This window comes from Ixodes scapularis, unplaced genomic scaffold (assembly GCF_016920785.2).
Source record: "Ixodes scapularis isolate PalLabHiFi unplaced genomic scaffold, ASM1692078v2 PGA_scaffold1__304_contigs__length_218370807, whole genome shotgun sequence".
Taxonomy (NCBI): Eukaryota; Metazoa; Arthropoda; class Arachnida; order Ixodida; family Ixodidae; genus Ixodes; species Ixodes scapularis.
In genome coordinates, this window is record NW_024609846.1 from 157,759,578 (window position 1) to 157,881,473 (window position 121,896).

At 45.2% G+C, this 121,896-nt stretch overlaps 2 protein-coding genes across 2 annotated transcripts; one reads left to right on the forward strand and one right to left on the reverse strand.

The window, feature by feature from the left end:
* Positions 1 to 59,525: 59,525 nt before the first annotated feature.
* LOC115332893 (BCAS3 microtubule associated cell migration factor) lies at positions 59,526 to 114,067 on the reverse strand. The gene is made up of 22 exons (XM_040220591.3): positions 113,865 to 114,067; positions 113,042 to 113,096; positions 107,723 to 107,798; positions 105,137 to 105,219; positions 104,770 to 104,848; positions 104,563 to 104,626; positions 104,371 to 104,478; positions 103,638 to 103,714; positions 101,340 to 101,416; positions 100,667 to 100,750; positions 98,962 to 99,396; positions 91,365 to 91,458; positions 87,595 to 87,741; positions 85,278 to 85,568; positions 81,030 to 81,186; positions 80,046 to 80,149; positions 79,877 to 79,956; positions 78,576 to 78,766; positions 77,995 to 78,092; positions 74,058 to 74,228; positions 64,395 to 64,523; positions 59,526 to 60,131 (listed from the first exon to the last, which is right to left on the reverse strand). The coding sequence occupies exons 1-21, from the start codon at positions 113,933 to 113,935 to the stop codon at positions 64,402 to 64,404; spliced, it is 2,664 nt and encodes an 887-aa protein (XP_040076525.2). The 5' UTR covers positions 113,936 to 114,067; the 3' UTR covers positions 59,526 to 60,131; positions 64,395 to 64,401.
* Positions 114,068 to 114,318: 251 nt separating this feature from the next.
* LOC8027372 (inhibitor of Bruton tyrosine kinase) lies at positions 114,319 to 121,605 on the forward strand. The gene has a single exon (XM_002407953.5). It carries the CDS (start codon positions 114,723 to 114,725, stop codon positions 118,296 to 118,298), a length of 3,576 nt encoding a protein of 1,191 aa, XP_002407997.4. The 5' UTR covers positions 114,319 to 114,722; the 3' UTR covers positions 118,299 to 121,605.
* The last annotated feature ends 291 nt before the right edge of the window (positions 121,606 to 121,896 follow it).

Consider the following 121,896-nt stretch of genomic DNA (forward strand, 5'->3'; position numbering starts at 1 on the left):
CCCTCCAGTCAAAGAGAAACACAGAGAATGCGCGAAGAACGACGAGGCAGCCAAGCAAGCACCGTCATTAATTGAGTAACGACGCGACGAAGGGAGAACTTTGCTGTCCTATATGCTTCAAACCAATCGTTGTTTCCAAACATTCCTCGCGTTATGCGAAATCCCACTTTAGCAGTATCCCGTTGCTACGCGCAACGTTGGATGGTTTTAGAAACTTCCACCGCTCTTGCCCCCTTTACGGATCACAGAGAACTCGCGGCGGTCGTCAGTGGCATCCACGACGCCGACCACGACGGTCATGAGAATTTACCACGTCGCACCTCCGTCCTCGAGTACGTGAAAGTACTATTCCACCCACATTGCGCGACCATGCTACGGCTATCGTTTTCGTTTCTTCGCACAGTGTTGACGAAAAATACGAATTTTCTTAATACAATTCATGGTTTGAGTACATTGCAAGATAGCATATGCAGAAATCGCATACCCACTCAGTCAAAACAAAGACAAAAAACAAGCGTAAGAAATTAATATTATTGACTGTTAAATCGCAGAGTTTATTGCACTTGTTTAAAAAATGGAAGACTTAATCACATTCATTCTTTTTTTTCTTTAAGTACTCTGAAATTTTGGCTCACAAACTTTTATTGATTTATTTGCATGATGTAGAAATCGATAAGGTTTTGGGAAACTAACAAGGCTGATACAATAGGCAGAGTGTGATAGATCACAAAAAAATGCATTACATTTATGATTCACGTAAGTCAACTTCCGATCAAAGAAAGTATTCCATTCAATAACAACCTAGCGCTCACTTAAAAACTCTAGCCGTCCTTGGCTTCGATGCGCGTATCCGCATTATAAACACCACACAAAGTCCGAGGCGATGTTTTCAGTTCCACTGAGGCTACCTAGCTGTCTTTCATGAAATGTGTACATACACTACCTTTAAAGCCCGTTCACTCTTGCGATCGAGCGCGACCGAGAGAGACCAGACCGGTTTTTAAGCCTCTTGCGATCTCTTAGGACCGGATGCGCTGCAGCGGAGCTGGTCCTAAGACGTCGCAAGAGGCTTAAAACCCGGTCTGGTCTCTCCCGGTCCTACTCGGCCGCAAGAGTGTGAAGGGCGCTTAACGGTACCGATGGCCGCGCGCGTACAACGCCTTGAATCTCCGCTCATATGAGCATTAGCACAGAACTCGCTGAGCGGCCGAAGTAAAGTCGAAAACGTAAATTACAAAAAAAAAAACTCTTCTTTCCCTAGAGCTACTTTGGAAACAACGACAAAAGGCCCGGTCTTCGTCCCTGTCGATCGCCTTCTCAGGGCAAAAAAAGGAGAAGTCGTGGGCGAATCAAAACACACCAACCCACCCTCCGCAGGTATGCAAATTCTCGCACCCCTTTGTGAGTGTTGAAGCAACAATGGATTCTTCCTCCCCTCATTGGCCTACGGCGTCAATCAAACTGAAATTTTACGGCTATTATTTTTTGTGCTCTTAAATTTGTCCTTTATTCGCTTAATAGGCGTTGCATTATCAGCGCGACGAACAGCTTGTAACGCTGACGATGTGCGGAAATCTTAATGTCACGGCTACATCCGCTGTTGTAACCCCTAAGTGGTCTTAGGAAACTTAAAAAGGCCACACTTTTACGGCTATTTTCAGGGGCATCAGGAAGTTTTTATATATGGTTTTCGCCGTCCCGCAATGCTCTCCGTAACCCGCCACGATTCCCGAAAAGTCTACGGTTAAGGCCATGGGCGCAGTAGCGGCTTCTCCGTTACGGAGGGCTTAGCGCAGGGGGGAACGCGGTCTACGAAAACTCCCTATTCTCTCGTCACGTCAAAATATAGCGTATGTCACACCTAAATCCTTGCTGCAGGCGTGTCGTTAACCCTTACCGCACTGAGAGCGTAGTGATCAAATGTCGAGGATATATATAAAAAAAAAATCGTAACTGAAAGTTTAAAATTAAATTAATAACGGTTTCTGTTTGTTTTAAATTAAAAGTTGTAGTAGCGTCATATACAAACAACTCATACCCTAACCTTCGCTATGGGGAACACCACTATTACACAGAAACTATTTTTAATGGTCTAATCCCACCTTAATGTAGCGGGATGATGTGACACCATATCGAGTCCCATAAAGCTTATCACTGCCGTTCGGGTTGCCTTTGCTCAGAGTCGTATTTTTTAGCCTGTAAACCACGGTAGAAAAAACTTCGCACTGTAGGTTATCCTAAATAAGATATAATGATCAAGTAGCAAGTATCATGATATAAGGAGTAAAGCATAATGAAACACGCCAAGTGACACTCATTCTTTATTTATTTATTTATCCACATCAGTAGCGTGACCTGGGCGTGCTGAGCTTCCTGCAAATTTTGCAAATGTTAGCGTTACAGTTCGAAATAAAGCCAAGCGTTCACTCTTTAAACGAGCTATTCCACAAATGTGCTGCTTGCACAAGACAGAGGGCGCTCTTCATCTTCTCGGTCAGGTGATACTTCTCGCAGTTTCCGACATCTTATAGCACAGATATAACCCATTCCACGTCAAAAAAACAACAACGTTAAAACGCCGCTGAAGAGAAACGAGGCTGCCATATATGGAGGCACTCGCCGACAGCGTCGTTTCAAGATATTCCGAAACGACGCTGACGGCGAGAAACCCTGCGTGCAGCTTCGTTTCTTTCTTTCCTTCTTTCTTTCTTTCTTTTCTTTTTTCTTTCTTTCTTTTTTTTTTTAACGGCGGCGTCGGCGTAATATAAAACGCACTTTTTTTTTAAATGCGTTTGTAGTTTTTTTTTTTTTTTAGAGCAAGCTACACTTAAAGTACTAGCCCTTCATTTGCCGCTTTTATTGTAAGCACCGACATGTTTGGGCTAGTGCAGGTCGGGCGCAATTAGTGATCGTGAAGTCGCAGTCACGTATACCGCTCAAACATCGTATACAAAAGACACGGAGTTCTCTACAGACACGTTGACAGAATTGTCTGCGTACATTCCTCGGGCAGTTTCGAAGGATGTTTGATTCGTACATACCGTATCTTGAAAACATCTCTGCAGGCCGTTTTTCTCTACCCAATCTGACCGCCATACAAGGAACGCCTCAGACACTGTCTAGACTGTAGTTTAATGCCTGATGGAGTAGCAGTGCCAGCGCGGCTTCACGATTCGAAAATGCGAACTTGTTCAGCTCGAGACACGCAGTATGAGGAAGCTTGGGTGACAATCGTTTGGCTCCATCGTGTTGGCCGTTTTAATATTCCCGTATAGAGGACGGAAAACTGTTTTCTGCGTTTTCAGGTAAAACCTCGGATAACTGGCAACAATCATTCTAATGGCTGAAGTGTTGTTACGCTGAACTCGAAATGCGACGATGTCCCCTTGCCACATCCATCGGGTTCAAGATAGACGTAGTAGGCCCCGGGATGGTTGCCTCTTCTTCGTGACAGAGTGAGTCGGTATACGAAGGAGCGAGAGGCCCAACCTGGCCGTTGTCAGCTGTAGGGGGGGAGGGAGAGATTGTTTTGCGCGGCAGGGAGCCCGTGCGGCCATTCGTCACGGACCGAGTGTTGGCAGCAGGTGCCAGACTTGTCACTCGAGGCCGGCTCATTGGGGGCCGCCCAGGGCGAACGCTGACGGCTGCTTCCTGCGCGACTCCCTCGCAGAGATTCGACTTGATGCATCGGGACACCACTGCCCCGCTGAGAGGAGCCTGCACGCTGCCGGCGTCTCCGTGTGCCGTGGAACGCACGTCAGTTCATGCGCGTGACGCTGGCGGATGCGTCTTTTTCCGTTGCTGCATCGACGAGACTTTGAAGCAGGTTGTTGTCTGGAGGCCAAGATGGTTAGCTGGGGCTTCTTCTTGAGTTGTCATGGTTAAAATCTGGAAGCAAAAGACGACAAGTAGAAAACAAATTATAAAGAAGCAACGACTATCAGTCGACACTTCCTAAAAGTTGACTTGCAAGAGGTGTGTCGATCGTATAATAAATGACAGTTGACTATTTTCAACGGATGTCCACGTGTCAGTTCTCAAGTTAGTCCCGTCTTTTGGCGCGGCTCGAGTTCCAATCAGTTGTTTTGGAAATAACGTTCCTTTAAACTCGCGCTCTCCCCTGGTGTACGCGGGTATATTTAATAAAGAGCCCTGGTTTCCTGCCGAGGGTGAGCTTCAATGGCAAACGTACTCAAAGGGTACATGCTAACCGCAACTGACATTGATCTTGAGAATTTTATTATCTTTATCAGTGCGGTGTGTTATATAGATAACTCAGACGCCCGCACCAGTATTCTCACAGGAGCGCAGTGCGGCACTAACCACCGATGGTCCGAATGGGTTCTTGATATTCGAAGATCGAGCGTGTAGACTCCGGACCACGATTCGGCTGTTCCTAGACTCTTCAGCCGCTGCCGGCGGCTACTGACATGTCGGGGCTCGTGGTATTGTCAGAACTACAAATTGCAATTTCAAATCAGCGATCGCTACTGTTTACTGGCCGTGCTATGCTATTTAAAAAAAAAATAAAAAAACAGAAATAGCTGACTTGTACGGCTAGAGAGTGAGGGAGAAAAGGAGACTAGAGCTCTCGGGGACCTTGGAACACCGAGGTCTGGTTGGAATGATTAGCGGGTAGGCGCAAACTCACCCTTCGAACTCCGAACGCCGGCGTTGGCGCTCGAACGCGTTCCTACAGTCACTGTCAGTCAGTAGAGGCAAAGGCAGCTATAGCTTTGCGTCTACCGACTAAGCATTCAAACCAGAGCTCGGTGTTCCGAGATCCCCGCGCGCTCTCGTTCTCTTCTCTCCCTCAATTTTTACCCATATTGGCGACGATGTGTTTCTGTGGAGCACTCTTACGGTTATTTTCACCCGTGACGTCACAATCAAAATGATCCGTTTCGAGAGGCAACTGTTCTGAAAGCACGGTGGGAGCAAGTTGAAGTAAACGCCAAAATTTAAGTTTTACATTTTACTTTTTCTTTTTCGTCAATAGATGCAGAAATAATCACTGAAAGATCAATCGTGAAAGGCCGCCCACCACAGCGACGCCTTTGGTTGCGCACGTAGCCAATAACAGAGGGAATTTCAAACGAAGCTTTTCGCGCACGTCCCAATTCTATACACTGCAACCTGTATACTTTTCAATCGCCAGTGTGTCATTAGAAGTTAAAACTTATATCTCGGAGGAGAGTTCATTCAACGTGAGTGAAATGCCTCGGAGGATGCCAGATTGCGCCATCGAAAATGTTGCTCTGCACGGCGAACATAATCTTTTTGTAGACAGTAAATTTTCTGTGAGAGTTTTATGACAGGAGCATACCACGTTTTGTACACTTTGCAACCACAGGATCTGGTCAGTATCTGAGAGTATCAAAGGTTTCAATTCAATTTTTAGAAATTTGCTCTTCGAGTTCTGTCTTCTGGTGTATTGCTGCCCCCGAATTTTCTGTCTCCAAAACACCATAAAAAAATTAACACTTTTGAATTGCGCGCACACAAAACAAAAAAAAGACCATTTTATAGACTTTTTTAATGTTTACAAAATCAGAGTTCAGCGTGCCATCTTCACAGCCCATCACGTGCGTGTTCGTCGCTTCGGAAACCGAGCAAAGCACGCGCCTTACGCACGAAAACTCAAGATGGCACCGGCCACACGCTCCCTTTTTTTTTTTTTTTTTTTGAAAGGTCTATACCAACTACACTAGTGTAATTTTTCCAGTGACTTTAGTGTCACTTAACCAGAACAAACTGGAATAGTTATGAGCTCCGATTTTAAGCGCGTAGCAGCGAGCTTCAACAACTGCGCCGTAACCAACGTTCTTAGATTTATCAGTTGACAAGCTCCACGGAAGAGCGTCCTTCGAGGACGATTTTGCTTTGTTGCCTGCACGCGAGAAGGTACGGGCGGATAGAGGGAATCACTTTCCACCGTAGGCAATGTGTATCTGACGTATAGACATTTTCCACAGGAGCGCCGCCATCTTGAATTGTCGTCACTTCCAGTATGGGCGACGACAAAATAGTAAAAAGTTTCAACCTGTAACTAGTAAAAAAATAGAGGGGAGGAAAAACGAGAATGTGTGACGGTTAGGCTTATATCCTAAATGTCTTCTATTGGTGTGGTGACGGCAAAGTAATGTTTTCGCCCATACTGGAAGTGACGACAATTCAAGATGGCGGTGCCCTTGTAGAAAAGGTCTATACCAAAGGTCCTTCCGCTTCTGTTCATCGGGTGGGATGATAGCGCAAAGAGCGCCACCGAGCGGACGCGCTACGGAAAAGCGCCAGGCGTTCTAGGAAACTTGTCAAGTGACTCTGATCTAGTCACGTTGGTGACAACTATATTGTGTATCTATAACATGGCAAACCAAAGCTGGTGGTAACGGTTGTAGAACAAGCAACGCTCATCGACTGCTTGGCTATTTACGTCGTAGCTTCTCTGTGGCGCCTTCATATTTAAAACTTGTACTCTACAAAACTCTTGTTCGTTCTAAACTTGAAGGCATCATCATATGAGATCCAGTCCTTGAATTTCTTACTAGTAACCTAGAAGCATACGATATCGCAGTGCACGTTACATTGTTTTATTCTAACTACTCTCGTTTATCAAGTGTATCATCAATGAGAAGTAACTTAAATCTCCCTCACCTTCTCCCACGTAGAAAAGTGTCACGACTAGTTCTTTTTCAATAAATTTACCATTATGACCAGTCACTAAAAAGCGAGCTTCTTTCTGAGCCGTCATATTTCTTTCGTACAGATCACCACCATAAAGAAGATGTCCCTCATTCTCGTACTAATATTGTTTTATTATTATTTAATCGCACGAAAGACCAGCGCTGAATGAGACCACCTGACCACCTCAATCGCCGCAATCACCGACCCATCAGTTTTCGAACTCGCCACTGAAGATTCTTTTTTCCTTGTAACCTACATTTGTGGTCCCTGTGTTGTATTTCGTCAATTTCATGTATTTTCGGTCTACTTTCCACTCTCTTCTGTAACGCCCTTAGGCCTTGAATGCAATAAATTAAATAAACAAATAAATAAATATCCATAGCTCGTGCTTGCTTATAGAACAGGGAGTTTGTCAGAGTTGAAAAATTTACTCCACAAATGACACAATTTACATTTTTACAGTTACTCGTGCAAAGAGTACGTATCTGGGTGAAGACATGCTTCCTTGGTACTTTTTTACACTTGGCAAATCTCTTTGAGAATATTGTAAAAAAGAGAAGTAATTTAATGACAATAAGGCTATTGTGTTGCTAATGTCGTTTCAAGAGATTAACTAAAAACAGGGATGGGCAAAATAATTTAAAAATGTACTTATATACAAATACAAAAGACTTAGACAAAGATGTATATAATTAAAAGTTTAATTACACTTTTAAGGGAAGTATTTAAATGCAAGATCCAGATACAACCACCGCATTTCATCATTAAATACATGTTCAAATACATTTTGTTCTCAAAGATCTTAGACTCAACCCTATACAATGCATTGTGTATCTGATATGGTACACTCCTGTAAAAAGCGCCTTCCAAGAAATCGGAGCAGAAAGGCGACGCGAATGCATGCATCCCATATATTGGTTGTACCATGGTGTTGTGCCACCTCTCTCAAAAATACCACTCCAGGTGGAGCCATTTGACTTCCCGGCGCTCAGATGCACGGCTTGCTGACATCGGCAGCATTTTCGGGGAAAGCCCAACTTCCAAACAACGATCTAACTTTTTTTTTTTTTTTTTTTACCAGGTTTGTATAAAACAATACAGAACAAATGCGAAGAACTGTATGTTGGGGACGGTAATAGACACGCGTTACACAACACACATCTAAAAAGTTGAGTGAAATCTAGCCTGTCTTGCTAGAGTAAGTGAAGTTAAAAGGGTTTTAAAGTTGCCGGCTCATCCAGAACAGGCAGCCACTCAAGGTCACTATTAATCTTTTTGTAGCATTCCCGGAGGCGTTTAACGCTGTCAATGAAATACTCGCGGACAGTACGGGCGTTTACGTCTGCATGACGTACCGCCATTCGACTTTTCCATATACTGTGGAGCCCTAGGAGCAGGATTTTGTCATATGGTACCGGTTCACTGTCTGCCGTTAAAAAACGAATCCCATAAGGTGTTAACGGTAGTTCTTTTTTGATTGTGCGCTGGAACACGTCCCAGTATAGCAAAGCATCCCAACAATCTAAAAAGGCATGCTCGATATTTTCTGGCTGCTTGCATAATTGGCAATTTACTGTCCAGTACAAATTTATTCGTTTAGCTTCTAAAAAGTTTTGACGGGTAGTGTTTCACTGTGTAATTTAAAAAAGAACGTTTTAACCGCAGGGGGAACCAACGCTTTTTTAACACGCTTTAGCACGTCCTGTTCGGGGGCTCCACCGTATATGGACCTATACCGTGGCAAGGGCATTAACCCATCCACCAAGTCTCGCGTCAACCTTTTGCCCGATACAGCAGACAAATAATCCCGAGAAAACCGTACAAAAAGGAAACTACACGATGATACAACTTCTCTCAAAAAACGCGATAATGTTCCGTAACGAAGACGGCATGACGAAACCACATAACTCGGCAACACATCAAAGAGCTTTGTTTGTATTACCGTGCGCAGAAATGGGTCAGATTGATCGCGCACAAACATAAATCGTGTAACGAGTTGACGGATGAAGAAGTGACACAGACCAACAGCACCATCTCGGGGTCGAAGGAAAAGATTGGCTCTACTAGTCCGTTCCCATTGAGACGCCCAAATAAATACTGCAAACACCCGGTGAATTCGCTGAATATTGACTCTAGAACAATGTAGTATTTGAAGAACGTACCATAGTTTCGACATAAAGAAAGAGTTACAAACTGTCGCACTTGCGAAGATCGACAATTCTTTCGTTACCCACTTTTCCGCGGTTGCCTTCAGTTGATTAGTTTCCTCCCGCCAGTAGTCGTTATTTTCGCGATAATGTTTTAACGGGACACCCAGATACTTTTGGGGTTCCCGAGCCCATTGGATATTTTCAAAAAAGTATGGCGCAGAAGCCCACTCTCCGTGCCATAGACCGTAACACTTCGACCAGTTGTCCACACACGCTGTGACGTCACAAAACCGCTAGTCGCTTCCACAGCCCTTGTGACGCTTCTAGAGTCTGAACAAAAAACAGCTATATCATCTGCATATGCTAAAATTTTTACTTCGCACTCGCGTAAAGTGAAACCCCTAATGTCCTTACATTGAATGATGTAGCGGCAGAAGGGTTCCAAAAAAAGCGCGAAAAGTAACGGGGATAAAGGACACCCCTGCCGTATTGAAGAAAGAACGTTTATCCGCTTAGTGACTTCTCTGTTAATTATTAACTTGGTTGAACAGTTTAAATAAGCCATTTTTACTCCTTCGAGAATGAAAGACCCGATTCCTACGTGCTCTAAAATTTGAAAAAGTACGTCATGACACGATCAAAGGCTTTTTCCAAATCGATTTGGAGCAGTGCGATTGTCCGATACTCAGCATCACAACACTCCAGCAACACTCCTAGCTGTGTGCATATTTGTACAAATACTCCGGCCTTTAATTCCGCAGGTTTGATGAGGTCCTACAATTTTCCAAATTACACTCTGCAGCTTCCTCGCTAACACCTTCATGAGAACTTTATAATCAACATTAGCAAGAGTGATCGGTCTATAGTTGCTAGTGAAGCGTAGCTTGGAGGCGTCGTTACCTTTCGGTATCAAGACTGTATGCGTACACAAAAAGAAGCCCAGTAACCTATGATTCCGATAAGACTCATTAAAAACCCGATGCAACAACGGCGCGATTTCTGGTTTGAATTTCTTGTAAAAGGCAGCGCTCAATCCATCCGGGCCCGGCGATTTGCCTGCGCTTAGTTCATCTATCGCTTTCTCGATCTCTGTTACGCTGACTGGTTCTTCCAAAACTTGCTCGTTATCATGGTATAACCTTGGAAGACTTGGCAGGAATTCTGTATCAAGACCCGTCTTTTTTTGTATTTTTTTGTCGAACAATGTTTCGTAGTATTCAACGAATGCACGCTGGATAAGGGCCGGATTGCTAGTCATTGTGCCTTCGTACTCTATTTCCGCTACCTGGTTTCCGCTAGCATACTTCTTTTCAAGAACAAGTGCCCGTTTGGTGGGCGCTTCCCCCAAAAGCAACCTCTCTGCTCGGGCACGAACAATCGCCCCCTTATACCGCTTTTCGTCAATTTGTTCAAGTTGCGCTTTTATGCTGCTTATATCATCTTTGAAGATTCCGGGTGTCCTTCCTTCTTCCACGTGCAGCCTCTGTAAATCCGCGCGAAGACAGTTTTCTACTTTTCGCTCTTCACGCTTAATTTGACATGCCCTCTCTATCGCATCAAGCTTCACTTGTTGTTTAAATAATTCCCACTCCCTGCAGACTTCATTATCAGTTACACTGCTTGTTTGCTCCAGCCTACTTTGAACCTTTTCAGTAAATTGCTTATCGTCCAAGAGCTTAGCGTTTAGCTTCCATAACTCCCAGGAGAAGCTAGAGCGGTTCTTGCAATGACCCACTGTGAAAGTCACTAGGCTGTGGTCACTGAAAGACACGTAACTGACTGCATAACTACCACATTCGCGCACAATGTCGACCGAAACATACGCTCTGTCCAGCCTCGCATGACTGCTACCTTGATGGTGCGTGTAGACCACACGATTACCGGTTGACGTACATTGCGCTACGTCTTCAAATTCGAAATTTTTAACCAAATTATTTAGCTGCTCCCCGGATTTATCTCTGTTGTGTGGTCGGTTTGATCGGTCTTCAGTTGAACAGATGCAATTAAAATCTTCTAATAGTACCGTGATTCTATCACTCTGGAGGTAAATAGAAATATTTTCAAAGAAAGCGCATCGCTCGCTTTCCACATTGGGGGCGTAAATGCATATAACCCTCCACTTTAAATTGGAGAAAGAAAAGTCACAAATAACAAAACGACCCGACGTGCATGCAATAACATTTTCCTCCATGATTCCTGATGCTTTCTTTAAAAACAGGCAACAGCCGCCTGACCTACCGACAGAGTGGCTCACACATACATTGTACCTCGACATAAACGGTCGCACCATGAGGTCGGTCTGACTCGTACACTCAACTTTTGTTTCTTGGACAGCAAGTACGTCCAGGTCGTTCTCCGTGAGTAGGCGACTAAGTTGACACTGGCGGCGACGTGCCGCTAAGCCCCTAACGTTCAGAGTTCCAATACGGAGCCCGGACGTGAGCCCTACCATTTTTTTTTGTTTTGTTTTTGTTTTTAGTGTTGACAGACCAACCTCCTGGTGCTTACCTGTCGCTTGGCTCCGGCAGAACTCGGCTCATGGCGCAGAGGGTCTCTGCGACAGTTCCCCATCGCGGGTCAGCGACGAGGACCGCAGCTTGGTGGCGTAACGACCTTTTTTCCCGATTTGTTTCCACTGGCCTTGTGGGCGATGTAGCTCCTGTGCCTCGTTGTCCTTGGTCTCATCATCCAGTCGCCGCTTCACATTCGCAAGGTCCAGTTCCATTAGTGGCTCGTTCACGTCACCTTTGTCCACGGCGTCGGTGCCTCCCGCCGTCGTCGCCTGCGTCTCCTTTCCAGGTTCCTCAGCGTCGGGCGTCGAGGCCTAGGCCGTCACCTCTGCTGCGTTGGTACCGTTAGTTGCATCACCTGTCGTAGCTTGCTCCTTTGTCTCCGGTAGGCTCGAAGGCAGCGTCGCCACCTCCTCCGTTTCTGTTTCGTCCATGATGATTTCGATATCATCATTGGTAGCTCGATTAACTAGTGCGCTAGCATACGAGCGCACGCACTCCTGGGACACGTGGCCGAAGCCTCGGCACTGGCCGCACCGGGGCACACGGCAGTCACGTCGTATGTGTCCTGCCCTGCTGCACCGCAGACAGACCGGCGCTCGTCCGGAGACGACAACAAGGATCGTGCCCCCGTTAAGCTTCAGCTGGTGAGGCAACTTGTCCGGTGTCATTCCCTCCTTCAGCGTGACTTTGGCAATCCTTGTGCTGGACTCGATATCCTCGAAGCCATCCACACGCCAGTTTTCCTTGCTCACCTCGTTGACAGTCCCGTACTCTTCCAAGGCTCTTCGGAGAACGTCGTTGGGGACGTCGAAAGGTACCCAATGCAGCTTGACCCGCACTTCCTGCCTGTTGGGGTCCACGGGAATGCACAATTTACCTTTGACGGTAAGCCAGCCCAGCTTGAGAAGCCGCTCTTTCGCCGCCGCACTCTTCAGGCTGCACAGCCACACGTGTCCCATCTGGCATACGCCGAGCCCTGCAACTTCCTTGAGCATGTCGACCTTTTCCAACGGTTCCTTGAAGTCTCCAATGGACCTTTTCCGAGAAGCGTTCTGCGCACGCGCGAGCACCCGATGCCAAGCGGCGGAAGTCGGAACGAAAAATCGAGGAAATTCCGAAGGAGGCTGTATATCGGCGAGTAGAACACGTAACTGCAGCATATATATAATTGTGTTACACAAAAAAAGAACGTCGACGGAAAGGAAAACACGACGTTTGGGTGGACGCCACGGATGCCCCGCTTTCAAGTCGCATTGGGCAGGCGCCGCTGCTCAGAGAGCGAAGAAACTGGTAGCGTAGCTCCCATTATCTATTGGTAGCGCAGGTAGGTCACTTCCTCGATTTTAGTTCGTGCAGCCACCGCCTGGTGCCGTCGGTATGTGGAAAAGGTCCATTCGAAGCGGCCTGGCATTTACGTCGCAGTGAAGATAAACTTGGTTCTTCGTTTTATCGCCCGCCGGCAACGTCGGCAACAGAATCCGGTAATCAGCGGGATACAAAAAGCCCTGTCACCACGGCCGGCAACGACCGTTATCGTCGCTCGATCGGAGCTCGCCATCCGTGCGTCCGCACTGCTCGGCAGCCGAAACACGAATGCTACAGCGATCTAACTTCCAGGGGCCCTGAGTTCGTCAAACACAAAGTTGGGGCCGAAGTTGACGGAGCGCACCGATTGGTTTATCATGACGATGACTTCGCGTTCTTTTCGCCGACGTCCAATCGGTGCGCTGCGCGAACTTTCGACTCCAACTTAGCGTTTGACGAGTTTATGGCCCCTGGCTGCGCATCTCTGATATTTGAAAACTGCAAGAAATTTGCTGTTTTCGCTGAGCTCGAACAATGGCAAAAACTGCTTTCGTTGCGTCCGCAACCCATGAGGTACCAATTCATCGTGTATCACAATAATTCATAAAATATTTCTTCGTTTTTGAGTTAAAAATGTAATACACTTTTTTAAATCATTTTAAGAAACATGTTTTATAAAAGCAATCGCTCCTAAATAAGTTGACGCAAAAAAAAATAAACTCATGCATTGTAGGGTTAAATTTAATCTAGGTAAAAAAGATCATGCCATAATAAAAAAGTGGAGTATGTATACGCTAAGAATCAAGTGCTAAGAAGGAATGTTGCAGCACTGAAGCTAAAATTGCTATCATACCTTCATAGGCGGTACAACATAAGGAAAAACAATGCATTGAGTGTGAGATTAATTTGAAAGGCTAAGTTGGTGCATCAAAACCTTTTCAAACAACACGTCACTAATTCGATATGTTAAAAAAAATCAACCAACCAAAAAGGCGATATTGCCACGTGCAAATAGCTGAGCCAGCTGCGTGCTCGACTACCAGGCCGCTGGCTAGAATTTGATCCCCGCCAGCGCTTCTCCTTTTCATCTCTCTTTTGTTTGCATGACTGGAATGTTGCAGATGACTGGATAATCTTGTTGTTTGTTCAGGCTTTGAGACTTTTACGTACCCACGCACTTACAAAAGGAGCTTCGCATGGCTGCTTGAGTCCTTCCGTCGCCTTCAAAGACCGTGCGGTCTTTGTTACTTTATGTTTCTCGGCACAAGTTCGCCACATTAAACGTCCATTTTAAGTTTTATGAATCAAATTTATGTTTTTTATTCGTGACATTTTGGTGGAGGTGCGGGGTAACACAATTCATGCTTACGATGAGCAGCATCTGTGAACACGATAATTCCGAAGACGACGACTGTGAAAGCGACGTCCCCGAAGACATCCGAGGATGACTCCAATCCTGACACCAACAACGATCTCAACTATGGCTTCAAACACTACCCAGAATATGAGCTCGGCAAAGTCCCTGGCTACGACCTCTACGATAGCACGATGACGACTTCGACGCCGACAATGAGACGGGCAACGACTCCAAAGACAAACCGCGGCTACGACGTAAACAACCAACCCCACTACGGCCTCGACGAAAAACAGTGTCTTCGACCTTGACGACGAGGCTGACGACGACACTGACGATGACACAGCCGACAACTCAAACGACGACATTGACGACGATCCCGACAACGACCTCGACGGCAACCCTGACGACGACTTCGACGGCGACCCAAGGAGGACCCGTACGATGACTTCAACGTCAACCCCGACTATAACCATGACGACGACCTCGAGGAAGACCTTGATGACGAACCCAATGACGTTACCGAAGACGAGTGTGGTGTCGACCATGAAGACGAACAGGACTGCGATTCTCGGCTCATCGCTCAAAAGAGCGGAGGAAGTCCGCCAGCTCGGCAGCATTTTGATTCAAGTCGCCCAACTTGCTGACGATGGCCGGTACAATCTTTGTCACCACGCCACCGAGTCAAGGCTGTTCGCCATCTGAGGGACCTAAACTGCTAGGACTGTAAGTGCGCAGGCGAGCTGCTATTCATGTCGTCTAACATCTGAGGCTGTGGTGCAGAAAAGGAAAAAAAGGCTCGAAGTACTATACTTAAGCACTTCTTATGAGTTGTGAATCCGAAAACGTGAATGTCGTTCTTCCGCGCGTCCTCGTGAAGTTGCCGCTGACATCGGCCGTGCCGCCGCTCTGTCGGCGGCACGGAATCGGCTGCAGAAATCGGCTGGCCCATTCGGGTGGCCGTGCCGCCGCTCGAGCGCTCCTGAAGATTCTTTTTGCCGGCGCGCTGGAGGCGCGGGCACACTCTAAAAAAAGCCCGTTCGTCTGCTTTCCCGCACAACACTCGGAGAGCCAATCAGTGCAACTTACAGAGGCAGCTCAGCGAATGGCGATGCCGAAACATCTGTTTAGACCAAAAAACGCAGTCTGAGTTGTGACATTAAGCAATGCAAGCGTGACGTTTTGCATTGCTTAATGTCAGAACTCAGACTGCGTTTTTTGGACTAAACAGATGTTTCAGCATCGTCATTCGCTGAGCTGCCTCTGTAAGTTGCACTGATTGGCTCTCCGAGTGTTGTGCGGGAAAGCAGACGCGTGAGGATTTTTTAGAGTGCACGCAACGCCATGGGATGGCGCTAATTGAAACTTACGCGCGACGGCCTCCCTCGGCTTCATTTACTTGCCGTTTTGCGTGGCGTTTTGCGTGGCTTTTTGCGCGGCTTCAAAGCTGGGTTGCCTCAGATCGCGGCTTCACGAATTTATCTGCCGTTTGGCGCGGCTGATGACGTCGGCTCGCTCCATGAAACAATGAATGCGTTCGCATTTAAAAAAAAAAAAAAAAAGATTTTAGTGGAAGGAACAAACACAGAAAGGAACGTCTCAATGGAGACGTTCCCTTGTGTGTCTCTTCCTTCAACTAAAAGATTTTTCTTTTCTTTGCTGCACCACAGTCTCAGGTGTTAAACGACATGCTAAGCTGCAAGCCGTTACCCGACGGAACATGACCATCGTCACGCCGCCCTCCTCGACCCAAAGGTGATTCAAGTCGTTCGAATCGAACTGAAATATGCTCGATAGGACTGTGAAATTTTGTGTTTATAGGTGACTCTGTATTTTACCCTCCTCTTGTTTTGAGTTGTCAATTTCATTTTGTGTTGCATCGGGGCGATGCGTTTTTTTTTTTTTTCAAGTGGAGAATAATGCCACGTGCGAATAGCTGAGTCAGCAGCGTGCTCGACTCCCAGACCATAGGCTGGGGTTTGGTTCTCGCATGGGATTGTCCTTTTTATCTCTTTTGTTTGCATGACTGGAATGTTCCAGATGACTCGAGAATCTTGTTGTTTGTTCAGGCTCAGAAACTTTTAGGTACCCACGCACTTACAAAAGGAGCTTCGCATGGCTGCTTGAGACAATCGTCCTTCCGTCGCCGTCAAATACCGTACGGTCTTTGTTATTTTGTTTTTCGGCACAAGTTCGCCGCATTAAACGTTCATCTTAAGTTTTATCAATCAAGTTTATGTTTTTATTTATGGCAATATACTCGTCGCATTAACTCCTTGTTCTACTCTTCCTTCTTTTCTTCTATGAGTATTCTGGACAAGGCGCAGCTGCGAGTTTCATGCGCTTTGCATATGACTCCCTTCGCGAAGAGTGCCCACTACCTTATTTGATTACGAAAAGCAGTGCCCAAAACTCTATTTGGGGCTGGGGTTGAAATACTGAATTTTAAGGATTTAAAACTGTTGAAAAACACATTCCCCAATGTACAATTACATACGAAATACAAAATACTCAATGTATTTTAATATTTAAATACATATTTACAATACATGTATTTGAAATACTGCCCATTCCTGACTGGGAACAGTACAAGGACCGCTAAAATACTCTCCTGGTATACTACCTGAGAAATATGCTGCACTTAATTCATAATTCCACGGTTAAAAACGCGTATGTGTGCGGCGTTCAGAATCTTCGCTGAGAAAAACTGTCCTGTTCCATTCCGAGGCCTTTTTCTCTCTGTCACGCTTGGGTCACCAATGTGGGGTCCAAAAGGCCTAGTGTGGAGTAGAAACGGAAGAGAAAACGCCTCGGTCTAGAGCCGGATACCGGACTGAATTTTACTGTCAACACGTGCCTGTCGTCGGCTTCGTCTATACGCCGGGACGCCAGCGTAACGCTCTGCTATCTTTTCAGTGATCTGCGGCCGCCGTCTTTATTGACGAGCGGCTGTAGCCGACACACTTGAATCGTTGGACTTAATGTCCGTAGGAAAGCAAATAAGACTTATACTAGATGTTTAAACATCGTAAGACCAAAGTATGGCGACACCGATTCACGCTGTCGATGAGAACTTTGGCCACTGCAGAACGACCGCTGTCCCGTGATCTTTATCGTGCATCACGTTGTATAGTGATATACGACCGCACGCCAGTAAGACGATCCTACAGATCGAAAAGGGCAGGATTGTGGGAATCCAAGGTTCCTGGGATCTGCAGCGTGAGCTTTCGTTTCACGTATACTCTGGAACATTCGGCCGCAGTTCGAGATAGCACCAAAACCGGCTTGCTGTAAATAGTCTTATGTGGAATTCCCTTGGTGATTTGGAGCGGTTTAGAAGTACTTCTTTTGTTAATATTTTCTTCCGCGTGCAAGCACGCGCAATCAATTAAAGCCTAGTTCAAACAGTTGCGTTGCGTGCGTTCAGAGAAAGAGAGAAAAGACAGCAACAACGTGTTTGCCGCACACAACGTGCCAAGTACTGCAAAAGAGTATATTTGATATAATGAGTTTTAGGGGAGGTCTCTAAGAACCCAGATTGCTTCTTTTGTAGTCAGTCACACGTACGTTGGCGATTTTAATAAGTTGTATACAACTCTGCTATCAAGCCGCTCGTAAAAGTTGGTACCTTCGGTTCGACGTGAGTGCGCTGTACGCCGCACTGAAGTTTTGGGGTGTATCATACGGGACAAGGGTGGTAAGTACTACGCTCACTATTTCTGAGAGTGTGTGAAAAGATTTGGTGAGATTCTCTGTACAGGGGGTAACGCCCCGAGCTAATGACTATAAAAATCTTGGCCACCAGCAGAGTGTCAAACCGAAATTTTTATCGGTTCGCTTCGGGTTCGGGATCACGGCTTTCGGCTCGATTCCGGTTCAGTTCCGGGGAGCAAAAAATAACGGTTCAAACCGGTTCGAACTGGTTTAAACCGGTTTAAACCGGTTTAAACCGCTAAATTTAGAATATATTTTCCGCGTTGTTCTGGCAATAGGCACTATTTACGCCATGAAACGATTAACTCTAGTTTTTTTCCATCGTCCGTGCAATTCATTTTTGTTTTCAGGTACCAAACACTTTCGACGCAACAGTAAAAGAAAATCTACATTAACGTACATAACGTCGTGTTCATATGACTCAACATCCGTTTGTTTACAAGTCATATATATTTTGCCCCAATCAAAATGTTTAAGTACAACCAGAAAAAGTTGAGCTTGTTGATACATACCCACAAAATAGATCAGGTTGAAATTTAGAGCTATATATACTGTCCTTTCCTGTCCTTTCTTTCCTCCTGTTTGAGTAAATTTCTAAAGTTCAAGCTGATCTGTTTACATCGTATAAAATCTTGACTGGCAGCAGGAAAAATAAAACAGACTCGGGAGAAGGAACGACGTCCCTCGTCCCGAGATTGTTTTATTCTTTCTGTTGCCAGTCAACGACCAACACGCTCTTCAGTTAATATAAAATGTTGTCGGCGAAGTGTACGTGGTAGGTCGCATAAAATACCCGTGGTTGGTACAACTTTGCGTCGCACTATTAAAAGTTAAATCGTGATTTTGTCCTTGAACTACGTAAGGAATTAATTACAGCACATGATAATCATGAAATGGGCGTCTCGTGGCCATATATATTGTGAAATATGGTTTACGAAATGCGTTTCACAATGTATAAATAAGGACGACGCAACTGATCTAAAAGCAATGAAAGTTTCAAAATGTCACGAAATTTTTAGGACAATCCCTTTCAAACCATTTTTTTATAGAAACACGAGCGGCAATCGCAATGCTTGTTTTTCTAACCAAATATTGTTTACACTCAGCAACGCGACGTATGCGACTAATCATGCAGAAAAGAATAATCGAAATTGTTCACTCTAATCTGTACGCACCTTCGCACTCAGATCGAATCTGCCCCAAAATAGCGCTTGCCCAAGCGAACATTTTCTCATACAGAATAAGCTGGCATAGCCTGGCTGTTGAAGTTTGTTCTTGACAAGATGCCGTTCAATTTAATTTGCAAATGAGCATCACCCTTGCTAGTTCATGATTCTAAAGCGACAGCGTTAAGGAGCTCATATCGCAGAAAAGCCGATGTCGGTGGCGTGACTGGAAAATCCTGATTGGTCGATAAGGTCATGACGTCAGAGCTACATGCCCCGCGCAGGAATTTCAAACAACCCACAATGCTCACGTGAAACGTGACATGAGACTATTTCTTTTAGTCTCGCCTTCGCAAAAACTGATGACGTAATTGTGGGATCAAAACCGCACCCGTCTGACGAGAGTTGGGCGCGGCTCATGGATTGGACACAAGAACTGCGTGAGCACTCGACTTCGGCTCGTAACAATCAATGCCTCGGAGGAGACTCAGGTAGTGGCTCGTGTCCAACCACTGCGGTGATGAGAATATCCGGACTCTAACAATGCCTGGAGCTCGGCACTTGTTTTATACTTTGCCAACCTCAGCGCGGGGGTATGATTAACGTTAACGGCATAGGATAGGCACCAGGCCACGTGGCCGCTTCTGGCTCCGAGCTGAGGGGATGAAAGATGCTCATATCTCTCTAATTTGTTTAACGACTGCCATCGCCTAGATGGAAAAGCTAAGGCACGTTTATTCAGTCATTAACATTAGGAAATTATTCTGAGTAGTATTTAGTCAATTAATAAAAATCGTTTCCTGTTCCTTTAAACAAATTACAGGGGTGGTCGAAACTTGGGGAATAGCTTGAGAACGACGCTCGTGCGAGATTTAGAGCGACTGCCAACGTTCGGCTGTCCCTTTGAGGCCACTAGGAGTTTTTTCTTCTTCGAGTATGTCTCCCGTACACACATGTAGTTCTATGTACACTCTAAAAAAAAAGGGTATCACTTTACACCCTTTTGTCCCATATAATACACCCCAAAACTTCATTTCGACGTAGAGCGCCCTATAGTCGAACAGACGGCACCAAATTTTACCAGGAGCTTGATAACGGTGCGATATAACTTAGTAAATTGCTAAATTACGTATCAAAGGCCGAAGAAGGAAAATACGGAACTTTTGCAGTACGGCCAAGAAAACTCCGATAATCTTTTTTGTAGTCGATAATACGTACATCAGCTATCTTAATAAGTTGTACCACACGGCTATCAAGCTCCTCGTAAACTTTGGGGCCGCCTGTTCGATTATGGGGCGCTGTACGTCGAATTGAAGTTTTGGGGTGTATTATATGGGACAATGGGTGTAATAATACACCTTTTTTTCTGAGAGTGTAACGTCATATTAATAAGTCGCATTTAGTCATTTCAATACTTCTCTTCTCGGGTACATCTTTCCGAGGCAGTTCAGCAACAACGAAAAAACGTTTGGGTGCCTCAGTGACGTAAAATTGGTCGTGCAACATTTTTTTGTACTTTCAGTAAATACTGTTAGGAAGTAAACCCTGACGTTGATAGCTTTCGAAAAAATCTATTTTCCTCTCCGAGCAATAGTAGTTGCAGAAAAAATAAAGGAAAGAGACAGCTGTCGATCCCCTCCCCAGCTCTCAACTTGAACAAGCGGCTGAGTGATCTGACGCTAATTATGTTCATCATAGTAATGCGCTAGGGTTTGGACAGCAAAAACTTGGGCTGAGCTTCAGATATTGTTAGATTTGGGCTATTAACATATTTGATTGAACATGATCCCGTTACTTGAATGTTTGGCGATGCTGATTGTCATGAACCGGAGGACTCGACTCGGGATTAAGTAAATCGCTTACGTAACGGTGTCACGTGACTCTCGGTACGAAATTATGATGTCACGTTACGTCACGCTGTCAACAAGGTTAATATATCTAGTGACTTCCTCAAATTAAATCGACTTGACTCAGTGAGTCATGTGACATTACCTGACAGCATGTTTTGACACCATGACATCACTTCAGAACGCGACACATGGTTAATCCTAGTGCCAACACAAAAGCACCACGAAAACCTACCGTTTATCATACCTTGCAATTCTGTATGTGACGATTTGATCGATAAATAGAAATACGGCTGCCAATTTTTTATTTCCATATATTCATTTTGTGATACTAACAGAAAAGAAAAAAAAATTACCTTGAACCGTTTCGAACCGGTTACCGTTATATTTTTTTCGGTTCGGTTCCGGTTCAGTTCCAAGATGGCGGCGACGATTTCGGTTCGGTTCGGTTCCGGTTCGACACCCCGGCCACCAAATGGGTATCGGTGGCCGAGCGGGCTATCGCACACCAACTCGGAGCACCTGGAGCGAAGGCTAGCGCTGCAGAGCCCAGGGATCCTGGGTCCAATCCCCACCGATGCCCGTGTCGAGCTGGATGAGCATCGTACCGGCGTGCGGTCGCGTATCACTACTGCGTGATGCACGTTAAAGACCCCAGGCTAGCGGTTTGTACTGCAATGGCTAAATTTCTCATCTACGACTGAGAGACAAGTATAGTCCGTTGAGGCAGACTAAATTCAGTCTGTACAAACATACGCACCCCAATTTTTTTTATTTTTTTTATTACTAGTTTGAGTTTTGTTTTTTTGTTTTTTGAGGAAGCAGAATACAATTTTTGAAATTGAGCTCGTATTTCCTTCAAAAAAACGTGAAGGGCTTGTGGCCGCCTCAACTTTTCCCGGTCTAAAGTTCATCCTATTTTTGTTTTTGTTATTTTGGGGGGGAAGGGGGGTTGGGTGGGGGGGGGGGGGGGGGGGGGGGAGAGGGGTGTTTTACATGAAACGTCAACTCTATAGGTTGAAACAAAAAGCTAAACGCGCGTCATGAATGTATGATTTGCAACAATGCTGGCGCCGCAGTTTTGGACGCCGAAACACATATATCGTTTGCAATATATTTACATCAAACAACGTTCGATATCCATCAACGACAGTTGCCGCTGCCTCAATTACGAAAGCAAGTGGTGCCTTCAAAGCGGCCAAATGCGAAAACGATGAGCCGTGGCGGTTCCAGCCAGACGCCCACCTAAGCCTTCCAGAACGCTGTGGCCCCTCTAATCCGTCATTCGTCCTGCACGGCATCAGTGTCAACGCGGCGCCGCGAGCTATGAAGATCGCTCTCTTTGACCAGAATTGGTGCTGCTGCTGCTGCTGTGGTGGTGGTGGTTGTGATGGTGTTTTTATTCCTGGCGTGTTTTGATTCGCTGATATGTCTGCCGTTTATAAACGAGAGTAAGACCCATCAAAATTGACGTGCACTGAATGATAGAACTCCAATGAGTTGACGATTCCCAAGGTCCCTGAGCCTATAAAAAGAACTTGTATTTAATGCATATATAATTTGATAGTAAAGTCAACATGTTGTGCAGTATGCGCTTTTGCGCTGTATAACTTTTGTACACGATCTTTTATTTTTATACCTGCGAGTCAATCAATAAATGCAATTTTTTCATTAGGTTTGGAGACATTTATTTTGGATTCGCACTTGTTACGAGGATTGGAGGTAAAGACATAAAATTCTGGGTCAGAATTTATCACTCCAAATAAAGCTTTTAGTGTCACTATAATTATAAAATGCAGCGATGAATACACCGAACCGGTCTAAACAATTTGTTCTCGCGTCAGTGGCTGTTTCTTCTCGGGGTTGACGTCACAGAATAGGGAGCGCAGCAATGGCGGCGATGACGATGGCTCATAACTTGTTAAGCGTATACATGTGTCTTCCGTCTGCCAGAATGAAAGCAGACGACAAAGCCTTTACCGCGCTATTTTTGGCACCCAGATGAGAGCCGCCATAGTTGGGTTCCGTAGTCTGTGCGTCGTTTCGAGATCCTGGTTCCTTCAGCAATCGAAACCGGCATTAATCACACGGTAATAAATTATTTATAGCAAATTAACGTGTAACACTTTGTGTCCTATCATTAGAGATGTCACACACAATATGTAGAGCTAAAAGGGCACAAATATTTAAAAAATGATAGTAATAATATTATTTTATTGCATCTTTCATATTGTACATATACCGGCCCGCTAAAGCACGGATGAGTATGCTTGTCTGCGGGACTTGCAGACAAGCATACTCCTCCATGCTTAGCACAATAAGGCCAGATAGGATATATGTGTGTGTGTGTGTGTGTGTGTGTGTGTCTTTTATGCGCTAACATAAGAAGTTAAAGACGTTTACAAATCTCTGTAACGAGAAATTAGAGCGCAGCTCTTGTGGAGGAGGAGGGAAGGGTACAGAGGAAAGGGCATGCCTCCCCCTCCTCTGTGCGCTCTCCTCCCCCTCCTTCTTTCCTCCTCCTCCTCTCCTCTTCTTAATTTCCTCCTCCTCCTCCGCATTTGATGTCAATTATCCCGCTAAATCTAGCGAAGAAACTGAATTTGTGCATAGGTGACGTGACACGAAGTCATGTGACGTCATTTTTCCCGCTAAATTTAGCGGGGAATTGAATTGGTGTTGACGTCCCGTGACGTAAATTTTCACGCTAAATTTAGTGGGGGATGAATTACTGTTGAGGTGACGTGACATCAATTTTTCCGCTAAATCTAGCGGAGAAACTGAATTTGTTCATAGTTGACGTGACACCAAGTCATGTGACGTCATTTTCCCCGCTAAATTTAGGAGGGAATTGAATTGGTGCTGACGTCACGTGACGTCAGTTTTTCCGCTATATTTAGCGCGGTTACGCTGACGGCAGCGACGACGCCGGGAAACCTGGGAACGGGCGCCATTGCCACAACTGTCTTCTTCTCACCTTTCAATTCCAAATACTGGAATAATCTCAACGGTTACTAATCGAAATTCCAAGATTGACAATATAAACTTAGTTGTACTCGTCTGCTGATCTTTTAAATAATATTCTCAAGGCAAATTTTTTTTTATTCGTTACCAACATTTCGCCCTGGGGGCATTATTGTAGGGGGGGGGGGGAAGGGGGTAACTTACATGTTAACACAACAAATACACAAATGGAGATGCAAAAAATATCAATGCATGGTGACATCTGCTACAAGTAATAGAATGCGCGATCACACACACAAAAAGAACATTTGAACACAACATACACGTATCTACTGTAAGCTGCTAACATCAGCGCAACGCAAAAGAACGCATCAGTCATGGATCATTCTCGTGTAAGTAACGACTTAAAAGACAATCAAATGTTTCATTCGAAGCCGAAACCACAGCTTCGGGGAGCCTATTCCAGTGATTTATTGTTCGTGGGAAAAATGACGATGGAAACACAGATGTGCGGCATGATATTTCCCTTATTTTCTTCGAGTGGTCTAATCTTTGGGAAGTAAAAGTAGGTGGTTTTAGGTAGATGTTCTTATCAATGCCGGTACGTTCGCGAACCACTTTATTCATAAAAGAGTACTTTGATGACCTCCGGCGAAGTTCGAGCGAGTTCCATGACAATGATTTTTTAATGCAGTGACACTGGTATGAAAATGATGAGTTAGTAACAAAACGGATAGAGCAATTTGGGATGGCCTCAAGTTTATTAATTAAGGTTTTAGTGTCGGAATCCCATATTGCAGCCGCATATTCTAAGAGGGAACGTACGTTACCAATGTATAGTGTTTCCTTGACGTCACGACGTGCGTGTTTAAAGCTTCTCTTCATGAAGTTAAGTACCCGTCCTGCTTTCATCGTTATAACTTCAACATGACTACTCCACGTTATGTTAGATGAAAAAATAACACCCAAACACTTCAGATCCTTCGCCAAGGTAATCTGATTTGCATCTAGATAGTAATTAGTCTCTATGTTTAGACGCTCTCTGCTAAAGCGGATACAATTACACTTTGCGAAATTCAGTTTCATTTCCCATTTGTTGCACCATGTGAGTATTTGATCAAGATCAGTTTCTAAAGCGGCAGCATCGTCCTGGTTATTTATATCTCTGCATAACACATCTGCATATAATCTTATCCTGGAGGTAGTTCCAAAGCCTATATCATTTATATAGGTTAAAAACAGAAGCGGACCAAGCACGGATCCTTGGGGAACACCCGACGTTACATAAACAAAGTAAGATTCTGAGCCATTAATGACTACTTTTTTGGAGCGACCGGTAAGATAGTCTGCTATCCAACCAAGGACAGAAACAGGTAAACCTAGAGATGAGAGTTTGAAAAACAATAACGAGTGTGGCACGGTGTCAAAAGCCTTACAAAAGTTTAACAGTATTTACTAAAGTTTAACAGTATACAATCAACCTGCTTCCCAGAATCAAAAGAAGAAAACACATCGTACGAATATTCGACTAACTGAGTGACGCAAGAGAAGCATGCCCTAAAGCCATGTTAAAACTGGACAAAAACATTATTGTGATGAAATATGTCAGAGTAAATTATATGTTCGAGAGTCTTGCAACACACACTGGTTAGTGAAATGTGTCTATAGTTGGAAACCAAAGAACGGGGAACCACTCTTATGCACAGGAACGACATTCGCGAATTTCTATTCCTGAGGCAGTTTCTTTGACGACAGGGATAAATTAAACAAGACCACCAGAAACTTGGCAATAATGGGTGTACAAGATTTCAAAACCGAACAAGGTATATGATCTGGCCGAGTAGAAGAGTTAATTAGCTTTTAGTTAAGAAAGAAGTTTGACAACTCCATCATACGATACAGTGAAATATGGCATAGCCTCAAAATTACAAGGAGCTGGTTCCGAAAGTATGTTTCTTGTAGTAATTGCAAAAACTGACTGAAAGCAATCATTAAAACAGTTTGCTTTTTCGATATCATTAATAACATAACCTTGTTCAGCTAAAATAGCAGGGGTAGTACTATCTTCTTTGCCATTAGATTTTACAAACTTCCAGATCTCTTTTGGACTACGCCTAAGCTTTTCACCTAGGGAGGAATAAAAGTGATCTTTGGCACTTTTTATTTTCAGCTTAATTTCATTCCCCAGAATATCAAGCCTGTTAAATATTTCATCTGTCCTCTGGCTTAGGTACCTCCGAAAGAGGCGACATCTTCGATTCAGTAAGCGTTTGATCTCGCTGGAAAACCACGGCTTCCTGTGTCCTTTTTTACCCGAAACGATTTTGACGGTATGTGGCAATCAGTAGGTGATAGTAAGTTGTTTTTTAAAAAGATTCCAAACACCTTCAACACTGGACGTGGCACCGAATGCCACAAACGCCTCAAATGTATGTTCCAGGCTATGTGTGATCAAGCCGTAATTACCTTTATCGAAAATGTACACCCTTCGAGGAGGGGAAAGCACAACCATTGGTCGTCCAAAAGAAACTTTAGCTAGGATACCGTCATGGTCACTTATACCTGGAATCGATAAGACTGATTGGACTAAACTGGTAGAATTGGAAAAAAGCAAGCCAAGCGTTGATGCACAGTAACCTGCGCGACGTGTAGGGAAATCTACAAACTGATAAAGACCGTTAGTGGCGATCATAGAACTAAATTCAAGGGAAAGTGCAGAGCGGCAAGTAAGCACGGGGGAATTGTTTGTCCACTGTGTATCAAAGTTTCGCGCGCCTTCCCTGCAGGGAACGCGAGGAACCAATCACAGGGCCCAAAACACGTTACTATTTAAACTGTGATCTCCTCTGTGGATTTGATAACGATGTTTCACACGCCCAGTGGCCCTGAGTGCATCGCGTGGACTCGTCATTGGCTCCTTATTACCCTTGTAACAGGTTGTTGGTTTACCAGCAATACACTCCACCTGCCCTGCGGGGAAACAGACGCAAAGACAGGGTTTGGCGTTACGCGCTTGAGGCGAAGGAGTGGTTGAGGGAGGAAACAATCAATAACTTCACTACTTTTTTTCTTCTTCAGATTTTACCGAATAGGCACTTTTTTTGTGTGTCGGGAATGCTTTTGGAAGTCGCCGCACCACAGTTTGAATATGCATGTACCGGCGTGGCAGTCGTTTTTCACCACAGCGTGACGTACAGCAAATATCGCGGGCTATAGCAGAGGTACCGCACTGCCTAAATTTCTCATATACAGCGGAGATGATTGGACGCCCCCTGGGGCTGACTAACTACCCCGCTCTATAAACAAAACGCACAACAGAATTACGAATTGCCTTGGTTACAAACGTGTTAAAAGGACGAAGACACTCGTTCCTCGTTTTTGAATTAACGACTTCAGAACACGAGAACTTATCTAGCGTACACTTATTTCGCTGGCGGGTCACTTGCCTCTCTCACAAATCATGTCGTGACGGTACGAATACAGATTCAAAGTCGGTAGTACGGTAATAAACCTAATGACATGAGGCAATGCGGAGCTTCACAAACGTCAATTCGGAACGCTATAGCGCCGTTCGCTACAAATTACGCTTCCTTTTCAGTTCTTTGTTGCTGTATTCCTACCTTCGAATGGCCTATCGATGGCCGGTTTGCTACGGTCCCTTTTGTCTGCACACTGCGAAGCCAAATCGATGGGTGTGGCCAGCGTCACAATTTGACGACTGCGGCGATAAGTTCGCGTACGCACGTAAGCAACGTAGAGGCTACCTTGGGCTAAGCGCCAACGTCGGCCGAGCCAGGCGAGGCATCTTCATATCCGCTTAATGTGCCGTCGTAACTCAGGGTATCTGAAATCCAGATCTTTCGCATAGACATTCTAGCTCCACAAATCACAACCAATGTAAATCGGAGCAAGCTAAGATAAAAATAAAGAAATAACACATCTATACAAAATGTAAAAAAAAAAAGTTAGTTTGTTTTTTATACATATGCTGCCATCTCTCGACGGATGAGACCAAGATCCGGCTTATAGCGGATCGGTCCCGCCAGCATCATCGAGGCCCTCCCCCACTCTCTTCCGACCGAAAACAGCATCGCAAGAAAGCGATCACAACACTGGCAGCGCAGCAGCAAAGCAATACAAGGGAAAGGGAGGGGGGCACAGAGCCAAGCCTGTGCCAGTCATCCAGCGAGCGCCCCACACACGCAGAACCACGAGATCGCCAAGAGCGTTCACGATTCATGAAGAACAACAGAGCGTACGCACACAACACGCACGCTGCTGGTGCGGTGGTAGTGTTGGTGGCGCGACCGGCTATAATCGATTTGAGGATGCCCCCCTCTTGCAGCAGACTCCAGATGAGCGGGGAGGAAGTGGTGGGGGGCTAAACGCAGGGGCCAAGGCAAACAAGGAGGGACCATTGAGAAAACGGACATCCAGGCTCCAGCCAGCAGGGGTGGAGCTAGCTGGCGTCGAGGCGAGGCAGCAGCGGCAGCCAGCAGCAGCCAGCGCGCGTGTACTGGGAACTGGTTTGGGGGGGATAAGTAATGGCCAAGCGTAGGGAGGGCAGCAACGAGAGACGGTGTAATGCCGGCAGGAGCAGACAGGGGTCAACGGGGCCAGCCGTGATCCATTCTTGGCGCCGTAGACAGGTCCATTCATCGTGGGCCCTCGGGCGCCCTTCTTGCAGCGGAGTCCGGTCGGTGGCTCGGCCGGTGCGTGCCCGGGCTTCGCGGGAGCCTCGCCCCGCCGATGCAGGGCCTCACCCGCTCTCCCCGGCCGGCGATTAGCATCGACGAGTGCCGTCGTCCTTCGACGACGTGGCCCATTCACCAGAACGCGATACCGTGTTCGCTCGCGCATAATGGACGTGTTGGTACACCTTGCGTGCTTTCTGTACAGAATCGCGGGACCTCGTGGTGGGTTACCGCGATCACGTGGGACCCCATGGCGTGCACGTGACGCCATCACGTGCAAGACATGGCTTGCACGTGACGCCATTGCATCATGCTGGTGTTCGGTTCTACTTGTTCTTGCCAACAGGAAAAAAAATCGGTGGTTCGAAGCAGGGGCGTCGATCACTAGGGTCAGTGGCACTTGGGGCGGTCGCCCCCCGCGACACCCTCCCTCCCCTCGGTCTCGCGGCCCGCCGCGACACCCCCCTGAGCGCTGCACCCAGAACGGTCTCTCCTCCCCCCCCCCCCCCCCCCCCCTTTGTGACGCCACTGGTGCGAAGTGCGTTCTGCAGGAGGTACGTGCTCAGCAGAAAGGCCGCCACAATGACCGCTGATGCGACCTCAGTGCAAGTCGTGTATTGGGTTCAGTCTGATGCATAATCATCCGAGTAATCAAGGCACCCCCTTTTTTCTTAATGAATACTAGTCAGGGTATGGTTTTGTTGGTATTGGAGTAAATAACTCGCGATTTTCAAAAATCACCGGTAAAAGGTTTCAGGTGGGATTGACGCACTAATTTTCGCAAGAGTGCATATTCGGTTTCATTCAGGCGCCAGTGGTGAATTCGCTGTGGTTTCACAACCACAGCCATCAGATGAGGAACTGTTCGAATCTTTTCTCAAAAGGGTGACATCACCAGTCAAAAAGCTCGGCTAATCAAAATATATCAGTTTCGCATTCAAGAAACAGCAAAAGAACATTCTAAAGGCCAGTTCCCAAATGGAGCGAAGCGCTGATGTAGCGCTGCTCATTCTTGTTCGTTCTCAGTCACGTGGGTTCCGTATCTGGTATGCGGAACGAAAAAATAACCAAACGTTTCCACCTGAAATACGCGAAGATATATAGGTGAGCCGAAACAAGAGTCCGGGACAATCACGCGTTTTTCGTGAACACCTTTCATCGGCGTGGAGAGACCAAAACGATGTTTTAACGCAGTGGTTCTCAAGTAGGGGTCCGCGAAGGCATTCTAGGGGTCCGCGAAGCCCTGCCTCATCACTCCAGCCCGGCAATAAAAGTTATTTTTTCAGTTCGAGAAGAAATGTTCGAGTTTTCGGGCGAGTTTTCTCGTGTGTAGGTCCATAAGAGAGGTCTACTTCACAATAGCCCTTAGTTATATCCATTTATTAATTCCCCCCCCCCCCCCCCCCGTCAGCACGAACGGGGTCCTCCATCATCTTCGACGATCCAGGAGAATTCAGCGAAACATCGGTGGTTGAGAACCACTGTTTTAACGCACACCAGAAGTGACGACATTCGTCACTTCTGGTATGCGATTATTTTTTTGTGTGTTTTTTTATTATACAACTACGAGTGTACGCTTGTCTTGCGTGTTGTGTACTTCTACCTTTAGTTCCTTTGTACCCCTTCACACCTTTTTTTGTCGCATCAAACACCGTGAACAGACGCCACAGCAAACATATAAAACAGCCTTAGATGAAACAGATAATTTTTTTAATTTTTTTTCTTCAATCTCTGGTCAATCGTTCAAAGTGGACCTGTACTATTGTCATGTTCAATGTTATCTATCAGTTGCAGTGTGCTTTATCTTCAGTACTAAGGCGCATTTCTATGGAGATATCGATCTTGAGAGAAAACTTTTAACTTGGCGATTTTAAATGTTATTTTGATGGATTCTTTATTTTCTTTCCAGGTTCATTGTCGCTGGGCCCTCAACCTGGGGTCTGTTGGCATTGAGTAAAGAAACGTGATTTTCAAAGCATAAAATTATTTTTAAGAAAACTCCCCCATCCCAAAATTTTGCTTGTCCGTCCGTCTGTGCATTTTCCGCTAAATTTAGCGGGGAAATTGATGTAACGTGACATACACATCGAGTAAAGAAAGTAGGCGCGTTAAGTTCGTGCTCTGCAGCGCGAGAATTCGGCGCTCCATCCACCGAACGGACAATAGTCTCGCCGGAGACAAACTCGAGCGCGCTCTTCGTGCACCGAGCTTTTCCTCGGAGCGCGAGTGATTTCTTCGCGCTCCGTGACGTCACGTCCACGAGCAAGATGGCTGTGCCGACAGAAACGTTGTCGAGGCGAAGAACGAAGTCGGACCGCTTCCCCTTTTTAGTTAAATAGTACTTAATTCAGCAGGTAGAAACGATTTGATTTGAAAGCCAGGACATGGCGTTCCGGACGAGGTTTGGTCCGTGCTTCTCACCCGAAAACGAATTAACGCTCAATCGAACGGTAGTGTGCCGCTAGCGGATCAGCAGAAAAGTTGTCGAGATGAGAAGACAGTCGGACCGCTGCCCGTTTAGAATGCTTAGCCCAGCTATGATGCTTCGATTGGAAAGTTGAAACATCCGTGAGCGTTCCGGGAAAAGCTTGTTCGTGCATCTCGCATGAAAACAAATAGGCGTACTATCTATCGAACGGTGGTGTACCGGTAGAACATCGACGGGTTCCGTCTCACGCTGCAAGACGGAACCACGAAACATCTCTCACAAGTTTGAGTTTCCTGCGTCGACAAGCCAGTTAAAAAATGTTGTGTTTTATTTAAATCTGAACAGGATGAATTGTCAATTAATAGATCGGTCAAGGTAACTTTCCGCATATGTGCTCAAAGCGAATCTTGAAACCTTTCAGGGGTATTAAAACATTTGGAAGAAATTTCATAACGGAACTCTACAGTCAAAAGGGAGTTTTCGTAGATCGTTTTCGCCGTCCCACAACGCTCTCCGCAACCCGCTACGATACCGGAGCTCTACAGTCATAAGGGAGCTTTCGTAGATCGTTTTCGCCGTCCCACAACGCTCTCCGCAGCCCGCTACGATACCGGAACTCTACAGTCAAAAGGGAGTTTTCGTAGATCGTTTTCGCCGTCCAACAACGCTCTCCGAAACCCGCTACGATACCGGAACTCTACAGTCAAAAAGGAGTTTTCGTAGATCGTTTTCGCCGTCCCACAACGCTCTCCGCAACCCGCTACGATACCGGAACTCTACAGTCAAAAGGGAGTTTTCGTAGATCGTTTTCGCCGTCCCACAACGCTCTCCGAAACCCGCTACGATACCGGAACTCTACAGTCAAAAAGGAGTTTTCGTAGATCGTTTTCGTCGTCCCACAACGCTCTCCGCAACCCGCTACGATACCGGAGCTCTACAGTCAAAAGGGAGTTTTCGTAGATCGTTTTCGCCGTCCCACAACGCTCTCCGCAACCCGCTACGATACCGGAGCTCTACAGTCAAAAGGGAGCTTTCGTAGATCGTTTTCGCCGTCCCACAACGCTCTCCGCAGCCCGCTACGATACCGGAACTCTACAGTCAAAAGGGAGTTTTCGTAGATCGTTTTCGCCGTCCCACAACGCTCTCCGAAACCCGCTACGATACCGGAACTCTACAGTCAAAAAGGAGTTTTCGTAGATCGTTTTCGCCGTCCCACAACGCTCTCCGCAACCCGCTACGATACCGGAACTCTACAGTCAAAAGGGAGTTTTCGTAGATCGTTTTCGCCGTCCCACAACGCTCTCCGAAACCCGCTACGATACCGGAACTCTACAGTCAAAAAGGAGTTTTCGTAGATCGTTTTCGCCGTCCCACAACGCTCTCCGCAACCCGCTACGATACCGGAACTCTACAGTCAAAAGGGAGTTTTCGTAGATCGTTTTCGCCGTCCCACAACGCTCTCCGAAACCCGCTACGATACCGGAACTCTACAGTCAAAAAGGAGTTTTCGTAGATCGTTTTCGCCGTCCCACAACGCTCTCCGCAACCCGCTACGATACCGGAACTCTACAGTCAAAAGGGAGTTTTCGTAGATCGTTTTCGCCGTCCCACAACGCTCTCCGCAACCCGCTACGATACCGGAGCTCTACAGTCAAAAGGGAGTTTTCGTAGATCGTTTTCGCCGTCCCACAACGCTCTCCGCAACCCGCTACGATACCGGAGCTCTACAGTCAAAAGGGAGCTTTCGTAGATCGTTTTCGCCGTCCCACAACGCTCTCCGCAGCCCGCTACGATACCGGAACTCTACAGTCAAAAGGGAGTTTTCGTAGATCGTTTTCGCCGTCCCACAACGCTCTCCGAAACCCGCTACGATACCGGAACTCTACAGTCAAAAAGGAGTTTTCGTAGATCGTTTTCGCCGTCCCACAACGCTCTCCGCAACCCGCTACGATACCGGAACTCTACAGTCAAAAGGGAGTTTTCGTAGATCGTTTTCGCCGTCCCACAACGCTCTCCGAAACCCGCTACGATACCGGAACTCTACAGTCAAAAAGGAGTTTTCGTAGATCGTTTTCGCCGTCCCACAACGCTCTCCGCAACCCGCTACGATACCGGAACTCTACAGTCAAAAGGGAGTTTTCGTAGATCGTTTTCGCCGTCCCACAACGCTCTCCGAAACCCGCTACGATACCGGAACTCTACAGTCAAAAAGGAGTTTTCGTAGATCGTTTTCGCCGTCCCACAACGCTCTCCGCAACCCGCTACGATACCGGAACTCTACAGTCAAAAGGGAGTTTTCGTAGATCGTTTTCGCCGTCCCACAACGCTCTCCGAAACCCGCTACGATACCGGAACTCTACAGTCAAAAGGGAGTTTTCGTAGATCGTTTTCGCCGTCCCACAACGCTCTCCGAAACCCGCTACGATACCGGAACTCTACAGTCAAAAAGGAGTTTTCGTAGATCGTTTTCGCCGTCCCACAACGCTCTCCGCAACCCGCTACGATACCGGAGCTCTACAGTCAAAAGGGAGTTTTCGTAGATCGTTTTCGCCGTCCCACAACGCTCTCCGCAACCCGCTACGATACCGGAACTCTACAGTCAAAAGGGAGTTTTCGTAGATCGTTTTCGCCATCCCACAACGCTCTCCGCAACGCGCTACGATACCGGAACTCTACAGTCAAAAGGGAGTTTTCGTAGATCATTTTCGCCGTCCCACAACGCTCTCCGCAACCCGCTACGATACCGGAACTCTACAGTCAAAAGGGAATTTTCGTAGATCGTTTTCGCCGTCCCACAACGCTCTCCGCAACCCGCTACGATACCGGAACTCTACAGTCAAAAGGGAGTTTTCGTAGATCGTTTTCGCCGTCCCACAACGCTCTCCGCAACCCGCTACGATACCGGAACTCTACAGTCAAAAGGGAGTTTTCGTAGATCGTTTTCACCGTCCCGCAACGCTCTCCGCAACCCGCTCATCGGCGCGCAAGCGCATTAGCGGCTTCTTCGTTGCGGAGGGCTTAGCGGAGGAGAAAACACGGTCTACGAAAACTCCCTAGTTTCGGTGTGTCGTGCTCTTGCACGCTATGCTCCGTTTAGTTGCTACGCTGTGAGAGTGAAACGCAGAGCATAAGGGTAGAAGCAAAGGATCGCGTACTCAACGCGCCCATTGACGCCAAGTGACCTATACGTCAATTCATTATCCCCGCTAAAACTAGCGGGGAAATTCATGTCTAGTGACGTATGCACCAATTCAGTTTCCCGGTTAAATTTAGCGAAGAAGTCGACGTCACGTGTCTTAGACACCAATTTAGTTTCCACGCTATAGATAGCGTAAAAATTGACGTCACGTCACGTGAACACCAATCCTGTTTCCCCGCTAAAGTTATCAGGGAAAAATTGACGTCACGTGACCTACACAACAATTTAGTTTATCCGCTAAATTTAGCACGAAATGTAGGTAAGGAATGGGGAGAGGAAGTTGATGTGTCATACATGACGCACCAATTCCCTTTACCCATCCCTCCCAATTCCTTTCCCCACCTTTCCGTCCCCTCCCTCTTCCCTTACCTCCGACTCCCTATTCATCCATCTCTTCTTTTCCCTCTCTTTCCATCCCTTCTTCGTTGTCCTAAGGTGCTCTCCCTCGCCCTTCCGTGGTCATCTGATTCACCAATTCAGGTTCTCCGTTCCTTTCTCCTCCCTCCTCCTCTCCCAATCCCTATCCGCCCCGTCCTACAGTTTCCTCTCCCCAGTTTCCTCTCTTCCACCTCCCCTCCCTGGTCACGTGAAACCAATTCAGTTTTCCCAAGATTGATAAAAATAGAGGGTTTTTACTCACGGAACGACCGTTTTTTAATGTCTACAATAAAATTGAAACAATCGCTCCTACTAAATACTTTTCTATTTCTAACTTGCACATTGACTGTTGTGCATTGTTCTGGCTTCCATGTGTTTGCATCTACACAAACAAATATGACACTCAGCTGCGAACAGTTTTTCGTAATTTGTATGGCAGACAGTTCGGCTGGCCACCTACCCGGTTTCTGACCGACCCGGTCGGTTTTTCAGACAGCGGGCCGGCTGCCGGTCCGTGCCTAAGACCGGCAGCCATTGGCCGGTTTTGGGCCATCGTATCGCGGTCTTTTTTGCGTTTTTTTAAGCTACAATTTAATAACTACGGCAATAAATATTTGTCGACGAAAAAAAAAAGTCGAAAATTGTACAAACACTGCGAGGACACGCAGTAGAGAAATTACGCGGGCGAGCGCGCTCCCTGAGACGGAGGGCGGAGGGAGAGGAGGAAGATGGGTAGGGACAGCACAAAACGGAACGACCACCGGGATCGCCTTAGAAGTAGGAGAATGATGAAAAGTGCGAAAAAGCAAGACGCCGGCACAACTTGGTGACGGGCCCACCCGATAGCTCTGCCTTCTGGGAGGTGTTGGTTTTTTTAACGACTGTCTGTTCGTTCGTCCACTGAGACGCACGACGTATGCGCTTTCCCCTACCACTACACATGGTGTAACATTGTCATTGTTACTTCAGACCCTCGTCGTTTTTTGTTAGTTTTTTTCCCCTCCCTGTTCGTTTTACATTTAATTGTAAGTGCCACCAAGGTCAGAGAAACGCGTGGACGATGTCTAGGAAGATCTGAGCGTCTCTGGTAGCGGTCACCACTTTGTAGGCTGCCTGTGTCCCAAAGGGACAGAAAAAAAGCAGGACAGGAGCTGCACGTTGAGCGCCCGGTCAAAATTGTTCCTGCTAGCGTGCACTCCTGGAGTCGAGCCATCGTACGCGATCAAAAGAACACACCGACATTCTCGTTTCTTCGGTATTCTTTCCAACAACTTTCCAGGTTTTTTTTGTTTTTTTTAACTGGATCCTGAAGCTTGTCATAAAATAATTATGTGTCTTCCTGATAGCCGTGAGGCTATTGATGTGCCTTCTGTGAGGTGTTGGTTTTACGGCTTTTGTATGGTGACAAAGACGCACGGCGCTATCGCGTGTCCGATGACACTGCCGGTGTACGCGCTTTCTCCTAGATTTTCTTTTCCCTTCGGGCGTCCATAGTTTTAGAGCGGAGCTCTTTTAGGCGCCCGTTTCCGTTTCCGGGTTGAGCGACGTTGGCGTCGCCGTCGTCGCCTGCGTAACCATGCGCGTTGTATTATTAGGACGTCACAGTTATACCGCTAACTTTAGCGGGGAAAATGACATCACGAGTTCGTGTCGCGTCATCCATGAACAAATTCAGCGGCAGGAGGAGGAGGAGGAGGGGAGGGTACGGAGGAGGAGCGGCATAACTTCCCCTCCGTACCCTCCTCTCCTCCTCCTCAAAAGCTACGCTCTAGTTTCGCATTACAGAGATTTGTAAACGTCTTTCTTTTTTCTTTTTTTCTTCTTGCTATTTGTTCTCTTTCGAAAAGCTTTGCGCGGGCATAAGGGGATATTCGAAGTTAATTGCTTGAGTGCCAAGAGCCAGACACTCGCCGACGATGAAGGGATGTGCGGCTCTCGCAGCCGTGGTTACTTGCTTGCAGTGGTCTGCGTGCGTTTCAAAGTGACAGAGACTGTGCACAACAGGAGCTGCACGATGAGTGCTGACTCATTCTCTGGGCTACCGTACACTGTCAGTGGAGCCATCGCAGAGGATCAAAGAAAGACGCCGGCATTGTCGCTCTTTCGGCACTCTTTCAGAGCATCGATTTGCGCTGCTATGTTCTAGCTTGCTTTCTAACTTAACTATTTATAAATGCCTGCCATAAGTCAATTACGTGCCGAAGGACGTGTCTGTCTTTTTTACAAAGGGATGTTAAACGCATATCCTGGAGGGCAGTACCGTGCGCAGCGCAGCGATTGTTTTGTACAGCGGTATTCCCGACGTCAATCACCAAAACTCTTACGCTATTTGTCAACCAGTTTCTATATTGTGCCCATAAAAACAGGAAGCAAGATTCCTTCAAGTTTACACAGATCATTGGAGTAGAGCGAAAATCAGCATCAGTGGTTACGTGCTTCCTTTGCTTGCACCATGAGCGCGAATTCTCCGCCTTCGAAACAGCGAACTTGCGTCAGCGCTTGATCCGGAAAGACTGAAAAGGCCTCAACCAGAGTACGAGAGTTGGCTCCTGCCTGTGAGCGACGACGCCACAGCCGCAAGGTGTACTTTATGCGCGAGCACGTTTACGGGGAAATTTAATGGCGTCAGCGCTGTCAAGCATCATGCGCCAACGCAGAAACATAAGCAGAAGAACCTCGCCTCGAAACAGTCGGCTGCGCTCACGAATTTCTTTGCTCCAGCGACTTCTAGCGCAGAAGATAAGGTGACTGCTGCAAAACTGGGCACCATATTCCACGGGATCAAGCACAACTACAGTTACCTGTCAATGGACTATGGCAGCAAGTTGGCACCAGAAGTCTACCCGGATTCGGGCGTCGCTTCCAGAATGCAACTTTGAAGAATCAAGATGGAGCATCTCGTGAAAGATGTGCTGGCGCCTTACGCGGTGGAGTGCATAGTCTATAGAAACTTCGCCCAGCAGGCCGCAACCTTCCGTTTGCTTTCTCCACGGACGCCTCCAACAAGGGAAATAAAACTTTTCCCCATTGCCGTGCGCTTCTACGACGTGAATAGTGCCGGAATAACGGACGCTCTCATCAACTTCTGTGGGCAGGCGGACGAGACTTCCGGCGGCATCTGCGAACTCTTGGCAACAAGTATGGAAATGGTGGGTCTTTCTTTGGAGTGAGCTGCTGCAAGCCCGGATAACGCTTCTGTAAATTATGGGAAACAACTCAGCTTTCCAGAAGATGCAGAAAGATCAGCCGAACTTCTTGAAGGCGAATTGCAATTGCAATTTTCCAGAAGATGCAGAAAGACCAGTCCACGTAGCACGAGAACATTCCGGGAATGCTCAAAAGAACATAGGCGACATCCTTGAAATGTTGCAAATTTACGTAAGAACATTCTATCAACGTTGTCAGAATGTGGCGCAGGCAATGGCACTTATCGCTACATCCGGGGAATCTTTTCAAAGGAATATTTTTAGAACGTTCTGAGAACGACATAGAACATTACCAGGACATTCAAGCAGCATTCAAATATCCTAACAAGGTTCTAAGAGCGTTCTCAGAACATGCAAAGAACTCCTGCAACTTTCTTGAAATGTTGCAAATTTATGCACGGACATCCTTTCAATCTCCTCGGAACGTGGCGTGGGTACATCCCTTTATTCAAACATTTTCTGAGGCTTATTTACAAAGATTCTACAATTACGGTTCGCTCAGGAAACAGCACCATGACCCGTACTACATATACGGATGTGGTAACACTCCTCACAGGGCGATCCATATCTTTTAATCGAAAGATAATTTTAGAAGGCGCAGACACAAGATTGCCGCTTTCTCACCGTACCAGCCTGAGCAAGTACTAACGACAGTTTACTCCTACCCGTCACTTGTCAACTTCTTTCAATCAAAACGGGCTGCATACATAACAGACCACTCACTCCGATAAGCAGATACACATGGCATCCCACACTCATCTGCAGGCTATACTTTTTTTTTTTAATTATTGAGCCCCACATGCTAAAAATCGGATCTATTCAAAACTGCACCTCTACATACGCAGTGAGTGCCAAGTTCATTATCAAGTTTTGAAAATTATTGCTTTTCTCTTACACCTTATATCACATTCCTCGATAGACTCATATAAGATACAACTGATTCCTTAAGCTAAGTTTCCAGAAACTCCACTTCATGTGCATATTTTTGGCACAAAGTTGCATATAGTGGATGGTGTTTCGAACCACAGGTTGCGTGAGAGCTCCGTAAAGTTGGCTTCACCTGCGAAAATTCTAGGAATGTTCGCAAGCGAACGTTCAAAGAACGTTGCGCATTTGAGTGTTCGAAGGCCAATGTTTCGAGAACATTGTGCATATGAATGTTCGCCGACAAACGTTTCTAGAATGTTGAACAGCTTACCTTGTAGGGAATGTTCGCATACGAACGTTCCTAGAACGTTCCGAATGGTGTTTTAACGTTCCTTCAACATTCAGAACACACAGGGAATGTTCGCACCACATTGGGCGCTACGTGGGAGCCGAATCTGTTGAAACCGAACTGCAATTGCCATTTTCCAGAAGATGCAGGAAGATCAGCTGAACTTGTTGAAGGCGAATTGTAATTGCCATGTTGTGCACAACGCTGCCAAGTACGCAGTGAAGTTTTTTTTTTAAATTTTGATGTGGTAACCCTTGTACTAAAGGTCTTCAAAGAGTTTTCTTCTAGTTCGAAATGTGTAAAGAAATTGAAGACGTTTTTCGACTTCTGTGGCAGGAATATAGCAAAGTACTGGGTCATATTTCTGCCCGTTGGTTAAGCTTGTTTACGGCCTTAGATAGACTGATTAAGGACTGAACGCCCATCAAGTCCTACTTTCTAAATCAGGGCGAGGAGGAGTGCGAAAAAATAATCTGGAGATGTGTCGGCAACCAAGCCGATGAACTTTCGAAGTGTGTCACGCTTCCGCTGTGCTACCTGCACTTCATGCACTCATTCCCTGCAATGTATCATGCATGTTCAGCTCGCTCGCTTTTACCAGTCATTCATTCAGCAATCCTCACCCTCGAAAAGAGTCACCTTGAGCCAACAGAACTTTACGCTATAATGGCTAAGCTCAGGAAGCAGCTGAGCTGATGCACCGGAAGGATGATATATTCTTCGGTGTCAAGGCTAATCATGGACTGGAAATCCTCCCGGACGGACAAGTTGCAACACTGGACTTCGCGAATGTCTATCACAGGGCCCTTGCGTACCTTAAAAAGTGGTTTGACTTCGAGAACTCCCCGTTCAAGACGCTCGCCGAATGGGAAGGTGCACAGAGCATATCAGTCGTAATGAATGCTGGAGAGCTTTTTGACACAATCTTTGAAAAGGTAGGCGATGAACTGTATTCAGAGCTATGTCTTTTGAGGGATACTCTCCCTGTAGTTCCAGGACCTGACGAGAACTCGAGCTCGATCTGGCTCAAATTCTTGAAAGAGATCAAGTGCCCCCATTTGCAGAACCGAATGGAGCATGTTTTCCTCATTCCCTGCAGAAACGTGTTTGTGGAACGCGTCTTTTAGCGTGATGGGGAACTTGTGGACGGATGAAAGAAATCAGCTAAGCGTCTAGCGGTATAATTTGGTGTACAGCTGTGAAGACTTTACAAAGATGGCGAGAGAAAACAAGTGGTTCATCCGAGCGGCTAAGTCGAATTCGAGATATACATCCAAGTTACGCAAATAGAAAAAAAAAAGCGAGCATATTAAATTTTACCTTTTGGTTTTGTACGTTGTTTTGTGCATTGCATATTATCCCGCGTGTATGTATATATGAATATCCGATACATTCTGGCATTGTTCGTTTGTGCATAAAATATCAATGGATTGGTGGATTCAGTCGCAAAGAAGAGCATTTTATGTGCGGTTACTTTTCAGTGCAGCAGAAATGCTATTTCATTTACTGGTATTTTTTTATGCCAACCAGCAGACTAGTTAGTTAGCTCAGTGTTGTGTATTTGTGTACATGTACATTATGTTGATTTGTCTTTAGTAAAACATTGTTACGATAAATTGCACTGCCTGTCAAAGACATCACATGGCACCTTCTTTTGAACACAAATTCAATCTCCTAAAATAAAAAAAATATGAATACCCCCCCCTTTCTTCATCGAAGGACGTTATTTTTTTATTTTTTTAGGGGGGGGGGGGGAAGGTGGCAACTATATTGGATCTCATTACAGCCTATCTGTAATCTTTAAAATTAACAATAAACCTTTTTACGATGTCAGTTGATTTTACGGGAAAATAACGGCTAGGCTGTAAATGAGATTTACTGTCTACCGTAAAAGTTACGATGTGTTTGCGACCCAGCTGCCAGTCAACGGACCGTAAATTCAATGATCAATCTTCTCGTCTGTGCGTCATTGCCAAACTGAAAAATAAAGAATTTTAATTGCCAGCGAGACATTCTCTCCCGTGTGCCATCCTTTTAAAGCCCGGTCTACAACCTCGGTTTACTGTAGTGGAGGTACTCGTCTTATACCCTATTGCAGATTGGCAAGCTCCTCGCGCAAAGCTCTTTACCCTTACTTTTCGGAAAGAACTTCTCCGAAGTTCAACCGAAGTTATCCGAGCAAACGCCGAAGAGGAGGAGAAGCCAGGCAAAACAAGGCGACTCATCTCCCCTCCGGCGTTCGCTCTGCTAAGTGGAAAAGGTGGAGGGCCTGAAAGGCGGAGTGTACTATAAAGAGGGAAGCAAGCAAAAGTGGAAAGAGTAAAGTGTACGTACGTACGTATAGCTGCCCGCAGATTTAACTGAACTTTACAGTAGGGTGAAACGAAGTACAAAAGTATTTACAGACCTTCAACGAACACGATTTCGTGCCCCATAGGAGCGCATACATAAGTGAATCATGTCTAAATAAATTCACTTTTATATAAGAAAACGGAGGTAAAACATTCATTATGAGTACGTAGCTCAGTATATATATATATATATATATATACAGGGTGTTTCACGAAAGGTGAACAAATTCGATACTGCGAAAACTACGCGTCGCAACTAAAAAATGCTCATGGTTTAAAAAAACCCGAGACTGCGGGTAAACGACACAACACTAAAAAGTCTCTAAAAAGTCTCTTAAAAAAGGCTTGTGTCATTTTGGTCCTGGGCCAGGGGCCTATTTAGGAAAATGATTAAAGTCCGGGATAATTAAGTTGTTAATTATTTTTGCGTAATTAAACTTTTTAATATTGTGTTTAAGGGCATGGTTTCAATTAGAAAATTGCTCGGCATCATAAAAAAACACGAAATCAACAAATTGCAGAACGATAGAAGGCACGCGAAGCATTGTACGGCTTGTTGAGAAACCGTACAAATTCGACGGGTTTTTAAGTTTCGATTTGCTATCGGAGCGCATCTCGGCCCCGGCGGCACCGCGCCCCGTGGAGAGATAGTCAACCAGCCTCTGCTGCGACGCAAAAATAATTAACAACTTAAAGGGCAACTCCGCTCAATCCCGAAGATTTCGGGATAATGAGTGATTTCGAATTAAAAAGCCCTAGTAAAAGACACTACGTCGTTTGCTTCGCGAAACATGGGATATATATTTTTAAATCTAATTATAAACACGAGCGGAAATCGAAACCCAAACTTCGGCTCCGTCCGGCAACATTGGCCTCGGGCCGTCAAGTACATGGCCATCACGTGGTACGAGATGTCACGTGATCCTCGGCCCAACGTTCGGGCGGGATGGGGGCGGGAGTGCGGCAGGCGCGAGTGTCGTCTGCACCGCACTCTTCGCCACGTTTTGGTGTCGTACGGCATTCGACGACGTCTCAACAACTGCGGCATAAGTCTGCGACTCTGCGCACGTGGTGTCCATGGTGTGGACAAAACTCCGAGAGGCAATAATCACAAACGGTGAGACGACGACGGGTTGTGACGCGGAAGACGGCGGTGACGGCGGGACCACGGCGGGCGGTTGGTCTGCTCCCAAGAAACGCGCTGCGCAGGCGCGTACGCCTGCGCCGAGAGGCTACGTTGCTGACGTCATGCGCTACGCTCGATCGGAGAAGTAAAAACAAGCAAAAGGGGCCATGATTATGACGTTTAGCTCAATGTTGGCTCCGCCCATGCCGTAGCCTTGACTGCGCTGTTGGTTGCGCCTGAATTCGCCCGCTCGAGTCCGCCGATTTTGGCAACTTGGCGAGTTGCAAAGTTTGCCTAACCGTTTAAGAAACATTTAGACAGAACTGCGTCGTAATATTCGACGTGTGGTCTTCCTAGGCGATACTGAAGAGGACTGCATTGTTTTTTCAAAACCAAAAATGAAGCGGAGTTGCCCTTTAAAGGGATTGTCCGGTCGAAACCGGAAGTACTAGTTCTTGCGCTCGTTACGTCGAGGGAGCCTTCATGTAGACAAGCGTCATTTTTATTTTGATATATGATCTCCCGTTATTAATTAAACCTTTCATGAGCCTATGTAGAAACTGCACCCCGAATTTCGCCAGTGTCAATGGCTGACATCCGTAGGTGCTGTGTGACGTAACAAAACGCAAAGGCTTGTCGGATAGTCGGGCTAACGAGCGTTGATCGATGGATGTCTTGTGTCTTGTTTCGAATTATATAGTCTCCTAGGCTGTACCCTACTTAAATACGGTTCTTTTAACGCATTGACTTAAAAGGAAAGAAACACATAAGAGGACGAAACAGACGACACAGTTCCCAAGCACTGCAAAAAAAGTCATGCCTTTTAGCAGGAGATTACTCGCAGACAGCCATAAGCTTCGAGCAAACACAACTGCGACGGTCACCGATACAACTAGGGGCGCTTGTAAAGCAAAGGATGCAGATTTCGCCTCTGAAGCGGCATCTGGGTACACATGTCAGCGGATCTACTGGATCGGTGATGAGGCTGCGGGTCGTTCCCTTAGAGGCGATGTCCGCGGGCCGAAGACAAACGGCGAATCGTTCAAATGCATGTCGTCACTTGACTTGGACGAGCTTGGTGAATCGTTGTCACGCTCCGCTTTCACACGCGGGTCAAACAGAATCGGGCTGCACGCGTGCTAAATACAACTTTTGGTATCGTTTCCAGATGGCCTAGCTGTTGGTTTCGGTTTCGCTGCATAATCAAATTGATTGATGGGCGAGGAGTGGACGGACGTAGTTTAATATCGTTGGCACAGCATCACACTTCAGCTTACGAGCCTTCTGTCCGCTTAGAGCTCAGCTCGTAGCTCTCTTCTGTGAGATGATTGCTGCATAAGCGGGATTTCGATCTTGACGGGAACCGCACGGCGGCGATCCACTTTGCTCGACACTGTACGTCTTGCGGAAAAGTGTGGAACGTCATGTCTTGGCTCGCACGTGCTGCCCGGTGGTTGTGGCACCCAACCGCGCAACAAAAAGCTCACCCAACTACGAAACAAGTCGAGCACAACAACAAAAACGAAGCACGCTGAGGCAGACAAAAATCATCGCTTTGTGTTTTGTGACGTCAGAGCTTCAATGTTGCCAACGAAAGCAGCGTTTATGCTGGAATGCGATTGAGAGAGCATAAATTCAATTATTCATGTAGAGGGGCATATAAAATTCAGACATTGCACGCACGATCCTTCTCGAGGCAATAACAATGATATTCAATTGTTTTCTCGAATACAAAGTTTGACCGGACAATCCCTTTAATTATCCCGGACTTTAATAATTTTCCTAAATAGGCCCCTGGCCCAGGACCAAAATGACACAAGCCTTTTTTAGTTGCGACGCGTAGTTTTCGCAATAACGAATTTGTTCACCTTTCGTGAAACACCGTGTATATATAATTGCCACATATTTTTTTAAAATTTTAAATCTTAAAATATTTACATCAATTTCGCATAAAATTACAATTAATTTTATTCTAACCCACAATTCGTTTCATCTCGCCATCGACGAGGAATCTTTGGTAGCGTTGAACAGCCCTGATGTGTGGCCGGATGGCTCTCTTTTTCGTCCGTTCTTTGGGAGGCTGCCTATTTCCCGGCATTACGGGACTGGCTCGAAAAATGTAACTCAAACTGATCATGGCTCGAAAACTTAGTGTATATTATCAAAACGTTCGTGGTCTTAGAACCAAATCAGATGAATTTATGTCGAATCTGCTGGGTTGTGATTACAACATCGTTACCTTATCGGAAACCTGGCTAAATGATGGCATCGCCAGTGGTGATTATTTTCCAGCGTGTTTTTCTGTGTTTCGCAGCGACTGTGACTATGCGTCAGGAATAAAATACGGCGGTGGTGTACTGATAGCCTGCAATCAATCTTTGAACGCCCATAGACGTAACAATCTGGAAACTTATCGGGAATCGGTGTGGGTTGAAATTCCTTCTGCTGACGGATTCAACCTTCTGATTGGAACATATTATTTTCCTCCCGCTTCAGATGCTGCGCTTTTCATAGACCACTTCAATTTCCTTGAAAACAACATAGATACGACTAAATATCGCGTAAACATTTACGGACATTTAAACCTTCCAAAAGTTGCTTGGCTTTCTGGCATTATTAACAGTGAAAGCTCATGTACGCGTCTAAAAGCAACTTGTTTATTCAGCTATTTAAATTCTAATGATTTTACGCAAGAGAACATGTCTGTGAATTGCTCTGGAAACATTATTGATTTAGTTCTATCTAACTTTTGTGTTTCGAATGTGACTTGTGTAAATGATCCCCTGGTAACTGCTGATGCTTATCATCCTCCGATTGAGGTCTTGTTTTCAATGTCTTTAAAGGTCATATCACCTTGCTGCGTCCTGAGATATGCATATAGTCTCGGTGATTATTTTGGTTTATTTAAATATTTCAAGCAATACGACTGGAATAGCATGTTACAAGGCTCAGATGTTGGTTCTATAGTGGACGGTCTCACATTGGTAGTTAGTGATGCAATGGATATCTTCATTCCTAAGTACCTTCAACGTCCCGAGAAGTGTCCGAAATGGTTCTCTAAGGACTTGCGACATTACTTGAAGTTAAAATTACATTATCATAGATTGTATAAAAATACAAAACTAAACGTGTGGTATGAAAAATACAGCATATGTCGTAAACTAACAAAAAAACTCCTCGCTAATGACCAGTATCTGTACCGTAGGCAGGTGGAGCTTAGCTTAAACAAGCGACCCGAAGAATTCTGGCGCTTTGTGAAGAAGCATACCAGGAAGGAGTCAAACAGTATAACGCTACATAATGAGTCTGGTATTCATACGTCACCTAAGTCTGTCTGTGAGCTGTTTTCAGAACACTTTAGGTCATGTTTTTCTAACCTCAACACTACTTCTTCTGTGACATGGGATTTAGATGACTATTTACCTTTAACGAGTATTACGGTTGATGAGGTGGTTTCGGCTATCGGTAAACTAAATTCTAAGCTATCGACAGGTTCCGATGGTATTCCAAATTTTATTGTGAAGGGCTGTTGTGAAGTGTTTGCTCCTCTTCTCGAAAAGGTTTTTAACATGTCGCTCCAAAAGGGTGTCTTTCCAAACACCTGGAAATACTCAATTGTTGTGCCAATTTTCAAATCTGGCAATTGTGGCGACATCACTAATTATCGTCCTGTATCCCTTTTAAATGCATTCTCAAAAGTGTTCGAGAAGGTGATATACAGCCGTTTGTATAACTATTTTAAAAGAAAGATTGTTCCCGTTCAGCATGGTTTTCTAGCAGGAAGATCCGTGGAAACAAACTTATGCACATTTCTTAATTATTCTATGCCAATTGTCCAGAGCCGGGGACAGGTAGATGCAGTATATCTGGATATGTCGAAAGCCTTTGACAGGGTTAATCATGAATTGTTATTGCTGAAACTCAAGAACTACGGGCTTGGCCCTAAGTACATTACCTGGTTCAGGAGTTATTTAAATGAAAGACAAAACTGTGTTAAAGTTTCTGGCTACCTGTCGCGTCCTTTCATATCTATTTCGGGTGTGCCTCAGGGCTCCAATCTTGGTCCTTTGTTGTTTGACATTTTTGTAAATGATCTCATATCCTCCGTGAAGCACTCGCAGGTGCTAATTTTTGCAGACGATGTTAAACTGTTTCGGCAGGTGGACTGTATCGCCGACTGTACTTTGCTGCAAGAGGATGTCTCGTCAGTACAGAAATGGAGCATTTCAAACAATTTACTTTTGAACCCCCGTAAAACCCAAGTGATGTCTTTGTCAAGAAGGCGTAACACGTTATCATATGACTATATTATGGAAATTGAGCCTATAAGTAGGACCAAACTAATAAGAGATCTAGAGGTTTTTGTGGATGACCACCTTTCTCTTAATTCACATATTAATTCCATCGTCAGTCAGTCCATGCGGGCGTTGGGAATAATGGCTCGTTTAACTAAACCATTCAGCAGTCATCACTGTCTGTTGCGACTCTAACGCACCCATGTACGCTCTAAACTTGAATTTGCATCTGTCGTCTGGAATAATATATCTAGCTCAGCAAGCGAAAGTATTGAACATGTACAAAGGTGGTTTGTACGTATAATCTACGATAGATATTTTGGTCGCAAATTTTATTTTGAATACAATCTGATTTTAACTAGACTAGGATTGTGCACTTTATGTAACAGAAGGTCCATCCGAGATGTTAAGTTTTTGCATAAGTTGGTTCATGTATCGATAGACAGTTCTGCTTTGCTTGCTTCTTTACATTTTCGCATTCCTGTTAACACAAGTTCTAGAAATCGTAGAGTGTTTTATCCAGATCACTGATCTCAATGACAATTGCTGGATCGCGCTTGCCGCTCCCGCAAGTGAAGCCACCGGACCCAACCCCGCTGGGATACGATTTCCCATTTTGCTAGCCTTTTGCTGCGGTTTTCCAGCGTGCTGTAGACACGTTTTCTACTCGTTCGTCGTCATTCGCCGAGGAAGTTTTTGAGACTCTGTGTATTGTTGAGACTTGCCGTCGTGAACACGTGGAAAATTTTACGAAAGCGCAGTGTCGCAGGAAAAAGGCACAACTCGTCGAAAGCAAGGGTCTGGCGGAGTGTTCAAAGCTTCCTTGGCACGCCAAAGTGCCGTGTCTCTGTGCCTTCGCGCGCTTGGATACCGATCAAGAATCGACGCCGTGTGGATGTGTTTTGCGACTGCAATGTGCGTGAAGCCGTATCAAAAGGTACAACTCGTCTAAAACAAGTGTCGCCGGTGTCGCGGCGTGATCAAAGCTTCCTTCGCACGCCGAGTGACGCATCTTTGTGCCTTCGCACGCTTGGATACCGGTCAAGTATTGACGCCGCGCCAAAGTTCTGAACGTGTGTCGCGCGTAGATGCCTTTAGATCATTTATATATATCGGCCACGGAGTTCTGGATCGTCCAGCTGTTCCGGTGAGTTGCTATCAATAAAAGGGGGAGATCCGTACGTGTTCTTATGTACTATATTAACCATGGCTATGTCCCAAATCTACTCTAATAGATTCAGTGGGAGCACGAATAGGGCAACGTTGTGGAGCCAGGGGGGTTTTCGAAAGCAAAAGTACAAGACGGCGAGAATGAAAATCTTTGAAGCGCGGCCGATATGGTCGTGTGCAATCTGTTCACCAATTACAATTAGGCGAGCCGCGCTCAAACGTCAAGTGCAATTAAGTAGGTTGATAATAAGCCAGCACTGATCAGTGATGAGGAGCTGTTGTGCACGGTATTGTGTAAATCGTCTAAGGACGAAAAAAAGATGTACCTTCCCCCCAGCTTCCGTCGCTAGTGGACGCTGGATTAAGCTCGTTCCTAAACCGCGAGGGGAAAAGACGCTGATCCAAAGGCACGAACAGCTTCACGCACATTGCACTCGCTAAACACATACACACGGCGTCGGTTCTTGGTCGGTATCCAAGCGTGCGAAGGCACAGAGACACGGCACTTCGGCGTGTCAAGGAAGCTTTGAACACGCCGCCAGCCCTTCCTTTCGAGGCGTTGTGCCTTTTTCCTGCGACACTGCACTTTCGTAAAATTTTCCACGTGTTCACAACGGCAAGTCTCAACAATACACAGAGTCTTCAAAAAACTTCTTCGTCGAATGACGACGAACGAGTAGAAAACGTGTCTACAGCACGCTGGAAAACCGCAGCAAAGGCTAGCAAAAACGGCAAATCGTATCCCAAGCGAGTGAAGTCCGGTGGCTTCACTCGCGCTGCAGCGACCAAGCGGGGAAGCGCGATCCAGCAATTGTCATAGAGATCAGTGATCCAGATCACCTTAACTTGTCACCTGTATCACGAATTCAACATGTCCTTAACACGAAGTATAGCGGCATTGATATTTTTTGTACAACTTTGCCCCATATGTTTTACATATGTGCATGATTTTAAAATCGGTTTGATTGGGGATATATTTTCTGTAACGGAAATGTAAGTCTTGCATTGTGCTTTACCGCAAAGGCCAACCGGCTGTTGGTAAGCACGCAAAATAAATATTGTATTATATTGTATTGTATTGTAAACCTTATTTCATATGGTCGAGAACAACTGCGTAAAGATATTGGTCATCTTTTTGTTGTGTCATTAGGAAAGCAACCAAGCTAATAAGCCTAATTTAGTCTAAAGGCTCCGGCGGGCTGAAGGCACCGACGTGTTTCTAGTTGGCGCGGCGTAAACAGAATTCATCCTATCTTGAAGTATTCCTTCCTTATACCAAAAACATCACCGCAAAGACGAAAATGAAGCACTAAAGTGCACCAAGGCCGCTTGGAAGCTCACAAAGTAACGACCGAAACATCATATTGGGGTACATGAGATTGCCGTCGAGAAGACGATGGGAGACCGAGTATTTCCAGACGGTCTCTTATGACGGCACCTCACAATGCGAAGTCACATGACCATGTGACGCCGCAGCGTCGCGATGTCGATTCCGCCGATAAATTTAACAGGGAAATTGTCACGTCTCGTTACAATGTATTCTTTGCACCTCTTCTAAATTCTGAGTGGTAGAAGAGAATAATAGTGTGTAGTCAGTGTGAGTGTACCGCACCTCGGCTGTCACCTCAGTTCATTTGAAAAGTTTTGCTGGAAACGTCAAAGAACCGCCCAATATATATATATTTTTTTTTTTTCCTTTCAAGATGGAGGTTTTTGCGGTGGCATTTAAATCCACAAACTTCGAAAACCGAAGGGTCATGTTGTAGCAGGCTGATTCGGATTGATGTCAAGTTCTGAAAGCGGTTTTTTTTTTTTGTTTGTTTTTTTAAGCTGTTACGTCGAAGAGCTCCGAGACTCAGCCGCAATGACCGCCGGTGTTAGCGGCTGAGTACAGAGTCAGAAAGGCATTAATATCGCTTAGTCTGGTAGCGAAAATGTCCTATACTATTATGGGTGCAGAGCTCCTGAAGAGCAAAACCGTCTCACTTGCATCGTTGATGTTTCCTGAGAAAAAAAAAAAAAGTTGATAGTGACGTTAATTCAGCGGAGATTTAAGATACACGATGACGAACGGCGCACTAAAGGGCATGGCAATGCTAGAGCTATCACATCATCCCACAGCTGCCCTGTGGCGAAGCATCCCGCTTGCCGACAGTACACCGATGCTTCTCCGCATACAGTCCCGCTTTGGGGCAAAACCCACTCACCGTGCCGGAACTGAACCAAAAAAAATTGAGTTAAGCGGGAAACACATGTACGACGAAACCGTCCGATCCGACGTGCGGACTGCCGGAATGACCTTGGGGGGAGAGGGTGTTCGTAGCATCGGAGAGCGTTGAAAACCCTCGCCTCCGACCGTCGTATTGCGCGGTCGGACGTCGGATCGGAGGTTTCGTCGTACATGTGTTTCGCGCTTTAAGCGCGAGACACATGCGCGTCAGAACTGTCCGATCCGGCGTGCGAACTGTCGGGAAGATGGCTGCTCAGAATCGCCGCACAGGACGGTTCGCGACACATGGTTTCCGACGCGTCGTTGCGTCGCTCCGTTCAGCTCCGCCCAGTTTCGGGTGTCCCTCTACCAAATGGATGGATGGATACTAATGGCTATAGTTATAACGGGCGGTAGCTCGCGCCACCTAGCCTAGAAAACTAAAATACTTCCCTCGCCCTTCTTGGTTTTTCTGGCTTTAACACAAACATAATATTTTTATTACCTTCTATTAAAGTGTGCGTGTGTGAAGATTTTCCGTGAGGCTATTTTGCTGCTCAAAATCACTTAATCGCGAAGGACCGCAGCGGACCTTAGAGCCATCCCAGCGAAACGAGCACTGCGTAAAAATCACGTGACTACGTACCGCGCACATAACTGCGTCTCTCCCGAAGCTCACATGACATTAGAATGGCTCGTAGCGTCCGCTGCTGTCCATCCTAAGGTGAAACGGAGTATATTCGGGTTTCGACGGGCTCGATCGGTCCCAGAAGGCCGGCTTGCTTTGGCGCGCGAAATCAGCAGCTCGTTTTGTACGCGCGGGAAAACTCGATGGCGTCCGTTTCCTTCACAACGACGACTCGCGTCGCGTGACGCACCGTGCACCGCCACATCCGCTTCCCCGAACCACGTCGCGCCTCCTCGCCCGATCGGTCCGAAAGTCACTTGACAACATGACCTTCGCCATCCGTGCTCATTGGCTGCGGCCAATGCGGCCTTCCGAAAATCGGACCGTGCGTGCGGCGATATCTGGCAAGTTGGACGCACGCCGGCGCCGGACGGAGGCCTCGTCCGACGCTCCGGTGCGACGAAAACCCTCGCCCTCGGACGTCGTTCCGGCGGTTCGCACGTCGGATCGGATGGCTTTTTCGCGCATGTGTCTCGCGCTTTACGGTCTCAAGTTCAGGGGCGGATCCAAACCTCCATTTTAAGGGGGACGGTTCCTCAGTGTAAAACTGCGGAGAGTGTTTATATTTTTTGTGGAGTTATCGTTTTTACTAAACTCTGATAACATAATATAGATCTTGAGAGCCTTTGTATCTGTTTAGCTGTCGGGGATGAACTCTTTGAATTAAAACCTTTCGGGTGACCACGCTAGAGGTAAGTATCTAGAAAATTGTGGTGGCACTATCCTTTCTGAACACCATAACGCAAGGAATTTTGTAGCTCATAGGAAACGGGATTACTCCATTCGCGTGGCAGCGCGCTAGAAATAGAAAAAAAAGTTTATCTACTGGGGATGAATGACAATGGCAGATAGTGTAACTTGATGGCTCAGATATCCCCGGCGGGGCTACAACTTTTGGGCTCCTTTTGCTTGAATATTTATATATTCTCGTTACACCCGCAGAGCATGTACGGAGAGCCAAGCTTTGCCAACTATACGGAGGAAGCTCATGCAGCTAATGACAATGCGAGAAACGTTTTAATCTAAAACTCGGCTGTTCTTTGAGATTAAGCTTGGCATAGTAGTTAAAAACTTATATTCAGTGCCAAAATGCAGAACCTGGTTTTAAAACATACTTCTCATTGTCGCCGGTTGCTTCAATGGAGCGAGTACGTTGCAAACAAGCGACAAAAAATGGCCCGGCGGCTTCGACGCTGCTCGCGGCGTCAAAACACTGTTGACGCAGCGAGCGAAACGAACGCTGCCAGGCAAGTTCGTCGGTTGTTCGCCGTACATTTGGAATGTCCAGAGCGCAGCACATGCGGCATTGCCAACCCAAACTCGTTTTTTCACGTGTTCTAGATGCAACTCGAGAGAACGAAAGCGAATAATTGTTGAATATTTTTGAAAGCATGTTGCAGTTCGGCAACTATAACTTCTAAACTTGTACTAGACCTTAAACCAGCAATGGATCCTTCCAAATTATATTCAATTGCACTTCGTCTGGATATTTTCTGTATGAAAGGAACAGTAGGGTCGAGAGGACAGGTGCAGAGATATGATGGGGCAGAGCGGTTGTCCGGTCGGCGAATCTCAACTGGGCTAAAGGCCGATCACGAGTGCAGCATGGATGTTTGGGAGTCGGTGTTCACTCGAACGGGCACAGGCACTGTCTATTTAATTTATGTATAGTCGCATCTTTGAAAGGGCTCGTTTTCCTCAAGTCCCTAGGTAGGGAATTCGAAGCCGCAGCTGCAAACCAGCAAGCCTCGCCTCTGTTCCATTCGACACACACACATTCGCTCCTGCAAAGCCGCGCGAAAGTTCTGCCGTCAATCCACAGAAGCCACGTTTAACTCGAAAAGCAAAAACGGCGCCAATGGGAGACAAGGGGTTGCGGGCGCCTTTCCTAAAATATGTCCCGCCACCCTAAGTTGAAAGTTGAAAACGCCTACGGCGCCGGCTTGAGGACCCCATGTAAGCAGCCTCCAGCCTTTAGAGTGCTCGTACCGTTTATCTTTGTTTTATTAGCTTCCCGCCACGAGAAGTCGTACCGCAGGCAGTATGAAGCCCATTAGAGGAAACATCTCCCCCTTCTGGCGCTCGTCGGCTTCTTTCTGTATTCCGCGCTGCGGCGCTGATCCTCAGTGAGGGATAGAGTTCCTGTATAGTTCCTGTATAGGCTCCCGTAGGGAGTTTATACAGGAACTATACAGGAATGGAGTGAGGGATGGAGGCGAGGACGAAAGCGGGCTTATGTTTAAGCCAATGTCGTGGGGAAGTCCGGAGCGTCTTCAGGAGAAGCTCAGATTCAGACTACACTGTACCCAGAGCATTTGCTTCCTCTCTCAGTTGAGAAGAAAAGCAATTGGTCACCTGGTTGTACAAGCTGCATCCCCTGGAACGTCTCCTCCTGGTACGTCCCCTCCGCACTTCCCTTGGCAATGAGCACACGATGCCAATAAGATACCTTTAGTGAGCCCGTGGGCGACAGCATCTCAACGCAAGCCAAAAAAGATATGTCAAAAGACAAGCCCAGAACCACGAAGAAACTATAGGAAGGATAATCCGCTGTGTATAGGATCGTACCCTTGAGGAAGGCTGCTTGGCGTCTGCGTTTGGGAGCTTTCAGGGCACAAATTTTTCGCAGACAACCTCCAAAGAGAGAGAGAGAAAGGGGACTAGATATGTTGAAGGTATTTTTTCCCCGTGCTCGACGTGCTGGTTTTGTTTGGATGTGTGCCTGCAGTCGAGGACCCTAATATTTGGTGCGCCTCCCCACTGTCTCTCCACTTCGAAACTCCTGGCGCCGTCCCTGTCGGGAAGACGTACCGTGACCTTGACGGAGATAAACCCCACTTTGGAAGCGCCCAGCAGGCGCGTCCACCCACCGCTGTTTTAATCTTTTGTCCCTCGCGTCGATTGCTTACGTTTTTCCTTCGAGCTGACGAAGAACCCCGGGGGGGGGGGGGGTTGCCTGGCGAGGCGTTTGGGGGGGGGGGGGGGGGGCGATCGCCCCCACCGCCCCCCCCCCTTGGATCCGCCACTGCTCAAGTTGAGCTAGTTGGTACATGTTAGGTATAAGTGTTCAGTTATAACATAAACACAAACCCAAAGGGACAAACCAATGCTGTTTGCCCTTTCTACCCCTTGTGTTTGTCCTAGCCTACACTTATACCGAACCAAAAGCCGGAACGGAGCTGCGATTTATGGCGGATCCGGAATCATACCGGAAGTAAACATACCCGTTATAATCCCAAAACTCTTTTAAAAGCAAATTTACCAGCCCAGGATACCAATTCAAAACTTTGCATCCTGGCGCGGCGTTTTTACGGCGACAGCTGTTATTAGGGTGTTTTCGTAGATGGTTTCTGCCATCCCGCAACGGCTCCCCGCAACCCGCTACGATACCCGGAACTCTACGGTCAAGGCCATCGGTGTGAAGGCGCAGTCACGGCTTCTTCGTTGCGGAGTGCTTGGCGGAGGTTTTGCAGCGGATCTGACGAAAACTCCCTATTGAGGAGGTTTTGCAGCGGATCTGGCGTGTGTGCGGTGAGGTCAGCTAAATGTAGCGGGGAATCAGTGTCAAGCGAAAACGTAACGCGAGACATTTCTCCGTTATGTTTAGCGGAGAAATGGTGGAATCATATGACGTCACGTAACTTAATTGCTTTTCTGCGCAAATTTTAACCAGGGAGTAGACATTCGTAGAAAATCCAGTAAGGCCTCTCGTCAATCCCACATTGCACCGCGCAGCGCAGAGAATTGTGGGGTCGTTCCGATGTACGTTCGGGCCGTCCTCGAGGTGGCTCAATCCCCTCTATGTAAACCACTTGCGAGATCAAAATACAAAGAAAATGGAGCGAAGATATCACAAAGCCGATACGCACCCTGTTTCAAAGCATGAAATACTTTTTAATGTAAGCCCTAATACCACAATTTTGTCCGTCTATGCATTTTAGCGGGGAGTTTGCCTTCTAAATGAGTTTGCCCCGCTAAATTTAGAGGAAACGACGTCACGTGACCCAAGTTCAGTTGCTTCGCTAAATTTAGCGGGAAAATTGATGTCACGTGACCTGACGTCATAAGACATACAAACAATTTTTTCCCCGCTAAATTTAGCGGATAAATTGATGTCACCTCACCTATTTACCAATTAAGTTTCCCCGCTAAATTTGGCGAGAAAGCGGCATGATGTGACCAATACACCTTGAGGAAATTGACGGCACGTGGCCCATACGTCAACTGTTTCTTCACTAAACTTAGTGAAAAAGTTCGTCTTGCGGCCAAAACGTCAGTTGTTTCCCCCCTAAATTTAGCGGGAAATTGACTTCACGTAACCTATACACCAACTCATGTTTACAAACAAACCGGAGCGCCCCTAGCGGACGCCACCGGCGCCGCGCATGCGCGGTGGATGGTGGGCAAGAAGCCCGCCTTCGCCCATAAACAAACCATTGAATTGCGTTGTTGTCGGCGTCGGTGGGAGTCCCCGTGCTCTTTTTCGCGTTGGAATTGTTGATTCTACGTCCTCCTAACAATGTCTGACTACTTGAGCGGCTTCAGCAAAACTATCGAGGCAAAACTTTGCGTGAATAATGTGACATGCGGAGATTCATTTCACGTGGACGCCGCAGAATGGGCGCTAAAGCCTGACTCCCACGATGAGATTCTGCTCGCTATTTTCAGTCGCGACGTCGCTCGGACTGCAAAAGCGTGGACCGTAGCTGAGATGGTGGACGTCGATACTGAAAACCGCAAGTAGAATCGGGCATTACAAGTCGGTGATGGCCACTGGTAACAATGATCAACAACTTCTTGTATCTGTTTACACTTATAGCCGATTTACCCCTGCCAACCTTCAAAAGTGTTTTGAGGCCTGCACTTAGTACTTATCGCAATTGTCGGGTCAACGTTTGGTTTACGGGCCGCTGTCGTTTGAACGAACTGACAACAAAAAGCAGCCAAGTTTGAAAGAGCAGACGACAGTTCGAACGCACGCGCAATGGAGTACGGGCAAGAAGCACCGCGTCCCGCGTCAACAAACCATTCGAATGTCACGTTGTCGGCGTCTGTGTGAGTCTGCATACTCTTTTTCGCGTTGGAGTTGTCGATTCTACGTCCTCATCGCAATGTCTTACCACTTCAATCGCCTGAGCGAAATTATCAATTGGCTCGTTACGCCGCTAAACTTTCCGTAAATAATTTGACGTGCGGCGATTCATTCGCATGAACGCTGCAGAATGGACGCCAAAACCATGATGAGATTCTTGTAGCTATTTTCGGTCGCGACGTCGCTCGTGCTGCAAAAGTGTAAAAGGTAGCGGCGATGATCGACGTCGATACTGAAAATCGGAAGCGGGAACAGACCAAGCGTAACAAGTAGGCGATGGCCACCGGTACCAATAATTAACATGTTGTATCTACTGTTTACACCGAGCCTACTTAAGTCTTTTGAGGCCTGCAATTACTTCTTATTGCAATCACCGAGTCAAAGTTTGGTCTACGGGCCACTTTTGTTTGAACGAGCAGACGACAAAAAGCAGACAAGTTTGAAAGAGCAGACGAAAGTTCGAACGATCAGGCGGCCGTGTGAATTTGCAGACGCACTGAATCCGTGGGTGGTCCGGACAACTTCGGGGTTTTCTCTCGTTCATGTTGGAACAAAGCAAATACATCTGGCGACCACAAATTGTGGCCCGCACTCGCAATCGTAGTTCGATAGCGTCTGGTTTGCCCTTTTCACGGCTGCTATCCACGTTCTCGGACGAACGGAGGGTGCAAAAACACATGAAAACTGATCTTCAAACCTTTCCAGACTCTCTTGGTAAAGCCCCCATCGCAGCATTTTGACGAGAAGGCAGGTTTTTTGTCTCGTTTCTTCCAAAGGAACACAGGAATGCATGTCTGGCACGGCGACTTCTGCCCACCGCCCCAGACCGGAAGTGCGTCCGGCGCGCCACCACCGCGGCGTGACGTAGGAGAGTTGAGTTGGTGTATACACCAATTCAGTTACCCGCTAAATTTAGCGGGAAAATTCAGGTTTTGTGACCTAGATACCAATCCAGTTTTCCCGCTAAATTTAGTCGGGGAAATCGGAGCCTTGTGACCTATACAACCATTCAGTTTCCACGTTAAATTTAGCAGGAAAATATACGTCGCGTCACTCACGTGACACAAGAATTCCCCGTAATGCATTTCATGCAAAATAGCACTTTGAAGCTGAAGGTTGCTGCCAATTTCATGACGTCACGTGACACTAACTCATGACCATCTGACGCCGCAGTGTCTTGTGGCGTCAATGTCACGCGACCCCATGTTCCACGTCAATTTCGCCGCCAAGAAATCGTCACATCTCGTGACAATGTAATCAAAGCTGTATGTTGGGCTAGTTGGTATTGGTCTTGGGTTGCCAAAGGCATGGTAGCGCTTTTTTGGACGAGGACAAAAGAAAGAAAGACAAGACAGACACGAGCGCTCGTGTCTGTCTTGTCTTTCTTTCTTTTGTCCTCGTCCAAAAAAGCGCTACCATGCCTTTGGCAACCCAAGAACAATGTAATCGTTGTACATTTTACAAATTTTGAGTGACAGTGGAGAATGATTCTGTGTAGCCAGTGTGAGTGTGCGGCACTACGGCTACCACCTCAGTTCATTTGAAAAGTTTTGCCAGACATGCCAAGGAGCCGGCAGGTACTTTTTCTTTCATGATGGAGCCCCTTGGGCTGGCATTTAAATCCACAAACTTTAAAAGATGAAGGGCCAAAACTTTGAATGTCAAGACAGGCAACAAAAAAACTAGGAAAATTTGGAACTCCATAAAACCAAAACATAGAAAGTCACCCAGCCATTCAAATATTTAAAAGCAGTGCTAAAACAAAAATAGCAAAAAAAAGAGAGAGGCTATTGGGTTTCCCATAAAAAAGGCAGCAACCTAAGACCATGATAATACGGTTTCAGCGAGCTGTATAAGCACCGGCTTAATTAGAAATAAATGTTATTAACTACACAAATTCTACCAACACATAAATATATTTAAAAAAAATAATCTGCCAACAGCAGAAATTATTTACCATGATTTCTGTATATGCAAATGCAAATGTTTTGTTAGCATTGCCCACATATACCAAAACTCAAAACTGGGTCCATATCACAAGAGCGAATGACGTTTTAGCGAACGGCGACATTTGAGCGAATGGTCATTTTAGCGAATAACGGGGGCGCGCGTTAACCCATCCGTCGCGCTGCGCTTTACGCCGCTTCGCGGCGACAGTCTGCGGCAACTCATTACAAAAATATGAACTCACTTGGCCCACCCGAACACGCCGCTTCGCGGCGTCCGACTATTCGCTAAAGTGTCATTCGATGAAACGTGGGCGTTCGCTAAAACGTCATTCGATCAAGTGAGTGCCTCCCACCAAAACTCATGTCAGTTTGAATGTTCATTAAACTATTCTTGGCAGAAGAACCCATGCCAAGTGCAGCCATGGGGGAGGTAAAAAGAGTATGCGTGTGGCATCAGGAAGTACAGCTGCAACGGAAAAAGAGTAGCACAAGTGACTGACGACCGGAACGGCAAAATCACGGCGCGAGGCGCTCTTGTTCCCGAGCTTGCCGATAGCGAGATTGCCAGTCACGTTCCATGTCGGCCAACGCAGGGGTGGCCCACAGAAAGCAGCCTATCCGAAAACCCGTATTTTGAAAGCTATCTTATCCGTCAATTTTCTGCCGGCCACCCCCGCGTTGAGATATGGAACGTGACTGGCACTCTCGTTATCGGAGCGCTCGGGAACAATAGCGCCGCGTTTCGCCATTTTTCCACTCCGGTTATCGGTCACTTGTGCTATTCTTTTTCCGTTGCAGCTGTACACCAGTGACAGTTAGGAAAAGCTTGGCATCGGGATTTTTTTCATTTCAGAGTTTACTCAGAGTATTCGCCAAAGCTGGTGCCCTAGATGACAACATTTGAGCACAGGAGTAGTATCAGTAACAACATTCCAGCTGCGACATAAAAAAAAAGTGATGGCTTCTTTGTGCTAACAGTCACGCCCTGTCAGAATGCCAACTTGTCAGAGCACATCTGAACATTAGCAGTCCAAATACATTTGAACCTTCCTTTTTTGTCAAGTTGATGCTGAACATAAAATAAAAACACTCGAAACAAATAAAAATTTTGGTTAAATACCCAGGTGAGGACAGCATACACTTTAGTGTATGGCATGTTGGATTATGGCTGCAGAGGTGAAAATATTCCACTCTGCCGCAGCTGGCTAACAGGTCGCACATTCCCAATTCATCGAAATGAAAAACAGCGTGGCTGTTTTTCATTTCGCATGGTTGTTTTTCATTCAAATACAGCTTGTGTGGTAATAAGAGTAATACCTAAGCTCAGCAATTCCAGCTGCGATGTATTCAATGGCATGTGGTGCAACAACCCCCTATTCAGATTGTGAACCCAAAGAGCACCCTTGAGCATGGGTCCTCAAACTGCATTTCTGGGAACTCAAGGACTTCTCAGAGTACCTGGATATGCTCAGAACACCCAAACTTTCTTGATCATCCCTGCTTAGAAGTCTTTTTCAGTTTAAGCATTATTATAGCAGATCTTAGCCATTCACTGATGCATACCCATGTGCCAAACACTGTCTAGAATTCACATTATTGACAAGGTATGCAAGCTCCTGCACTGCTTTACTGTATCAATTCTAAAACCAGGAGAAGTTCCTGAGATATCAGTCAAGAGAAACAGATGTTCCTTGATATAGAAAACTTTGAGAACTCCTCCCCTGGGCATTCCAAAAAGTCTGTGGACCCCAGGCAAAGTTTCAGACTGACAGCAATGCCGCATAGAGCTTCACTCGGCACCATTGAAAAGGCACGAGACCTGCCGCATAATTTAGATAAAGTGTTCAGAATTTTTATTGCTTTTCATAAAATGCATGACATCATGTACAGTGCTATATAGTAGGTGTTATGTCACTAAATGACCAATTTGCCACATGTTTGTAGAGCAGGCTACATCACTGGATCCCATATGTAGCCACAGTACCCCTTGTACTCCCCCCCCCTTTCCCACAACTAAGGAAGCAAACGACATTAAACACGACCTTCGTCAATATCATCTTTCAGAAATGAATATATAATTTTTGTACAAAAACAAGCATAACAAGGTTGACACTCTTGTAACAGGCAGTTGAGCAGTAGCCGTCTTGGGGGTGTCGAAGCTCAGCTGTTATGGCCAGACGCATTACAAGCTAACCAGAGGAAGTGATTGACTGGATGGAAGGATCGAGACGCTTCGATGGGAAGCTGCTTGCACCGTCCCTGATCAAGATATGCAGGCAAGTTGGCCGGCCTCTCTCTTCAGGGAACACGCCGCTGGTCCCGACAAATCCGGACAGGTGCAGGTAATCGTTTGGGTACCGTATCCAACACTTCCTTACTCGTGGTTGCCTCTGGGCCTGACTGCACATACCCAAGTAGTCCCTTCTTGCACATCTGAAAGAAGAAGTGTGAGGGGTGACTGCAAGGTTTATGCTTTAAGCATCGAGGATTCATTTGGTGAGACTGGCAAGCTTCTACTTTTTAGTGAAGTCTCCTGTGCACAAATGGTAAGTGACAAGTTAGATATAATATGAAAAACATTTTAGCTTGTAAATTCTGAGAATTTTTTAATTATGATTAAAATATTGATGTACTTTATACAATCTTTGGATCAATAGTAATTGTTGAAAAAAAAGCTTTCGATCTGGCGAATTAGAGCACGCTGAAAACATAACAATAAACGGAAAGCAAGAAAAACAGTGATGTGAATGGTCAGACGCATTTTGGAGCAGCCAAAAGTACTTTTTGGACCAGCAAGAACTTTTGCAGCATGAGCACACACTTCACTCACATTCATACCACTATGAATATTATGTTAAAATTCATGTGTTGGCCTGTCCAACTACATGACAATGCCTCTTCACCTTCCCACTAACGTGCAACCCTTTCTTAGCATCAAAAGACCATTTGCTAAATCCCCCAAGCGCCCTGGCCCGCACTCGAGGAATCATGGGAACGGTGTTCCTCAACCTCCTTAGTGATAGGTAATCTCGACCAATTCCATGATTACACAGTTTTGAGTGTTATTCGGAGGCTGCGTCAAGGCAGCAGCCTTGCAGCTTACACACAGGTCCTCAACTGCCTTATTATTGGAACGTTTAGAATACTGCCTGCCTTGTCAGCCACATCGCATATAATATGTTGCGAGACATACGATAGGTCTTTCAGGTTCTCCACAGACATTTATGGTTCACACTGAAACCCCTTTCCACAGCTGCATGGCCATGGTTAAGCACAAGCAGAAGTTTAAACACCTCCAACAGTTTGGTGCAGGGCGTACTAAACTTCACGAGTTCTGAGAAAAACTCGTCTAGTCTGTCAACTCTTTTCAAACAGTGCAGCTTGCGCTTCTGTTCTTGCAGGAGCTCGGCGTACTCAGCAAGTACAGAGTTTCACTGGTGATCGGTGAATCTCGTTACAGTGATGAGGGCATCCAAAACCTTCTTGAGCCTTGCTAAGCACTGGTCTGGCTTGGCGCACATCTGCCGGGGGTCCAGTGATGAGAGGCCTCTACCCAGGGGAATCTATGGGGACTCTTCTCAAGGATCTTCTCCGTCAATGTGACAAGAAACTGCTTGCCTTGAACGCAAATGCATCTTTAGGATTGACTTTGGAGTGCTTTAGCACCTGTTCGGCTGTGTGGCCGATACCCACTTTATCAAGTGGAACTTCGTTGTTTAAGTCTTCAATGTTTCTATAAGCTGACGCTGCTGCCATTGCAACGGAGGAAATGACCAATGAGGCGATAGCTAGCTATGGTCGTGGGAACTCTAAGACGGGGACGACATCGAGCCTGATGAGCAAGACACCTGCGATGTGCCCAGAAACCGTGAAGTGATGGACGCGATCGATGTCTTGAGGCGGTTCGCGAGCACACAGCCAGACAAAGACGTGATGCAGGCCGTCTGGCTATGCGAACGTCGCGTGATGCCAATAATAATGCCAAGAGTGGCCCAGATAAAGGTGACGAACTACTTTTAACTGAAATAAAGGCGTCCTCGGTGATTTTTGTGCGCCCGAGAAACATTTGTGGGAACTTTCTTCAACGTTAGCCCCGAATTTCTGTGAAGCGAAATTTCGACGTAACAAAGTAAATTCCAAATTTAACCGACTTTGTTACATCGAGGTTTGACTGTATCTGGAGTTTCTGCAAATATTTTTAAAAATTCCTACCAATAAGGTGGTTCTAGCCACGGCAGATATCAGGGACTGCAAAATATACACAAATAAGCTAAATAATTAGCTAAAATACATTAATTATTGTTTTAATTACTGTGAAATTTCGTAAGAACACCCAACCAAAATGAAGAGATAAATGGCGAGAAACATGAAGTTTAAAAATGTGACTGCAAAATTTTATAAAAAAAATTTGTCGTAAACGCACATCTCTTCTTTTGATACGGCCTCACAGTATGTGGATCGTGTTCAGCTGGCAGAATTCAAGGTGTTAACAAAATAATTTACAAAATAATTAGCAATATTATGAATCGCAATATAAGAAGCTAGAACCACTTCAAAAACATGTATGTTTGAACATAATGCCCTTAAAAAAACTGCATAAATTTGTTATATAACCAAACATTATTATCCTAATAGAACTTTTAAGAATGCACCTGTACTATCGGGGAAAAATGAAATGCGAACAGAGGAGCGCGTGGCTCGCGGTACATGCTGTGCCGCCTGGAAGTGAGCCTAGGAGCGAGGCTGCGTGGCCTACTCCGACGTCTTCACGCCCCTCCCTCTGCGCTCCCCAAGCTTCAGCAGTGCGCCTCTTGGTGCGCTGAAAGCTATCACTGCTATTTTTGCTGGCTCAGCGCGTGCGGTGCGAAGAAGCTCGCCGCACTCGCCTAGCACGCAAAGATAGCGGTGACAGCTTTCAGCGCACTGAGAGGAGCACTGCCGAAGCTGAGGGAGCGCCAGTCGAGGGGCGTGAACACATCGAAGTAGGCCACGCACCCTCGCCCCTAGGCTCACTTCCAGGCGGCGCAGCCTGTACCGCGAGCCACGCGCTCCTCTGTTCGCATTTCATTTTTCCCCGATAGTACATCATCATCACCATCAAACGGTGTTTATGTTTCTGATGTTTCGAGACTCCGAGCAGCAGTTTGCATGGCACCTGTGCTTTCTTTGGCTATTTGGCGACATTGCGACCTGTGATATCAAAAGGAAAGATTATTTCGTGTTTCCTTAGTTTACAAATTTGATGATCGAGTTTAGTTTTCTGTCACAGAAACTTCATTGAAGAGAAGTGGAAATCAGAAAGTTGTTTGTTCTGGAGAGACTTTTTCTACGCTTTCTTCCATGGACAACAAACGGGGAATTAAAATTACTTTGTTGTTGCAGAAATATTGTTTAAGGGGCATTTGCTGTAGCGGCATTCGACTGTGCTAACTCGTTTTGTGGGTCTGCACTCCTAATTAGAAGCGTGGGTCTGCCTGTGTCCCACGAAATGCCGAGAAGATGCCGAAAGAAAGTGCCTCGTGGACCTTCTTTTTCGTTCCGGAAAAAAGCACCTGTCAGATGCTTATCTTACAGCCTCTGAAGCATGCATATAAACGTAGAGAATATACCCTATATGGGCTGAATTTAAATATATACGAAAGGAAAAGCACTGCTTTCGGACGGTTTATGGCTGCACGTGCCCTTCAAAAAGAATCTAGCTTGGTTTTAAAACACATTACAGTAGAACCTCATTGATACGTTCCCGGTTTTTTACATTTTCCCGGCTTTTACATTAAAAACCGCCGGTCTTGCCGAGCTCCCAGACCCTGAGGACCTTCTCGTTTTTAACGTTTTCCCGGATTATACATTGTTTTCCCGCGGTCCCCTGAGGAACGCATTAACGAGGTTCTACATACAACCTATTTCCCTTTCAATAGTAAAATTGAACTGCAGTTTTAGTGAAAGTATGTAGGAGCATCTGTTGCCCTAAAGTAAACACATTCTTTTTTCGTAGATCTGGGCCCTCAACTGTAGTACTCCCTAAAATTGAACACTAGCCCTCCCTCCCCCCCCTCCCCTCCAAAAAAAAGAAAGCAATGCATTGGCAGATATTTCTATTGGGAAGAAAATTCAACCATCGCGAACCCTAGCAGCTAAACTCAGAACTAAACCGAAGGGGACAATGATGACATGAGCTCTTTCTTTGCATTTTTGACACAGCATTCAACTCATATACACGTTTGCAAGTCCGGCTTCAGGGCGCTGCCATCTTGCCTGTCTGGGGTGCGCTTGGACCAGTCATAATCCGATTACGAAGCCTTGCTAAGGCGTCGTAATCGGATTATGGCCGTTCCCTTGAGCGCACCCCACTGAGGAAGATGGCGGCACCCTAAGACCGGACTTGCAAACGTGTATAGCCGAACGCTGCATCAGCATTCGGCTGGAGCTCGTGTTCGATGAGCAAAGCCCCAATGGAACGCAAACCCCAGCTGTAGGCTTATGCACCACTCAGGTCCAATGTGCACCCCACGCACGATAAGGGAAGACGACATAAAGAATCCAGTCCACAAGCCACAAGCCTTCCATTGGGTAAACATCAAGCCCCATAAAAAACAAGCTGGGCAAACGACACCCTATAATTCAAACTCCATGCCAGTAACTTGAGTAAAAAAAAAAAAAAAAAAAAATTCCATACTATGTAGACGAGAGCCTCACCAATGAACTACATAGAGTCCTGTTGGTTGGAGGAGAACACCAGGAGGTGCTCCGTGCTCTGGCTTGGCGAGTGGTAGAGAGACACGTCGGAGTTGCACCGGGACCCTGCATCCTCGAAGCAAGTCAACTCTGCAACAGGGAAAGACAGACCGATTCATCATCCCCCTTGGCCTGTCAAAAACTCTCCTCCACACCTGATGCAAATGTTTCCTTTTGCTAATTCCAGGAAACTTTATCTAATATACCCCAAAAAACTACTGTTTGAAAATTTAAATATCAGCAACACTAAATAACAGGTAGGCTCAAAACAGTGAGCTATGCTGGACTAGACTATTGAATGTTTTAGTTAGTAATCTTCCATTTCAATATCTGATAAGAAAAGATAGATCTTCATTTATTTTACTTTTATCAGATACTGAAGAAGAAAATTACTGATTAGGCCCCCAACAGAGTTTACCATTGTGAAATACAAGTGTTGTATGTCTCTTTGTTTGCGTAACTGTTGGTGACTGGCTCCACGTGCACTGCAGGACAGTTCGATAATACCACGAGAGACAGCCCACCTAAAAATTGAGAGCAACTAGGGTGAAAATGAGAAGTGGGTAACTTTCAGTGTGCGATCAAAGAAGTGTTGGCAAAAAGCTAGTTTTAGATTTTGTGGCCCATGAAACTTGTGATCGCAGCTAGGGACGACAAAGCAAAGACGACTGTCCTTTCAAATCGGCAATGTTCGCTTGTCCCCCGCCGTAGATAAGTAACACCATTTCTGCCAAGGTCACTATCGGCCAGGGCCTTGCAAATTACTAGAAATAAGTTATCTTTCGGTGTTTTTGCAGTAGAAAATCGTCTCAAAAATAGGGGTGGGGCATCTCTCGGGATATTGCCACGAATGACAGGAGCAGAAGCAGCGAAAATCTTGTCTCGAATTGAAAGTTTAATGGGGGCGAGCTTGTGCCAAACAAAATAAAGAATGAGCATCGAGACAGCAGAAAAGCGGGCGGCGATTTGGCAGCGTAACAACAAGAGCAAGACTGACTCGACAAGGTCTCGCGCAGCTATTTATCTAGTGCGAGTCGGCGACATGAAAATTCGGCCTTCGAGCGTCGAGCGTTCGAGGTGAGAATGAACGGGCACTTTCGAGAACAAGAAAGTACGACGAAATGATAAATGTTACGACCCATGTAAGAATAAAGAGGAACATCCTACTAGCCCGTGACTGGCCGTTGCTTGCTCAGCCCTGTGAGTGGCAATATTATGGTAGACATTTTAATCTAATGTTCCTAGATCTATCAGTTGACAAGCTCTACGGAAGAGTGTAGTTTAAAAACTGTCTTTCTTCATTTGCCTACACGCGAACATGTACGGGAGTATAATGATCCCGGCGCCACGGACGGCACCACTACTACGGGCGACCAAGACGGACCGTTTTCGAGTGTCGCCCTTTTTGCGCAAGCTTTATGTTCACCGTAAAAACCACAATATAATTACTTTCCATCACAGGCAATGTGCATTCAATGTTCCAGCAAAGCGAGCGCCACAAAGCAGACGTCACGGAAGAGAGCTAGGCGTTATAGGAAGCTTGTCAGATGACTCTGATCTAGTAATGTCTTTAATCAACATTATAATACGTTATGTAACAAGTTACTTAAAAACATTTGTAAACAGCAGCACAGGGCATGCCTCCACTCTCGTCTTTGCATAGAGGCTGAATAAAGGAGACGAAGGGAAAGTTGTTAATATAAGACCTCAAAGTGCCATTGTATACTTCATCATCCTGTGACATGTAAAAATAGCAAGTTTTATGCACTCAAACATATCTTGAATAAGATTCAAAGTGACATGAATGGTAAAGCTTTTAGACACTACACAACACAGGCTCTTAGTGATGGCATTCACGGTGCATGCACCTTAAAAGTGACTTAGTTAGCGGATGTCAATGAAGCCGAGAGAGTAAATATCACTTGATTCTCTCAGCTGCTATGTACAGGGCGCGACAATGTTAGCGCGGACAAGCGATCGCTGGTGTTTCCAGTTTTCCTCTTCGAAACAAAGGCATGTGATCCAGGTTATTATTGCTACGGAAAGAGCTTATTTAGTTCTTCAATGTAAGTAATAAAATTTCGTGCTCGCTAATACTATTTTTTTTATTTTATTTTATTTAGGTATACTGTTAACCCGTTAGGGTTGTTACAGGGGTGCACAAGGCACGAGAATACATATGACCAAATACAAAAAGAAACAAGGACACTGTATCAACAACAATTCAAACATACAAAAATAGCACTTGACATTGAATTTATAAATCGTCAAACAGCGACGAAGCAAAGACATCACACTATAACATCACAATTTTCTCATGATTATACGTGAATAGGAAATACTAAGGATTCGATAGATATCATTGAAAAAGGTTCAAAATGCTTTTTTCAAACAAGGTTAGTGTATTTGCTGTTGTTAATTCTTGTGGTAGGCTGTTCCAATCAGTTATCGTTCTTGGAAAAAAGGAGTATTTATATGCATCAATATTTGCCGTATCTATTTGGTAGTGGTTTAAGTGGATGCCTCTGAGAGGCCTGATCTGCCGAGCAACTATGTAAGGGTCCGTATTAAAATTAAATTGGCCATTTTGTAGCATATAAAAGAATTTAAGGCGTGCTATTTTTCTACGGTCACAGAGCGTTGGAAGGTTGAGATAGTTAAGCATTTCCTGTACTGATTCTGTTCTCTGATATCTCGACAATATAAATCTGGCTGCCATCCTTTGTATTTTTTCTAGTTTATTTATCTGATAGGCTCTAAAAGGATCCCAAATTATAGAAGCGTACTCTAGAGTAGGCCGTATTAGTGCTTTATATGCAGTTAGTCTTGTCTCAGGGGGAGCGAGCTTGAGATTGCGCTTGAGATACCAGAGTTTTTTCCTAGCAGCTGAGCACACATTGTCAACGTGAGTTTTCCAGCTTAAGTTTGATGATATGGTAAGGCCAAGATATTTAAACTCATTCACCTGTACTAAAGGTTCGTTTCCAAGCTTGTATACGAATGGTAGAATATTTTGTTTTTTGTTAGTTATAGTACAATGTATAGTTTTAGTTAAGTTAATTTTCATTTTTGACTCCTTACACCATTTTTCTACTGTCTGCAGTGCCGAATTAAGCCGGTCCTGATCATCGTGGCAAGAGATAACTGAATACAACAAGCAGTCATCTGCAAACAGGCGCACCGCAATAGAGGGTCCTATATTTTCCACTATATCGTTTATATAGCACAAGAATAAAACAGGTCCCAAAACGGATCCCTGCGGAACGCCCGAGGGAACGCGGACATAACAAGAGTTTGTTTTACTTATTTCTACAAATTGTTTTCTATTTGTAAGGTAGGCCTTGATCCACAGGATAACTTTATGGTTTATACCCAGTTTCAGTAATTTATTTATAAGTTCAGGATGGGGTACTCGGTCGAAAGTTTTCGATAGGTCTAGGCATAAGGCATCGATCTGCCCTCTGTTGTTCATAGACGTGGCGAAGTCATGCAATGTTTCTGTAAGCTGGGTCACAGTGGAGAGGGATTTTCGAAATCCATGCTGGTTCGAAAGAAAGATATTCGAATGTTCTAAAAACTTAAACAACTCCTTTGAAACAATGTGCTCTAGTAGTTTGCAACATGCACACGTGAGGGAAATGGGACGATAATGAGATAATGAGATAATGAGAGAAATGGGACGATAAAAATGGGACGGTAATAGAAGTACAATGCGAAAATGTGCCGATGCCGTGTTCGCGCTAACAGTGTCGCTGTGTGTACCTCCTTGAAATAAGCCCTATGGCATGACCAGTACTGCATCAATCCTTTTCCTGTGCAATATGCAGTTTTTGCAAGACGCATTTTGTCTGCATTTTTAAACACCCGGCATAACTACGATGCAAATGATTAATTGAAAACAATTACCACTAGAAAAAATGTAGTCATCACCCTACTGTAATTATTTCACCCCTTAGAAAAACAAGAAAGGGAAAACTTTTTCAGCTTGTGTTATTTCAATAACAGTCCTGTATTATTTCCAGGAACTGAGATATACATAGAGTTCTATGCTTTCAGAGTTCATTTTTCGTCAAATTGAGAGGGTGCTTTTTGGAGTTTATTTTTTGCAGAAAATTCAGTTTATCACAGTTTAATTTTCTAGATATCTAGTTCTCCAAAATTCTAAGTTTAAATTCAAAGTGTTTCTTTTATTTTTCAAAAAAAAATATATATATATTTGGAGGTAACTGTGTGCTAAATTAAAAAAAAAAAATGTGTTTGTATCAAGTAATATTTATTCAGTTGGACTTGGCATTGATGCTCTCGCCATTGGCAAGACTAATCTGTCCCATGCCAAAACTTGCAAACAAGTGTTGCTCTAATAATCGTCGATACCTTAAAACCACGAAGCTCCATGACGTGGTCGCTGGGAAGCTCGTTTTCATCTTATCCTATTCCATCACCTTATCCCACGGATGCACAGGGTGGAGTGGTAAAAGGTGTAACATAGAAGTCTCAACTGCACCCCTTCTGTCCTCCTTCCTCTGTTTATGAAATCTTTACGGTTCATAGCTTTCATAGTTACAAAGCACAACCTCTACTTCCTCTAAGCACTAACAGTGTGGTCCAATCAGAAAACCAAAATAACGGCTTTTGTGGTGGCACAGGAGTCCTGAATGAAGCTTGATCAGATGAGCGGTAAGACTAAGGCCAGACCCCTTTTGTCGTTCATCCCAGATTTAAAAGAAAACTGGGGCGGCATCTTTTTAGGACCATTCTGCCCGTGCGACGACCAAACTTAATTGTAGCATATAGTCGTCGTCTTTTCTTTTTCTTTTGCATTGAAATCTACTCCAAATTCAAATTGACGAAAATTTCACAAATGGGAGTTTTTCTCGAGCGTTTTTTATATTTATTCGGAAACACGGAACCTGAGTTATACTCAGTGCCCTTCTTACCACAACTGCAATAAGCAGGCATTATCATTTTACCTTACAAGGGACCACGGCGGATGCTTCGAGCTGTCGGAGCCAACCAAACGCTGCGAAAGTGTCATGCGAGCTACGGGAGGAGCGCAGCAAAGACTGGGGGACGTAGTCACGTGATATGTTTACGGCGGTGGATTCACTGGGTCCGTTCCAAGGTGAAAGGCTGTATTCACGACTCCAACTGTCTATAGGTGGCGCCACTCATTTTCCAAAATGTTGGTTATAATGAGGGTCGGAGATGTGGGCTGGGGGTACACCAGTTGCTGAGGCTGCAAAGTGTGCTGGCTTCGCTGAGCACCTCAAATTATTCCCACTCATACGAGGAAGCTAAGGTGTTACGCACGGAGGTAGCCTCTTTATCGAGAAAACAAAAACGGAGTTTAGCGTAAAATTTCCAAAAGGAGGCACAATTTAATTTAGGAATGTAACCAAAACTAACGCCTATTTTGGACTTAATTTCTCGATATAGGTGTTAATTTCAGTCTCTCACTTAACTCAAATGCCTCTCACAGCATAATTATTGAACTAAAGAAGTTGTTCGTGGAAACTTCAAAATATATTAGAGAACTCAATGTCCCCCAAAGGGCCCTTGAAAAAAAAAAAAAAAAAGTTTTTTTAAACAGTTTGGTTGGGACACGCGTGTCAAAAAATAAATTTTACGCAAAAAAAGAAATGTTTTTTAGACCAATATTGACGGCGCGAGATTTATTTGAAATTCTGCGTGCAAAGTCCATGACGTCACGGAATGGTCTTCACTCAATGAGACGGTCATTCGCTCTTTCCACCTCAATGTGAAGGCAAAGCCGATCCACCTCTCCTCCACGAGCCCGAAATGCCAAGAGAGAAAACAAGTGGAAAGAAGGTGACTACAAACTAAATTGCGTCTCGCGCCGTCAATATTGCTCTAAATAAATATATAGTTTTTTAACTTAATTTAAATTTTTTTAACACACGTTTCCAAACCAGGTTGTTTAAAAAATACACATTTTTTCTTTTCAGGGGTCCTTTAAAGACGGTAGATATAACATAGAATATTGTATTTACTGAAAAAGTCGGCGCTGATAAATCTGTGTTCTTGCTGCCTTCTTTACTTAGATAACTGTCATGTGAAATAATGAACTGTGGCCCTTTAATGGGTTTGGCCATTTAGATGATTAATTGCTTTGGCATTATTCCCAGCACAAGAATAACATAATCCAAATTTCCTGAAATATCGCCACAGGTGATGAGTTTCAGAAATGTTCACGAAACGTACATATTAAGAAACGCTGCTCCGCTACAAACAATCAAAAATGGAATCCGAGGCGGACGGCAGAAGTGTGCGTGTTTTTTAAGGCAACATATGGCAGACAGCACTAGACATTACATCCAGGGTTTAGGACTATCTTGATAACCATGTCAGAGGTTTTCATATCCCAAAAAGAAAACAAAATGAGACCTTTCGGTAAAGACAATTATGGTTAAATGGTGTGTGTTTGTGACTGTAGAGTTTATTGGGGGCCTACATTACTGCAATTTTCATTATTAATAATAAGACTAAGATATTTTAACATGTAGTTTTTTAAACTCTAATATAATTTGTTGCTGATATCTAACTTAAAACGTGCCAGCAACTATGGCAATCTAAAGTTGGCAAATTATCATCACTGGTGCCAACTGCAGGATGTTTAATTAACGGGTTATAAAATAAAAATAGTATAAAATCAATGAAAAAATTTGAGCTAGTCTGAGAAATCCATGTAAAATGACATTAACAGTGGGTAAAGCATATGCAGTTGCCGACCGATTTTTTAAACTCGGAGGGTACCTTGAAACTGTCCAAATAATCAAGCGGTCCGAAAAATCGATTTCAAACTTCCCCCCCCAAAATATCAAATTTCCGCGCATATTCCGCTGCGTATTGTGTACTTTCCACTTGCTTGATGTCAATTTTAACTTCTCGTCAACTTCCACTTTATATAGTTCACTTTTCACATGTTTGTTGATCTGTTTTATCAAGGTGCTGCGCTTTGTCGGTGCCTTCGTAGGCACAAACAGCGAAGGTGAAGTTGGCGCCATTTTGCACTATCTGGAGACAATGTTTAGTCCACCCAGCTCGCTTCAATACTAAGCCTATCGGCAAAACACCTTTGCACTTAAAGACCACAAGAACGGCAGACGGCTGCTCTGCTTGCGGTCGCACTCAAAAAACACGGACTACGAGAAGAACTGGAAGAACCATAAGAATGGGCAGACGGCGGCCATGTTGGCTATAGCAGAACTGGAAAACCCGACTATAGCCTCAACCCAGCCTGTTTATTGCGTAGGACGTGGTGTCGAGGGCAGGATCAAAACAACCAAAATGGCAGCGCCTAAGCTCACGGCGCTATCACAGTGACTGTTTTGTCGCTGTAAACTGAGGAAATTACGCCAATTATGTAAAAAATTTCGAGCAATAAGCTTTATGGTATCCAAAATTTCGGTCAATGTTATACATTAACTCAATGTGGTGAGTGACGGTTCAGCAAAAACGTCCGAATAATCGGCGTCCGAAAAATCGGTCGGCGCCTGTACAGTAGAGTCTCGATAATTCAGCCTCGGTTTATTAGGAATCCCGGATAGTTCGCAAAACTTCCATGGTCCCGTGGCTTCTCATAAAAATATGACCGGATAATCTGAGCGCTCCGCGTGTGCCTACCCGGTTAATTTGCCGATTTGGTCTTCCAGGTTCAATTTTTAGTTTCTAGGTGGCGCCAGCTGGCATCCAGATTCGGCAGCCAAACCAAAAATGACGCACGTCTTCGCTGATTTGTTTCCTGTTTGCTTGTGCATGCACTTAGTAGTCCCTTAGTTTTTTTGGGCTTGGTGTCTCGGTATTCTTGGGCTGTGGTTTGGGCCGTTACGGAACCGCATGTAAGCGATTTTGCAAGCGACGAGTCGAGCGACGGCGACATCGGCGAGAGTGAGCGACAAGCGACAGAGATTTCTCACTGTCGTCCGTCGTGTTGCTCATTGCCTTGGTCGCTCGCTCCAGTCGCTTTCATGCGGTTCGCCTCGTCGCGCGATTGACCGAGCAACAATGAAGTGGGTCGTTCTCGCTTGTTTCATATCTCGCCAAATCGCTTACATGCGACCAGCCAGGGAGCAGGAGGATACCGCCAATGCTAGCTAGTGACAGTATTGTCCCTGGGATTGACGATGAGGGAGAGGAGCTTTGCTCCCGCATTTAGGACAGTGACGGTGAGTCTGTCCGCAGAAGTTTCACAGACTACTTAAACATGGAAGAGAATGAGTAAAGTTGCTACGCGGACCTCGAGAGCGAAACCACTGAATGTGATGGCAGAAATTGATGACAATGATGAGCCGCCTCGGGCCCCCGCTTTAGGGGAAGTTATACAGTCGCTGAAGGTCGTCTGCAGCTTTGTGGAATGTAACGGCGGTAATTCTGAGATGACGTGCCTAGTTAGCCTTCTTGAAAATGTGACGGTCGGCGCCACTAATTACAGAAAGCGGCAGTCCCATATCGCCGACTACTTTCGGTGATGTTTTCTCGTTTTGAATAAAATGTTTCCTTCGAAATTCAAGGCTTCGTGCACAATCAATGGTTTTCTTTTGTTTTTGGATAATTCGCAAATCCACTTAATTTGCAAATAGTTTGCTATCCGACCAACTTCGAATTAATGAGGTTCTACTGTATATCAAAGTTGCGACTTTTGACAATCGGCGAAGCTTCCAAATTCCACTGCCAATCTTTACAAACTAAATGCCACCCCCCCCCCCCCCCCCCCAAAAGAAAAAAAAATACAAAAACAGATTTCTTTTTTTACAAATATTTAAGAATATTCTTTAGAGTGCAGCTCTTAGGGGCCCGTTTCTGGCTTGAGCGGCGTCGGCGTCGGCGTAATTGCGAGGTCACATGACTCCCCCAAGGTCACGTGACACCCCAAGTCACGTGACCCCCCCCCCCAGGACACGTGACCCCCCCCCCCCCCCCCCGAGCCACGTTACCCCTTGAGGCCACGTGACCCCCCTGAGGTCACGTGACATCAAGGAGTCACCTATCCCTCAGTACGCTTCCATCCTCCTTTTTAAGAGCTGCGCTCTAATCCGGCGTCACAGGGAATTGTAAACGGCTTTCATTTTTTTTCTTTAATTTTTATACGTCATCGATTTGCTAATGTCCAGCCATTCCAGTTCGAAAAAACGCCTACCCGCTTGCACGTCCGCTCACTGCAGTATGTTTTGTTGGCATTGGAAAACCAATGAAACAGTAGCAGGTTTTAGTATTGCCCATTTGAGCAAACGCAAGCAATGTGTGTTTGCGTTAGCGTTGCGTGTTCCACACTGCAGGAGCCCAAAATTGCGGTCTTAAACCGGAGCATGGCGACGGCGCACATACGCAGTGTGGAGCACACAAGCGCACAGTGCTTGCGTTTGCTTCTATATGCAATATTACAACTTTATTGTGAGGTACAATCTTATACCGGCTGCAGCTTCCATGGGGACAGTGATGAGTGTTGTTTGCATAAAAAAATGACTGTTCGCGAGCCATGATCATGAGCAGTTCCACCGTGCCCACTGAGCAGAACCGGGGGACCCTCACTAGATAGAGCGCTTCCTGTTTTCGCTGCGAGAGGACAAGTAAAGATCTGGAGTCGCGAATAGTGCGAGATCTCACCGCCGCCACTGGGTGTGCGAACTGGCTGCCTCTCCTTGTAGGGAGACTCGTTCATGGCGTCGGCAATCCTCTCCATGAGCTGGTCCTGACTGTTGGCCTGAGAAGAGGTCCCCGAACTGTCCGACCAGTTGCCACACACTTCCAGCAGGCTCGGGGGGCCTTCAAAGCTCCCTGCGAGGGAGGAAGAACAGAATGTACTTGCTAGCTGCTCTACGCAGGGTGTCTAGCAAATTATTGTTTTAAAATTCTCCGACTTTTCCAGGTTTTCCCTGACAATTTCAGGTGAAATTCCCTGACCGCTGTAGAGGCCGTTTATTATATAAGACCATTACAACACAAGGCATTGAGCATAGATCACTGTGAGGATCATTTTGCACGTGCTTAATGCAACTTGCACATTCCGAAATTTTCGGGTTCATCTGCTCCAGATTAAAGGAACACCGACATCGTCAGTGAAGAGGTCAGTTCTGAAAACAAAATGTAAACCCAACGCTCAACCACACACGTTCGAATGGCAACACAGCCGTCAGATGCACACTTTCGGATACTTTCGGCTTAAGGCTTGGATTGTATTGGGGTCTGCGGCTTTCCCATTTGTTACTAAATCTAGGGGTGTCGCGCACTTTTGTCAAACCAGATTTTTAGGTTGAACTTTCGGGGTTTGACTGGTTTGAAACGGTTCCACGAACCTTAGAACCTTTAACCAGATACAACCAGCTCGACTTTGTGGACAGTGTGGCCGGACCTTGATACAAGCATGTCTAAGTTTGGAGAATTTTTTTTTATGCAAAGGGTTATTTTAATTTTATGAACAGTTCGAATTAAAAGAAACTAATTCTAATCACCGAAGAAGTTAATGACTTCTTTTTTTCTACTGTATAAACTGAAATAACCAATCACTGCTGCCCTTAATTCATCCCTCTGCCATCACCATCCAATCCGAAGCGAACTGCCAGCCTGTCGCGCATGTGCAGAGCAGTCGAACCTGAGTCGAACCATTGTCAAACTTTTCACAAGAAGTTAGAAAAAGTCGAACCTGGTCGAACTCAAACCTCGACTGGTTCACGAAACCCCTAACTAAATCTAATAGCTCTGACTGGATCTAGCCTAGTGTCGTGCCCTCGATTCAATCCAATGCTTGGACTGGACTTGTCGGCTGTTCTCTTTTCATCGGGCAGCACACTCTACATCGCGTGAGCAGAGCACGCGCTCCGCTCTAAGCAGAATTTATTGCATATTTTTCTGCCTCCAAGTCCTCAAGTTTTTGCTCAGGGCACTCTATGGCGTTTCCGGCTCATTTTCTCTGACTGGGCTCACTTTTTGACAATATCCGTGACAATTCTCTGATTTTTCTCAGTAATTAAAATTTCCCTGACAATTCCCGGTTTTCCCGGTTGCTAGACATGCTGTCTACGATGCCACGGAATATATCTTGGGTCCCTCCGGAGGAAGCGAAACAAGTTTTCATTTTTAGCCAATACACATTTACTACGATTCTGACAATGACTACGATTCTGACAACTAATATTTGAGAAGAAGGATTTGCTGAGGGAATAAAAAAACTGACAAACAAAAACCTTGTTTTGGTTTATAGAGCCCTAGATGAAGTGGCACAAGTGACTTTTTCAGTTTCAGTAATTGTGCCACATACTTTTGAAAATGGTAACTGTAGGCATAACTGAGGAGGATAATTCCACAGACAAAAGAGTCTGTTGCTCTTCTTCAATAAATTAAGTTTTCATGAAGATGCTAGCACAGTCATCACCATTCACTTCGAACTAGCTAGGTACACCTAAAGTTCTTTGTTTTCGAGAAAACTCTATATTTCCCGATATTTACACCCTAAACATGTTTTTGCCTGAAAATCGGGTTAAACCCATTCATTCAAGAATTTAAAAATTGAATTCTATTATTTTCCAAATCACTGTCGTTCGAAATTATTTTCTAGGAGGCAAAGGGTTGACAGGAATACAAGCACTAGCTCCAGATCTCGGAAACGAACCTAGATTCTGTTGGCTTCAGTAAACTGCAGTGACAATGATTGAGCCCAAAAATGTTGCTTTTATGTCTATTGTAAAATAAAATTTGCTCTTCTTTTATTTTTGTTTCAACCAGCCAAAACAAAAAAGAAAAAGATAAAAAGCTACCGTATTTATGCGAATGCAGGTCGACCCTTTCTTAAATTTTTGAAACTCTGAAGTGGGGGGGGGGGTCGACTTATAAACAAACAAAAGCATTCCACCGTCAGCAAAAACGAAACAATCGCGATATCATGAACACCTCGGCTTGTTACGAGTTCAGCCGGCTGTACCTCTAGCATTGGACTATTCTTAGCACTAATTTTACAAATTGATTATTTTTTTATTTGCACGAACGAGTATTATTGATAGCGATTCGCAAATTAACCCGAATATACGGCGGTGAACAGCGCACGGCGCGCCCGACTCCCGGGGGGTGGCGGCACTTTTTGTAAGAGCCACTCCGGAGGCCGCTGGAACAGCCTCATGGCTAACTCAAGCCACGGCTTCTCTTCGCAGTTTTTCGCGTGATTCACGGTCGCACATCGTTTGATCGAGTGTTGAGGTCATGCTGGAGCGCTAACTACGTTTATTTTGTAATGACGCGCTTGATCCGGGCAGTTTGGGTTTTTGGTGCTCGTTTATGGCCATTCTTCACTCAGAAGCAACCAACAAGTGCGCTGGTGGACGCAAATTCGACCCGTCGGAGCAGGTGATGCTCCAGTGGAGTCTACAATGGCTCGGGATCTTAAACTGTGCCAACAAACATCTTTCAGGCCAAACTCTACATAGGAGGGGGATGCCTTCCGGAGTTGGAGGTCAGGCTTGCAACATACGGCGCAAAAGTGTGCAATCGGTCCCTACCCGTGACGTCCAACGCGATCGCTGAGAAAGCGCGGAAGATGCGGTTGATCCTGTCATTTGCGAAGTGCGAGATTTCGTTGGACGACTCTGACGACATGCTTCGAGAATGTGGCAGTGATTATGACGGGACTGACATCACCAGTGCGGACGAGTCGTAATCTAGTCGCGGACGAAGTGAGAAATGGGAGCAGCTTCAGTTTTCCTGCCTCCAGCATGAACTACCTAGTTTTGATAATGCCTGAGCATCTCATGCACCTCACGCGTGCAAGCGCAGCCAAAGCACGCCAGAAGGCATCGATCGCGTGTTGGAGGCTGGGCTTTCGAAACAGATACTTTGCCGTTCCCTCGTGCTTGCAGCAAAATGCGCATCTAAAGATTTTTTTTTTTTTTTTTGCTGATGTGCAATGTGAGGGGTCGACTTATAATCGAGTCGACTTACAATCGTGTAAATACGGTACTCTCAAAACTTTGCGTCGAAAGAAACAGCAGATATTTTGTGCCTGTTGAAGTGGTATTGTTGTGCATTGCAAATGTATGTATAAGCTGTGATGTTGAGAGAATGTTCTCTTAATTCAGATATGTCCAAAAACCAGACAGGGCTTGAATGGATACAGAGATGCTGTGCATGCAGAATATTATGTAAGCAACAAGAATTATGAAAAATCGAAAAGCCCAAATGAGCTCCTATATAAAGTTTCAATGCTGCTATCTTGAGTGTAACTTAAATGTAAAAAAAAAGAAGAAAATTTATATATTGAAACAGATTAATGCTCTTTATTGTTAATTATCCTTAAATATTTCTAAACATGACCTGGAAAACTTGAATTTCAAGATAACTTAAAAAAAAAAAAACGATTTTTCCGATTACAAGCTTGGAAAAAAACGGTAGATTTTTAACCCCCCACGACCTTAGAAAAATATAAAATCCAAAAACAAGGGACTCTAGGTATACTGTAAGGAGCACCGAACAAAGTTTCTGATTGAAACTACAGCATTCTCTTCCTCACAGTCGTGTCAAAAAAGAATAAAAAGCAGCAGAGTGGTTGAAAGCTTACCAGAAGTGGCCTCAATCAGCAGGGGAGGAAACACGTTGTCCGAGAAGTAAGTGCTCATAGATGGCACTGCCATGGGAACTGACACTGGACCGCTGAATCTAAAACCAACGAGAAGATTGTTCTTACTAATGGTGAAGCTAACAGGACTCAGAAACATTCACTCTTAAAAAACCACTGAAAATATTAACAATTTGGTTTAAGAGATACGAAATACACGGCCTCTGATTTTTCCTCACTTTCAACATTTCACTCTTTCAGAGTTGAACTTTGAGAAAAATAGACAAAACTTCTTGCGGAGCTACATTCAAGTGCCCAATTTCAGGTATGTACATTTGCAATTGGGATTTGCAACGTAAGCCAAATGTGTTGGTCGTTAGTATAGTCGTACCCTATACAACAATAGGACCTCACAAGTATCAAGTATAAGAAACGGAGGTGACAACCCTTTGTCACTGTTTTCCGGGAGTGCACCTGTGTAAAACTTTGCAGCAGAGTTGTTTTCTACTTGCCCATCTACAGCAGCAGGGCCATAGAGAAAGGCATTTCTCAAAGGCTGGGAGCGCGCAGGTAGCAGGGCTCACCCCGGACTCTGGACGTCGGAGTCCTCTCCGTACATGTCGGAGGAGAGCATTGCATATTTCTCTGGGCTCTGCGACATAGGGACAGACATATTTGGTGTGGTCGTATTTGTTGGCACGTTGATGATCTTGAAAGAAAACTGAGGCCCCATCCATAGCCTCCGATGAGGCCCAACATGAGTTATGATCTCCACCTGAAAACAACAAAAACAATTATCATAAAACATTGCGGAAACGCCCACTTCAATTAAGCGCCCACTACTAACATTTCCCAAACTTGGGAATTCTGCAAATTATACGTTCACTGCCCGATTTGACCAGACACTTATGTGTAGATTAAGCCTGTTTTCGGCGAAAATAAGGTAGGCGCTCCTCCAGTATTTTTTGGTATACAAGCCTGATCATGCTGACGAAGACCGGTAAGCACAGAATGCGTAATAGGCGTTCCACGGTGGAAGAGAAGGGCATCTCAATGGCACCGCCTACCAAAGATTCGCTTTCACTTCCGGCACACTCGGCGAGAGGGTGCTACATAACTGGAAAGGCCGCAAGGAGTGCAAACTCAATCGTGTGCCGCGCGAATGAGCTCGCTTTTGCGTGATCCGTACCAGCAAGCCTGGACAGCTCAGATGGTGAAACACTTGGCTCACAATTTCAAGGTGGCAAGTTCAAATCCTGCTGGGGGACCGAAGTCTCTTTATATGGGTTCCTAAGGGCGTAACGCTTTTCAGTGTCAGTTTTTCGCTACAACCGGCCGTTGCAGGACTCCATGGAAATCGGCTGATAAAACACGCTCTGTGTTAACATGAAAACTACACTTGTAAAACAACACTGGTAAGTTAACGGAACATTGGAGACCCTTACCATCAGGGAAGTATAAACACCCAGCTCCTCAACATAAAGCAGAATGTCTGCTTGAAGTGTAAGAATCTGCGCTATGGTAATTAACAGGATGGGAACATGGCATCTCTTTTGAAGGCCCAGCCTCCAGCACCACTCGTTGCCTTCCACAGGGCAGCACGTGCTCGCTCGAGGCTCATGCGACGCCGTTACCACAGGTATGAAGCTCGCTCTGGAGGCAAGACAACTGGAACTCCTCCCTGCCATCCTAATCCTGTCAGACTACAGTTACTATTATTAACCCTATCAACGTGCAAAAAGTAGCTGCACACACTTGTATTCGAAAGCAATTTACGCTATTAGTACACACGTGCTTCATCCCCCTTCAAGTTCTTTTGACACCCGCACGCCCTTAGTTCGGAGCCGCCTAAAATGCCCGACGAGCGAATGGCTGCCGCCGTTACCTGTGAGAGCCAGCTGTCATCGTTCGCCTGGTGACGATAGTCCCCTCCGCTTCCGTCCATGCGATTCATTCCGTTGACGTCTGCAGAAACCACGCCGTTTACATTTCTCTTAGCACGCACGCAGCAATGCGCCTTGCGCTACGAGCCGACAAATCAAAGGGATTGTCACCTTTGAATGAACGCTTTGTTACAGGTGCACTGGGAGCCTGCTGAGTCGTCATGAGGGGGTTGCTGCTGCCAAGGGGTTGCTTTGTATCAGGACTCGAAGGTGGCCTGAAGTGTGACGTCAATGCTGTCACGTTAGTATCCAATTTGTTTACTTATTTATACTCAAGGTCATACGACATTGCAGAGAGAAGTGGTACAATAAAACGCAGAGAGCATAATGACACACTAAACGCTCAACTATGGTTGCTCTGGAAACAAAAATCAGAAAAAGAATTTTTGAAAGTAGCTTGGTTGGGAACGATTGACATTTGGTAGCAGAGGTGGTTCCATTCTACAGAAGTGCAAGGAATGAATGTTAATCTGGTTTCAGTGATCTAAGCAACTGGAAATATGCGAGAAGTGATGGTAAGTGATTATGCAGGGACGAATGATGGCTACTTTTATGAAAAACGAATAATAAGTTCTGGCACATGGACATTAAACATCAAAATTCTGGATTTTCTGACATATCTTTTGGTGCCAATTCCTCTAATTACTTTGCCTTAATTCTGAAACCCAGATGAACAACAAATTTCATGAACTTTGCAGGTAGGCACTTTTCATTAATTTTAAGGGCACACAGAAATTGCCACAGTGAGTAACAGTTGCAAAGTTGCTGCATTTAGTCAACTTTAAGGGCCCACGTAAGCACACCATCTATGAAAGGCAAAAAAAATCTGCATACGGAAAATAAGGTGATCTGCACGAATATTGTGCAAAGCTTTACCATAAAAGTGATCAAAAAAAATTTGCAGCTCGGGCATAAATTTTAGCCAAAAAATTATCCGAGCACGTTACTGATCTGTAAAATACAAAGGCACGAAACAAACACAACAAAGCCAGATGCGCAAAGGCTTTTGTGAATGCCAGTAGTCTGTCTTTCTCTTTATTTGTTTCATGATGGAGGCTAGTGGTCTAACGATACAGAAGAGGAAGACAGACTTGCCTGAGCAGGTTCCACTGGGCATAGGCAGTCACGTCCAATTCAATGGGCGAGTCCTCGCTAACTTTGTTTCCGGCGGTGCAGGGGCGGGGATCGATGATGTATTCAGTCAGGATGCCATTGCAGTTCATAATGAACAGGGAGTCGACAGGGTTTTTTTCTGCCAAGATGACAACAATATTCACTAACTTCATTATTTGCACAAAATATCACAGATAGTTTAGCAACAGCCACACTCAAGTACAGTAGGCTCGCGATCATTCAAACTCAAATGTTTCACACAGCCGGTTAATTCAAGGAAACTTCAAAATTTTGTTTTTTCTGGTACGCTTGTAGTGCATTCATAAGCCGCTTATTTCGACCGGCATTTTTGTGGAATTTAGACTTTTTGTTCTCGCGGCCCCGTCAAGTGCGCTTCTTTCCGAGCACCGGTGCACTGCAGAGAGGCAACACCTGCAGAGCTTGCTTCCGCGGATGTTGCTTCTCTGCAGCGCAACGGTGCTCGATGAGAAGCGCACTCAACAGGGCTCAAGCGGGCGCACATGAGCTATGAAAACGGGCACTACGCCAAAATTTTCATAGCAGCTGATGGGGACGCTGTGACGTGGCGGTATGGCAAAGGCACATGTCATAGCGTCCGCACAAGTTGCAATGAAAACGGCTGCGCAGTGCCCATTTTCATTGCTCAAGTGTCCCCTGCTTAATAGTCCAGATTAGACGACTTCTTGGCCTGATGAACAAACTTAATTTTGTTTTGAGTTGTCATGTGTTGTCTAAACAGTTCACAAAAAAAAAAAAAAAAAAAAAAAAAACATTTTTGAGGGATAAATAAACTTATGTCATACATTTTACAAACATTTAATGTCTGGCATACCTACTTATGGTCAGTAGGCTTATGGGGAGGAAATTATCAAATATCTGCTTCGTATGTGTAGCCATTCATATGGCAAATTATAATTTTATCCCACATCATATTTACATGAATTACTGATAATTCAAACTTCTGATAACTCGAACAAAATTCGTGGCTTCCTGGAGTTTGAATTAATGAGTCTACTGTAATAGAGGATCCCAAACACTAATAAAAAAATCTCATTAACTGATCACCAATGGCTCTAATGATATTAATACAGAATAGATATATCCCAGACAGTACTCAACAAATTATAATGCAAACAGATGATCTATTGCCAAAGATTGATTTAATATATATTCACAGGTTCATTGCAGCATACTGCAAGTGAAGTGGCAGCGATAGCCATAGTGTTTTCTGACTCATCATACATTTGCACCATGCTAAAAGAACTCCTACCATTAAATCTGTAACCTGAAGCACTTACTTTTTCTTTAATGAACTTTGAAGGTTTTTCTAGAACACCACACCACACACACACATCACAGGCCTATATGTCTAGTAAAGTTCACCATAGTCTAGAGAAGTTGGTGCACAACAGATGAAACAGATGTCCCAATTTAGGCAAGACAGATTCCACTTTTATAGCCTCGCTGTCTTACCTGCCTGCTTGTGCGACAATGCTTTGTCCCGTTTTTGCTCCCCCGAACCCCAACCAAGCCATGTTAACCGAACCATGTCTTTCAACACCTAGCCAATGTTTTTCACGTTAAAGTGGACCAGAGCCAACTGGTTATGACCCGCTCAAATTCCAGTTAGCGGCTCGCATCTTTCCTCGAGGAACCTAGTGAGAAACGGGAGAAACTTCTCCATGTGTTGGCTAACGAACCAAAGTCACAGCCAAAACTTGCTTGCCCATGCCCCCCCCCCCCCTCCACGTTCTACTCATCAAGTATTGGTTCATCACTGGTTCGTCACGTTGCGTAGGAGCGAGCATTGAACAAACTCAAGCAAAGGCTTCAGTCGCCACCGATCTTCGGCCACTTCAATCAGTCCGCAGAGATCACACGGACACCAGCAATACGATATGTGGGACAAAAGGGTACAAAATGAGTAATTGCCTATGCTAGCTGTACGCCGTCAAAGGCAGAGAACAATCACTCGACGACCGAGAAGGAGTGTCTTGCTGTCGTTTGGGCAATCATCAAGTTCCGCCCGTACTTGTACGGGAGCACACTTCGAGTGGTCACAGACCATGACTCACTCTGCAGGCTGGTCAACCTGAAGGACCCATCGGGCTGTGCCACTGTGTTACGGCTTCAGGAATTCTATATGACCGATCTCAATGTATGTGAACGTAGAGCGCAAGTCTGGCTTCAAGCACGGCGATGCCGACCCTCTGTTCAGAAGCCCCGTCGCTTCCGCTCCTGCCATCACCGACGACGATGACAACGAGCATTTTCTCGGCGCAGTTAACCTCAACAAAATGACAGCTCTTCAACAACGCAATCCTGAACTATGCGCACTGATCGAGCACCTAGAAAACGAGGGAGCACAGTTCCGCGTGTCTTCTCGCGAGTCCTGCCAACTTCTGCTCTTCGACAAGGTGTACTCTACTAAGAGAACTTTGGGGACAACAACTCGGCGTGGCTGCTGGTAATCCCCATCAACCTTCAAGAGAAAATCTTTCAAGCTTGCCACGACGTACCGACGGCCGGACACCTTGGCTACAGCAAGACGCTCACCAGGCGCCATGAGAAGTACTACTGGCCCAAGCTTCCGAAGTCCGTCCATCTCTATGCGTGATTGTGTCACGAGTGCCAGCGACGCAAGGCAATTGTCTTGCGTCGCTGGCAATTGCTTTGCGTCGCTGGCAATTGCCTTGCGTCCAATTGCTCCACCGACCTAACCATTCTAGCAGATTGGAATAGATTTGCTCGATCCATTCCCAACACCAACGACGGATAATAATCAGATAATCGTCGCCACAGATTATCTTACAAGATAAGTCAAAACGAAATCCCTTTCGTATGAAGCTGCGGTGCAAGTTGCCAAGTTCTTGTTGAGCCCATCGTTCTCCGTCACGGAGCACCAGAAATCTTAATTATAGACCGAGGAACGGCATTTTTGGTGCAGCTGAAGCGAGAGTTCCTTCCATTCAGCCACACCAGCCGCCGTTGAAGTGCTGCTTACCACCCGCAGACCAACGGGCTAACAAAGCGGCTTGCCAGGACCATCGCCACCACAATGTCAATGTAGAGCGCAAGATGCTGAACGAGGTGTTACCCTATGTCATGTTTGCCTACAACAACGCAGTTCCGGACACCACTGCAGTGATACCATTTCAGCTAGTGCATGGAAGAAAGATGATGACGATGTTGAACTTAATGTTGCCCACGAGATCATTGATGACATCTCGTTCGGCAACAAGCAGAGAGGGGGGCGCATGCAGTCAACGAGGCAAAGCTCTGTGGAGAAGGCGGGCGTAAGGCGACGAGTTTTGGGTAGAATATATTTTTATGCTTCGAGTTGGGTTCGAGAAGTAGAAACGTTTTTCTGAAATCGAACATAGTGGAAGTTTTTAAAACCCTCCAACGTTACGTGTAGCTACTGAATACTTGCCAAAAAGAAATTTCTTATAATGCGAGTAACGTTTGAAAATGCCCATTTTGAAGTTATCGTTAACAGACAACGGGAGAAGAGGCTCCGCCTACGCTTCTTTGTCGTCGCACTGTTATTGGAAAGTCGTTGGGGTCCTTCTCTTTTCCCACTTCGCGTGGCGCAGCCAATGGGAACACCTGACTTCTTTCTCCTCAGGCCACAATGGGAAAAAAGAAGGGTTTTTTTTTATCTCCGCCGCTATGACAGACAACTGCAAATGCTGACACAGAAATCCTTGGAAAGTGTCTATGTAGCCACTTTCAACTTGTCACTTTTAATGCAGAATTGAATTCTTCCTGAAGCTAACTTTGATTTAGCCTCAAAAAGAGAAGTGTGCCACACAAGGCAATTGTGAAAGCAACAAAAACAATGAGAAAAAGAAAAAAACAAACAAACAGATGCACAAGCTTCAAAAACAACCAGGCCCGCGACACTGACACGGGGTCGCAGGCGGGGAAGACCGAGACAAGTCTATGTTCGTTGTGTTCGTCACAAAATTTAATTCTGCATACGACAGTTTGATCAACAGATAAAAAGACACAACTTCTAACTTTTACGCATGCTCTAATCAACACGTAATCCACGAGCCACCTTTTCAAAACGGGCGCTGCGGACCCAGAGCAACGAGATGACATCTCTTTATACAGTCGTTTCATGGGCACCGGCAAAAAAGCTTCGGTGTTTCTCAAGTGGGTCGCGGCAAAGAAAAAAAATAAAGTGACCCGAGGGCAGTTTACCTTTCTTGTCGCGTGCAGTGCTGGGGCTGCCCACCAGCCAGGCGCGGGGAGGGGCGAAGGCTGCGGCGATGCTGAAGGCCTCCCCCGCACTGGACGCGGAGCCGCTGACCCTGCGTCCCCTGGCAGGGGGGCTGCGAGGCACCGAGGGATTCCCGATGCTGGGCACCGAGAAGCCCACCCCCTGCTTGATCTGCGACAGGGGCACCACCACCGTGGGCGACGGGAACGGTCGCGGGTTGCCCGTGCGGCCCAGGCCGCACGCATACTTCTCCAGGGTGCTGCTAGACGAGCCTGGAACAAAGCATGCCTCATTGTCGGGGGGACTTCCGACACAGACGAAGCCTACTCTACTACACACGTTTTTCTCCGTTCCACTTTTTGGCATAAGTTTCAGTTGATTCAAACTAGAGTTTGGTAAAGGGACAAAAAGAAAGGCTCGCTTGTCTTTCCTAACTGGAATTGAATGGGCAATGCAACTGTGTCATTCTTTTTTTACTTTGTAGGTGTATTTTATAAAAGATGTTAAGATTTTGTAGACGACATAAAAGGCAATACATTTATTTGATTTTCCGGCGTAATGTTAGCATAAAATAAATTACTTTTGGAAATTTTGTTTTCAAAAGTTGCACTATTTAAGCATTCTGCTGCGTTGCTAGTGAAGAAAAATGTTGGGTACTACATTAGTACTCTAACGATAGTTTTCATAATCAATGTCAGTGTGCTTCTGATAAAAACAACTATAATTTCTTCCACAATTCATGTACACAGATGAAACTTCACACTGCACTCTGCCTTGCAAGTGCCACTATATAATTTATATTTAGTCAAAGGTTCAAAAGTTTACCCTTTTGGGTAGTGTCCTCCCTTAAGACTGGTTCGCACATTCGTGTTCGAGCATGACCAAGCGCGTTGTGCACCGTCCAGAATAATCCCAGCCTGTGCACTAGAATTTCAACGTCGTCGCAGAGAGAGGACACGAGTGCCATGTCAGCGTTCGGCTGGGCGTCGTGTCCAATCGCTGCGTCGAAGGACTCTCGGCATTGGGCTTGGGTAAAATTGCCGAGTCGGCACCATTCGACTGCCACAATGTTCCGTAGCAGAAGAGAATTGTTCGCGGGCCTCAATCGTTCTAGTTGGTGTCGGTTGTGGCCGCCTACGACGAAAAAACACACCAGCGCGATCTATCCACTAGACCTAAAGCACTTCCCACCTGCGTGTATATTTCCCAATCTTTTACGCGTCAATCTTTCGCCGTAACCACAAGATAATTCTGACAATGTTATGAACGAACGTCTCTCAAAAGTAGTGCATAGATTTTATTTTGCGAATTCCACGATACCTTCGGTCCAGTTATACGCACGTCGGAAATGTCTTGGGGCTGCCTGATAGATGGCACCACTGCGACGGTGTGTTCTCTTGTCGTGGGCGGTCGGAAGCAGGCGTGGCGTGCTCGTCCACACTCGAACACGAACGTGCGAACTGGCCTTCGGCCGCTTCGAATGCGAGCCGAGCAAAGCCCTGTCTTTACGACGGTTTTGCAACGAAACAATCTGTGAGCTCGCGCAAACTTTGTTGACGATACTGTGCACTCTGGTAGAAAAGGTGAAAGTGTCAGGTGCATGGTCGTACATCACGCGTGGCTCCGCTTCGCTTGAATTGTGCCGAGGCTAAAATACAGTTCGCAAACGGTACGAGTTCTTGAGAAAAGTGGGGAAGCTTGAGAAACCCTACAAACCCTGTTTGAGAACTTGTGCAGTGCTGTACAAAGAAAATGTTCTATTCCCGGTATATGGGGGTTATTTCTCTTCATTCGTGCTTGCTGCTTATCATGCGAGCAACTTGTTTAAATTTGCGATAATTTAGAATTCTGTGATATTTTTTCGTTCAAACATTAAAGTATATATGTGGCTACTTGAACAAGTATTTGGAAGCTGAATGGATGATGACCCCATCTGCTCTCAAGCTCTTTGCCCAAACTTTGTGTGAATATAATAAAAGCAACGAGAGGCACTAGCAGTTCGGCATTGCGAGACCTCTCAGTCGATAAAAACTTATTAAGACTACTTGTGCCAACAGCAACCTGAAGCAATGGGAAGTAGAAAGTTATCGTAAAATACTGGAGGAGAGCCCAAATGGCTACACTTCCACCGATTAGCATTAATTTGTAAGTAGGCAACATTTCTTTAGTCTTCCCCCTTCCCTCGAAATACCGGGTTTCTATCTTCACCCTTGTCTCAAAATGGTTTACACTCAGCGGCAATCCACACATAGGAACTGGGCAAGAGGCGATGTAGGACACAAGAACCGCAGAGCTCACTCGAAGAGCTGGGGCTTCCAGAGAGCACAGGGCTGTTGCGGCCCGTGGAGGGGGCCGACTGGATCTCTTCCAGGCCCGCGCTCTTGTGAAACCTGCTCAGCCGGTTCACAACTCGGGGAGAGGTGTGGGTCCGTCGGGTGATGGGGCCTGGAACACCGAACAACGCAACGCCGATCCCACTGTCAGCAGGGCCTTGTAGCCTAGCCTGGCTAATACACACATAATACTTAAATCCTTTTTTTAAATTAATATGGCCCAGATATGGAGGGTGCGGCCCTTACATGCAATCATATGGCAGTGCTCGAACTAGAAAGAATTTGTAGAGACCACAGGGGTGATTATCTATGAATGCGATGGAATTCTTCGTTGCACACATGAACAGGTCTTCAGTCTCGATTGACCAAGAAGTGGAGCCTGTAGACTGAATTCACAACAATTCAATCCTACATCAATTTTTCCACTAAGTTTAGCGGGGAAACTGACTTAGTGCATAAGTCATGTGATAACAATTTTGCCGCTAAATTTAGGGGGGGCTGAATTAGTGCGTAGGTTATATGACGTCAATTTTTCCGCTAGCGTAAATTTTTTTGCCAAGTTTAGCAGGGAAACTAAACTGGTGCGCAGGTCATGTGACGTCAATTTTTCCGCTAAATTTAGCAGAAAATATTTCCGCTAAATTTAGTGGAAAATTTTCTCGCCAAATTTAGCGAGGAAAGTATTCGAGGCCAGATTCCAGATAGACAGAAATCTGTGGTGAGTAGCTTAGTAATGCTATCGCATTAAAATGGTTTGCTAACCCTTTGACAATCGTCGCAGTTTATGTATGGCAGCGTTTACACGTTAACTCCCTTAACACGAAACTGCGGGCGGTGTAGCTTATTTGTTTTGTCCTTGGCAAACTATAAACATTATAAAAAAACAGTTAAAGTGCAGGTGAGCTGGTTTAAGTTATACATGATGATTTAAACCTGAGATTGTGGTTTGAAAAACAAACTTGCGAAAAAGGAAGAAGGAACAGACAACATCTGAAACTCAGGACAACGTTGTCTGTCGCTTTTTTTTCCTTTTTCTCGAGTTTCCGTTTTTCAAACCACAGTCTCAGGTTTCAGTCATCATGTATATAAACATTATATTAGCATGGTGTCCCGCTTTTCTGCGGATATTTACGCTCCGCACACGTGATGCGCGCGAGACGGTCGCTTCGCATATCGGCTGCTCTGGCGGTAATGGCAATCGAGCACCGTCTCTTAAGACTCTGGCTTTTAACGCTTCTCGGAATAGAATTTAGAGTACAAGAGCTTGCCGTCTGACGGAGAAGCTCTGTAAAGTACCTCCAGTTCAAAATGTGAAAACTCTGGAATGCCACGGAAGTGGACGCGCCAGAACGAAATCGAATGGAAGAAAGGTGATAACGTTTCACCTTCAGGATTTCCATTTGATGCTTCTTTATCCAAACAGGTTGAAAGTGCCATATGCGATGCTACTAGATAATTACGAAAAAAAAAAAATGTGCATTGACCTATTCCTTTGAAAACAAAATACGACCACTGAGAAACCTCTTTCGGGAAAAAAAACTTGATCGTCAAAGAGCTAAATCAATCCAGGTCCTTCAATAAATAACTCACATACTTTTATATGATTGTCCAGATTCATCTGCTATTTAAGGCAGATAATTTCGGTATCCCGGGGTCCTGCACCCTCAGTCAGAGCTCCCGTGTCAATTATAGGTCCGTATCTTACTCATTTCTGCAGGATTCTAGACGACGCATGTCAGCCAATCAAAGAGCTCGACTGGCTCAATTCTTTGTTGAAGTATACGCATGAAATGCAGCGACTCTACACCTCTCACTAGTGGCAGACCCTACCTCCACCTTTCTGGATGGCCTCTGGAGACGCCAGACTCTCACCAACTATTTGCGAATTTTACCTCTAACATATGACTTGAGTTCCAATGTGACTTTATAATATAGGATTTATCGCAGATCTTAGGACATGTATAGGTTTTTTATAATGTACTGTTCATTTATAAGGCACAAAATAAGTTTTTAAAATACATCTACCGTAATATCCCGAGCCATCGCCCACCCCCCTCCTGAAATTCATTAAAAAGTGGAGTCTCTGTGAAAAAGCACAAAAAGTTAAAAAAGATTAAAAAAAAAAACGCCCATTTTTTTGTACATATTTGAGCGGCTGCACAAGAAATACATAAAACTGAAAACTCGAGTTAGTTTTGTTGTTTTATGCAAGAAATGCTCATGAGAGAATGTTTTGCTACAGCAAAGTCCAGTTTTTGCATCCGGGCGATAAACAGCACCAATTGGCATACAGTGCAAACATTTGATTTGTGAAAGTATGCTTCTAACACTGCAATGTTCTCCTCGTTAGTACAAAAAAAAGAAGATTAACAAGAAAACAGAAATATTATTTAGGCACAATGAGCGAGCGACCAAATGGGCGAAAGAAGCGACGAAGAGCAATGCTGGGAAAACAGGAAAACCGGCGATCACGTTAGCAAATACTTGGCGTCAGGCCACATAGGACACCTTGTCAATCACAAGGAGCAGGCTCTTGTGCAACTTTCTTATTTGGTGCATACATCCGTGCGTCCGAGTGCAGCATGCTATCAACACGAGTTGAGGCGTCATTGCTGCACGGCGTGGACGGAACCGTGAAAATGGAGCTCAAAATGGGACGGTTTACAAATGTCTGTGTGCGCCGTTCCAGAAAATCTTTAATTACCCGCTGGCTTTACCTCAAACATCGCACAACCTTCCCAATCGTAGTCGCGATGTCCTGGTAGAAGGAGCGGGTTTGCGGTGACCTTATTACTTCGGTGGAGATGGACTTTGACCTTACACTCCACGGTTACATTCCAGGATCTTGTGATCCCTAAATGGGTGTTATCTTTGTGACTTTTTTTTTTCCGAACAAATTTTACTTGTAAGCAAAACAAAGAGTTCTATTTTGTTATCACCATTCTTTTCCTTTTGCATGCACATACTCAACTTCGGGGTCGTGGAAATCGGGGAGGAAATGCGTAAACAAAGTGAAGTTTCTTTCCCTCCTTCTTTTTACTTTGTCACGGACGTCCTCCAGCCTTAAGGTCCGCGGCCGCATTAAGTATTTGTAGGGGCAGGTGATCGCTCGGTGTTCGGTGTTTTTTTGGAAATGAATGTTCGTCCAAAAAAAGGGATGGGCGATGACTTGGGAAATTACGGCACACTACTCGTTTTCAGCTCAAGAACTGTAGTAAAAAAAAGTCCGGCTCCTCACGTAGCATTGCTAATTTCCCCCTTTATGTAAAAAAAATAAGACACGTCCATGTGCGCTTTAGATCAATATACGTTATCTCACTAAGACGTATGCGTTTCAAATGCCAAAAGCATCGCTTCTTCCTCTGACAACCAAATCTTGTAAAAAAGTATGCGCAGCGTATGAACAATGTGCAAAATTTCCTTTTTCCTTGAAATGAAAACGAGTATATAGGTACAGTGGTGGTACAAAACACACTTTGCTCATGAAGGTTACTTTATGGCAAGTGGCAGAGTTCATACTGAAAGCATATGACTAGACACAAGCGACCAGAAACAAACAGTATAGAAGCAGAAGCGTATAAAAAAAAAAAAAAACTCAACCTCATTTTTTGTTTTATTTGAAACAAATTATTCCAGCTCTGTTCTTTATGCTCTTACTCATGTAAGCTACACAATCCTGCTGCAGCTAGCATATCTTTTTCAAAAATCTTTGTTGATGATAAAAAGAAAACTTACCTCCATAAGGAGTGATAGGAAAAATATGGGATGTCCCTCTCAAGGTGCTCACTGCTATCCACCTACTGTCCAGGGAAAAGGCCACATCTTGGATCTGGCAAGGAAAGGAGTGGACGAAGTTGACAAGGTGAATTTCACCTAAACAACGGATTCTCTCCCTGAATTCTTAAACAAAGGACAGGGCAGTCAAATTTAAAAAATGCCCAATAATAAAGCACAAAAAAAAAGAAAAAAGAATCTAGCTTTTTCAAAGTTGCCCTGAAAACTTTGAATGAAGAGAGCCAAGTTTGCTAGCTAAGTTGCCATTGGGTAGTGACTATTTCGATGTCTACACTCAAATAATTCTAAATATCATTTTAACGTTTGTGATGCCACTTCCTGAAGATGTAAAAATATTTTCGAAATCATTTTGACGTTCCCCGCAACAATATTTGTTTCTCCTTATTTTGACATCTCAAACTTTGGATCTTCGGAGTTCAGAGTAGAAAGTGAATGAAAGTGGTGGTCAAACAAATATTTTGCTTGCAGGTGGCGTCGCGGTTCAACATGCATTTTCTGAAAACAAATGTGCAGTCGGCTGCAGTTTTTATGACTTTTTAAGTGATGCGGAATGCAAAAGAACTCCTCGAAGTACAACATCAGCTATTAGGCCGCATGTAACATTTGCTTGGTTGTGACCAACATCACAGAATGTGGCACCACTGCTTTTCATGGCTTGTTTCCCATGTTTTATATAGACAAAGGAGCTGAATGCCGGGTCATAAAATTTCAGTTGATTGGGAAATCCGTGTATCTCGTCAAAAGGGGCCAGAAACTTTCTTAGCTCACACCGGTCAAGAGACATCAACGAAGCAATGTTTGCATTCCCAACCTTTTATTTAACATCCCGATCATTTCACAGTTTATCCGCTTGTTATATATGAACCAGAAAATTCCAGAAAGATCCACTGGTAGCATAAAATTGAAAGAATAAAACATGGAGGACAAGCACAGGACAACCACGTTCAGGACAACCACATGCCTTGGGTGCAGTGCTCATGGGGGTGCAGCTGGATAGTGAAAAGGCGGGGCCGGAGGGGGGGAGGGGAGGGGAGCTTGTCCTCCGTGTTTTATTCTTTCAATTTTATGTATTCATGTTCAACCCGCTCGCCTTTACCAGTCCATTGGTACATTCTTAAAGAATGCGCTAGCATGACCCTTGGAAACGCCCCACATGTCTCCCTTTGGGAAACTCTAACGCAGTCCCCTTTACTTTTTTTCTTCTGGCTTTCTCTTTTGCTTCCTCTACTTTTTGCTGCCTCTTTTTGGCCTTGTTACGCGGCCAGTGTTAGCGTTTCCCAAAGGGGGACATGTGGGCCGTCTCCCAAGGGTAATGCTAACGGATTTCCTAAGAATCCACCAACGGATCTCCCTGTAATTTTTTTACTCCTCTTCTATCCTATGCCTGTCAGAGTATGTCCACACCCTTGGATATGGTCATCCATATCACTCATGGAAAGAACCAAATCCATATCACTCATGAAAGAAACCGCACCGCATGCATATCACTCATGGAAGGAACTGCATCCCTTGTTTTAACTGCACACACATAATCACAGCCCACGCACTGCTACTACGGAAACCCAGAGCAAAGAAGGACCGGCAACGCCGGTGCAGCAACTGTGCATACGTGCACAGTGGCATTACAAGGGCAGGGCGGGGGTAGATTGCCTTGGGTGCAGTGCTTGTGGGGGTGCAGCTGGGCAGTGAAAGGGAGGGGGGGTTGGCGCGGCGGGCTACCACCTTGGGGGCCGCTGGCCCTGGTGAAGCCACTGCGCCCACATTCCACCACGCCGCGGTGCAACACCTCCTAGATAACAAAGCAGTACATAGAGCTGAATAAGATGGTATCATCAGAGAAGGCCAACGCTGGGCCCAGATTGGACGTAACGACTACGTCAATGTTCGGCTCAAAGTTTAAACTTGACTCGAAGCCAAGTGCTGACGCAGCGCTTGTTTCCAATTTGTGTCCAGCATTGGTCTTCTCTGATGAAGCAATCTCATTTAGCACAAGGCTTTGTTATCTAGGGGGTGTTGCACGGCGCCTCCTTCTCTCTGGCTCCGTGCCAGCTGTGCGCGTGACTTTGGTAGAAAATTAAAGGGCTCGTTTTGCCGAAAACCCGGTGGTGTCTTTCAGTTTGTCAGTTACAAGGAGAGAGGGGGAGAGGTTGACGCGTGCTGACGCCAGCGCTTCGGACCAATGGGAGCGTCGTACGTGTTACCAAATACCATGCAAGCCAATACTGGCAACTCCCGTGGAGCACGGGCAAAAAGTGACCGCAGCGCGCCTGGCAAGCTCGGAGTTTCCGCAAGCAGACGAATTCTCCACAATGCATTGGTTTTGGCTACCTCCCTGCAAGGTGACCAGTAAAAAAAAAAATTTTTCATGGGTATTCGCTGCTTTAAATGTTAAAAAGTAGGTGCCATCTCATGAGTGAAGGACATTTTCTTCGCGTGGGAAAGATGTTACAGCTTTCAGAGTGCAAATTCAGGGCTCTCCTCAAGAAAACACTGTCAGAACTTATGCAAGCCAGGCAAAACACAAATGTACCTTCGCCCTGTTTCTTGAAAAAGGGCAATATACAAAAATTTCAGAACATACATAGCTAAGTTTCAACTTTACTGTTCTTATCGATCAATTCATTTTGTTGTTGCAATTCCCATTTCTCATGAATGTATTGCTTAAAACCGTTTTGTTGAATAAGCAAGCTGGTTAATCCCGTTAATATTGTCTCCAGATGAAGAAGCAAAAGGCAATCTTGAACCATGTATGTTACTGCGATGTCAGTATGCTCTGGAAGAAGTCGATAGTGCACATGCAAATCTGACGCTAATACTGAAACTACTAAAAGCGGACTTACAAAAAAAGCAGACTTCTTGCGCGTGCAAAAGAAAAAAGAGGGGAGCGTCGTAGCGCAGATAAAGGTGATTTCAGTCACATTATACACAGTGCACAAATTGCGATTGTTAGCGGCGGGATGAATAAAGTCTTCTGCGATTTCTACAACAAAGGCCGGCACCCGTTGTACAATCCTGGAACTCCTTCCATTTTTCAGTCTACTTTCTTTTTATGTTTGAGGCGATACGACACTGCCACAATCTTTCTTTCTCCTGCTTTTATGTTGTTGTTTTTGCTTTCTTTTGTTTACTTGATGTTCAAACCATCACATATTTTGCTTTGACTTCTTTGGCTTAGTTTTTACTTTCTTTCCTTAGCTACTCCCGCTGGTTCATCTGCTATTTTATACCCGAACATCTGGAAGGCCGTCTGCAACTTTGTTGTTGGTATTGTTTTTTATACTGTCATCTGCAATAACCTCCTATTTTCACGTTAATTGAGTTTCTAATGTTTTTGATTTTTATTAAATATATTAAAAAGTGTAAGCTCGTTATACATTTCTATTCGGATTTTTATTTGTGTACACGGGTATATCTGCTATGGGTCATCGTTTGTTTACCAATCGGCCGCCTCTGGGCATATACCAGAGCATACTTGGAGATGGCAGGCATGCCATGTGCTGCCTACCACTGTAAAAACAAGTTTTCGCAATGTGGTGAAAAATCCTTTTTCCACTTCCCGAAGACCGAACAAACGTGAGTAATTAAGTTGCTTTAAATTAAACTGGAAGAGCTATCTAAGTCTGGCTTCAAAATTGACACTGATGCCTCAGCAGACGATTATGACAACTCCACGGATATGGCGGAAAACTTCACGGACGACAGACCAGATGCACACTGAACACTCAGTCCTATGTAGCCGGGTGGGCAGTCAGTCAAAACTGTCATCATGCTTGCTAAGTCCAACTGCAATCAGAAACATGGGACACCTCGAAAGACATTCCGTTGAAAAACAAGGAACACTCGCATGCGAAAATGACACCATCTCACGACTTAGCTCGTCACCTAGCCGATAACATCAGCCGTGCCTTCGACACACAATTTATCGATATATTGCACCAAACAGGGGTTCAGCTGAAGGCATACTTTGAGGCCGCTGATCGCCACTCGAAACAAAGGAACGGTGTGCAAGGATTGCCTGGACCCGTACGTCAACAAGTAATTGAATATGCTTTTGAACTGCTTCGTCAAGCGAGCAAACAAACAACTTGCCAAAGTCACTGGGAAAAGAAATGCGAAAGCAAAAAGGGTCACACACTGCTAGCACATAGCAGATTGCAACATGTGACTTACCGGGCAGTGTGAGCTGGGCTACGTTATTCCTTTTCTGTTTTGTTTTTAGTTCCTGCCAATGCCACGAAAGCAAATAAACAAACATGTAACGTGCGGCTAAAAAGAAAAGAAAAAAACAGAAGCCTTTTTTTTTAATAGTTTTGTTGTGTTGCTTTTGCTTTGATTGCTGTGGACTCAACACCGACGGCGACCACCACCGCCTCATTTTCAATGCTCCTACCGACTCCCCGTGCAATGGTCGTCATTGAAGGATGTCTTTGCTCGGTGATTTATATCTTTGTATTGTCTGCTAATTTCTTTGTTTCATTTGTCGTTGTCCACGACTGTTCCCCATTTCTTTTTATTTTCATCCGGTAACCTCTTACGACATAGTTCGAGTAGCCCTTTTTCCCCTACCCAGACGCGCTTCAAACGTGTGTGATCCCCTAAGTGATGTTTGAGACTGCTAAATAAACTGCACTACCTTTGTTTATGTGCGCAATGTTATTTGATTGTCGTTGCAGTTGCGATCAGTGGATTCCGCTTTGCAAGCGGACTGACCACAATGAACTGCTCCAGCTGTTGGGGTGACAAAACGGGGCTCGCAAAGCTCGAGGACGTCGCGGAGCCTATACTTTTCCATTGCGACGACTGCTTCCGTAGACTCCGAGTCCGCTAGAGGCGCCACTGTCACGTTCGCCGCCGCTCCTATGTGTTTTCGGAGGAGTTTCTAGTAGGGGTATGCAAATACCGAATAGTTGTTTTTGAATCGAATTAAGAAAAAAAAAAAAAACAAATATTGAATTGAATATCGAATAGTGATTTTATTTCTAGGAATATTTCAAAGTGTGCTGCGAATGAGATTATTATATGTGCAGAGTATATGCCTGGTGCAGAATATACATCTCGAATAAAACAAAAGCTCAAATGTATAAAAGTTCTGGTGAAAAAAAAAAAAGAGCAACTGCTGATGGACGTTGGGCACTAAAGATCCAATTTTATGGCGGAAACATAATCTATCTACCCTAAACGTCACAAAAAACCCAGTTACAGCCACGGTTGCCTTTTTTTCTCGTTAAAAGCACAACCTAACACCGCAACGTTTCTTTTTTTTTTTTTTTTATATTTGTATATCTCGGAAAAGGGGCATTTTGCAATATTTGGTCTCAACTTTAACAAAGAAAAAGGGCAACCGGGATTTTGTCTCACATAAATAAACAGATAGGTGTTAAATCTGATTAAACTGGCCAAAACAATATAATCTGAAGTAAGAAAAAAAAACATGTGGTTAGGTGGCGCAAGTCACAGTCCAACTGCCACTATGCATCCATTCCTCCGTCCATCTATCCTGTTTTAGAGAGCCTAGATTTAAAAGGGGGCGCAAGCAAAACTGAAACCACGGAGACGGCTCTAGCGCAGATTAGTCGTAAGTGCGCATGTGTTGTGTTGTTGCGTGGAAAGAAGGCGACCAAACAAAAGAGCGACGACGCCTGCCCTGTTTGCCCGATCCCGAATGACGCTTTCATCTTTTCGTTGCCTTCTCATAGTTTGTCTTTCAAACGCGGCTATCGAACGGTTGGAAACCCTCTCTAGGCACACTATTTTTCCGTTCTGTTTCGTTCCGAATCAGAATTTGCGGATTGCAGTTCCCAAAGAACGACGATGATAACTTGACTGGTTTCATCGGCGTGGTTAACGTGGTTTTCTTTCTGTGATCGTGCAGTCACCGATTTCTATGAGTGCGGCAAGTGTGTTCTACATCGGCGCTTCAATTTGAAACGAGGGGCTTTACTCGTGCAAAAAATTAGGCATGGCGCGGAATTCCAGCCTTCCAACAATTCCTCTCTGGAAGCAGCACAAACGGGATGTTTCGGTTGTGATTCGAGGTTAGATTGCGTCACGATCATGACTAAATCTGCGTGCTATAAAGTTTTTGGAGTACGTTACTCTTTTTTCTAACCTGGGCGTTAGATTTTTGTGGAATGATAGGGCCAAGAGGTGTTTCTCGCATGGTCTGTCTAACATCACAGTGCTAACATCGGGAGAAAAGACTGCTCTTTTGTCAGCTCCGCGCCGACAGCAAATATTCGAGTGACCGAATACTAGGAATTCGATTCGCGAATCGAATTATTCTGAAACTTTCTATTCGATTCGTATTCATATATTTGAGTATTCGCACACCCCTAGTTTCTAGTATTGGCGAAGCTGAACGGTATTTGGTGTCACCCTCTCTTCCTCCTCAACCATCTCTCCCTGTGGCTGGCAAACAAAAAACACCACCGGGTTTTCGTCAAAACGAGCGTTCTAATGCTAACGCATTAAAAGAAAATCTATGGCAAACGAAAAACACTACCAGGTTTTCGTCAAAACGAGCGTTCTAATGCTAACGCATTAAAAGAAAATCTAAACTAAACAACGAACAAAACCCAGTTAAAAACAGGGCGGGAACAAGATGCAAAGCGAGACTGCTACTATAAAAAGATGCGCTCGCACGATATGGAGGTACCATACAAAAAACGTGCCAAATTTCTCAGTGTTACGTAATGTATGCACTTATGTTTGTTACATGCAGGCAAGACGGAGGGATATCCAGCTCGCCTTCGCTGTAGACTCAAAATTTTATGTGAGACGCGTGCCGAAGCAACGTGCGAGAGCTCAGAACATCGCCACCGGGCGTGTCACGTCCGAAAAGACCAACTGTCGAGCCAGTCAAACACACATGCTGAATAAGACATTTCCACGACCAACTAGGATCGAACTTTCTTAGACATGCAACACACAACTCCGTTAACGCATCAACACAACATCGACAACACCGTCACAAAACTAAACAGGGCGAAACCACAAAACCGCTACCACCGCGATGGCTGCATCGACGGGAGACGTCAAAATAACAAAGCCACTATTTCGACTTACGGAAGTGACGTCGCAGACGTCAAAATAATTTTGGACATTTTCTGACGGCGGACGTCGAAATAGTTGCTGCCTTACCAAAGCAGTCTCTGGGAACCTAGGGCAACTATAGTTATTGACCATTACCATTAAGCACCGTCTCAACAGATAACTCTCAGTCGAGCAGCAGTGCCTCTGCATTGATAAATAGAAATTCCACGACAACCAACGTTTCAGCATCGCGATTATCTTCGACGACCGGGAGACCGGCCCTTGAAAGTAGACGACACCTTCCAACTCCTGCAACGTGTATCCAACTGGTCCATTTAGTTTCCTTGTCCACCCACGCGTCAAAAGTAATCCCGAAGTGGCAACAAATGAAGTGACGAAAGCTGGAGTGTCACGCTGTCAAGTGTGGTTCGGAAGGAATTATAACCTCCTCTCGCCAGAATCACAAGGTAGGTAGCGCCAGCGAGTAAAAACCTCAGGCCCTCACCTTGGCGGTGGTGTCTCCTCGATGCAACGTGTATAGGTGGTGCACGCTTCCAAACGCGGGGCCCCCTGGGTGCGGCAGCAGGTGGAACAGGTGGAAGTTGTGCCCAGGACAGTCGGCGGTGAACAGCAGGGTGCCACTAGGGTCGAATTTGAGTGCCGCCACCGGCTCCCCCTGGTGGGCTTGGAAGTGTGCAAGGAGGCCCTCCGCGTCCGTGTCCTCGTCCGAGCTGAACTGGCTCCCCGAGACCCCCAGCACGTCCACCACGGACACGACGCCGGGGAATTTGCCGTTGCTGGCGCCTCCGCCGACACTGCCGCAGCCGCTGCCGAGGCTCGAGCGCTGGCCGTCCTTCTTGGTGGCTACGGAAGGGACCTTGTGGCCGGTCAGGCTCGAGGCCACCGTCTCGCCGAACAGGGACAGCCCCTTCGAGAGGGTCTGACGGGAGGAAACCCAAATGGTTTGCGAGTCTGCCCAAGTTGCGAGAACTAGAATGCGGCAATCAAGGTACGATTAAGGGCTGTCCACACAGGATATGATTTGTACTGCGCACAAATATTGTATCTGATATGGAGAGCGCGGATGATTTTGGCGAGGACGCGTACCACGCTACCAGGCACAATAGAGCCCGACTTTCCACCTTATTTTTCTTCCCCTTTCTTGTTTTTGGGAGGTTACGAAACTAACAGCAGTCCTCGACTGACAGAAGGGGCTGCATTCCAAGACCAACGACATAAGCTTCTTCCTAGAATGCAAGCGGAGAGTCGCTTTCCCCTTGACGAAAATCGGTCCAAAGCAGACCCGAAGCGAAGAAAAAACAAAAAAACTTACTCACTTCCGTATGGCAAATGTCGTGCACGACATAATCGCATCAAGTGTGGACAGACCTTTAGAAGAGCGCTCGAAATTCAACACTTGTGCGATATTTGGCGGCTGAAGGCTAGTTCACAAATGCGTTTTGTTAGCGGGACCGAGTGCGTTCTGCCCGCTCAAGACCGCTTACGACAAGAGAATGCGTTGGTAACCTCTATAATGTAGCCCTGGAACTCGTACTGCAGAGCCTTATACGTAGACAGTAAGAGCTCCAGGCCGAGCGGGCACAACACACTCAACCACTCTCAAACGCAAATGTAATGATCAGCCTCACGTGTAGTGGTTGAGAGATCATCTATTCTTTTCCTCAAACGAAAGAGAAGAGGGCGAGGGAAAAGTGTCTCGGCAGCCACGAGGACTTACAAGAAGGAATGCTCGGATCGTCTGCAGAGAGATGAGGCACCCATCTTCTAAAGTAGGACTGGTGGCTGTATAGTATACTTCGTTAATGCTCCGGAATGTTTGCCGTCGCCATGGGGAAAGTAACTTTCATAGTACATCACCTCTATCAGTCGTTAGGGCATACTTACCTTATAATTTAAGGTCCTAGCACTCGCGTGAGGTTGCCATATATACTGGCATAACAACTTTATTCTAAAACAATGGATAAGGAAATATATGACACACTTGCTTCTCTAGCAAGGATGTTTCTTTAGATACCTATTAATTCTTTGCAGTGAGCTAAAGAGAAATGATCCAACCCAAGTGGTATCCTCAGTTTTGATACTTCAAACTAACGATAGTTAAACAAAAATAAAGATGCATCTAGCGAACCAATAATCGTACGTGGCAGGGTCTCTCACCAAGGATGTGCGAGGTTCGGATAAGGACTTACTTTGGCTGCGTGAATGACCGTGGCGGTGTACGACTGCGCACCTTCTCCGGTGACACCACCCCGTGTCTGATGCACCGGATAGAGCTAGAAAGATTGTTTTTTCGAGTCAGGTCATGTGCCAACCAGCTTCTCTGCTTCGTTGGAACATTTTCTGTTTTCACCAAATCTGACCTGTATATTAGCCACATCTAGCAAGCAACAAAAAATAGACAATGCTGTCCTTGGGTGAATAGTGCAGCTGCAATCATTAAATACTCATATCTATAACAAGTCAGTACTTTGCTCAATGAAATCCACCAGATGCCTTGTAGCGTGACAGCACAAACGAGATTAATGGTAATACCATTTTTCTTGGGCAACTGAAAAGGCTCGATTGAAAACTACTATATGCAGTGTAATAAAATGTGTTTATGAATGTCTGTGTGAATTATTAGAGGTGGGAAAATTTGGTGCTCAGCACTTGGACATGTTTTGTAAAATGAAAAAAGGCACAAATCTCATGTTTGCATTAACTGCGTCGAATAATGTACCTCCAAAGTACCACATTAAGTTGTGACATATTGTGACTAAAATGTGATGGATCCATGATTCTAGTCAAATAGACATGGTATGGCAAAAGTTACATACTTCGCTCAATGCTGCTTTAGACATTGGCTTGGTTTTCAGCCCTTACCGTTTTGTCAGCAAATGCCAGCCACCGACTGTGTAGTGCAATTGGGTTATTGTTTGGTCCTGGGCAAGGGTAGCACCCTGAGAAATTGTGGAGATACCAGAGAGTTAGCACCATTTAAAAATATGAAATAGATGCAAAACATATATTTTATTGCATCAAATGTCATGTAAGTACAAATGTAAATCTAGGGGTGAAAGGTCTGTTATTGGTGACTATCAAGCTGAACCTACGATATTAAAAACACTGTTTTAGGAAAACTCACGAGAAAAGATTTAGTCACATCAAATTATTTCCTACAAAACATAAGTACCATATTGATTTCTAAATTTTTTTCCTTAACTGAAAATATCAGTGAACAATTTTCAAAAAGTGTAAGTGACTAAAAACTGAAATAGAAAACAGCAGGAGTTGCACATTTACGGAATGTCCACTACAGTATAGACCACTTACAACGTAACCGCTTATAGTGCAGGACCGGGTATAACGCGGCTTTTTTAAACCACCGGTTCGCCTCCCATAGAAGTCCATGTAATTAAATACCGTTTAAAATGCAGGCGTGCAAAGGGAAATACCGGTTATAATGCGGTTTCTGGAACAGCCCGCCGACTGCGCCAACCGACTGGCGCAGCGAGCACGCTTCCCTGTGCGACACTAGATAACGGCGCTAGCCGCAAGCGGCACTCGCGGGGCAAGGAGGTTGCTCGAAGAAGCGAAGAGAGAGGCTTCAGTTGCCATAGCGACGGAGGGACGCACGCACGTGTCGTTCACGTGCATGTATCCCTTTGCTGCGTTCGAAACGTTGGAAACAACCGCAATGACAGACCAATCGCAGGTGGAGGAGAAGTTTTCACGCGCGTTGCATGCCGGTCGTGGGCCAGCTTCTTCTATCCGCAAACATGGCGTCGGTGGTTATTGTCGACGTAGACGGCGTGGTGGAAGCTCATCGTTCCGCGTAAAAGCGCTATCCTTGACTGTGAATTTTCGTTGTGTGTCGCTATGATAACCCAACACGTACTAAAAGGGAAGATCCACCTACTCGTGCGCAATGTCGTGGTGGCACTCTCAAGACAGCAGAAACGCCCGTGTCGCCGTGTTTGTTTACTTCGACTACAGTGGTGCTTTCTAAGCATTTATGTTTTCGAACATCGCCCGGATTTCTTATTTGGAGCATTTCACGCCTGTGCTCAAGTTGAAGGTATTACTGGCGAATTTTCACGCGTTTTCATCACCGGAGAAAAGTAATTAGGGTTAGCAATCCTGAACACACGCAACGTCCATCCGCAACCCGCGGCGCCGTTAAAAGGCTGCGCCGGGCAAAAGTCACTCATTTCTTTCAAAATGTGTGGCACACTTGAGACTTTCCTCAAACTAAGCTTTATTTTTCATCTAATATAAAATAAATTGTTTTACAAAGGTAAGTTTTCTCATGGCATGTATCTTGGAATGAAAAATTGATGTTTTGGTTATGAGCAAAGCTATACGCACTCCGGAGTGCACTTCAGACGAAATGGCCATACGCACTCCGCTAAACTCGTTTAAAACGAATGGTTACGAGTTTTCTAAACGATGGCATAGCATAGAGGTTAAGGTGACCGCTTTCGAGGCAAGTGGACGCGGGTTCAATCCCCAGTGGACCTACTTTTTTTTTTTTTCCTCAAACATTTTGTTTTGTCGGGGCATTTGGCGATATTTACGACATTTCTTTTTTGCGATGAACACTAAAAAACCGAATTTTGTCGACGAATCTTTTCCGGAGGTGCGATTGGGGACAGCGGGGCTTGGGTTGCCGGCTGGACGCCGTGAAGTGGTGTGTACTGGTTACGTTTTGTAATTAGCAGCCGATACTGTCGCCGCGAAGCGGTGTGAACGCAGGCGGGGGACTGTGTTAACGAGCTCCCCAGTGATACACGCGCTGTTCGAAAAGAGTGGCCCGAGTGGCATGAGCTCTCTGCGGAGTGCGTATAGCCATTTCATCCGAAGTGCACTCCGGAGTGTGTATAGCTTTACTCTTTGGTTATAGCGCGGTACCGCTTGTAGTGCTGATTTTCGCGACTCCCGCGACATACATTATATGCGGTCTACACTGTATAATGCAATTAATTTGCAATGTAAGGGTAAAGCTTCGTCCAGCATTACTTTTAGGATTGATCACTTTCTTTACATTTTCATGTAAATTTTATCTTTACAATTATGACAATTAAAAGAAATTATGTCTAATAGAAGGTCCCAGCTATTACATCCAACGTCCGATAGAATTAGGTTAACTGAGCATCAAAGGATCGGCTGGAAACAACATACCTGAAATGCAAAAGCGTTCCTTAAATGTGTGAGCGTCGTAAACAAAAATTTTTTCTTGGAAGCTGATGACCATAACCCTAGAACAAAGAAACAAGTACATAAAAAATTGATGAGAACATATGAAATTGAGAGAATAAACAGAATCAAAAGAAGGAGGAGGGCTAAAGGCTCACAACATATGTACGAAGTAGAATCCCAAAGTTCTGGGACTGGGTCTACAAGTATGGGGTGGTAAAACTGAAACATATCCTTGTTTAAGATAAGCCCTTCCTTGCAACAATAAAGTTCTGCGAGCAAGTGTAGAGCTTGACAGAGCACTTCTAGAACTCGTAATACTTCACGACATCCTTCCATTCAACCATCGATGCATTTTTCACTTCTGCACTCGAAGAAAAACAACCCTGAAATTAACATGCTGGCTCGGAAAAAAAAGTCATTGCAGCGGGCAAGGTCAGGTGATTAGGTGGGTGTGGAAGGACAAAGTTTGTTTTCTGGCTAGAAGTATGAAACTAGGAGCGATCTGCAGAGAAACTGTCACTGATCACCCGAAGAATCACCACGGTCTTGCTGTACCTGAACTTTCCCATATCGACCCAGCCCTGGAGGTTTTCTATCCCATATTGTATTTGCACAACATTTCCTAGGACAGTAAGCATGATGTACGCAGAAAGCAAGTATTAGCAGGCGATATATGGCTCATTTACTACCAGTCCTTCAGAAACACATGTCTCACCTCTTATTAGAGTGAATTTCACGAACGGGCTCTTTGAACCTGATGTTATGCGCTTGGTCCATTGTTTTCAAGGAAACGATGCTCACAGAGCAAAATTGTTGTCCAGGACTGAAAGAGAAAAATTGTACTGACCAGACTGATACATAAGCAGTAGTCAAAACCAGAAAAAACAATAAGGGAACAAGTACACACTTTGAGCTGTCACACAACGCAACCAGGGGTCGTTTGGACGCAAACATGTCATTGCCTGAACTACCTGAAGAAGACGCAAAGAAGAAGAGTGCCTTTGTTAACAGCAAGCTTAACGAAGCCTAATATGTGTGACAAATAAATGCAGAATGTGCATGCAAGACACAAACTTAGGTCAGCTAAATCTTAATCAAACTTGGCTATACTTACTATCTGGTGTTGGTAGAATGTTCAAGACCCTTACAGGACCTTGCCTCCAAGACAGAACCTCTTGTGCTTCACCATTTGTCTGAAAGTAGCACTGACATCTCAAAGCACACAGCTTTCTCTCCTCTAATCGTCCAGTACTGCAAACAACTTAATTGTTGAGAGGGCCTAATTTTTGTGAATATCGCGGAGCATTGTGAAAAATTGATTGTACCAACAGCTCAAATTTACAGTAAAAAAATACACAGCATACCACTCTCAAGAGCGAAGTGTTGTGCCTGTGAAATATTCGCGATACCCACACTTTGCAAATTTTATGAACATGAAATTGTTTACAGTATGAGCAGTGATGCTTCTTGCTTGTACTTACCGAGATGCACCATATTTGAACTCCGTTCATGTATCCGACCACAATGAGAAGTGGAGAGGCATTTCTATTCTTTTCCGTGCCGCCTACAAGTCGGGGAACAAAACATATTGTTAGAAAATAGCATATCCAGATATGGGAAAGCTTGCACACTGACCATTTTTCAAGCCATATCCTTTCTTTTACTATGATGCTGTATAATTCTGCCTCTGGTTTGATAAAGTTATTTCCAGAGTTTCAATGGCAAGAAAAAATGCATACCCATACCTGTATTCCAATACTCTTGTAATTCGTTATGAAATTCTACTAAGAATTTATGAGACCAAATAACTTTAAAGAGCACCTCTGCTCCATTTTTGTTTTTGAAAAAAACAATGCAGCCCTCTTCAGTATTACCTAGGAAGACCACACATCAAATATTACGACCAAGTTCTGTGAAATGTTTCTTAAATGGTTCGGCAAACTTCACAACTCGCCAAGTTGCCGAAATAGGCTGACTCGAGCGGACGAATTGAGGTGCAACCAACAGCGCAGTCAAGGCTACGGTGTGGGTGTAGCCAACACTGAGCTAAACGTCATTACCATTGCCCCTTTTTGATTGTTTTTACTTGTCCGAACAAGCGTAATGGGGTAACGTCAGCAATGTTTCCTCTCGGCGCTCAGCAATGTCCACGTGACTGGCCTAACACGCCTGCGCAGCGCGCTTCTTGGGAGCCATTTGTCGTGGTCCCGCCGTTACCGCCGTCCCCCGTGTCACAATTGCCGTCGTTGTCTCACTGTTTGTGATTATTGTCGCTCGGAGTTTCGTTCACACTAGGGACACTACGTGCGCAAACTTATGCCGCAGTTGTGCAGATGTCGTCGATGTCGTAGACACCAAAATGTCGTGAAGCGTGCAGTGCAGACGACGCTTGCGTCTGGCACACGCCCACCCCAATCCCGCCCGTCGTTTCGTAGAGGATCACGCGACATCTTGTAGCGCGTGATAGCCCTGTTTTTGGAGGGCCGAGGCCAATGTTGCCAGATAGAGCCAAAGTTTCGGTTTCAATTTCTGCACGTCTGTAAAGTTAGATTTATCAATATATATCCCAATTTTCGTGCAGCAAACGACGTAGTGTCTTTTATTGGTGCTATTTAATGTGGCAGCACTTATAATCCTGAAATCTTCAGAATTAAGCGGAGTTGACCTTTAATGAGGAGGGATGAGGGTTCTAAAGCTTCCGTCTTCTGAATATTTATACCGACACACTAATACAAACTCTGTCAATATAAACCTTTCTGATTTTTACGTTTCGTGCTTCAGAATTGAGAGCTCTTGGGAATTAAAAAGTTTTCTTTACTGCACTGTGGCTCAAAATAATATGGATGATTAAATCTGCCAAAAACATCAAAACAACAACAAATTAAAACAAGAGTAAAACATATAAAATAGCGCAACAGAAACAAGGACAAGAAGTAAACAGGACTTCTTGTCCTTGTTTCTGTTGCGCTATTTTATATGTTTTACTAAGATGAACCAACTAGCCCAACAACGTACCTTACCTTATTAAAACAAGAGACCACCGTGTCTTTTTCAAGCATCAGTACAACCTCTTAATATAGACCAAGAGATGCAAGGTTTAACATTGTAGGACAGAATATAGTTCCAAAAGCCCTTCTATATTAACTAGTGATATTTAAAAAGCTTAAATGGGGGGTGCAACTATTTCCAGACTTCGGTCAAAGATTTCTGGAAGTTGCCCTCTGACACTTCTGAAGTAAAGAACAGAAAACCGATTTTGCCTGCGTGTCCTAGTTGCTGCATAAAAAAAAAGATAAAGATTGGCATTTCGGGCACCCCTCAACTTACTCCCCGCCTTCAGGGTCACACCTGGTTCCCCTCCTAGTGACGTCATTCAGAGTGTTGTATAGCTTCCCGTGTGCTATCTCGGAGGACGCTTCCTCTCCCTCGCTCCGCCAACATTAGCGAGCGTTATACTGCAGCTTAGAGCCGAGCAAGGTCACGTAATCTTTTCACCGTAGTTCCTTCGGCTGCCACTCGGGGCTGCAGGTGGGGGAAAGAGATTGACTTTTGCTTTGCGATTATGCAGCGGAATCGCAACATTTTTAATGAAAGAGGTGTTTTCTCTATTCTCCGGGACACGATAAACAACATAAAAATGACGAGATGCAAATTCTTTTAATCGTAAAATCGTTGCACCGCCCCTTTAAGAAGGTTTATCCTCCAATTTAAGAACTTTTATTTGATTTTGTAAAGATTTGTATTTAGTTACGAGCATATGAACCGGCATAATGCTGGCTGTTTGTAATCAATATATGCCAAAAACAATTGCCAACACAATGCATCTGAAGAATATTTCTTTGCATGAAAATGTTGAAACTGTAACAACCTGATGAGCACCAAAGCAGAGAAGGACAAAACTGTGCAGTATTTTTCTTTTTTTTTTTCAGTAGTCGATTAGCAAAAATTACAACTACAGATAAAATACATCAGTGTTCTACAAAAAAAATAACGAGAAGAAAAATGAAGCTTCACTGTAGTACACTGAATGGGTTTGAATAAGGAGGCAAAAGCCCTACTGAACCTACCGTAAGCTTCTGTGCAAGCAAACTGCAACCACTGCACTGCCTCCTTCTCATCCGATTTTTGCACTTGTGTATAAGCCTGAAAAGTTTCAGCATTCAGATTATGGACCCCCCCCTTCACTTTGATAAACATTGTGGCGACCCTCCACTCACTCTGGTAAACATTGTGGCGATTGTAATTTTCCTTAGAATGCCAAATTTGAGGAAAAACATGACAGCTATGGTTTAGCTTTCCTGAACAGTTGATATGTCAAAATATAATGAAATCGTGCAAGAAAAAATTAAAGACACAACAAAACTTGTTTATTATTTTTTTTTTAAACTTTTATGAGAGAGAATGAGGAGAATCATAAAATTTCCGAACACTTTTTATATTTTTTTTATGGTAAATTAAATATTACTATACAGAAATGAGTGATAAGGCACAGGCGAGCTGGTTTACATTTATGATTTCAGACAACCCTGAGACAGAGGAAACAAGAAGGACAAACACAACGAAGTCTCAAAGACTTTGTTGTGTTTGCCATTCTTGTTTCTTTTGTCCCAAGGTTGTCTTAAATCATGATTACTATATAGCTTCACAAAAACTAAAAATTCTCACCGTACACGGGCAAAAGAATGATTGCAACACTCCTTCTGAAGTCTTTGCTAGCAGATGACGTCTTTACAACACATTGGTTTTGCCCGTCTCTATACAAGGTGACTAATGGAAAACCACCTGTCACGACTATTTTCCGCCTATAAACTTGAAATATTTACAATTCCCTGAGGGAAGGATGTGTTCTTTCTGTGAAAAATGTAGTACAGCCTTTTAAGTGCAATTTTGCTTCTCCCCCCCACACGAAAGCGCTCTGATGTCACAGTTTACAAAAAGCAGGAAAAGCATTCATGTATTTTTGTGCTGTTTGTTTTTTAATAGGTAGTATGTATCTACAAATCTCAAAACTTAGCTTGGACTCAACTCTAGTGTTTTAGTCAATCAGTCCATCTTACTTCTGCTCTTAGGATTACTGTTTTTCATGAATGGTTTTCTCAGAACTGGCTTGTCGAGTAGGTGAGCTGGCTACTCCTGCCAACAGTGTTGTAAATTAAAGAAATTAAAGGCAGCAGAAAAGGTATTTACATTATCGTAGTATGTTATCGGGGATTGTGCATATAAAATCTTGAAGCCATTACCGAAAATGTACCATATGGATTCGCTTAAATGCCAGAAAGAAAAGTTGCCAGTTCTCAGGAACATGCAATAAGGGAGTGCAATGCATGAATAAAGATGGGTCTCAGTGGCATTGAATACAAAGCATAAATTCCAATCAATATTAGTATAGTCAGTGAAAGGTTAAGAACCCAGTAAAATGCTCTGTCTCCAACATGCGCTCGCTGCCTTTCACCTAGCTTTGGCTGTGCGTGCGACAAAGTATTATCGAAGGCAAAAAGTTCACGCCCCGACCAAGCATTTACTGGGCTCTTAACCTGCCACTGACTATAGCATGGCTAATTTCATTTCTATTTCTTTTTATAAGACAAATGCATGTACATGACGGACAGTCACGATAAATGATTCAGTCTTTCTAATTCAACGTTCCATGTTGTTTTAGAACGGATGCCATGCACCTGCCTCCATTCCTCCGCCTGCATTTCAGTTTATTTTCCTCTTTCCTGCGTTAACACGAGGGTAGTTATCGCAATGTTTCAGTCTTTTGGTGATATCTACTCTTTTTGTTTCATTTTGGAGCTTATACTTCGTTTCTCCAAACCTTGACAAACAATGAAAGCTAAGGCCCCAGCGAGTCAATCAGAGTGTTGGAAGGAGGCACTTGACAATGTATTGTTTTAGTAATCATCTCTTACGGAGAGGTGTCACGCGCTTTGCTTTATCGCTCCGATTATTGACTCAAGGGGCCGTAGGTCCGAAGCATTTGCACTCTGCCAAGTTATGCTGAAACAAAGCGCACCCCTGGTTCGTTTATGCTATGCCTAAGCACTTGATGTTATTTGTATGAATATTGCAACATTTCTGCTGTTTGCAAACATGTTTTGGTGTGGGCCTAAAATCTTTTTTCTGCTTTCAGCTGCTGCTTTAAAATAACAGCTGCAATATTTGTGACTTAGTTCGACGTGAGCACGTTGGTGAAGTTAAATAAAAACAGAAAGAATAAACATAAAATGTTTGCATAATCCTTTTTTTCATTGCAAAGCCTTGTTGTGGCTGTGTGTATAATTGTGTGTTTGTGGACATGTCTGCTACTGGTCGGATTCTGCTAGCCTATGATGATATCCACTGGAGAAACTGGCACGCTTGCTGCTCCAACAATATGAATTTGTAGTTTGTGCATCTTTTTGTGATCACCCATTCAAATAAAAAATCTTGACAAGAGTACAGTATTGTGCCCAGCACATCATGATTGAGATTTTAACACAGTCTGAATAGCTAAAAGCTTTCTTTCCCATAATAAAAACAAAACAGTGCAAAGACAAGGATGAAGTAGAAGAAACCACACGACGCAGCGCTGTCCTGTGGTTTCTTCTACTTCGTCCTTGTTTCAGCGCTGTGTCCTGTAGTTTCTTCTACTTCACCCTTGTCTTTGCGCAGTTTTGTTTTTATCATGTCTACCTAGCAACTAGCCCAAACTTCTACGTTAATCAACTATCCTTCTTTTTCTTCTCAGAGGCTGACCAAACATGCATAATCTCTTCAACGACGTTGAACCTGCGTAATGAATGGATGAATGTCTCTTTTTATGCCATTTATAACGGCACGTCTACCAAATTGCGTACCTTAAATTCCCCGACTTTTTAATGTGTTCCTCGACTATTTTGAATAAATTCCCCAATCATTGCAAAAGCAGAAAATGCAGAGGATGGGGTTGCAGTGGCTTTTTGGGCTGTTCCTCATTAAACTGGTAAGTCGAGCAGCAGCTTACGCTGCATAGTGATGCCTTGAGCGACTGTCACTCAGAACAAAGGCCATACATGCCACCGCACGCCACGCCACGCCCTCCTGTTTTGTTAGGGGTCACTGCGCCACCGACACTGGTCATTTTCCCTGACTTAACCAATTCTATGGAAGTTACCCCGACTTTTCCAGATGATTCGAAATTCCCGACAATTCCAGGGTCTCCAGGTTGCTAGATGCTCCGTATAATTTGGTCGTCATTGCAGTTTCGACCAGTAAATTCCGCAGTGCAAATGCATAGATCTCAACGAATTGTTTCAGCTCCTGGGATAACGAAACGGGGCTCAAAAGGCTAGACAGCGTCACGGAGCCTACACTTCTCCATTGCGTCCTCTACTTCCGTAGACTTGAGTCCGCTAGAGGTGCCACCGTCTTTGTCCAGTGCCACGCCCAACATGTCTCGGAGAAGTTTCCAGTATTAGTGAAGCCACATACTGAAGTCGGCGCACTCGAGTCCACACTGTCAACAATACGAACTTCATGTCTTACGAGTCGATTGCAGTCAGTACCATCGCGAGCATCCCGACGGGATGCACGGGACCGCGTGGCAAGTAACGTCAAATCCTACTTGTGGCGACACGTGGTGGCAGCTTTTGGAAACAAAGTGGAAAGAGCCACCCTGTACTGTCTGCTGCCGGCACCTCCCACCACGGTCAATGCGACTCTGAGTGGTGTGTTTACCCGCGTCCAAAAAAAGTGGTCCCCGTTTCTGCTCGACGACGTCACAGAAGTGTTGCGCCGTCGTCGGCCGCGATCCGGGCAAAGTCATAACAGCGGTGGTGGGTGTGGCAGACGCCTCTTCCGCTGCGAAAGAGGCGTCTGCTCTACAGCTCGATGGTCCACGGAAGCTTCGGCAGCCGGGACGCCGCGACGGCACTCACATTTGCTCTTTCTTTTCGCCGGCATTTCTACGACCAATTGCCGGGATCACGGCGTGCGACCACGTGACACCCCGGCTTTTGCGATGTTATTTGCTGCCACTTCGAGACCGCTTTCAAAGCGTAGGCGGAATGGGACGCCAAACAGACCGGTCAGAGATGCGCACTGAGCACTGCACCGACAGCTTGCTTCTCATGCAGCATTTGATAACGACGCTGTGGCACACGTGGCCTGGCAGAATTTGAAAAGCAACAAAAAAAGCAAATGTGCCCGACTCTTGGCAATAACTGCCTTGTCCGACGAATGCGTGCAGAAAATACAAAATAATTAAAATTGGCAGCAACCTTCACGTTCAAAGTCCTAGAATACATGAAATGCATTATAGGGAATCGGTGAGGAGGAGGAGAGAATTGGTGTATACGTGACATATATTCTCCTGCTAAATTTTGCGGGGAAACTGAATGGCTGTATAGGTCATGCAACGTCAGGTCATGCGATGATTTCCCCCGCTAAATTTAGCGGGGAAACTGGATTACCGTCTAGGTCACAAGACACAAATTTTCACGCTAAATTTAGCGGGTAACAGAATCGGTGTACAGGTCATGCGATGCCAATCTCCCACTAAATCTAGAGGGGGAAGTGAATTGATGTTTTGGCCACAATATAAGAATTTTTCCGCTAAACTTAGCGGGAAACTAAGTTGACGTTAGGTCACATGCCGCCAATTTAATTAAGGTGTATAGGTCATGTGACGCCACTTTTCCAGCTAAATTTAGCGGAAAATGCATGGACGGACAGACGGACAAAATACTGAGATTGGGGGTAGCGTTCAAAAGCATTTCATGCTTTAAGGGATGAAACAAAAACGAATAGCTATTGCTGTCAACAAGCACATTCTGAGTCACGGTAGTATCAAGCTGTTATTGTCGTCACTAGTTGGCGAATCTCTCGTGTGAGAAGCAAGCTGCTAGTGGGGGAGGAGGGAGAAGAGGGTGCCTGCAGCTGATAGAACTGCGCCACTCTCTCCACCTCGTTTTCAAAAGCCGCCACTGTGTGTCGCAACAAGTAGGGTTTGAAGCTGTTAGCAACAGTCTACCGTGTTTTATTTCATACTGATCACAATAGTACATGACATGCCCCTATCCAACTTTATCTCAGAACATTCAATAAGGAATTCCTACGGTCGGCCATGAACAGAGGCTATGGATGCAAATGAATTACAGCTAACACAAAGCCTAAAGGATCACACAAAACCTTCCATGTATTCACTGACAACCGCTAGATTCATGCGCACTAGTGCCAAGCCTGTGCTAAGCAAAAACACCTCAAAAATATTTTTCTATATGCGACACTTTGAATTCTCTTAAGAATATTTATATATATAAAATACAAGTATTCTCTCTACAGAGAATACTCGCCGTGATTGTTTGATACTATTGATATGAATGTGACCCAAAATTTTGTACAATAAGCACGACTAATAGACTTACCTGTGGTACAACGTCATTGATGAATCCTACAACGCTATCCATATAAGATTTGTCACTGAAAAAAGACAGACAGAGCATTCAAAGCAAGTCATGATGCTAAAACATCACCAGTTCATAACATCACAATCTGTTATGTGAAAGAGTAGAAAAAAAAAAAAAAAAGACTGAACAAAAATCAAGCAGTGTTTCAGGAGTTAATACAGTCACAAATGCGCGTCTGTGAGGTTACTATAAACGCCTCACATATTCATAAATTAAAATAATAAAAAGTTGAAAACAAAAGGTAGAAGTAACAAAAACAATAGGATGAAGTGATAACAAGGCTCGCGTATCCGTATTTAAACGTGTGGGATCGGAAGGCGGGATCTCATCTCGGCGACCTTGCTTGTTGTCTTTTGTTGGACGACAGCTAGCTCTAGCGCCGAGACGCCTCTCGCAGAACGTCAACATCGCAGAGATATCTGCTCAATCGGACTACGACCTGTGACGTTCGCGCTAGAAACCAATTTCCGTCCACCTGTTACTAAGAGACAGCGAACGAAAAGCAAACTTCAGTTGTTTGCGCGATGAAACCTCATTAGGGCTAAGTGATATCGGGTGTTGCATATGCAATGGAAAAGTCAAGCTGGCATTGAAAGCGTCTTGCGGACACAAAAAGGCTGGCCGCAGCTTATAACGGTCGCTCAAAAAGAAACTCCTGCGTACGAACGTAACTAGCGTTTCGTAGGATAGCTGCTGTCAGGAATAGTCTCGACTATGAATCAATTTCAGCGCATGGCAACTGCGTATTTTTGTGGAGCGTATTGTTCTCGGAGCTACTCACTTGATCACGGCTTGCGGGCGCACCACGAGCCCACTGGGCTTGACACCCCTCCTGTGCGGCTCTGCCGCCATTTGTTCGAAAGAAGCTTTGAATTTTGACGGTTAAATAAGCATCTAAGAACCTAAATAACGCGAGGGAAGACTAACTGCACACTCGCACAGATGTCTCCATCTTGTTTACAAACATCAGCTGCTGAAAAAGTGACGTCATGGTCCGCGCTTATCAACTAGGCCTGTGTTCCCCAAGCGAGACTTATAAAAGTCATAAAGCAAGTTGTGTTTTAAATTTAACTTAACACAATACACATTCAATCAACTTAAATTTTATATTTTTATTGAACGTTTTAGAAAGACTATTATTTAAAATAAATGTTCTAAATTTGAAAACGACTGATAGAGCGCGACCTCTAGAACCTTATTTTTTTTTAATCAGCAGAGGATCGTGCGATGCTTGCTAAAAAAAAGAAAACAAAAAAAAGCTCTGGCTGTGTTGGCTTGAAGCCTGAAGGACTGGACGTCGGCTGTTTTTGGTATTTTCGTGCTAAGCAAAGAGTTGCGACGTTGCGCCGTTGCGCTGCTTGATTATTTTTCGCAAATCTGCCCTTGACAACAGTTCGGAACTTCGACCATGTACCCATCGCACAGTTCCCGCTGGTCCAGTGCCGTCTCTTCGGTCAGCGCCGGCCGTGCTCGCCAAGCAAACGCCCGTGAATTCCTACAACATGGAGTAGGCAGGTTTTGAGCGACATTATGGCTCCGGCTTGCGTCGGGGGGTCCGTGAGGCGAGAGGCGTTTTCGTGACCCGACCTCGAGCATTCCCATCTTGCTGCAGGATCCCCGTCGCAGGCCCGAGGTGACAATGAGTGGCGCCGCATTCTTTGCGCCGGACTGCACGCCTTGGTGCAAGTCGTCGCAGCACGCAGATTTGGTACTTTCCGCTATCACCAAGGGAACCGTCGCCGAGATCCAGACGTACTGCCGACAACTTTGTCACAACTTCTGGACCGTCTCCGACGCACTTGGCAGAACTGCGCTGCACGTCGCCGCCTCCGTCGGCAAGGCCGAACTCGTGCAATGGCTGCTCGACCAGTGCCACGCAGAGGTTGACGTTCGCGATCATGAGTCCGGATGGACTCCTCTCCACCGGGCAGTGTTCTACGGACAGCTGCACTGTGCCAGACTCCTACTGCAGCACGGAGCAAGCTTGACCGTGACAGATTTTGATGGTTGCACTCCCCTAGATCTGGCCGTTCGGGACAGGCTGCCCTACATCGAGTACTCTGCGTCAGACCCGAGCGAAGTTTACGTGTGGGGATCCAACAAGAACTTCACCCTTGGATTGGCCAGTGAACAGTCTCCCAAGTACCCGGAAATACTGGAAGCCTTTCGGCGTGATGGCGTTTCCATTCACAAAGTTGAGATGCAGAAGTTTCACTCTGTGTTCTTGAGCAATGGAGGAGAGGTTTTCGTCTGTGGACATGGTCTCGGAGGGCGGCTGGGGCTCAACTCAGAGATGACGACCTTGAATGTAACGAAGCTTGTATCCCTCGCAAAGATGGGCCTGGGAAAGTGTGTAGACGTCGCTTCCGGCCAGGACCACACAGTCTTCCTCATGGAGGACGGTCAAGTTCTGACGTGCGGACTTAATACGCATCACCAGCTGGGACTTCTGCCGCCGCCACCTCAAGTCTTGTGTCCGAGAGCCATCTCAATGAAATTTCTGAAGGACAAGAAAGCCCTTGGAGTGTGCGCTGCAAGGTACCATACGGTGATCTATACCAAGGACGCCATCTACAACTTCGGCCTGAACGCCGGCCAACTGGGACACCCAAAAGGCGACAGACTACAGAGCACACCGAGGCAGATATCTGCACTGAATTATCCCGACATTCATTTCACCCATGTTGTGAGCTCGGACGGAGCCATCGTCTGTGCCACGAGCAAAGGCGACATCTACGTCTCGCAGGAGTACAAGTGCCGCAAGATTGCTTCGAAGCAGCTCGAGATAAAACAACTCAGCATTGTTGGAGGGCAGTTAGATGACCATTGCAATGGTGTATCCCTTACTGAAGGCGATAAGCAAGACCTTAAGGTTATGATGCTGACCAAGTCTGGCAAGGTGTACTTGTGGCAGTCCTCTAACCTGGTGCTGACACGCTGCCTCTTCAATGCTTCGTGCCAGCCCACAATTGTGGACATTTGCTTGAATCTGAAAAACGTGGCTCTAGTCACGAAGAATGGAGAAGCCTACCTCGGCTCTTTGGTACTAAAGAAAGATGTGCCCAAGAAGGCTGCCGAAAGTCCACCGTCTAAGAAGACAAATACTGCTGCTCCTGCAACTTCCAGTCTAGTCAAGTTTCTAGACAGGAAAGACTGTGAACAGGTCAACTTGAGGCGCCTTTACTTTGTTAACAGAGCCACGCGTGTCTTTGCCAGCTCTGGGGGTGAAAGCTTTGCCGTGCTTCAGAGTCATCCGAGGCTTGGGCTCTTGTATGAGCCCTCTGTGGATCAATCACAGTTCCAGAGCAACATGTTACAGCTGCTCAAGTCTGTTGACAGCACAGATGCTGTGCATGATGTTACTGTGAAGGTGAGAGGTAATTTTTACCCTCTTCACCGTTACATTTTGGTGTCGCGCAGTGAGTATTTTCAAAAATTAGAGAATGAATTGGAGGCAGGAGCAGTTATTAACATTGACAATGTGGCTCCAAAGGCATTTGAAGAAGTACTTTGCTTTATGTACAGCGACAGCTGCACCATTCTGGAAAGTGGAGATGGTCCCTTCATAGTAACACTGTCGAACAAGTATAGCTCGCACAACCGAGTTACGCCTGGATTTGTGAAAGAAGTTCAAGATGCATGCAAGAAACTGGGTGTGACCTCTCTTCTGGGATGTCTGAACAAAGCGACATTCAAGAAGAATGATGTATCTCTGGCTTCTGTACCAGTGCTACCCAAGTTCAGATTTTTCAGGAACAAATTTCAGAGCCTTTGTGATGTCACACTGGTGTCAAGTGACAATGTTCACTTTCCTTGCCATCGCTGCATCTTGACTGCCAGGCTGGAGTACTTCAACAGCATGTTGTCGCTTGGCTGGGTTGAGTTCTCGAGCAGTAAACTGACCCTTCCGATTACATCGAAGGTCCTGGAGGTCATCCTCGAGTTTCTCTACATTGACGACATTCCCAAACTGAAGGTCTCGAAGGATGTGGAGTTTCTGTGCCAGGTACTTGTGTCCGCTGACCAACTTCTGATGACACGGCTAAAGCAGATGTGCGAGGCAATTCTTGCAGACTTGGTGACACTGAAGAATGTTGCTGACCTTTTGGAAATCTCGTACGTCTACAATGCTGACCAACTGAAGACACTTTGCATGCACTTCATGTGCATAAACCTGCCTGCTGCACTAGAAACGTCTTCTCTGGATTCCTTGAGTAATGATGCCGTTCAGCCCCTTGCCTCGTGCTACAAAGAGATCATCCCTGCCATGTCTAGACGCATGATAACTCCCTACATGAGTGACCCTAGCAAAGATGAAATGGAAAATATCCAGCAAGAGTGTGGCAGTTATTATGATCATGAGGAGTTCAGTGGCAATACCAGCCTGGAGCTGAAAAACAAGAGTAGACGAAAGTATACAATACGAAGAGAATCTGAAAGCTCTGCAACCAATAGTATCGTATCGCCCCCAATAAAGGTGCAAGAACTAAGTTTGTCTTCCGCAGGATCCAGGGACGAGATGAAGTCAAATGGGTGTTTAATTTCTTCAAAACCAAACACCTTGCCAGAAACTCCACTTCTAGTACCGCAAAAGGTGGTTCGTACAGAACCAGTCCAGGTGAAGCGACCGACATTACCTGTGACTGCTGCTTCACCTGTAGCTTCACCAGTTTCATCACCCCTAACTTTAACTCAAAAGTTTCCAAGCCTTAGAGAAGTGCAAGAAGATAAAACAAAATCACCAAAAGACTCCAAGCATAGTGAAACCATGCGACCTATGGTAAAATTGTCTCAGAAGCAGCGGAAGCAGATGACGGCAGCAAAATCTCCGGATGTCTTTCTACCAACGCCATCGTCTCCTCCATCTAATTGTCCATGGTTCCGTAATGTGCCTCATTCACAGACAACTTCATCTCCGAGTGCTTCTGGTACAGTGCCAATGTCTGGAAAAGCTGCATTTCCAACCCTTGGTGCTGAGGACTTTGCAGTAGCAAAGGTGCCCAACTTGAGTGAAATTGTGAGGCTCGAAGAACAAAAGGTGCAAAACCTTGTGAAAGTGAAACCAAAAGCTCTTCACATTATCAATGCAGAGGATAAAGCACTTGAGGAACTTTTGAAGTTTTATCATGCAGAAGATAATCCGGAGGAAAGAATAACTGCAGTCAGGATATTGCCAGAGTTGTATGCCACCCCTGTCTGGAAGAAGAAATCTTGAACTGAAATGACAGTGGCAACTTGTGTTACTGGAAACTTTAGAATGTTTGGTGCATGCTTCCACAATGTGCCACAGACATCTGCAGCTTCACCTCCGAGGGCTCCTGGTGCACTAAGCATGGCTGGAAAAACTGCATATTCAACCCTTGGTGTTGAGGATTTTGTGGGAAAGGTGTCCAACCTGGATGAAATTGAGGAGTGAAGTGCAAAAAATGCAGGACCTTGTGAAAGGAATACCACAAGCTCTACATGATCACTGCAGAGTGGAAAGTACTTTTGGAGTTTTCTCAAGTTTAGTCATGCAGAAAATAATTCAGATGAAAGAATAACTGCATCAGGATATTGTAAGGTACTTCTGTCTAAAAGAAGAAATCTTGAACTCTAAGAAAAGACAGTGGCATTCTGTGTTACTGAAAGCTTTAGCATGTTTAGTGCATGGTTCCACAATGTGGCAGAAACACCGGCAACTTCACCTCTGAGTGCTCCTAGAATTTGCTGAAAAAAACTTAATTTCCAACCCTTCGGGGTAAGGATTTTGTGACAAAGGTGCCCTACCCGAGTGAAATCGTGAAACTTGAAGAGCAAAAGACCTAGAACCTTGTGATAACGAAACTGAAAGCTCTTGGGTCATTATATGCCAAACATTCCAGACAGGAACACTGACCATTGCCAATTTTTTCGAACAAAATCGTAGATACTTGCTAAGTTCTAAATAAAATAGCCAAACTATTTTTCTAGAAAAATCTTTTGGTCACATGAGTGCTCTGAAATTTCTGTAGTGAAGAGGAACTAGGTATAAGTTACAAATCTAAAAAAAAAATATTAAATAGGATAGCTTAATTATTCATAAATATGCTAATGTAATTGTTCTTTCACGTGATATCAGAGTTTGATAGTATTACACAACTTTTTTTTGTATTGGTTTTGCTGGGCACAAAGTGGGATTAATATTGACCTTGAAGATGTTTTAAAAACTTATCTGGGCTGGACTGTTGGAATGCTATTGTTTGCATTTAAAATTATTTGAAAAGGATAAAGCAAGCAGGTTTCCCAAAAATAAATATCAGTTCCCAAAACTGATTTTTGTTGAAGATTCAGACTCGAACATCAAGGCCCTCGTGATAAAAAATAGGAAGTGTGGGAGAGCTCATTAGGAATGTCAGTATCTGACTTGTAACTATGGAAATTGCATCAGTAAATTTTATTGTAAGTGAAAAATATTTTGGAATTTGAGCACCGGTGTATCCGGTTTTTGTGGTGCTGTACTGTTCTTTCACTGACTGGGAAATTTGAGACATGTCGCATGCATTCGGGGCCCAAGCACGTCGGGTTTAGGCCATGTGCCACAGGTACTTTGAACAACGCTGTTGTGTAAGTTGTAGTAACACAGAGTGTGCAGCATGTCTCGAATTACCAGAGTGCGTGCGTGTGTGCAGTGTGAAGACAGTACAGTACCTCAAAGACCTAGCTCTCCAGTACTTGAAAAAAATATTTTCTCACTTAACACAAAATCTACTCAAAATTTGCTTGGTTTGCAAGCTAAGAAGCTGATGTACCTAATGATCCCTTGTACATATTTCTATCAGGAGTGTGTTGATGCTTAATTTGGGGCTGAATCTTCAGCAAAACTCGGGTTTGGGCAACTTTGTTATTTATTTTTGAGAAAGCTGCTTGCTTTGTCATTCTCAAATAATTTTAAACGTAAGTTATAGCAACAGTCCAGCCCAGATGAGTTTTTTTTAAATATCTTCAAGGTCAAGAGTGCTTTCTGTTCTAAATGCTCAGCATGTCTCGTTTTGTGTTCGTTTACTCCATCAAAACCAACGCAAAGAACTTGCATAAGAAACTGGCATCGGATGAAAGAGCAATCTCGGCAGGGTATTTAAATATAATGGAGCTATCCCATTTTAATCACTTGGATTTTTCAGATTTTTTTACTTTTACTTATATCCGGCTTCACTGCAGATACTTCAGAGAACATTTACATGATCAAAACATTTTTTTCAAGAAAAATAATGACTGAAGTTTATTTAGAACCGATCAAATAACTACGATTTTTTTCGAAGAAATCGCCGATGATCGGTATCACTGCCTGGGACATTGGGCATGGGATGACCCTCATCTGATCAGCGCAGAGGACAGTGTACTTTGCAGTTTTTGAAGTTTTCTGATACGGAAATGTAATCCAGAGGAAGTCATAGTGAAGGCTTGGATATCGCCAGAGTTGTACTCCGCACCTCTGGAAGAAGAAATATTGAGCTCTGAGAAAAAACTTCTACTAGAAGGTTTAGTATGTTCAGGGCATACAACTGATACAGCTGCGCTTTGTTAGATTCTGTTATGTGAGAACTTCAAGGAGGATAGAAGGGTAGGAGAGGGCATGACGTCAGCCGCGTAGCCTCCACAAGCCATGCTCCCTTGACGCCTCGCCTCTTTCTCATTTCCCTCCTTATTCTCCTCACTTATCAGGCCAACGTGACCACATCACATGACCGTAGCTAGCCTTCGATCTGATAAAACCTACCGGACGGAGCGCGCGCAAGCCTGCAAGGAATCCTTCTACAATCAACCATCCATCTCACACGTGACGTGTCACGCGCACCAATTGCGAGAGAGATCTACGGTCACGTTGGCCACAACATCGTTTAAACTTTTTATGACTAGCCTTCACCAATATTGCAACGTGCCCCCTCCTAGTACTTATAACCTCCTTGGAGAACTTTGTGTGAATGCTTAAAAACCATGCAGAACTCTTCTATCGGTGCACCCGGTGTTTTAGAATCTTCAAAGAAGAAATAAGATTAATACTTTTTTTTATGGGACTAAGCATCTTCAAAGCTAAACGTGCTGCCTGAAGACAGGACGCCATTGCTAACTGGCACACAATGCTTATGCAACTTCACGATTGTGAAATGAATATTATATGCAAACCTATATAAAGTTCTATTATTGAGTGGCTACTTTATAAGTATATCGAATGCACCCGTAGGAAAAAAGTGAAAAGAAAAATGCATTGGATCAATACAAAATTGGAGGCCACTTTAATTTCTGTCATACTGTCCAAAGTTCAGGGCAGAGAAAGTGTTTTTCTTTGCACAAGACGAGTGGGAGAGGGGATCGAGGGGCCATGGCAGTTGTCTCCTTTGCGGGACATTAACACAGTGTTAGACCTTTGCTCACCTGCCTTTAAAGAGCAAGGCTGCAACCAATGTTTGTATCTTCATAGTTCTATAATTCATGAAATGCAGTATTTAGAATAGATTGTTCCAATTGTTTTAAAGACATTAAAAAGTCATTTCAAAAGTTAACCTACGTTTTTTTATAAATTATGGGGAAAATAAATTGGTGTGTCACGTAACCAGGGAGGGAAGAAGGGAAAGAGCGGCAAGCGGAGAGGGAGGCAAATGGAGAGGGAGAGGGCACTGTAGAAGGGCGCAGAGGCAGTGGCGTCCACAGGGGGGGGGGGGGGGGGGGGGGGCGAAGGGGCTCGGGGGGGGGGGGGGGGGGGAGGGATTCCCTTTCCCCCCCCCCCCCCCCCCGAAATTTCGGGGGATGGGGGGGGGGGGGGGGGGAGCGGGCGTGGTCACTGACTCCCGGGC

Coding starts and splice junctions, on each gene's coding strand:
- LOC115332893 (XM_040220591.3), bottom strand. CDS start 113,935: ATGGCGGCAGAGCCGCACAGGAGGGGTGTCAAGCCCAGTGGGCTCGTG. Junction 74,229..77,994: donor GCTGATTGAGGCCACTTCTG/GTAAGCTTTCAA, acceptor CCTCCCTCGCAG/GGAGCTTTGAAGGCCCCCCG. Junction 64,524..74,057: donor TCGCACACCCAGTGGCGGCG/GTGAGATCTCGC, acceptor TCCCTGTTGCAG/AGTTGACTTGCTTCGAGGAT.
- LOC8027372 (XM_002407953.5), top strand. CDS start 114,723: ATGAGTGGCGCCGCATTCTTTGCGCCGGACTGCACGCCTTGGTGCAAG.